This window comes from Erythrolamprus reginae, chromosome 2, assembly GCF_031021105.1.
Source record: "Erythrolamprus reginae isolate rEryReg1 chromosome 2, rEryReg1.hap1, whole genome shotgun sequence".
Lineage (NCBI taxonomy): Eukaryota > Metazoa > Chordata > Lepidosauria > Squamata > Dipsadidae > Erythrolamprus > Erythrolamprus reginae.
The window spans coordinates 335,816,565-335,960,743 of record NC_091951.1 but is presented as its reverse complement, the minus strand read 5'-3'; the positions used below and the strand labels follow the sequence as shown (position 1 = coordinate 335,960,743).

The 144,179-nt window shown below is 42.0% G+C and overlaps 2 protein-coding genes across 3 annotated transcripts in view; both read left to right on the top strand.

Annotated features, from left to right (window-relative positions):
• Positions 1-22,532, top strand: part of MALT1 (MALT1 paracaspase) — a 59,366-nt gene extending 36,834 nt beyond the window's left edge. Inside the window, exons 11-18 of one of the 2 annotated variants that reach the window (XM_070743500.1) lie at positions 5,136-5,313; positions 8,040-8,114; positions 10,604-10,731; positions 14,629-14,778; positions 17,237-17,394; positions 18,572-18,697; positions 20,830-21,371; positions 21,805-22,532. In XM_070743500.1, the coding sequence (XP_070599601.1) occupies positions 5,136-5,313; positions 8,040-8,114; positions 10,604-10,731; positions 14,629-14,778; positions 17,237-17,394; positions 18,572-18,697; positions 20,830-21,282 (1,268 nt within the window). In that variant the 3' untranslated portion in view covers positions 21,283-21,371; positions 21,805-22,532. Of the gene's footprint in view, positions 1-5,135; positions 5,314-8,039; positions 8,115-10,603; positions 10,732-14,628; positions 14,779-17,236; positions 17,395-18,571; positions 18,698-20,829; positions 21,653-21,804 lie in introns of those variants that run through there. The other variant, XM_070743501.1, reaches the window with a different exon arrangement.
• A 25,799-nt stretch (positions 22,533-48,331) lies between these two features.
• Positions 48,332-128,444, top strand: ZNF532 (zinc finger protein 532). Its single transcript, XM_070736406.1, is given in 18 exon segments — positions 48,332-48,407; positions 83,921-84,710; positions 84,713-84,865; positions 84,868-84,935; positions 84,937-85,014; positions 85,016-85,084; positions 85,086-85,164; positions 85,167-85,828; positions 85,830-85,955; positions 85,957-86,118; positions 86,120-86,293; positions 101,395-101,576; positions 104,327-104,503; positions 113,055-113,217; positions 114,639-114,917; positions 120,819-120,931; positions 121,601-121,748; positions 126,348-128,444. Coding segments are annotated over 17 exon segments (3,891 nt in total). The 5' UTR covers positions 48,332-48,407; positions 83,921-83,947; the 3' UTR covers positions 126,843-128,444.
• The last annotated feature ends 15,735 nt before the right edge of the window (positions 128,445-144,179 follow it).

The window sequence follows — 144,179 nt, the reverse complement described above, 5'->3', positions numbered from 1 at the left end:
CTCACCAGTATATTTATTTTTCGTAGTCATTATAAATATTCTTCACCAGGCCAGGATAGGAAGACCCCGGCTCCTAATAGTACATAAATATAGCCACGCATTGGTTCGAGTCGGACGTGTCTGCGCCATAGATGCTAGCACACAATGTGAAGTGGTTAATATACGCAGCTTTCTCATTGATCAGATGCTCAATGCTTGATTCACTTAGTTCCTCCTGATCTGACATTCAGAATGCCTTTCGCTCTTCCTGTGCCTGAGCCAACAATCGCTCTGACAGGAAGATTTATTGTAATAGCACTCACAGCTTTTCAGACCACAGCATTCTCTGACAATCCTTTTTAGCAGCGGCTTGTCAGGAACATTGAGATCAATTGCGGCTGTTGGTGGGATGTTGCGGCTCAGGCACGCTTGTATCCACTAACTTCGGGTTCCTGGCGTGATTTTTATTTATTTATTTTTAGATTGAATGTGCATACCCGCCCAGCTTGTACATAGGTAATTCCGGATGGCTTATAAAATTTCAAAAAGCCATGGTATAATAAAACTCATTAAAAACTCATTACAAGAATGGTGGAAGGTCTTAAGCATAAAACGTATCAGGAAAGACTTAATGAACTCAATCTGTAAAGTCTGGAGGACAGAAGGAAAAGGGGGAACATGATCGAAACATTTAAATATGTTAAAGGGTTAAATAAGGTTCAGGAGGGAAGTGTTTTTAATAGGAAAGTGAACACAAGAACAAGGGGACACAATCTGAAGTTAGTTGGGGGAAAGATCAAAAGCAACGTGAGGAAATATTATTTCACTGAAAGAGTAGTAGATCCTTGGAACAAACTTCCAGCAGACGTGGTTGGTAAATCCACAGTAACTGAATTTAAAAATGCCTGGAATAAACATATATCCATTGTAAGATAAAATACAGGAAATAGTATAAGGGCAGACTAGATGGACCATGAGGTCTTTTTCTGCCGTCAGTCTTCTATGTTTCTATGTTTCTAAAAAGAAAAAACCATCCAGGCCCACCTCCCATGGCAGCAACAGCACAATCAAATCAACCACTTGATCGCTCCCACTCCATTTGTGGGCCCGCTGCCAAATCTATGTTTTTAGGACTTTTCAGGAAAGTAAAAGTGTGGGAGTCAATCATACCTCAGGGGAGAATGACGTTCCATTAAAGAAGGGGCCACCACTGAGAAGGCCTTTTTTTCAAGGCCCGATTAATGGCAGCCCCTAATTAAGGAAACCCAAAGCATGTCCCGCCTTCCTGTCTTGTTGGGCCAAGTAGGTATCAGAAAATATTTTAATATTTTAATTAAATATTTTGAAAGTTCTAGGTCACAACCTATGAAAATCAAAACACAGCAGAAACAGAACCATGTTCGTTATCATGGGCTCTTCAGAATCCATATGATAACAGAAACATAGAAGACTGACGGCAGAAAAAGACCTCATGGTCCATCTAGTCTGCCCTTATACTATTTTCTGTATTTTATCTTAGGATAGATATATGTTCATCCCAGGCATGTTTAAATTCAGATACTGTGGATTTATCTACCACGTTTGCTGGAAGTTTGTTCCAAGCATCTACTACTCTTTCAGTAAAATAATATTTTCTCATATTGCTTTTGATCTTTCCCCCAACTAACTTCAGATTGTGTCCCCTTGTTCTTGTATTCACTTTCCTATTAAAAACACTTCCCTCCTGGACCTTATTTAACCCTTTAACATATTTAAATGTTTCGATCATGTCCCCCCTTTTCCTTCTGTCCTACAGACTAAATATTATCTACATCTGATATTATCTACAAATTATTTAACAACAAAAAAATGTTTTGCATGGTCGAAGGACAGAAGGAAAAGGGGGGACATGATCGAAACATTTAAATATATTAAAGGGTTAAATAAGGTCCAGGAGGGAAGTGTTTTTAATAGGAAAGTGAACACAAGAACAAGGGGGCACAATCTGAAGTTAGTTGGAGGAAAGATCAAAAGCAACATGAGAAAATATTATTTTACTGAAAGAGTAGTAGATCCTTGGAACAAACTTCCAGCAGACGTGGTAGATAAATCCACAGTAACTGAATTTAAACATGCCTGGGATAAACATATATCCATCCTAAGATAAAATACAGAAAATAGTATAAGGGCAGACTAGATGGACCATGAGGTCTTTTTCTGCCATCAGACTTCTATGTTTCTATGAATATTAAGTAAACTTCTCCAAAGCCCGTGAAATGTTCTACAGCTTATAGCTAAAGTTTTTTTTTTAAAGACTTTTTATTCAAGTTGCACTGTTTAGGGAGGGGGGGAAAAGATTCAATACCACTTCCTTTCAAAAAGCATTTTTGTCAAAATTAGCTTGACTCCTGGGCACTTAACAGATATTTGCAGGCGGATTTCTTGGCCGCAATACGGAAGTGGTTTGCTTCTGCATTGCGTTTTTCTGACTTGTTCTTCATTTAATTGAGTGAACATTCCTTGCACACTCTGAATCAAGGGAGGATGATGTTAGAGCTACCACCAATGGTGATATCTGGGTATTATGAGCACTGAGGTTCAATACAAAACATCTTTAAACTCATGCAACACTATGTTGGGGTGAGCAGGCTGGATTAATGCACAACATCTTTTACAACCAGCCGAAGTGGGTCCTTTTCCTAACACCTTGTGAAAAGGGAACTACACGGAGACACAGTGTAAGTCACAGGAAAAGCCAGACCAGAAACCTCTAAAAAGGGATGTCACCAGGCTAAGCCAGACCAAACCCATAGGGCAATGATTTTCAACCTTTTTTGAGCTGCGGCACATTTTTTTACATTTACAAAACCATGGGGCACATTGGGGGGGGGGGGGGCGCTAAAAAAAGTTTGGACAAAAAAATTCTCTCTTCCTCCCTTTCGCTCTATTTCTCTCCCTCCCTCTTTCTCTCCCTTCCTCTTTTTTCTCTCTCTCTCCATCCCTCTTTCTCCCTTCCTCTTTTTTGCTCTCTTTCTCTCTCCCTCCTTACCTCCCTCTCTTTCTCTCTCTTTCTTTCTTTCTTTCTTTCTCTCTCTTTCTCTCTTGCTCTCTCTCTTGCTCTCTCTCTCTTTCTTTCTTTCTTTCTCTCTCTTGTTCTCTTTTTCTTTCTTTCTTTCTTTCTTTCTTTCTCTCTCTTTCTCTCTCTCTTGTTTTCTTTCTCTCTCTCTTGCTTGCTTGCTTTCTCTCTCTCTTGCTCTTTCTCTCTCTCTCTCTCTCTCTTTCTTTCTCTCTCTGAGCTTCGCGGCACACCTGACCATGTCTCACGGCACACTAGTGTGCCACGGCACACTGGTTGAAAAACACTGCCATAGGGAAACTAGAAACTGCTAAAGAAATCAGGGGAATAGGGAAACTAGAAACTGCCAAAGAAATTAGAATAAGAAGTAGAAACATAAAAATAGATATCCCTAAGAAAAGAACCAAGCCACAGTAATTAGAAAAGCCAAACACCCTGAAAAAGAAAATACCAAAATCATTGTAAAATACAAACAAGATACAGGGCATGCAGGAAGAAATAATTAAATCACAAAAGAACAGAAAAACTGAGACATGGCACCAGGAAGTAAGAGATTAGCTCTAAAACATAACTTGGGAAAAAAACAGGACCCCAAATTTGGAATAATAAAAAATGATACTTAAGGCTCATCTACACCTCTCTGCAGATTCAAACAGGCTCCCCCTCCCAAAAAAAGTTCACTTTGGATATGGAGGGAAAAAACAAATACAAACCAGGATGAGAAAAGTGGAAATTGGACCCAAAAGAAAAGAGTATAAAACCCACGAAGTTTGCAGTAGGAAGCTGTTTGCTTGTGCTGAACTAGTCTCTCTTTGCTTTCCTCCAATAAACTGCTTTCTGGTAGCTGGCCTTTCGAGATTATTTCTAACGTTTGCAAAGGGGTTTTTCCCCAGCCGGGAACGAACAAGGAATTTTCTTCCAACAATCTCAAACATTTTTTATTAAATTATTAAGTAGCATAAAATAAAAACATAAAAGTAAATAGAGGAACATTAAGGGAGGAGGAGGAAAAGTAAAGACAAGTGGAGAAGTGTAGGAAAAAGAAAAGGGGGGAAAAAGCATTGACCACTGACTCTCTTGATGCAGTAAAATAAAACTTCAAGTTTGAACTTTTTGTTTTTCCACTATAATATAAACTTTCTCATTTCTATAAAGATCTATCACTCTAATCTGTAAAAAACCCAAAGTCAAAGTTGCATTCTTTTCTACATCAAGCACAAAATTCAGAAGCGGTTTCCATATGGAAACAAAACGACTTGTATTCTTTTCTTTAATCAGAGTAGTCAGTTTTGCTATTTTAGCCAACTTCATCAACTTCTGCAACCATGCTTCTGTGGTAGGTATAAAGGTGTCTTTCCATTTTTGCCCCTCTACCATATTTTTTGGAGTATAAGACACACCTTAGTTTTTTGGGAGGAAAATAGAAGGGGAAATCTGCCTACCGGGTATTCTTCTGGCTAGTATCCTTAGTCTGGTCAGCTTCAGCACATTATTTTAACCCCTGGTTAGGGCTTAAAAAAAACACTTTTTTGGAGAGAGTAACAATGAAAGAGCTTGCAAGCCAGTAAGACCTAGAAATATTGTTAGCACATGGTTAGGGCTGTAAAGAAACTTATTTGGGGCAAATAGAGCAATGAAAAAAAGCCTGCAAAACTTAGGACTGGAAAAACATTCTTTGGAGAGTGTAACAATAAAAGAGGCTGCAAGGTAAGAGCTGGGAAGATTGTTAGCATCTAGTTAGGGCTGGGGAAAAAGCTTCCCCCCCCCCCCAAAAAAAAGGCTACATTCAGAGTATAAGACGCACCCAACTTTTCAGCCTCTTTTAGGGAGGAAAAAAGTGTGTTTTATACTCCAAAAAATACGGTAACAATCTTGCTGCTGTCAATATGTATAGTGACAAAGTTCCAGATTTTTCCTCCTGTTAGTCCCAAAAGGAAAAGTTCTGGTTTCATTTCTATTTGTATTCTATCTTATCCTAATATCTTGACCTAAATTCTTTGTTTGTTTAGCAGTGGAATTAAATGAATTGTGTTGCTTAGCAATCTTGCTTAATACAATTGTTAAAAGTGTTTTGGTTTTCTCCCCCCCCCCCTCGCCCCAGGTCTATTATATTATGCTGGCCATGGCTATGAAAATTACGGTAATAGTTTTATGGTTCCTATTGATGCTCCAAATCCCTATCGAGCTGCAAACTGTCTTTGTGTACAAAACATCCTCAAATTGATGCAAGAAAAGGATACTGGCCTCAATGTATTTTTACTGGATATGTGCAGAAAAAGGTATGACATTGCTTTCAACACTGAATAATTCAATCCCGATAATTCAGGGTTGAAGATACATAGCTATATGGATTCTACAGACAGAAGCATGTTAAATCAGCTAAATACATGTTTCACAATTTTCCAGTTCTTGGGAAATTATTATTATTATTTATTAGATTTGTATGCCGCCCCTCTCCGCAGACTTGGGGTGGCTCACAACAATAATAAAACAATGTATAACAAATCTAATAATTAAAAGTAACTAAAAACCCTTTATTAAAAAGCAAAACATACACACAAACATACCATGCATAAACTGTATAGGCCCAGGGGAGATGTCTCAATTCCCCCATGCCTGATGGCAGAGGTGGGTTTTAAGGAGTTTACGAAAGGCAAGGATGGTGGGGGCAATTCTAATCTTTGGGGGGAGCTGGTTCCAGAAGGTCAGGGCCACCACAGACAAGGCTCTTCCCCTGGGTCCTGCCAAACGACATTGTTTAGTCGACGGAACCCGGAGAAGCCCAACTCTGTGGGACCTAACTGGTCGCTGGGATTATTTTTTTTTGCACTACCTGACCCTGTGGTTTCTTCCCCAAACCCCCAAAACTTTAAACTTAGATTGTCTACAGTCGACCTCACCCCGTTTCTAAGAGGTCGTAAGGTGTGTGCATAAGCGCACCACTGTGCTTACTGTCCCTGTCCTATTGTCTTCTTTTATCGTTACTTTTTACTTATGTTATAAGTAACATACAAACTACTACTATCCTATACATGTCTGACAAATAAATAAAATAAATAATATTATTCTACTTAATGAACACCACAATAACGATGGTATTCTAAATTAGTTGAAGTTTCTGAACTGTGCTTTCAAGGACTTTGCAGATACTGTAGTAAACCAGTCATGTGTGATTGCACCAAGCTGTTCAGGACACTAATTCATTAAAAATAGATTGTAACAGTATTTTAACCAGACAATCAAAATGGTAATAGAGTTGGCTATTTCAACCAACTACTGTCTGATATGTAGAAGAAAGATAAATGCATAATGGAAAAGGGCTTATAAGGGTCTAGAAGTGAAGCAAGCACTATATGAGACCAAAATCTCTTGGTTAAAGAAAACTGGAATATTCAGATTGCTTCCAAATGACAGATTCCTAATATTTTCAGCATATTATAACAGGATCCAGACGTTTAATTATGTGATTATCTAATATTGTAAATCTCTTTTCTTCCCTGACTGAAAGAGAGTTTTAGGTCCTTGCTATATATCACTTTCTCCAAAGATTGTAGCATATATGAAATGGCTTAAAAGACTGAATTTTAGATTCTAGTCCTGTTCTTCAAGACTTGCCTTCATTCTCTCCTTTAATTAAAAAACACCATGAATTTTTTACCAAGCTGATAGAAACACTTCTTCCTAAGTACACATTGCAGGGGTGTGTTCTAACTTACCTTACCACTGCATGGGCAGTGCCAAAAACCCGATCTCTGTATATGCGCAGAAGCCAAAAAGAAAATGGTGGTGTCTATTACACCGCTAAGAGACCCGGTTTGTGGGTGTGGCTAGCCAGCCATCACTCCTGGTTCGGCGAGCGGGGGGAAATTCCTTCTACCGGTTTCATAGATCTAGTCCAAACCGGGAACAACCCACCTCTGATCCATTCGCAGACTCTTCCAAGCGAGTTAAAGAAAAAGATTTGGAAATAAATAACAATATGCAGGAGTCATGTTAAATTGCGCTAAATTAAGTAAATTAACTTATGAATTACAGAATAAACAAAATAAGAACTAGTACAGAGTGTGGGAGAAACTGTATAATTGGATAGGAAAAAAAATAAGAAAGGTAATTAGTATTAAAGGGAAAAAAATAAAGTAACAAAAACAGAATTGTAAAATATTCATCATTAAGTAAACTATTATGTATATATACAGTGATACCTCGTCTTACAAACGCCTCATCATACAAACTTTTCGAGATACAAACCCGGGGTTTAAGATTTTTTTGCCTCTTCTTACAAACTATTTTCACCTTACAAACCCACCGCGGCCGCTGGGATGCCCCGCCTCCAGACTTCCGTTGCCAGCGAAGCGCCCGTTTTTGCGCCACTGAGATTCCCCTGGGGCTCCCCTCCAGCGAGGGGAGCCTCAGTGAAATCGCAGCATTGCAAAAAACACAGAGGTCCAGAGGTGGTGTTTCGAGGACATCGGTGTTTTTGCGCTGCTGGGATTTCACTGATGCTTCCTTCGCTGGGAAACCCCACCTCCGGACTTCCGTTGCCAGCGAAGTGCTCATTTTTGTGATGCTGGGATTCCCCTGCACCATCACAAAAACACGGAAGTCCAGAGGTGGGGTTTCCCATGGAGGGAAGCCTCGGGGGAATCCCAGCAGCGCAAAAACGGGCGCTTCGGCTGGCAAAAGGGGTGAATTTTGGGCTTGCACGCATTAATCGCTTTTCCATTGATTCCTATGGGAAACATGGTTTCATCTTACAAACTTTTCATCTTAAGAACCTCATCCTGGAACCAATTAAGTTTGTAAGACAAGGTATCACTGTATAGATATATATAAATGTTTTATGTTGTTTGTTCATTTGTTGGTATTATAACCAAAATAAAAATATTTAAAAAAACCCCAATATGCAGGAGTCATTAAAAACATTAAGCGATCTATTCTTCTTTGAATATTCTATTCTGATTCAGCCTTTTTTTTTTGATGATTTTGATTCTTGTGTTTATTGAAGGAATGAATATGACAATACCGTTCTCGTCTTGGATGCCTTGAAGGTTACAGCTAACATTGTTTTTGGATATGCCACGTAAGAATAGCTATTGAAGTATTTATTTTTTGGAAGTATGGTAGCTTATTTTAATTTCTAACTAATGATAATCTCTGTTATCTTTGAGTATTAGATGAATAATATTCTGATTAGGCTTTACCAATGCTTTATAACAGGGGGCTCCAACCTTGGCAACTTTAAGCTTGGTGGACTTCAACTCCCAGAATTCTGGGAGTTGAAGTCCGTCAGGTGTAAAGTTAGAAACATAGAAGACTGACGGCAGAAAAAGACCTCATGGTCCATCTAGTCTGCCCTTATACTATTTCCTGTGTTTTATCTTAGGATGGATATATGTTTATCCCAGGCATGTTTAAATTCAGTTACTGTGGATTTACCAACCACGTCTGCTGGAAGTTTGTTCCAAGGATCTACTACTCTTTCAGTGAAATAATATTTCCTCACATTGCTTTTGATCTTTCCCCCAACTAACTTCAGATTGTGTCCCCTTGTTCTTGTGTTCACTTTCCTATTAAAAACACTTTCCTCCTGAACCTTATTTAACCCTTTAACATATTTAAATGTTTCGATTATGTCCCCCCTTTTCCTTCTGTCCTCCAGACTATACAGATTGAGTTCATTAAGTCTTTTCTGATACGTTTTATGCTTAAGACCTTCCACCATTCTTGTAGCCCGTCTTTGGACCTGTTCCATTTTGTCAATATCTTTTTGTAGGTGAGGTCTCCAGAACTGAACACAGTATTGCAAACGTGGTCTCACCAGTGCTCTATATAAGGGGACCACAATCTCCCTCTTCCTGCTTGTTATACCTCTAGCTATGCAGCCAAGCATCCTACTTGCTTTTCCTACTGCCCGACCACACTACTCACCCATTTTGAGATTGTCAGAAATCACTACCCCTAAATCCTTCTCTTCTGAAGTTTTTGCTAACACAGTTGCCAAAGTTGGAGACTTTGCATGTTAGAGGTTAAAATCTGTTTTTATTCATGATCGTTATTTAAACTGAGCGGGCATCAAGAGATATTTTTCATTGTCAAAGTCACGGACACGACTTTCAGTATTAAAAAATATTGAAATATTAAACTCATAAGTCTCATTTCTTCCCTGCAGAAGAAATAATTGCCTGTACCTGTTGATCTGAATATTAGCGTCTTTTTAGCCACTTGATGAAAAACATGTTTTTAAGACTGAGGAGACTTGTGTTTAGTCCAGTGTGAGACATCTTACTATCTAGATTGTTTTTTCCCCCGTGTTGAAGAAAAGAACACATTAATCCTCAGCTATGCTGAGAAATCCCCTGAATTCTAAATAGCAGCTATTATTCTTCTTTGAGGGAAGAAAAATGGAGAGAGATTTTTTAAGGCCACATAAAGTATCCATGACAAGAGGTGGGTTTGAATCCAGATGAGATCCTATTTATAAAAACAATTGGTTCTCAGAACTTGGAGGACTGTTATTTTTCAGACTTGACTGCTATGTCCTCTGACACCATGGCTATTCATTTGTCTTATGAGCCAGTATATATGTGGGAAGGGTTCACTATTGGCTTCCGCCTCAGGAAGAAATACTATTATGTGTAGATAGGGGTTTTTTCAGACTCTTTCCCTGTGTGCCAAATAGTCACTGTGAAGAATGAAGCTGGCCTGCTCAGTCCGTCCATCCATTGAAAGAGTTAATTTGATGGCATTTGGCCTGTTGACATATTCCAGGGCCCCCCAAACTTGGCAACTTTAAGACCTGTGGACTTCAACACCCAAAATTCTGGGAATTGAAGTCCACAAGCTATGCTAGCTGGAGAATTCTGGGAGTTGAAGTCCACAAGCTATGCTAGCTGGAGAATTCTGGGAGTTGAAGTCCACAAACTATGCTAGCTGGAGAATTCTGGAAGTTGAAGTCCACAAGTCCACAAGCTATGCTGGCTGAGAATTCTGGGAGATGAAGTCCACAAGTCCACAAGATATGCTGGCTGGAGAATTCTGGGAGTTGAAGTCCACAAATCCACAAGATATGCTGGCTGAGAATTCTGGGAGATGAAGTCGACAAGTCCACAAGATATGCTAGCTGGAGAATTCTGGAAGTTGAAGTCCACAAGCTATGATGGCTGGAGAATTCTGGGAGTTGAAGTCCACAAGTCCACAAACTATGCTGGCTGGAGAATTCTGGGAGTTGAAGTCCACAAGCTATGCTTGCTGGAGAATTCTGGGAGTTGAAGTCCACAAGTCTTAAAGTTGCCAAGTTTGAAGACCTCTGACATAGTCAATTATTTTCTATCTGTCTGGTCAATTTGAATAATTAGCAATATTCCTGCTGCACCATCTGAAGAAACACATTGACTGTCAATCAGTGTTGCTTCCTAAGTGGACGGTTTGATTTCACAGAAGTTTGATTTACTTGAAGTTATATTCTGTTTTTTAAGTGTTCCCTTGATTTTTTGGGAGCAGTGTAGTTTAGTTGCTGTGTGATAAAGATGCCTTTCCATCTATGGTGCTAACATGCTGTCTACATCTAAGGTGCCAAGGGGCAGAAGCTTTTGAAATTCAGCAGTCTGGATTGGCCAATGGGATTTTCATGAAGTTTTTGAAAGAGCGCTTATTAGAGGACAAGAAAATTACTGTGCTGCTGGATGGTGTGGCAGAAGGTGAGAAAAACCTTCTGTTTTGCTGATGTTTATGGATTAATTGTACAATAGTCCTTGTTTAACAATTGCTCGTTCGGTGACAACGAGCAATATCTCCGAGACCATCTTCTGCCGCACGAATCCCAGCGACCGGTTACGTCCCACAGAGTTGGCCTTCTCCGAGTCCCGTCGACGAAACAATGTCGTCTGGCGGGACCCAGGGGAAGAGCCTTCTCCGTGGCGGCCCCAACCCTCTGGAATCAACTCCCCCCAGAGATTAGGATTGCCCCCACCCTCCTTGCCTTTTGCAAACTCCTTAAAACCCACCTCTGCCGTCAGGTATGGGGAAATTGATTCCCTTGGGCCGTTCCCGCTTTACGTATGGTTTGTATGAGACGTATGATTGTTTTTTATATTAAGGGTTTTAAATTATTTTTAACTATTGGATTTGTATTGTTCTGTTGCTGTGAGCCACCCCGAGTCTTCGGAGAGGTCATACAAATCTAATAAATAATAAATAAAATAAATAAATAAAATAAATTTAAAGATATGACAGCCCTGAACTGGGGGGTTATGACTTGTTCCCATTCTTGGATCTGTTGCAGTGGTCATGTGGTTACAAATTCAGGTGTTTGGCAACTGGATTGTAATTATGACATCACAGCAACCCACGGTCACATGATTGCCACCTGCAAATTTCACTGCCAGCTTCAGACAAGCAAAGTCAAAGGGGAAGTCATAAATAGTGACCATACCATGTGATTCACCAAACCACAATCAGAAATACCAAAAATGCCATTGTAAGATAACACAATCACGTGACATCATATTTTATGATAGTGACTAAGTGGCCTGTCCCCATTACCATCATTGTGAGGATTACCCATATTTGATATACTCAGAAGAAAATTATAAGCAATGTTTTCTCTGGCAGGGTTTTGCGGACCAGAAACGTAAATATTATTTATGTGTAAGATTGCACTCTAGGAAATTTATTATTTATTATTTATTAGTTGGATTTATATGCCCCTCCTCTCCGAGGACTCGGGGAGGCTTACAACATACAAAAGAAAACAACACAATATAGTAACCTAAATCCAATTAATTTAAAGCTAAATATACAAATCTAAAATCCCCAATTTTATTAAAACCCAGTCATACCCACTGAGACAGCAGCCATACATGACATTCATCAGCCAGGGGGCTAGAGTCTAATCACTCCAAGCCTGGCAACACAGGTGAGTCTTCAGTCCCTTACGAAAGGCGAGGAGGGTGGGGGCAGCGTGAATCTCCAAGGGGAGCTGATTCCAGAGGGACGGAGCCCCCACAGAGAAGGCTCTTCTCCTAAGCCCCGCCAAGCAACATTGTCTAGTTGACGGGACATAGAGGAGGCAGATTCTCTGGGGACTAAACCGGTTGCTGGGACTCATGTGGCAGATAAATTACCCTATATTTAGATTTTGGTCAGTTCATAAATTCTTTCCCATATCTGACTCACTAATAATAATAATAATTTATTGGATTTGTATGCCGCCCCTCTCCATAGACTCGGGGCGGCTAACAACAATGATAAAAACAGCATGTGACAATCCAATAATAAAACAGCTAAAAACCCTTATTTATAAAAACCAAACATACACACAAACATACCATGCATAACTTGTAATGGCCTAGGGGGAAGGAATATCTCAACTCCCCCATGCCTGGTGGTATAAATGAGTCTTGAGTAGTTTACGAAAGACAGGGGGGGTGGGGGCAATTCTAATCTCCGGGGGGAGTTGGTTCCAGAGGGCCGGGGCCACCACAGAGAAGGCTCTTCCCCTGGGGCCCACCAAACGACATTGTTTAGTCGACGGGACCCGGAGAAGGCCAACTCTGTGGGACCTTATCGGTCGCTGGGATTCGTGCGGTAGCAGGCGGTTCTGGAGGTAATCTGGTCCAATGCCATGTAGTCCAATGCCACTAGTTATGATTGTCACCCATAAGAACAATTCTTTGCATAGCCTGACTTGGTGTTTCATTTGGTTCTACGTCAAGGGATTAAGGTTGTGAAAAGCTAAGGAATCAGCAGGTTTGCCTTGTATAACCTTACTTGTTTCTTTATCAACCTGGAGGGTGAGGGACTTGCACAAAATTGTCCCTCAAATGGATTTTTGCCCTATACCGTATACGCATTTTTAAACAAGCATCTGGAAGCCTGTGAGCAAAACAGCCTGGGGAAATGGTGCAATTTCGGTGGAAACATTATTGGTGGGGGAAGAATTAGTGAGGCATGCATCTGTCATTTTTCTATTGAAAATCATCCCTTTTGTAAACAAAAATGAAGCTTGTTGGGAGAATTTGCTGCTAGCATTATGAAAAACGTTTAATGTGCCTTCATTTATTTGAAACTGATGTGGGTTTTTTGCAGAGTAAGAGCGTATCGGAGAAAGAAATACTTCCTTCTTTGCCCTTTTATATAGATTCTACAACTGGTCACAACTGCTGTTTTATAGTCTGCTTCTAATTTGATGCCATTTCTTTTACTAATTTCCCTGATAATCCCAGAAAATCAAGGAGTTGAGTACTAAATGTATTGGTATTAGGTAGGAATTAAATAGGAAGCTAGGCGGCTCTCAGTTATTCCTTTGATAGCCATTTCTTAAGAATCCAAGCCTGCCTACTAAACAGAGAATAGGAAAAAAAGAATACCAGGCAACATGACACATCCACAAATACAGTCATCAGAAATGCTTAGTTCAATGTTTACTTTTATAAAGGAGGTAGAACAAGATCAATGACGTATAACAAACAAAACAGATAAAAAATTAAGAATTTTGATTAAGAATTTGGCAATTGATACTGTATTGTATTGTATTCTAATTTGAAGGTATGTGAATTTGAATTTCTGTAAGGTATGGAGGAAAAGAAATAAAAAATTTCTACCAAAAACAAATAAATAAATAAATGCTCAGTTCAATGTTTACCTTTATAAAGAGGAAGGCCACCTTCATTTCATATCCCAGTTCTAGAAAACCTCTGCCATTCAGAATATTATTATTATTATTATTATTATTATTATTATTATTATTATTATTATTATTTTCTGGATTTGTATGCCGCCCCTCTCTGGAGACTCGGGGCGGCTAACAGCAATAATAAGACAGTGTACAATAATAATCCAATACTAAAAACGATTAAAAACCCATTGATATAAAAACCAAACATACATACAGACATACCATGCATAAAATTGTAAAGGCCTAGGGGGAAAGAGTATCTCAATTTCCCCATGCCTGACGGCAGAGGTGGGTTTTAAGTAGCTTACGAAAGGCAAGGGGGCAATTCTAATTTCTGGGGGGAGTTGGTTCCAGAGGGCCGGGGCCGCCACAGAGAAGGCTCTTCCCCTGGCTCCCGCCAAGCGGCATTGTTTAGTTGACGGGACCCGGAGAAGACTCTGTGGGACCTAACTGGTCGCTGGGATTCGTGCGGCAGAAGGCGGTCTCTGAGATAATATAATAGAAAGGGGGCAGCCCTAAGTAGACAAAACAGGAATGAATCTCAGCTGAGGGTCCTTGAGACTTTCTAGCAGACACCTGAGGGTAGAACAAGAAGCAATGGGTGGAAACTAAACAAGGAAAGAAGCAACTTAGAACTAAGGAGAAATTTCCTGACGGTTAGAATGGTTGATCAGTGGAACAGTTTGCTTCCAGAAGTTGTGAATGCCCCAACACTGGAAGTTTTTAAGATGTTGGATAACCATCTGTCTGTAGTAGTGTAGGGTTTCCTGCCTAAGCAGGGGGTTGGACTAGAAGACCTCCAAAGTCCCTTCCAACTCTGTTGTTGTTGTTGTTGTTAAATAAATGTTGGAGGGAAAAAAGAACATAGTAATTATGAATCAAAATAAGTGTGGGATATTTTTTTCCAATTTATTTTTAGATATGGGAAAGTGTCATCTTACCAAAGGCAAGCAAGCTTTGGAGATTCGCAGCAGCTTGTCTGAAAAGAGAGCGTTAACCGACCCTATTCAGCAAACTGTAACCTCAGCAGAGGCTTTGGTACGAAATCTACAGTGGGCGAAAGCACATGGTACAGTAAATGTGAAAATAACCTTTTTTGCTTAGCTGTGGGTAAGCCATGACCTTGGGCCAGTCTTTCTCAGTCCAACTCACCTCACAGGGTGGTGGTGGTTGTGGGGAAAATATTAGATGAGTTTGCCGCCTTGAGTTACCGTATTTTTCGGAGTATAAGACGAACTTTTTTCCTCCCTAAAAGAGGTTGAAAATTTGGGTGGGTCTTATACTCCGAATGAAGCTTTTTTCCAGCCCTAACAATGTGCTAACAGTCTTCCTCGCTTCCTGCTCTCTCCGAAGAAGGTTTTTTCCCTAGCCCTAAGTCTTCGCAGGCTTGCTTTCATTCCTACTCCCTCTGAAAAAAGCTTTTTCAGCCCTAACCAAGGGATAAAATAATGCGCTAAAGCTGAACGCTAGCCAGATGAATACCTGGAAGGTAGATTTTCTCCCCCTATTTTCCCACCCCAAAACTAAGTTGTGTCTTTTACTCCAGTTCGCCTTATACTCCGAAAAAAATGGTATTTGTAAGAATAACAACTGCAGGATACAAATTAAGTAAATAAATCTGTAGCCCCTTATGCCCCTAAAATACATCCTTTTCTGCTCTACATCTCACCCTACTCTTTCCCTAGAGAGAAAGAGCAAAGGAAATGAAATATATGTCACTGTTTCCTAGCATAACGTACTTTGTCACTATTACCCTGTTACTTAGGAGCTGGCAGTTGTTTTATTATCCCTCACGTACCCAAAATTTCTTTGGTTGTACCCAGCGGTGGGCTACGAGCCGGAATGCTAAATTGCACTCGTAACCGTGGCTCGTAATTGCTTGCGGGGCCAGCGCAATTTTGCTTCTGCACCTATGTAGGTAGCAAAATCGCGCACGGAGCCTCAGGTACGCCCACAGACACACCTGCAGCTCTGTGCACAAGTTTGCTACCTGCACAGGTGCAGAAGCAAAATTGTGCTGACCCCGCAAGCACTTACAAGCCGTGGCGGCAAGCGCAATTTAGCATTCTGGCTTGTAGCCCACCACTGGTTGTACCCAATCCAACCCCATTTATACCTCTGAATTTTGGCTTCCTGTCCATTTGGGATAGAAAAACTGCAACAGGTATAGCTTTAATAAATATTAAAAATAAATAACCCCCACCTCTGCAATACTTGTATTTAGGTCCCTGACTTAAGGCCACAATGGAGACTGCCCCTTGTAGTTGTAAGTTATGACGGTCATAAAGCAAGCCACCTATGTGACCTTTCTGATTGATGACCTTTTTTACAGAGGCCATTAAGCAAATCACCACAGTGTGTAAGCAAAACCATTTGCTATGGGGCATTTTTCCCAAAACTGGAATTAAATGCCAGTTTTCAGCAAAAAAAAGTAAATTGTGATTAGATCACTGCAGAATGCTGCTGTTAACCCTAAACACAGGCCAAATTCCTGAAAGTGTTAGAAATTTGGAAAAAAATCCTTTAAATGGGGAGATTTGTCATCATTTCAAATGGTTGCTTAGAAACATTGTTGTACATTGTTTTATCATTGTACATTGTTTTATTGTACATTGTTGTATATTGTTTTAACATATTTAATGTTTAAATATGTTAAAGGGTTAAATAAGGTTCAGGAGGGAAGTGTTTTTAATAGGAAAGTGAACACAAGAACAAGGGGACAATCTGAAGTTAGTTGGGGGAAAGATCAAAAGCAACATGAGAAAATATTATTTTACTAAAACAGTAGTAGATCCTTGGAACAAACTTCCAGCAGATGTGGTTGGTAAATCCACAGTAACTGAATTTAAACATGCCTGGGATAAACATATATCCATTGTAAGATAAAATACAGGAAATAGTATAAGGGCAGAATAGATGGACCATGAGGTCTTTTTCTGCCGTCACTCTTCTATGTTTCTATGTTTCTATTGTTTTATTGTTGCTGTGAGCTGCCCCGAGTCTATGGAGAGTGGCGGCATACAAATCTAATAAGTAAGTAAGTAAGTAAGTAAGTAAGTAAGTAAGTAAGTAAGTAAGTAAGTAAGTAAATAGTAAGTTGAGTACCACCTGCATTTGCCCCCCCCCTCCAATTTTGCACCTCTCCTAAAACATTATACATAGTTCCTAGCTATGGTTTCCCCACTTTGCTTAATTATTTTCAGATTTGATAATTAGTGATAGGTTGATTTAGGATGCTGTTAGTAAATGAAAAACAAGGTGTTTTCCCCCCCCGACATGGGCCCATATTTCAGGAGGAAAAAAAGAATAGTGGATTACAGGGCAAGGTACAAAAATACATGATTGCATCTTCCAGTGGTTGGAAATCATTTCCCTATATCTGCAACCGCAGAACTACTAAAATAAACCCTCTTCTGAAATTTGGGGAAGATCACGACTGATAGGCCTGAGGAGCAATGCTGTTTGCAGAGCTGTTTTTAAAAAGAAACAAGTTAGATCACCACCTTCAAAAATGTGCTTGTTTTCAGAACTTTCTGAAAGTATGTGCCTTCAGTTTGAATGCGGCGTTCGGATCCAGCTTGGTTTTGCTGCAGAATTTTCCAACGTCATGATCATCTACACAAGAATCGTAACGAAGCCTCCCGAAATAACCGTTTGCAACGCTTATGTCACCGATTTTCCTCTTGTAAGTTAGTCTCAGAAGATGGCACATTTATGGTTTGGAAGAATATATGTACAAAATATATATTTATTAAATTTTTCCATTTTTTTAAAAGTACATAATCATATTTACAGATGAATCTACATCATATATACATTCCTATCGACATTGTCTTCTAATTACTTTTAGATTTCTTGATATTTTATTTCGATGTTTCTTTTGAGTTTCTTTTTTTTGTCCATTGGTACCATTTTGTCCAGGTTTCATAATAGTCCGATTCTTTTCTATTATTAAATTCCATTGTCAATCTGTCCATCTCTGCACAGTCGTATATTTTCTTGATGATCTCATTGTCTTCAGGTATTTGCGGATTTTTCCAGTTCTGTGCAAATACAATCCTTGCGGCTGTTGTAATATGCAAGCTTAGATATTTTACATTTTTAGAATAGGTACCTCTCATAATACCCAGTAGAAAAAACTCTGGCGTATATTCTATTTTTGTATTTGTTATTTGACACAACCAATTATTTATTTTTTTCCAATATTTTCTTGTCTCTGGACATAACCACCATAGATGAAAGAAGGTGCCTTGAGTGTTTTTACATTTCCAACACATTGGACTATAATTTTTGTGCATTTTAGCTAGTCTTTTGGGTGGAAGATGCCAACGGTATAGCATTTTATATTGGTTTTCTTTGTATATTGTGGATTTTGTTAATTTGATATTTCTCTTCCAAATCTGTTCCCATTCCTCTATATATATATTATGGCCAACGTTTTTCGCCCAGGCAATCATTGTACCTTTGACTATCTCCTCTGGTCTTTCATATTCCATTAGATATTTATATATTTTAGATATTGCTTTTTCTTCTGGGCCTGTCAATAGTTTATCTAGTGGTTGGGTAGTTCTTTCTATACCTGATTGTTCCATATCCTTTTTATATCTAGATTTAATTTGTAGATATGTCCACCAATCCATATTTATATTTTGTATTATTATTAATAAAAAAAGAAATATCATGCTTTAAACATGAAGCACAACTGGCATGATGTAAATTCCCAGAATTCTACAACTAACCATGCTGCTGTGGGTCTTGAAGTTGATAAAGTTTGGTGACCCCTGATATAAAAGATAGAAATGGAGGAGGGGGCTCAAAATCTCACTTCCTCATTTTTATTTTATTGTTTTAAATGTCCACAGGAATTGGATGTGGATCCTAAAGAAGCAAATAAAGGAACTCCAGAGGAAACTGGCAGCTATTTGCTTTCAAAAGATTTGCCCAAACATTGCCTCTACACTAGAATAAGTTCACTACAGAAGCTAAAGGTAATTAACTTGCAGGCAAATTTGGTTTGCTTTCTTGTATTCTACATTCCCTGAGTGGCAGCAATGCCGTTCAATTACTGTTTAGACGTACTAAGGTTATGCATTGCTTGTAACTTTAAAAGCAGAGTATGTATGTTGAAGGAGTGGCAGGGTAGCCTAGTGTTGAAGATGCTTGCCTCCCACTCGAAAGGTTGAGAGTTCAATCCTAGGCAGCAACAGATGTTTCTCTATCAGGGTGCAGAGAAAACATCTGCTGTGAACTCCGCAGGGGGGTCAAGAAGAGCATCCGGCCAGTAAATGCTCAGCTCCATTCAGACACCCCAATTCCATCCCGATAAAAGGAATTATAAGATCCGGTCACAATTCAAAGTGTTGGTTATGACCTATAAAGCCATTCATGGCACCGGACCAGATTATCTCAGGGACCGCCTTCTGCTGCACGAATCCCAGCGACCAGTTAGGGCCCACAAAGTGGGTCTTCTCCGGGTCCCGTCAACTAAACAATGCCGCTTGGCGGGACCCAGGGGAAGAGCCTTCTCTGTGGTGGCCCCAGCCCTCTGGAACCAACTCCCCCCAGAGATTAGAATTGCCCCCACCCTCCTTGCCTTTCGTAAGCTACTTAAAACCCACCTCTGCCGCCAGGCATGGGGGAACTGATATACTCTTTCACCCTAGGCCGTTACAATTTTATGCATGGTATGTCTGTATGTCTGTTTGGTTTTTATTATAATGGGTTTTTAATTGTTTTTAGTATTGGATTATTATTATATGCTGTCTTATTATTGCCATTAGCCGCCCCGAGTCTTCGGAGAGGGGCGGCATACAAATCCAATAAATAAATAAATAAAATAAATAAATAAATAAAACGGGGGGAAAGAGAGTATTGAAGGCTACCAAACTGCAAATGTTTCAGGTTTCATTCACTGGATTTGGGTCAGTGGTCTCTGGAAAAGTAAAATGAAGTGTATGGGGAAGTTGCTGGAAAAAAAAGAAATGGTAGGAGATACTGGTTTCTCTAACAAATCTTAAATATGCATAGGGCTGAGAAATGATTTGGGAATGAAATATAATTGGAGATGCAGGTAATTCTTAATGTAGAACCAAGGTTTTGTATGCCCTAGTTTGCAGTTCAATGTTACTGGAGAAAAGAGTTATGCAAACTTAGGTTAACAATCCTTAATGCCTTTTTGGCAATACTGTTACAGTGAGCTCTGGGTACTCCAAGGTCCTTGACAAGAGTGAGGGTCGTCTACAAGTTGTATCCGCCCAGCTTCTATTTTGCGTTCTGTTGTTTGTTTGTTTTTGCCAATTGTAAGACAGAGGAAACTATTTTGTTTTGACTACAAAACTTCAACTACCCTGTTCCCCTAAAAATAAGACGTACCCTGAAAGTAAGGCATGTCAGAGGTTTTGCAGAATTTGCTAATATAAGGCACCCCCCGAAAATAAGGCGTAGTCAAGTTTACATACGGTACAGTGGAAAAACATACGGTACCAGTCAAAGCTGTTCATAGCGGTACCGTAATAATGTGACGTCCCCTGCTGGCCCCTTCCATCGCTTTGTACCGTCCAGTACAGCAGACACAGTCTGCTGCTGTCTCACCGCCATTAGTCTCCACTACAGTGTGTAGACTGTAGTTCCTCTGGTGGCCGGAAGCTGCAATAGCAGGAGTATACTGTTGTACCATATAAGTGCCGTTGTTTGTGTGTGTGGGTGCCATACTGACAGGTACCGTACCGTAATCAGTGTACTGTACGGTACACTTTCTTTGGGGGGGTGTCAGCTTTTCTGCCTGTGAATTTGTCTTATTTAAGAAATATAAGGCACCCCCCGAAAATAAGACGTAGCACAACTTTTGGAGCAAAAATTAATATAAGACAGTGTCTTATTTTCGGGGAAACACGGTATCTCTATTGCCCTCTCCCTATCCCTCATACCACTGTGGCAGCACTAAAGCCTCTAAGATGGCCTCGGTCAGCTTCAGAGTGGACAGTTAGATGACTAGTATCCTTTTTGTGACTTTCATGATAGGAATACAGAGATCCTTTGATTGCAGTCATTATATTTTGTTGGGTTGAATGCCTGGCAGTAAGAGGATATCATTATTAACGTATCTCTCTTTAAATCATAGGAAGATTTAACATTCACCGTTTGCCTGCATTATGAATACATGGGACTTGAGGACCCGGTGGATGAAAGAAAGACGGTTAACATCGGCAAGCCGCTGGTTGCCAAATTGCGCATTCACCAAGGACATGGAAAGTGCAGCTGCTTCCAGAGCTGTCCTTTGCCTAGTGGCGCCACCTCCGCCCAGTCACTGGCCCCAGAGGTATCTGGATTCTGCCCATCGCACCTTAATCAGCCTCATTTTTACCCAGGCTTCGTCCAATCAAGTCCTTCTCTTATCGAAAGCGTGAGGCAGCCACCACGATGCCAATGCACGATGGAGCCAGACAGGTCAATTGCTTGGCAGACAAAATGGCCGCATTCATACAATTCGGGCCTGAGCAATATTCCTGTGGAGACCACAGATGAACTCGAATCTGACTTCTCGGGAAGTTTAAAACTTTCTCATGAGCCTTAGCCAACGTCATTTTGTAGGCTGGGACAACATTTTCAATGGCCCCGGGATGAAATTCCGAGGCCTGGTGATATCTTGGTCTGGAGCCATGCGTTGGGCTTACAGTACAGTGATACCTTGTCTTAAAAACGTAATTGGTTCCGGGACGAGGTTCTTAAGGTAAAAAGTTTGTAGGACGAAACAATGTTTCCCATAGGAATCAATGGAAAAGTGATTAATGTGTGCGAGCCCAAAATTCACCCCTTTTGCCAGCTGAAGCGCCTGTTTTTGCGCTGCTAGAATTCCCCTGAGGCTCCCCTCCATGGGAAACCCCACCTCCGGACTTCTGTTGCCAGCGAAGCACCTGTTTTTGCGCTGCTGGGATTCTCCTGAGGCTCCCCTCCATGGGAAACCCCACCTCCGGACCTCCGTTGCCAGCGAAGCACCTGTTTTTGCGCTGCTGGGATTCCTCTGCTGGGATTCCCCTGCAGCATCACAAAAACACGGCAGTCCGGAGGTGGGGTTTCCCATGGAGGGGAGCCTCAGGGGAATCCCAGCAGCGTAAAAACGGGTGCTTCGCTGGCAACGGAAGTCTGGAGGCGGTGCATCCCAGAGGCGGCGGTGGGTTTGTAAGGTGAAAATAGTTTGTAAGAAGAGGCAAAAAAATCTCGAAAAGTTTGTATCTCGAAAAGTTTGTATGATGAGGCGTTTGTAAGACAAGGTATCACTGTACTTGGCTGAGGGGGGGCGGGGAGAGAGTTAAAAATATTTTCAGACAGCCAGAAATAAAAGCTGCAATATTCCCAGATATTATCCCTCGCGAGGGGAAAGACGAAAAAGAATTTTTTCGCTCCGAGTCTCCGGAGAGGGGCGGCATACAAATCTAATAAATCTTAATTTGGTAAAGGCAGACTAGTTTTTGTGGGAAATGACTCCCTAATAACCCAGCACGTTGACTTGTCAGAATAAGCACAAGCTAAGCACAAATCTTTAAAATACTGAAATTTTAATGTGCTAATTGAAAGGCCTACAGGAGTTATGATACCTGGGGTTCCTCAGATCTCCCCCCCCCCGACCAATGAATGTTTTTAAAATGACTGTTGAATGAATGGTATTGATAGTTTTTTTAATTAGAATTTTAAAGATTGTTTTTTAATGTATTAATTGGATGGTTATTACTGTTTCCTGTTTTTTTTCTGTACATACTGTGAGTCGCCCCGAGTCCTCGGAGAGGGGCGGCATACAAATCCAATTAAAACTAAACTAAAACTAAACTTCCACTTCACCAGGCAATGAGGAGAGGGAGAATTAGCAGACAGCAATAGCACTTAGACTTATATACCACTCTACAGTGATTTACAGCCCTCTCTCAGCTGTTTTACATATTGTCCCCAACAATCTGGGTCCTCATTTTACTCAGCTTGGAAAGATGGAAAGCCAAGTCAACCTTGAGCCTGGTGAGATTTGAACTGCCAAACTGCAGGCCGCTGGCAGTCAGCAGAAATAGCCTGTAGTACTGCACTATCACCACTGTGCACTAGGGCTCTCTAGTCCAGAAAATCAGGTGATCCTGATGGGCAGAACAGACATACGTGTAAGCAACGTTTTGGGAGGAAGAAGACAAACTGGCCAGTGACGGAGTGTGAAAAGGAGACATCACAGAATTATTTTACAATCCAAGGAAGTGGCTATTAAAGGAAGTTAAGGGACACCGAGCACCAACTTCCTTTGCTCTCAATTACTGCTAAAACAGTCCGAATGTGCACGAATGGTGGTGGCAGTTGAGTAAGAAAATCAGTAAGATAAGATCTACCTCCCCCCTCCTATCCTTCCACGAGAGCCTGGGTGTACTCACTGAGTTAAGCCATTGTTTATTTTAAACATAGTCTGTTCAATAAGGTCACAGTGGCCATTAGGGTTTATAATCATGGCTTACAAATCTCACGTTGAGCTTGCGCAATTATGATTATCCCAAAGGTGTTTTTTTCAAAAGGCAACTGGACTTCCTTTGGTGTTACTTGAAGACGTTTTGCTTCTCATTCAAGAAGCTTCTTCAGTTCAGAGTGCTGCTCAGTTCTGAAAGGGGCTTTTCCAAAAGGCAAAACCATGAGCTGGATGACTGATAATCTCCATATACATGTCGCTGTGATCATGTGTATCAAGTTGGTGCCACCACTCAGTGATAAAATAGTTCGGATTTTTTCCATGTTTAATTTGAACCTGATCATTTCCGCCTTTGGTGAGAATTCTGAATTAGTTGGTTTGATGAGCCATTTGTTTGCTTCCTTGGTTGGCCATAGTATTTCAAGGAGTCCTTCCATGATTGCTCCAGATTTAGTTCTTCCAGTATCCCAAACAGCCAAAATGTTCTTGGTTTTGTTTCTGCTGGACCCTGTCTGTCCCCAAATTGTTCATCAGAAATTCTAGAACATGATGGCCAATGTTCCCTCTAATTTTTTTTCGGTGTCGGCGGAAAAGTATAGTGTCTGAGCGGCAGTCCCGTTGGGACTGGGTGGCATAGAAGCGTTTGAAAAGCGCGTGTCTGAGAAGCGTGCCGCTTCCCTGGGCAGCCAGCTTTGCTGGTAGGTGCAGGGCTTGACGTCAGTGGGCCCCGACAGCAACCTCCTGACCGCCGTGCTCGCCTTGTGCCGCGGGGGGGGTTGCAAACCCCTCACCTCCACCCCCTCCTCTCCCACCACCCTGCTGCCTGAGCCCATGTAGAAGGTAGGCTTTTGCAAAAGGTAGGCAATCGGCTCCTGGGCAGGGTTGAAAAACCCTGCGCTGAAGGCTGGTGCTACGTGCGCCATGGCGCACTGCGCACTTTAGCGGGAAGTGATGATGGCATCTCCCAGGACAACACATATGTTCCAGGTCATACTTATTCTTCATTCTATTTCAGATATCAGGTCAGCTTTAGTTATTTAAGCACCTTCATCCATATCCCATTTACAGTATTTACCGATAATTATTGGCCTGTCCCCCAAAAAAGTTTGAAAACATCCAGTAAAGAAATGAATTCTTGTTTAGGCTTTTTCCTGCATTTGCTATTTTTCTTAATTTAAGATATTCCCAAAAATCTAAATAAAACAAGTTTTGAAGAACTCCTTGGTTTGGTTTTTTGTTTCCTCTCCGTGCACACATGCAGGACACTATCCAAGACAACAGAATGTTGCAGAGAAATTGTGCAAAAGGATTTTGAGATTCTTTCTGCGTACCCTTCTGTGCTTTTTACCAAATTGGAAAGACATGAAATTTATTTTTGGCAGGATAAACTAGGATAAAACAAAGATCAAGGTTAGAAAAAAAAGAGTTGGATCTGATTGTGGGCTGCAGAATGGAATCTTGGGATGATGAGAAATCCTCCTTTGCATGTTAATGGGATAAGCAGATGGGGAGCAGTTTGAAATGTTGCCAAGATGCAGAATGGAGCATAGACACATGGAGTGAATCACAAACACAATTTCATCCCTCCACTGATTCTGAAGGCCCTCAACTTTGTTTTGTCATTGGGCCTGGGGATCCCATGGAATATGGAGCTTGTAAAATGGACATCTTGTCTGTAGGTTTTGAAATGCACTGCCCTGTGTTTTTCGTTTATTATACTTTTAACTGTATTTGAATGGTTTTGTTTTGAATGGTTTTGTTATATTAATTGTGTCTGCCGCTCAGTTCCATACGTGAAATGGGTAGCTACATAAATTAATAAATGCATTAAGTTGGTGGCAATTATACACCAAATTCATATGAAGAATGCCAGATGCTGGCAATTCAGTTGTTCTGTCACAATCTCTGCTTCGGATAAATGACCATGAGTGTTTTGGTCTGTCCGTGGCTATGGGCTTCTGAATGCATCTAATGAGCTCCTCTGTGACAAAATATCGCACCAGAGAACATTGGCCTGGTGAAACACATCATGCTCCCTAGATAGCCTTATGGACTGAAGCTGAGCTTCTTTATACGTAAACTTTGCAGAATTTTTCTACTCATTACAACTCCACAGAGAGCATCACAAATATTTTAGAAAACAAGATTGTATTTCAAAGATCAAGGAATAATACACACTAAAAAATGGAGCAGTAATAAGTGACTGGAAGATGTTCCTAAACTGATAAGTCCCATCACATTAGTATTGTATTACAATCCCCATAATAACCAGGTAGCACAGACAACATACCAATTAGCAATGTTGGTAACTAATGTAGTTACAGTTGCAACAGGTGTCCACCTGCAAAATGTAATGCAACAGGTGTCCACCTGCAAAACGACTTCAGCTGAAGGCATGCTTATTTCTGATTTGTTTCTTGGTTTGTTTTATTTGATTGATTGATTGATTTCTATGCCACCCTTCTCAAAGCGACTCAGGGCGGCGTACAATATTATAAATGCAACAATATATAAAAGAAGTCTAATTTACTTTAAAAGAATGATACAAATTGCTAAAAGTGTTAAAAAACCCATATACAGACATACACATTCATTCATCCAATCCAACCATTCATAATATTGGCTGGAGACAATCTCATCACCCAGGGTCCCCATGCCCGCCGGCAGAGGTGGATCTTCAGAGCTTTATGAAAGACCAGGATGGAGGGGGCGGTACGTATCTCCAGAGGGAGTTTGTTCCAGAGGGCCGGGGCCACCACAGAGAAGGCTCTTCCCCTAGGTCCTGCCAAATGACATTGTGGCAGATGGGACCGGGAGAATGCCGACACTGTGGGATCTAACCAGCCGCTGGGATACATATGTGGTTGCCATTCAAGGGTGGGGTGGGGTGAGGAGAGCATGGGGGTGGACTCAGGAATGTGGTGCCTCAGCTAATCATAACATCTCCCAGATGCTGTGAGCCAGGGACATTTCAACATACATTTGTCGAAATTGAGTGGCAACCTACGCCTGGATTGATTGTACCATGTAACCTGAGCAACAAAGGGAGGTGGGGAGGTCTTATTCTTTTAACTATCCATAGGCACGGAAATAATTTAGCACCAGCTTCACCTTTCTAAGTGACAGCAGGATAATGACGGTAGGCACAATGGTGCACTTATGCACACCCATTACAGACCTCTTAGAAACGGGGGAGAGGTCGACTGTAGACAGTCTAAGGTTAAAGTTTTTGGAGTTTGGGGAAGAAACCACAGAGTCTGTTAGTGCATTCCAGGCATTGATCACTCTATTGCTGAAGTTGTATTTTCTGCAGTCGAGTTTGGAGCGGTTTACATTTAGTTTGAATCTATTATGTGCTCATGTATTGCTGCAGTTGAAGGTGAAGTAGTCATTAACAGGAAGGACATTTTGGCATATAATTTTATGAACTACATTTAGATCAGATTGGAGTTGATGTAGTTTGTCTAATTCCAGTATTTCAAGTCTGGTGGAATAAAGTATTTTGTTGCAAGCAGAGGAGTGAAGGACTCTTGTGAAATATTTCTGGACTCTCTTGATTGTATTAATGTCTGATGTTTTATTTATTTATTAGATTTCTATGCCGCCCTTCTCGAGGTGTCTTAGGGCAGCAATGCAGGTTCCGGGGAGGTGAGCTGTATTCCAGAATTGGTCTAGCAAATGTTTTGTATGCTCTGGTTAGCAGTGTAATGTTGCCAGAGAAGAAGCTACGTAAGATTAGATTAACAACTCTTAGTGCCTTTTTGGCAATGTTGTTACAATGGGCTCTGGCACTTAAATCGTTGGATATGAGTACTCCAAGGTCTTTGACAGAGTGAGGGTCATCTACATGTTGGCTAGAGCAAGAAGCAATGGGTGGAAACTAAGCAAAGAAATAAGTAACTTAGAACTAAGGAGAAATTTCCTGACAGAACAATTAATCAGTGGAACAGCTTGTCTCCAAAAGTTGTGGATGCTCCAATATTGGAAGTTTTTAACAAGATGTTGGATAACCATTTGTCTGAAGTGGTGTAGGGTTTTCTGCCTAAGCAGAAGGTTGTTGTTGCTGTTGTTGTTGTTGTTATTATTATTATTATTATTATTATTATTATTATTATTATTAATTCATTTTTTATGCCGCCCTTCTCCTTAGACTCAGGGCGGCTTACAACATGTTAGCAATAGCACTTTTTTAAACAGAGCTAGGCTATTGCCCCCACAATCCGGGTCCTCATTTTACCCACCTCGGAAGGATGGAAGGCTGAGTCAACCTTGAGCCGGTGATGAGATTTGAACTGCTGACCTTCAGATCTACAAGTCAGCTTCAGTGGCCTGCAGTACAGCACTCTACCTGCTGCACCACCCCGGCTCGTTGGATTAGAAGACCTCCCAAGTCCAACTTTGTTGTTATTAAGTTTGTATTTTGTACTCAGATTCTTTTCGTCAGTGTGCAAAACAGAGCATTTGTTGGTTGAGATTTTAAGTTGCCAGTTGTTTAACCATTCTGCTACATGATCAAGATATTTTTGAGCAGAAAGGCCCATCAGGTCCTTGTGCCCAGGAAGATCCGCAGATCATGCACAGGGTCTTTTGGGGGAAATGCCATCCCATCAAGCACTAAAAATTGTATATGTTCCTAGGTCCAGAAGGTCCTCCAAAACTCTAAGCCGCTCAATCTTGCCAGGGCTGCACAGCTAAAAGTGGATGAAGGTAATACGAGCTGCCAATTAGAATAGAGGACAAAAAGTTGAGAACACTTGTGACAGAAATAGGGAACCTGTCCTTCTAGCATACAAATTCCTAAGCTCTGGCATGAGATTGGTTGAATCTAATTCCAATGTGCTGTGAAATTTCCAAGAACTTTCAGTTTTCTACATTCAAAATTTTAAATCAGGGATGCCCAACCTTGGCAAATTTAAGACTTGTGTACTTCAACTTGAATTTTCCCATGGCTGGCTGGAGAATTCTGGGAGTTGAAATCTACAAATCTGAAAGTTGCTAAAGGTGGACATCCCTGTTTTAAATGCTTCAGTTCTATGCTTAACAACCTCTATCTTTTTTATTAACTTGTGGGACTAAGTAGCTATTGCTTTTGAAGTCTGGATATATAGTGGTACCTCTACCTAAGAATGCCTCTACATACTTACAAACTTTTCTAGATAAGAACCGGGTGTTCAAGATTTTTTTGCCTCTTCTCAAGAACCATTTTCCACTTACAAACCCGAGCCTCCGAAACTGTAACCGGAAAAGGCAGGGAGAAGCCTCTGTAGAAATCTCCCGGGAGGAAACAGGGCCTCCACCCTCCCTGTGGTTTCCCCAATCACACACATTATTTGTTTTTGCATTGATTCCTATGGGGAAAAATTGCTTCTTCTTACAAACTTTTCTACTTAAGAACCTGATCACGGAACAAATTAAGTTGGTAAGTGTTCACACACACACATGTTTGAAAATTCAAAACAATGTTCTTTATAATGAAAATTCACTTAAACCAAGCCCTCTTTTGGTATAGCAAAGAGCACTCGTCTCCAAACAAACTGGTAATTTGTACAAGTCCCTTATCAGTTCTGTGATACTTATCTTGCAGCTGTGAGGCAATTCACAGTCCTTTTTTCACAAAGTGAAACACACTTTGCTCTGGTTTAGTTTCAAAGTGGGGAAAAATCAGCAAACAAAAAGTCAAAGTCAGTAAAGCAGTCACGATACACAACGATCAGATAATCCTCCACAATGGCCAAACCCACAGGCTGCTATTTATAGCAGCCTCACTAATTACCACAGCCCCACCCAACCACAGGTGGCCTCATTTTCTTTGATAATAATCTCTCAGTTGTTGTTGCCTATGCATCACTCTCCGCATGCGTGCCTGTATCATTAACTCTTGTTCTGAATCCAAGGAGGAGCTAGATAATTGATCTCCTTCGGAGCTGTCTGCCCCACTCTCCTCCCTGTCACTCATGTCTTCTTGGTCAGAGGAGCCTTCATCAGCATATTCCACCGGGGCGGGGGGGGGGCAAACAGGCCTGCAGCATGTGGATATCTCCCCCGCATCCACGGTCCTTGGGGCAGGAGCTGGGCCAGAACTAACCACAACAGTAAGTAGAGGTACCATTGTATTTTGATTAGTTCATCATATGCTATCAAGTCCATGTTGGTTCTTAGTGACCATGTCAAATATTCTAGTAAAGAACCACTTAATATATGAATATTATTTTACATAACTCACACGAGACAAAGAAAATGATAGTGCATTGCTTTTTGACACAACACTGATTCCCTTTTTCATGAGATTGAATTTTTTGCTACTGTAAAATTTTTTGCTATTGCAAAAAGGCTTGGGCCCTTTAAACATTTCTTTAGAAAGATAAGAGAATTTCCAATAGATGTTAAAACTTAGAATCTCTCTTTCTCCTCAGGACAGTTTGTAAGTTATAAGGAAGCTGGTTTTAAAATAAAAAATGTATTTTAATTTAATGAGTTAGATGTATTTAATAGTGAAGAATGTCACTGTTACTTGAACTGATCTTGCTATGGGAAATTCACTTAATTATTTCACATGTATGGCCTGTCTTTCTACCCATAGGGGATACAAAACAGCTAATATTAAAACAGAAATTACTGCATGGTGAGGAAGAGGGAGAAAGTTACAAGATCTTAAAATAGTCTTCTGGCTGCTCCAGCAATTTTCTTACTACAGTGATACCTTGTCTTACAAACTTAATTGGTTCCGGGACGAGGTTCTTAAGGTGAAAAGTTTGTAAGATGAAACAATGTTTCCCATAGGAATCAATGGAAAAGCGATTAATGCGTGCAAGCCCAAAATTCACCTCTTTGCCAGCCGAAGCGACTGTTTTTGTGCTGCTGGGATTCTTCTGAGGCTCCTCTCCATGGGAAACCCCACCTCCGGACTTCCGTTGCCAGCGAAGCGCTCATTTTTGCGATGCTGGGATTCCACTGCAGCAAATGCAAAAACAGACAAGTCCGGAGGTGGGGTTTCCCATGGAGGGGAGCCTCAGGGGAATCCCAGCAGCGCAAAAATGGGTGCTTCGCTGGCAAGGGAAGTCCGGAGGTGGGGCATCCCAGCGGCAGCATTGGGTTTGTAAGGTGAAAATAGTTTGTAAGAAGCGGCAAAAAAATCTTAAACCCCGGGTTTGTATCTTGAAAAGTTTGTATGACGAGACGTTTGTAAGATGAGGTATCACTGTATTTCCATCACAGTAAAAGATCTGTAAGTGTTTGAGATCATGACATTCTTGCAGCATGGAGGTCAATTTGGGTCACTGGTGATTTTGAAGTAAAACTCCGGCAGAACATTTCCCCTGCAGCTTTGTCTTACTGGTTCTCAGTCTGATGAAGGGAATATGTTTTTCAACCTTCTTGCAAAAGAGAAAAAAGCATTTTGGTGAAATTCCCCTTGGGTGGGGATTGGATCATTATTTTAGTTGTAATGTGGTGGACATGTGTTTTACTCTGGCCTACACAGATCGGAACAAAGGGAGAATCCACAGGCTGAGATTTCAAATCAAACACTTTTATATGAAAAGCAGGATTTATACAAGCAAAGCCAGGTGTTTCAGTCCATCTTGGCAGCATTCCCTGTTAAAAGATTTATTGGATTTATATGCCGCCCCTCTCCGCAAACTCGGGGCAGCTCACAACAATAGTAAAAACAATACATAATAACAAATCCAATACCCACCAATCCAATTACAATTTTAAGCTAAAAAGTTCATAAAAAACAACCCCAGAATATTAAAAAAAACAAGCACACAATCAATCTAACACCACAACAACATGGGCAAGGGGGAGATGTTTCAGTTCCCCCATGCCTGACGGCAGAGGTGGGTTTTAAGGAGTTTGCAAAAGGCAAGGAGGGTGGACCACTCATAACAGATAGGAATACAGGTAATCATCGACTTTAGATGATGATGATGATGATAATAATAATAATAATTATTATTATTATTATTATTATTATTATTATTATTATTATTATTTATTAGATTTGTATGCCGCCCCTCTCCAAAGACTCGTAGATCATAATTGAGCCTGAGATTATAGTTGTAAGATGTAACAGTCATTAAACTGATTGGTACATCTTATATGACTACACACGATTTTATGATTTTTTTTGCAGCTGATGGTTGAAAAGCAAACACCACGATCATTATAAGCAAATGCTGCGGTTGTTAAGCAAACCCATTGTTTGCTACATTCTGAAATCTTAACTTAACTAAAACTTTATTAACTAAAACAAGCAATCTAAAACCCCAATTTAATTTTAAAACAGTCATTTCTAGTCAACCAATATACATTCCATTCAGCATACATTCCATTCATACCGTAGGAAGGGGCTGATGTCCCCAGGCCTGTCAGCACAAGTACGTCTTCAGACTCTTACAGAAGGCAAGGAGGGTGGGGGCAGTACGAATCTCTGGGGGGAGCTGATTCCAGAGGGCCAGGGCCCCCACAGAGAAGGTTCTTCCCCTAGGCCCTGTGAACTAACATTTTACAATACTTAATTTGGGGAGCAAAGTTTAAAGTTTCGGCTGGCGGGACCCAGGAGAAGAGCCTTCTGTGTGGCAGCCTCGACCCTCTGGAACCAGCTGCCCCCCAGAGATTAGGATTGCTCCCACCCTCCTTGCCTTTCGTAAACTCCTTAAAACCCACCTTTGCCGTCAGGCATGAGGGAATTGAAACATCTCCCCTTGCCTATGTAGTTTTATGTACGGTATGTTTGTGTGTATGCTTTTTAAATAATGGGGCTTTTAATGTTAGATTTGTTATTTTAGACTTTTAATATTAGATTTGTTACTGTATATTGTTTTATCACTGCTGTGAGCCGCCCCGAGTCTGTGGAGAGGGGCGGCATACAAATCTAATTAATAATAATAATAATAATAATAATAATAATAATAATAATAATAAATAATAATAATAATAACAACAACCATAACTTGCAATCTTTTGGCAAGTTTATCTACCAGTATGGATGAGAATAATGGAAGGAGAATGGACATATTTCAGTTTTCTGAGGCATAACATCATTCCTGTAATTTCAGTTCTATTAGGTGATGCGTGCATTCCCAAACTATTCCACTAGAGGTCACACATTTCACATCAGTTACTTATCTTCATCCTATACGCATGATGGCAAAAATGTGGCACACAGAGGCATATCTGAGAGCACGCAAGGCATTGCCCTATGTCAGCTCCAGCGTGCATGTGCATGCTGGCCAGCAGATTTTCAGCCTTCTGGAGGGTGGGTGGAGGCTGTTTTCATCTTCCCCAGGCTTCAGGAAAGCCTCTGAAACATGTAAATGGCAAAAAAATGGCCCAGTGGGCCTACCAGAAGTCCGGAGGCTTCAGTGAGGTCTGCACACATGTGCGGGACGGGAGTGTGTTTGTGTGTGGGGGGGGGCATTGCATTATGGGTGTGGGCACATGCGGCACCCTATTGCACACGCACACACCCTTTTAACACCTGAGCAAAAAAAGGTTCGCCATCACTGCCCTATACTCAATCTGTATAGTCTGGAGGACAGAAGGGAAAGGGAGGACATGATCAAAACATTTAAATATGTTAAATGGTTAAATAAGGTTCAGGAGGGAAGTGTTTTTAATAGGAAAGTGAACACAAGAACAGGGGGGCACAATCTGAGGTTAGTTGGGGGAAAGATCAGAAGCAACGTGAGAAAATATTATTTTACCGAAAGAGTAGCAGATGCTTGGAACAAACTTCCAGCAGTCGTGGTTGGTAAATCCACAGGAACTGAATTTAAACATGCCTGGGATAAACCTATATCCATCCTAAGATAAAATACAGGAAATAGTATAAGGGCAGACTAGATGGATCATGAGGTCTTTTTTTGCCATCAGTCTTCTATGTTTCTATACTATTGAGCTGTTTCAACATCTATGACAGCGGGGGAAATGAAGATAGGATATTGGATCCAGAATCCAAGAGCAATTAAGGATGGAGCAAAACTGTATCAGAATCAAAAGCAAAACTGAAATATAATAAGTTCAGCAGACTATATCCCAAGCATGTTATATGATTTTGTGATACATATTCATCTATTAATATCAAGAGATTCTCAGTCATCCAGGTCCTGGTTGTCCCAAAGGTGCTTTTTCAAGAGGCAAATGGACTTTTTTTTTCTTTGAAGACATTTTGCTTCTCACCCAAGAAGCCTCTTCAGCTCTAAAGAAGCTTCTTGGATGAGAAGCGAAATGTCTTCAAAAGAAAAACCAAAGTCCAGTTGCCTCTTGAAAAAGCACCTTTGGGACAACCATGACCTGGATGACTGAGAATTAAGGATCCAGATTGTGGGGGCCAATAATATGACTCTATAAACCGCTTAGAGAGGGCTGTAAATGGATCCAAGATGGTGGCAATGACAGCTGCCTTGGTGAAATGCTCTCAAATGCTTTATTTTCTATTATTCTCTGTGATTCTTTATGGATTTCATACTGACAAGACCATCTGCTCTATTAATCCTCTCATCATTCCCATCATCCATCTCCTCCAACTAATGACTGCATGACTGTAATTCTGTTGCTTGTATCCTTACAATTTCTATTGACTGGTTCCTAATATGATTTGTTTGCTCATTTGTACCAGGACTATCATTAGGTGTTTGTACCTTATGATTTTTGATGAACTTATTTTTTCTTTTATGTACACTGAGAACATATGCATCAAAGACAAATTCCTTGTGTGTCCAATCACAATTTGCCAATAAAAATTCTCTGTCTGTCTGTAAAGCACTTATAAAGTGATGTGTAAATCTAAAAGTTATTGCTATTTTTTTACTCAGTGTTATTCCAGATAAAAAATAGATTAAAAACAATCATAATTTACTAAGACATATACTGACAGCTAGAAAGACAAATTTTGGCCCCACACTGGAAAAATGTAAAGTTACTGATAATGCCAGATTGCACAATTTTAGACCAAAATGGGAAGCAACAGTCACACTAAGAATATACATTAAGCAGGAATTGTTTCTTTTTATATTATAGCACATATTTCATAGCTAGACAAATTTAGATATTTAGAATATGGTTTTAGAAAAGATGTGGCCAAAGATAGACAGGAGTGATAACTTTCAGTGTAAAGTATTCATATTTTTAATATCTATCTAGCATTTAATATCTATTTAGCAAATGTGTTGCTGGAGGTTTTCGATGTTTATTTATGCTCAGAATTTTTCTCCCTTGTCTTTCATTATTTTAATAATAAAATACATTTTTAAGAAAATTATTATGCCACCTTTGGTCCCATATTATTCATCACTTGGATGTATCTTGGTGTTGCTATTCACAGCTGATATCACAGATGGCTCCTTTTTTCCCTTTCTTTTTTTTTTTGTGAAAGCCTGTAATGGCCTACCATATGCCTAACATTTGGTTTATGTTCTCGTTTGGCCACTCTTGCAGATCTTCAACCTCATAATGTATTATAGCACATAATACAAACATTTTCCTGTTGTGGGTTCAAGAGAAGAAGGTCTCAGGCCTGCTGAACAAATAGTTGCCTAACGTCCCCTGTCCAATTACCTTTCCTTTTCTCACATATCCTATATATTCTCTCCCTCTCATCCACTCCTCTTCTTTTTTACTTACTATCCCTATATATACTACTTAATGTCTATTTCATTCCATATGTATTGTATATTGGACAAAGAATAAATAAATAAATAAATAAATAAAATAAATTTTCTGTAGATTATCTGAAATAGCTTTTTCTCTAGGGCAGTGATGGCTAACATTTTTTTCCTCAGGTGCCGAAAGAGCGTGTATGTGCGGTGTCACACACCAGCGAGGGCCCATAATTCAATGCCTGGGGAGGACAAAAAGAGCTTTCCCCATCCCCCGGAGGCCCTCTGGAGGCCGGAAATGGCCTGTTTCCCAACTTCTGGTGGGCCCAGTAGGCTCATGTTTTGTCCTTCCCAGGCTCCAAAGGCTTCCCTGGAGCCGGAGGAGGGTAAAAATGACTTCCCTCATCTCCCTCAGAGGCTCTCTGGAAGCCAAAAACACCATCCCAGAGCCTCTGTGTGAGCCAGAGATCAGATGGCCAGCGCATACATGCACATTGGAGCTGAGTTAGGGCAATAGCTCATGTGCCAGCAGATATGGCTCCACGTGCCACCTCTGGAACCCGTGCCATAGGTTCACCATCACTGCTCTAGCGTATCCAAAATGGCTTTTTGGTCCAACATATCTCTAATGATGAATTGAGAGCCCAGTTGCCTGAGAGGGAGTTGGCACATCCACCCTTGTGCTCCTTGGTCTTTTAACAAAAGTATCTTCCTCAGCTCCCTGTAGTTTTGTGCGGTGGTTTTCTTTCTTTTCAGGGTGTTGGTTGTGTACAACCTGGTCCATGCTTGCCCCTATATTCACATCTGCCTGAATTCATATCTATATCTATTGTGATTTGTGGTTCAGTTCTCTCTTTTGACCCCAGGGCATTCAAGTGAGGCTGTCAAAGACATGTACCAATAACTAGAAGCTGTCTGGATCTTGATGGGAAGGAACTGTCTCCAAAACTGGGGTTTTTAGGGCCACCTACTTATAGAAATATTTGTTTTGCCTTATAATAGAGTTGTCCCATATGTGCCTTTTTCCCCGAAAGACAACTGGACTGTGGATAGGGTAGGGTAGGGAAGGATGGGGTGAGGTGGAATGGAATAGAATTATTTATTGGCACAGTGCGATTGGACACACAAGGAATGCAATGGGATGGGGATGGGAATAGAATAGAATAGGACACAGTTGGAAGTTTTCTAGTCCAACCCCCTACTAAGGCAAGAAACCCTACACTACTTCAAAGGGTTATCCAACATCTTCTTAAAAACTCCCAGCGTTGGAGCATTCAAAACTTCTGGTGGCAAGCTGTTCCATGGATTAATTGTTCGGGGAAAATTCTCCTTAGTTCTAGGTTGCTTCTCTCCTTGATTAATTTCCACCCATTGTCTTCTTGTCTTTGTTTTGGATAATTGAGAATCTCCACTGACATTGAGGTATGGGATGGATGACTGATAATCTCCATAGACATTTTGATAGGGTTGCACTTCCCCCTTCAAAGGTGCTCCACAATTTGAGGGTCTTCATGGATTTACATTTGGATTAGGTAGTAGCTGTGGTCATGAAGGCTTTTGCACAACTTCACAGAGGGTTGGATTAGATGCCCTGCAAGGTCCTTTTCAACTTTGCTAATCTGTTTTTTTTAATTACCTATTGTTGTGGTTAGCTCTGGCCCTGCTCCTGCCCCAAGGACTGTGGATGTGGGAGAGACATCCACAGGCTGCAGCAGGCCTGTTTTGCCCCCTCCCCCCCGTGGAATCTGCTGATGAAGGCTCCTCTGACCAAGAAGACATGAGTGACAGGGAGGAGGAGAGTGGGGCAGACAGCTCAGAAGGAGATCAATTATCAATTATCAATCCTCCTTGGATTCACAACAAGAGTTAATGATACAGCCACGCATGCGGACAGCGATGCATAGGCAACAACAACTGAGAGATTATTATCAAAGAAAATGAGGCCACCTGTGGTTGGGTGGGGCTGTGGTAATTAGTGAGGCTGCTATAAATAGCAGCCTGTGAGTTTGGCCATTGTGGAAGATTATCTGATCGTTCTGTTTCGTGACTGCTTTACTGACTTTGACCTTTTCTGTGCTGATTTTTCTCCGCTTAGAAAATAAACCAGGGCAAAGTGTGTTTCCCTTTGTGAAAGAAGAAGGACTGTGAATTGCCTCACAGCTGCAAGCTAAGTATCACAGAACTGATAAGGGACTTGTACAAATTACCAGTTTGTTTGGAGACGAGTGCTCTTTGCTATGCCAAGAGGGCTTAGTTTAAGTGAATTTTCATTATAAAGAACATTGTTTTGAATTTTCAAACGTGTGTGTGTCTGAAATTTGTACCTGTGAATTTTTGGGAGGATTCTACCAGAGAGCCTGACAGAACACCTATTCAGGAAGATCCTTCGGGTAATCACTCATGTCTACTCATGTGGCTCAACTGTTGCAATGCACTCTGAATGATGCTGTCCTTGAAGGCCACTTGGAAGATCCAGGTGGTCCAGAATGCAACAGAGACAATTATGGACATATCTCGGTACCCATTAGTTAGCACTGTGACACTCTGTACTGAAAAGAGTCAATTCTCAAGGGAGCAGCCAGGTTATTAAAACAAAGATATACAACAATGTCAGTACGAAGTTAAATGTCACCCATATTCCTTGAAATCACCAAGCAGGTGAGCATACAGGTCCTGAATAACTGATGACAGGACAATTTGGGAAAAGCAAGCATTGACTTCCTTGATCATCTGTATGGGTCACTATCTTATCAGGCACGAGTGCAACATATAATGCCGTGATGAGCAGCATATGTTTAATATATATTGAAGGTAAAGTAAAGCCACCGATCTAGCAGTACAAAGGAAACGGTGAAAGAAAAGCATTTTACAGATTCCCTAAGCAGAGAAGCTGGCCTAGACCAGCTGTTCATTGTGTGTGTATTTAATATCCACTGAGTCTGAATCATGAAATATTAAAATATGACTCAGTTTTTCTTCTGAAATGAAAAGGGGGAAAAAAGGCCAAATGATACAAAGAGATGAAAATTAATGCTTTCGTGGCCAAGATAGCCCTAGTCTGAAATATCTTATCTGAATACCAGCTTTGTCTTGCTTTGTCTGTTCCACTGAGCAATAGTTTCTACATTCCCTCCACTGAGTTGGGGAAACCAAACTGCCATTCTTGCCCACAAAAAAGGAGCCTAAATTTGCATGAAATCTGCATATGTTCACAGATGCAAAAAAAAAAAAAATAGGCAGAAATGCTAAGAATAAATAATTACTGTAATTAACCTTATTATAGTGGGAAGATTATGACTAGACGCCATCTGCTCTGTGCTGATGCTTAAATCCTAAATGCTGATGAGCAGCTTCAAGGCTACAGAGCTCCCATCTTGGATTTAGACGAGTGGCCCTTCAAAGAGAGGACCATGTCCTGATACCTTGTGATATCTATAAATGAAGATCTGTGGTTTAAGACAGTTGTTTCAGTTAAAGACAGTTATTAAAAGTTATTTTTGCACCATCTCAGGAAGGAGCCCAAGGAGCTGCTGATACAGTTCTATAGAAGAATCATTGAGGCTGTCATCTGCACCTCTATAACTGTCTGGTTTGGTTCTGTAACCCAACAAGACAGACATAGACTTCAGAAGATAATCAGAACTGCAGGAAAAACAACCTGCCAACCTGCCTTCCATTGAGGATCTGTATACTACCAGGAGTCAAAAAGAGGACGGGGAAAACATTTACTGACCCCTCGCATCCTGGACGTAAACTGTTTCAACTCCTACTCTCAAAACGGCGCTACAGAGCACTGCACACCAAGACAATTTTTTATTTTTTATTTATTTTTATTTATTTATTTATTTTTATTTATTTATTTTTTTATTTTTTTATTTGTTTATTCATTCATTCATTTATTTATTTATTCATTTAATTTGTATGCCGCCCCTCTCTGCAGACTCTGGGCGGCTCACAGCAATAGTAAAAACAATGTAAAATACAAATCTAATATTTAAAAAAAGCTAAAAACCCATAATTTAAAAAACATACACACAACATATACACAAGAACAGTTTTTCCCCGAATACCATCACTCTGCTAAACAAATAATTCCCTCCACAGTCAAACTATTTACTAAGTCTGCACTACTATTACCACTAGTAAGCTCACACATATGCAGAACGCTCTGCGCATGCACAGAGGGTTGAAACAAAGAAAATGACGTCCGGGGAGGTGGGTGGAGCCTCACGCTGCCTCAACTACTGGCCGACGCCGCTACTGCTACACCCGAACTGGGCTGAACTGGTAGCATTTTACCCCTGAACACTGGGTTGTATTCAGGGGGTGAAAGGGAGACCGCCCTGTAAATCATCTTGAGCTTCTTGAAAAAAGAGTGGATATAAATCAAAAACATAATACAGTAATTGCAGAGATTATGGGCAGGCAATAGGTTTTTTTTAATGTCTATAACAAAATTATTTATTAATTAGACTTCGATGCCACCCTGAGTCAGTTGAGAAGGGTGGCACAGAGGTCTAATTAATAAATAATAAATAAATCTGTTCTACTTAGATGGAACTTTAGAGGCGGTGCAGTGGTTAGAATGCAGAATATTGCAGGCTAACTCATTGCTCACTGCCAGGAATTCAATGCTGACTGGCTCAAAGTTGACATCCTTCCGAGGTCGGTAAAATGAGGATCCAGATTGTTGGGGGCAATAGGCTGACTCTGTAAACTGATTAGAGAGGTCTGTAAAGCACTATAGAGCGTTATATACTGGTAAGTCCAAGTGCTATTGCTGTATGGCAATGATGGTGAACCTATGGCACGGGTGTCACAGGTGGCACGCGGAGCCATAGCTGTTGGTACGTGAGCCATTGCCCTGGCTCAGCTCCAATGTGCATGTGTGTGCCGGTCAGCTGATTTTTGGCTCACACAAGAGGGTCTGGGAGGGTGTTTTTGGCTTCCAGAGAGCCTCCAGGGGAATGGGGGAGGGCATTTTTACCCTCGCCCGGCTCCAGGGAAGCCTTTGGAGCTTGGGGAGGGTGAAACATGAGTCTACTGGGCCCATCAGAAGTTGGGAAACAGGCCTTTTCTGTCCTCCAGGGGCCTCTGGGAGTGGGGGTGGTCTGCTGCCCGGACGGGGGGACGACGCAGTGTGGTAGCAAAAATGGAGCTCCACACCAGAGCATCCAATTTACACTGAAAGATGTTGAAAGAAAATGCAGGGAGCCCTGCATAAGCCACGCCCACAGTGTGGTAGTACATATTTTGGTAGCCCTTCACTGCCTCCCCAGGCATTGAATTATGGGCATGGGCACTCGGGCATGCGTGATAGCGCACGTGCACACTCTTTCGGCATCTGAGGGGAGAAAAAGGCTCGCCATCATTACTCTATGGTACCAGTTTAAAATGGAGCACACCATTTTATGGTGCATAATGGTGCAGGTTGGAGAAAGATCACAGCTAAATTGGGTGGTATCTTTGGATCCATAGAAAGGATATCTCCGAGACCGCCTTCTGCCGCACGAATCCCAGCGACCGATTAGGTCCCACAGAGTTGGCTTTCTCCAGGTCCCGTCGACCAAACAATGTCGGCTGGCGGGACCCAGGGGAAGAGCCTTCTCTGTGGCGGCCCTGGCCCTCTGGAATCAACTCCTTCCAGAGATTCGAATAGCCCGCACCCTCCTCGCCTTCCGTTAAATGCTGAAGACCCACCTTTGTCACCAGGCGTGGGGAAAATTACTACCTTCTCCCCCTTTTATTTATTTATTTATTTATTTATTTATTTATTTATTTATTAGATTTGTATGCCGCCCCTCTCCGTAGACTCGTTTATGTTTCAGCCTCACTGTATGATGGATTAGGTTGAATGTGTATGATTGTATAGTTAGGGATTTTATTATGTATTAACGTTTTTAACGTTTTTATGTATTAACGTTTTCAAACTGATTTAACTTCTACTATTAGATTTGTAATGTATTGTATCACTATTATGTTGTGAGCCGCCCCGAGTCTTCGGAGAGGGGCGGCATACAAATCTAATAAACTATAACTATAACTAAACTATCCATTGCTCCTAAACTTATAGTGCTAATATTATGCAAAGTCAAAAAAAGAAAAACCGAAAGAATTAGGTGATTCCCCTAGCTCAGAGATTCTTACAAATCCAGATGTTTTGGTGACTTCTGAGAAATTGTCCTCTCTTGGCTTAGCCAATCACATAAAATATTTAGAGGATACAGTATAATGATACTATGTGATCCACTGACTTATTCCATTGGAACGTAAGAAACCAACCAGTGGTTGACATCATAACAATAAGAACTGATCATAGCTTAGGAACACTTTGGTCTGTAAATTTGCAGAGATGGGCAAATTTACATTTATAATATTTTGTGATAAGTCAAATAGATTCATCACATGAATAGGAGTTCTCCAAGATCAGGGCTTCAGAATTCAGAGCATTTACATGTCCAAATATCATCTTTGTGTTTCCCTCTTACTCTCACCAAATATGAGAAAGTCTATGCGAATAGGTAAAATTAAGACAGGTACAATGAATAAAGGCAAGTTTTTAAAATCAAATATTAATTTCATAAGTTGCTAGTTACTTGCCAGTTGTCTAGAACCAATATGTACAGATAAATAAAATTTAGGAGTATGCCTCAGTTTCCCAAATTTCAAAGTAGGGAAAATGAATATAAATAAAATATACTGCTCAAAAAAATAAAGGGAACACTCAAATAACACATCCTGGATCTGAATGAATGAAATATTCTCATTGAATACTTCGTTCTGTATAAAGTTGAATGTGCACAACAGCATGTGAAATGGATTGTCAATCAGTGTTGCTTCCTAAGTGGACAGTTTGAGTTCACGGAAGTTTGATTTACTTGGAGTTATATTGTGTTGTTTAAGTGCTCCTTTTATTTTTTTGAGCAGTATATATAAAGTATATCAATCTCATAAAGTTTTTAAGAGGATAAACAATTCATATACTTGTAGAACAGCTGTTGTCCGAATCTACTGTATCATGACTTCTAACTTTTATCAGAAATCACTGTAAGTATGCTTGCATTATGGACAATAAAAATTAAGATCATTTGTCTATTGATTTAATTATTAGATCTTTACATCATCCATGTTTGGCGATTTTCAGCTATTTTTTTGCTTCCGCGCATGTGCCAGAGTTCTCACACAATATTTCTCTTGCTGCACATGCGCAGAAGCCAAATCTCGCACTGCCTGGTGCGTGCATGCCCATGACAGCCGCAGAGGGTGCACTGGTAGCGCCAAAGACAGAAGTCCTTTGTTGGGCATGAGATGCGCATCTTACTGGAGACTGGCGGTTCTGTTGTCTTTCAGCCAGTTTGTGCAGGGAAACACCTTGCACGATGAAGAAAAACGTTGTGAGTTCGAGAAGTTATTAATTGCTCACACTCGTCAAAAGTTTTTCTTTACAGTGCAAGGTTTTTCCCTGCACAAACTGGCCAAGAGATGCGACAGAGCTGCCAGTCTCCAGTAAGATGCATGTCTCACGGTGGAGCATGATTTGGGGTGGCAGGTGAGGCGAGGGATGGGGTGGGGTGGGCCGCAAGACATAAACTCCAGCTGGAAGCCACTGGAATCAAAGAGGCTTGCTGGACCAGACACCTGCTGCTGTGTCTTCTGGCAGCCAGGGCAGAAAGGCAGTGAAGGGCGAAGGGAGTTGTAGGCCTGCACGGAGCTGGAATCATAGAGTGGGAGCGTACTCCCAGAACGGCCCGAAGACTCTCTACCCCTGCTCCTGGAAGACTCAGCAGCAGATGGATGACACGACTGCCCTCTTACCGCTCAGTTAGTGACTGGCGTTCTGGCTGGTGAGAGCGGGGGTTGTCCACCCTGGTTGTATACCACTGTTAGACCCCAATGGATGGATGGCCTCTGATGAGCCTGGGATAGAGGTTGTTCCTCTATCTTGGTGCTTCTTGACCTCTCTGTGGTTTACAATACCGTAGACCATGATATCCTTCTGTGGCGACTAGGGGAATTGGGAATCTGTGGGGGTGGTTATCCTCCTATCTCTCCAGTTGGTCGCAGTCGGTGTTGGTAGGAGGACAGAGGTCGACTCCTAGGACCCTCCTTTGTGGGGTGCCACAGGGTTCAGTACTGTCTCCTCTATTTAACATCTGAAACCACTGGGTGAGATCATCTGACAGCACAGGGTAAGGTACCAGAAATATGCTAATGATACCCAACTGTACATCTCCACCCTGTGTCAGTTCAGTTAAGTGGTAGATGTGATGTGTCGGTGACTGGAGGCTATGTGGGTCTGGATGGGAGTTAACAGGTTCAAACTTAACCCTGACAAGACTGAGTAGCTATGGGTATTGTCTCCAAAGGACTATACCAACTGTCCATCCTTGGTATTCCCTGAGAACGGGCTTGCAATTTGGGTGCCCACCTAGACTCTCAGCTGAGATTGATCAACATCTTTCAGCTGTAGCTAGGGAGAACTTTACACAGATTCGCCTGGTGCACCAATTGTAACCCTAACTTCTCTTCTCGTGGTCTTCTCAGGGTCACTCATGCCCTTATCACCTCAAGGTTAGACTATTGCAATGCACTCTACAACTGGCTACAACTGGTCCAGAATGCAACCATGCAAGCTGTTTTGGGTGCATCTATGTACAGCCATATCATACCAACTGTCTGTGAGCTGCACTGACTCCCAATCAGTCTCTGGACACAATTTAAGATGTTGGTTATCACCTATAAAGCCCTACATGTCTTAGGGCTAGACTATCTTCAGGACCGCCTTCTACCACACAGCTTTGAGTGACCGATAAGGGCCCACAGGGTTGGCCTCCTCCTGGTCCCATCAGCTAAACAGAAACAACTTTATTTCTAATAATATTAATAATATTGGGGAAAGAGGCAAAACAGATCTGAACCCTAACCCAACAGTTGCTATGAAGTAGAACATGAATGCAACTTCTAGTTATCATATGGAGATTAATTATAGGAGGAACCAGAAAAAATGAAGCAGCAGCAAAATGAAATGAAATAATGTAATAAAGCAAAGCCATATAGGTAGCCCTCAACTTATAACCACAATGGAGCCTAAAATGTCTGCTGCTAAGTAAGACAGTTATTAAATGATTTTTGCCCCATTTTACAACCTTTCTTCCCACAGCTGTTAAGTGAATCATGGAAATTGTTAAGTTAGTAATACGGGTTGTTAAGTGAATCTGGCTGCCCAATTGACTTTGCTTGTCAGCAGGTTGCAAAAGGTGATCATAGACGCCGGGATACTGCAACCGTCATAAACCATTTAAATATGAGCCAGCAGTGTGCAGCAGCTGCCAAAAAAGCCAACACAGTTCTAGGCTGCATTAACAGAGGGATAGAATCAAGATCACGTGAAGTGTTAATACCACTTTATAAGGCCCTGGTAAGGCCACACTTGGAATACTGCATTCAGTTTTGGTCGCCATGATGCAAAAGGGATATTGAGACTCTAGAAACAGAGAAGAGCAATAAAGACGATTAGTGTACAGGAGGCTAAAACATATGAAGAACGGTTGCAGGAACTAGGAATGGCTAGTTTAATGAAAAGAAGGACCAGGGGAGACATGATAGCAGTGTTCCAATATCTCAGGGGTTGCCACAAAGAAGCAGTCAACCTATTCTTCAAAGCATCTGAGGATAGAACAAGAAGCAATGGGTGGAACCTAATCAAGGAGACAAGCAACTTAGAACTAAGGAGACATTTCCTGACAGTTAGAACAATTAATCCGTGGAACAGCTTACCTCCAGAAGTTGTGAATGCTCCAACACTGGAAGTTTTTAAGAAAATGTTGGATAACCATTTGTCTGAAGTAGTGTAGGGTTTCCTGCCTAAGCAGGGGGTTGGACTAGAAGACCTCCAAGATCCCTTCCAATTCTGTTGTTGTTGTTGTTGTTGTTATTATTAATATTATTATTATTACTACTATTATTATTATTATTATTATTATTATGAAATATGAGTCAGTGGCCCAGCATCTGAATTTTGATCATGTGACCATGGGGGATACTGCAGTGGTCATAAGTGTGGGGAAATGGCCATGTCATTTTTTGCAGTGTCCCAGTAGTTTCTTGCCTCCATGGAATCAATCTTTTTTAAAAAAATATTGGGCAAATGGGTAATGGACATGATTTAAAGCATCTTCTTCTTTTATTTAAGAGCTTTGCCAAAACTAAGACAGATTTACCACAAAGGGATTTTAATACTGGCAACGCTATTGCATCAATTGAGATAACATTGAGGCGAGGCAAGGCTCAAGAGAAAAGTGTGTGGTTGATTGCAAGAGGAAACCTCACTCATATCTATAGATAGATGTGAAGATCTGAAGGTCAGCGGTTCAAATCTCATCACCGGCTCAAGGTTGATTCAGCCTTCCATCCTTCCAAGGTGGGTAAAATGAGGACCCGGATTGTGGGGGCAATAGCCTAGTTCTGTTAAAAAGTGCTATTGTTAACATGTTGTAAGCCGCCCTGAGTCTAAGGAGAAGGGCGGCATAAAAATCGAATAAATAAATAAACAAACAAACAAACAAACAAACAAACAAATATCACCTCAGTCTGATTTATTTTGCCCAGTATCTGTCTGCCTTTCTTATTCCACAATCTCCCACCTCGCGGGGGGAGAAATGAACACATTTCCAAATTCATTGAAACAATTAATCTCACAAATGTTACCTCCACTGTAATATTTTGGTTTTTTACTGAAAGAAAACAGTGTAACCAGGAGAGCTTTCAAAGTCTTGGCTGCAGTATAAAAGAGCTTTTGGCCAGGTTAAGCAAGCTTTCCAGTAGGCACACATGGAATTTAAAAACAGGGTTTTTTTACATCCACAGAAAGGCAATTTCCAAATTACCTCACTCTGTTCCCATTTGAACTCCTGGGCCCAGTTCTGGGGGCCATTTTTTTGTCAAGGGGGCAGACAAATGCAGACCACCTCATAGACAGTCAGGAAGGATGACCAAAAGACTAGCTATGAAAACCTGTGAAGACAAACAGAAAGAGATGGCCTGTTTTGCTTTGAGAAAGTATAAAGAAGAGGAGACATATAGTAGGACCCTTCAAATATCTTAGGAATATTTCATAAAAGCTCAAACTCTGCTCTAGTTCCACAGTGCAGAGCCCAGAATAAATTACAAGGAAGCAAAAGATGTAAAAGGAGTTTCAAAATGGAACCCTTTGACACGGGCTGCATCTTCACAGCACATTTTGAAACAGAGTCCTTTCTCCCCCTCTGCTTGCCATCCATCAAAAAAATTTTTAGGGGGGTCCTAATCCCCAAAATTCTTGACATACCTTTCCTTCCTTCCTCCTCCTTCCTCTTCTCCTCCTCTCTCCTCCCTCCCTCCTTTTCCTTCCTTCTTCTTCCTCTCCTCCTCTTCTCTCCTTTCTCCCTTCCTTTCCTTTCTTTCCCTCCCTTTCTTTTTTTCTCTTTCTGAATCTGATGGCCTCCTTTCCAAACCAAGCCCTGAGTAACACCTTTTTAAAAATTATTATTCGCAAAGAATAGCATTCGGGTCTGTGTCCAGAGCCATTATCACAAATAAAGTTGGGCCCCAAAATCTGGGGAAGAGCGTAGCCACCACCGGCACCACATCTGTCACCAGGTCCTTAAGGGCCCTTTTCATTTATCAAGACCCGAGTTTTTTGTGGCTCACAGCCTATTTCATTGGGGGGGGGGTTTCGGGTTGCAAACATCAACTGGAGGTAACCCTCGCAGGGCTGCCTCTCCCTTTTTTAAACCCTCCACCTTTTGCTCAGGATATAAAATGTGTCGATTTCTTTTTTCTTTGGAATTAGGGGCAACAACAACAGCAACAAAAGGATCCCCCTTTTTTCCCCTTCCAGCCCTGCAGCGACTGCAGATCTATTCCCCCCCCCCCCCAAAAAAAAAGAAAGAAAAGAAGAGCTGCTCCTTTCTTCCTCGCCGGTAATTAAAACATGCCGGAGATTGAAGAAGGGAAAAGGGAGCTGGGGTGAATGTTTGAATGCCTTTTAAAAACAACCACCACCTCTTTTTCTCTGCCTTCTCCACAAAAGGGAATCCCTGATTTATCAAGCGACAGGGAGGGGAAGGAAAGGGGAAGCTTTAGAAGAAACACTCTAATAATAATGGTCGTTTTTGGAGGGCGGCAGATAGGGGGGGGGATAAGGAATCTTTCCCTCCCCTTCTTCTTCCTCCTCCACCATTTTCTTCTTCACACTTCAGTGGCAAGTTTTAAATTGAATCCACAGGGGAGAGAGCGCTTCAGCCTTCCCACCCCCCCAAGCCTCCCCCCCACAAACCCATCCAATTCCTCTCCTTCCCAAAGCCAGCGAGGCAGTCCCCACCTTTCCCCCCCTTCCTTCTCCCTCGTCCTTGCAAAAAAAGGCTCGCTCTTCCCTGCGCCTGCCTGCCTTGCTTGCCTTTATGTGCAACCATCTTTTTTTTTCCCCTTGAAAAAAAAAAACCCCAACAACAAGAAGAAATCAGGCCTCTGGGCTGCAAAGGCGCCTTTAGCGGGTTGGAAAGAAAGCCTTTTTTTGTTTTTTTAAAAACATGTCTGTCTGAAAAAATACACCCTGGCACAGGATCGGCCCCTCCCCGCGTGGCAGCAACCCTGGCCTCTTGCCCAAAAAAAGGTACCAGCAGCAAGCAGGTCTGTTTGCATGGGGGGGATGATGATGATGGAAGAAATTGCATGCGAGGGTTTTGCGGGAAGCGGGGCTCTCCTCTCGGGCGCTCTCTTTGCAAGAGGTACCACCATGCCCATCTCTCCGTCTCTTTTTTTTTTTTCTCCCTCCGTGTCCACCCTTCCTTGCCGGGGCCTGGCTGCTGCAGAGCCTGTTATACACACGGGGCTTGGGTGGGTGGTGGTAGCGGCGGAGCGGGGGGAGAGAGAAAGAGAAGAGAGGCACACATCTCCCTCAGTCAGATTTCCTTCCCGGCTATGGCTCGTCGCCGAGCCCCGCAAAGGAACGAGGAGGAGCCGCCGTCGCCGCCACTCGCTCCGCTCCGGGCCCGCCAGCATTAAGACCTTCCTCGGCTGCACTCGAAGCGCCAGCGGCCTCCATAAGGGGTGGGGGAAATAAAGGACCGAAGGAAAAAAAAACCTAGGCCAGGCCCGTCGTTGCTCTCGCCGGCCGGAGGGTGGGGGGGATAAAGCAGCCCGGTTGCAAAAAGCACTGAAGATTTTAGGCCGGAGGCGCAGTGCCCGTTTTGCAGAGGCGGACGGCTGGAGCTGGAGGAGGCCTGGGGCTGCTGGAGCGTTTGGCATTTCTTTTTGAACGCGCCCGCCTGGAAAGCCGTAAAAAGAGCTGGCGGTGGTTTTCGCGGTCGCGAGAAAATGGCTTGACTGAGCAAGGCCTCTCGGTCGGCGGCGGCGCCTGGCACAGAGAGAAGGCGCTCTGGCTCTGCAGACCGGACGGCCCCGCTTTCCTTCTTCCCCCGCAAAGCGGTCTTTGGTTTTTATTTTGATTTGGTCTGTTCCTGCAAAGCCCAGCAGGGCCACCGGGAGCTTAAGGCTTCGCTGGCCAAGGGGTGTCCATGTTGGGGACTTGTTCAGGCCCCTCATCCTGCCCTCCCCGAGAGCATCAGCCAAGCCCGGGCCCATTTGCTGGAGGCTCCAGTAAATTCACTGAGGATTTCTCTTCAGGTAACGCTGGGTAGCTTTTTAAAATTTTATTTTATTTTTTTTGCCGGCCCTCTTCAGCCTTCTTGGGAAGAAAAAAGATCAGATAATTTGGAGTTGGAGGGGGCTGCAGATGTTTAAAGGCTTTTCTCAAACATGGCAGGGAAATGGTTACCAGAGCAACCTGTCTAGGTTATTCTTAAACCTTTCCAAACAACATACTCTATATAGCTCGACCATAGAGGTAGATCATTAAAGACGTTTCCATTTATTTATTTATTTTATTTATTATTTCGATTCCTAGGCCGCCCTTCTCTGGAGACTCACACCATCAAGAATAAATACTTATATGGAAATTTAGATAGGTAATGACACTTTAACTTGCATTATTTCTGGCTGCGATTCCTGGCCATCTGCCCTGTAAAACAGGAATCGTTTGTCAACCGAATAAGTTTTTTATTTATTTACTTAAAACATTTATATAGAGGTGGAAGTACATTTTTGGAGCTAAAGCAGGTAGGCCTGAAATTGGATCTGGAAGACAGCATGGAAAGAGATCACATTGTCTTGTAGGCCCCATCAAATATGTCTATTATATTCACAAGACTTCTAGGTGGTGTCAGGTTGGGGAGTCATATTATCTTCCCCTCACTCCTCCTCATGACAAACCACGAACAAAGAGATCCCATGACCTGGATGCTTAGGGAATTGTGTGGTCTTGACCCATTTATTAGTTGCTTGGTGAACATTATGTGTATCTGCCTATATAGAAAGATGCTTTTCTGCCCCATTTTAGCTACTTGATCAACTTTTTATTTCCAAATACTGTTAACCACAAGACTGGAAACGGAAACAATTAAGATTCTAGAGGCGTGACTTTGAATCATCTGAATTCTGAAATTAACATTTTTGGGTGGATAGTCTCACTCTTGACAGGGAGTGATTGAGATCAAAATCCACTTAGGTTGAAGAGTTTGAGCCAATCCTTATTTGTCACTGGCTGTTTGAGTTATTCAAGGGAAACTGTCTCTGTAGATATGAGCCCTTGGTTAGGAAATATGAGATAACAATGTAGTAAGTGGGTGCTGCCAAAATCTCATTTCTAAGTGGTTAGGGCTGCACGATGCAGAGATGGTGAATGCAGGTGCCAATGACAAGGTTGTTTTTCATGCTGATAATAGGGTGTAACAATAATGTGGGAGCCACCTATTTGACATAACTCTAAGCCCAACGTTTTTTCCATTCATTACTACCACCACAACATGGGCAAGTTGCTCTGCAAGCAGCAGCTGGATATTTGCAAATATTCAAATAATTGCATTATTCCAGTCCATCTAGCTTTTCAGTATGCTTCTTAATCCAGCCGTTCCTAAACTGATGGCTTCAAGCTAATGTCTTCCAATTTCATTTCCTATGGAGGACACACAGGAAACTATCTGTTCTGATCATCGGTGATCTCCCAGTTTTTACAACGATGGCCTTTGCCATCATGTAACAGGAGATAACAGAGGCTGAAACTGGTCCTTTTGCTTGTCAAACTGGATGCTTCCACTAATTTATATCCAATCATTGGTTATGGTTATCCAGCAGAACAATGTTTGTATAATTGTGACATGGGATATTTGCGAGGGAACAGAAGGACAGTGGTACATAAAAGAGTGCACCTTGTTGAAAGAAAATGATAATAACAGAGAAAGAATAATGGAGAAATGTATGTTACAATTCTTTGGTGGAATTGTTGCCATTGTGAAATTGTTCTTCTATGGTTGATGCCCATTCTGTAGCAGAAACTACTTGTGAAGCAGTTGGTTGAATTGAAATGTAGTGTCAGGGGGAGATTAGCATGAGGTGAATCTGGGCTTCCTTGTGAAACAGATCTCTGTATTATATTTAAGAATGTGAGAATAACACATAGATCAGGCATAGACCCCTCTAGCCATCATTCCACTTGCTGTAGTAGTTTATCAAATGTATCTGCGGAGAGGGGCGGCATACAAATCTAAATAATAAATAAATAAATAAATAAAATCTAAGAACAGATAGGAGATCAGTGGAGCCCTCTTCTTCAATTGTTGGTGCTCTCAACCTAATACTTAAAAGTTGCCATATGCCCATTCATCAGAAACAGAGGACATAGACTGAACTGTCCTTTACAAGTATATCTAATCTCCAATTGAAGCACATAAAATAATGGCCAGCATCATGTCTTGCAGTATTTATGGCATAAGTTGATTACATGCTACATGGATAAATACGTATTTCCTTTTATTGCTTTTAAATCTACTACCGTAATTAGCTTCATTGGGTAGCCTCTACTTCTAGTATTATGGAAGATGGAAAACTCCCCCAGTCCAGTCTTTCTTTACCATATATCAGTGGTTCTCAACCCTTTGGGGGTCAAATGACCATTTCACAGGGGTCGCCAAAGACCATCTGAAAAGATAAATATCCCTTGGTGTTAGGAACTAAAACGTCTATTCTGGCACCTTGGAACATGTTTTTACAATCCGACCAATCAGGCCTTTACAGTGGGAGTGTCCCTCTGACCTTCCAGCCAATCATCTTAAAGCTCTGTTGGGAGAATTGGCACTAGACTTATGGTTGGAGGTCACCACAACATAAGGAACTATATTAAGGGCTTGCGGCATTAGAAAGGTTGAGAACCACTGCCATATATAATATTTTTAAAGTTCCATAATATCTCTCCTGAGGTGTTCAGACCAGAATGGTATACAAGATGTGACACACAATAGGAAAGGAGGGGTTCTTTGAGGTCCTGTTTGTGGGCTTCCTGAATTCATCTGGTGGATCATTATGTGAGATGGAATGTTATATATTTGATTGGTGTACTATTGAAACCAACCACTAGTAGTTGCATTGGCATCCTTCTTATAGAAGCAGCCAGCAAATCAATCATGTCATTATAATATGACTGAGAAGTGAAAAGTAAGAGTATATGGTAATTTATACTTAAATTCTTATAGGGTGCATTTGTGTAATGATGACATAAACTAGATGGCAACAGGCAGTTTTATAAAAATGGCGGCTTCTGTTCTTGTTTTAAATGGTGGTGATTATCAGGATTGGGAAAATGGTTTTTCAGATGTTAGAGTACAATAAACAACAGTCCCATCAGTATGATTAGTGGTGAGATAAGTTGGGAGCTATATATTTTCCAATATCCACTTGTCCAAAATTCCCATAACAACCAGTAAATGACTGGAAAGCTGCCCAGAATGATTATGTGTAATCTGTAATTTTTGGAGGAGACAAACAATAAGACTCTTTTCTAGTTTAGAATCTGCCATTGAGGAGGTTTTGAATTATGGAAATAGGAGGTTTTAGTCTGTGAAAAGTATGGAATATCACTGCTGTTGAGGCTGGATTTGGAAACCATTTTGGTAAGGAGAAGAAGGAAGGAAGATCTCTGAAAATATGAGTAAATTAAAAGAGGCAGGCCAGAGGTAAGGAATTCCATTCACAAGGAAGACATTATGATGAGGAATGGGGATTTTGAAAGCTGCTGTTCCAACACATATAGAAAACACCAACTTGGAAAATTGTGTCTTAGGAGCATCAATATTTTAACATTGCAGAAGGAAGAGTCAACTTCTCATGGCACCTTGCTTCAAGTTGAAGAAAAACATTTGCCGACTCTTATCCAATATTATAAGAGTAGAGATGGAGCTCAGTGAGGGACATGGAATCTCTGCATGGCAGCTTGGGCATCTTGTGAGGAAGGGATCTTGCACAGGTGAAGAGAAGGCCTTGTAGTAACAACTGTTGCTACAATATGTGTAAGTTACTAGGGAGTTGGAAGTGGATAAGACAAGGTTGGCCATAAGCTCTTTGTGAAGAGCAAGGGCTATTTAACTACCTCTCCAAATGCTCTACAGATGTGGGGGGTGAGAACATGGAAATCCTGCTTGTAAATGCCCCAACGTTGAGAGTGCGTAGGAAAGTATGTCACTCAACAGAAGCATCTCCCTCTCTTGGGGAACAGAAGTGGAAGTGGGGGGTTTGCTTGCTCTTGTGGCCAGAGTATCCTTCATGCAGCAAAGGAGATCCTGTGAGCATTTTAAAAAAAAACCAACAACCAACAATTGCGGTCTCTCTTTGTTAGCTTCAAGACATACACAGTTTTTCAGCCAGGTTTTGGGAGGTAAGTTATGGACGGCAAAGGGAAAAAAGCTAAAATGTCAAATGTTTCTGTCTCTCTCTCTCTCTCTCTGTGTTTCTGTCTCTCTCTCTCTCTCAGTATAAGGGGCTGTGATTGAAATTGCAGGGGGTGGGCTGGTGTGGGGGGAGAAACCAGACCAAAATGATCTTCACATTAGAGAAGAAAACAACTGAACCACTCTGGTTTTCAGGATTTGTTGGCAACTCAGTGAGGGTTGCCATAGCTTTCTACGTAGGGTGACCAGAACCGGCTGAAACTGGTTTGAGGCAGTTCAGCTCCTGAACACAATGCAGTTATTGAGATGGCTTCCTCCCGCCCTCCCTTCATGGCACCAAAAGCAGAGGATCTTGCAGAACAGATACCGTCCCCTAACAATATGTGAATGCACACTTTAGACACACAGCTCTGGTATGTGGCTACTATAACAGTCATAAAGGTTTCTGTGTATGTTATGTGCCTATTTGCAATGGCTGGTAACTTTGGCTGGTTCATGCCTTTAGAAAATAATGGTGATAATGGAAATGCTATAAAAGAATGGACCATAGCTGAAGTTTTATCATCCTTATTAAGAAGAAAGAAAGAAAATTGTTTCCTTTGCTAAGTGGGACACTGCGATATCTTGGTGCTTGTTTTGTTTTTAAACAGCAAAATAAAATGGGTTGGCTAGCATTTCTCTTTTATGCATGTGGCTCAGGATTGCTACTTTGCTCTCTCTATCTCTCTCTTTCTCTCTTTAACTGTGGTTGTATTGTAGATTTCTTTTCTGGGGGGAAAAACCTGAAATCTCTGTCTATGTATATCTATCTGTGCAAAAGGCCAAAAAAAAGCAGTGTTGTAAAATTGCGCATGAAAGCCTTTGCAAAATAAGCTTTAAGAGGCATGCTCTTGTTTTCCTTTCAGGCCTATTGATTAGAGCTGCCTTTAACTCTTTCAGGTTTGCTGTGCTTGTGCAACCTTCATCGGCATCATTGGCATTTTAAAAATTATCACAAGGCAAAGTACACAAGGTGAGCTGCAGTGCTTGTTAAGGGTGTAACAATCTGAGCATGGGCATAACATGGTAACAAAGCCTGAACACAATGTGAGATTGCATACCGAGACACACTAGAGAATAGAGAGGAAATGCTATTTAACTGATTTCAGATGACCTAGAATGAAAACATTTGTTTTAAAAAGATTTAACCATAATCAGTCTTTGTTTTGTACACCTTACAGGAAGACATTTCCTTGCTGCTGTTAAATCATAAAAGAAGAGGGCCCCATATGATAGTCAAAAATTGGGGTCCATAAAGCAGGGAGCTGTTTTGATATACTTGATCATTAAACTTTTAATATCTTTTTCCTCCATCATATCAACACGATGACTTCTTATCCCTTCTCTCTTCTTTTTTTTCTTTTTGTTGGCTCAAATGTGATAACCTCGCTTTGATCTGGAAGTCAAAGACAGTTTTAAGACAGACTGTACATTTTATACAAATTAGCATATGTACGTCTTCCTGTCATTCTGTGGATTTTCTGGTAGTTAAATAATCTTGCGCCGAACATTATGGCAATCCAGAGGAGGGGATCTGTTTCAAAAGGTTTGCAGAACTCCAGTGGATTATTAGTAGGCTAAATTGCAATACTCTCACATTAATGACATTCAGATAGGAACCGGATGGACACAGTGCATCAGCTGGTAAGCAATGTCTCCTCTTGACTCAAAGCTTCACAGCCTTAGATTTTGGATAATAATTCGCTTTCCTTCTCTTAAAAAAAAAAAGAAAAGAAATGTATACCTAGATAAAGAGCAGACATTTTGCATCTTATGCTGAAGCTGGAAGCTCCAGGGAAAGGGAGTGGGGAAGTAAGATGAAGCAGTAATGAAATGGCAAAGGGAAGAACAAAGGCTCTTAAAGAAGGTACTGGAGGACTTTTATTTTTGTTTGCATTGGTGGCTATTTTGCTAGAAACAGTGACTTCCTAAAACAGGAAATCATCAGTAACCCTGGAATTTTATGTGCATTGTGAAGTTACAGCAATCCACCCTGTCGTGGCTGACATTTGGCATTATGAATGCACAGTCCTGGAAAATGATAACTAAGGATAGAGGATGGAAAGAGTTGAAGGAAAGAAAAAATGTGTTCTGATGGAGTTTAATATTTAGGGTGTCTGTTGTATTCAAGCGGAATAAAGTAGACAATCTTAAAAGCCCTGGGAGTCTTTTGATTGGGCAAATTCCATGGAGGCTGATGACAGGCAGGACTCGCTACTTTAGAGGGTGACACAAGCATTAAGGAACCTCTTTATTTCCTGATTGTGCAGCAGATGACATAAGGTATTTAAGGAATAAATTGTAGTGTATTGAAAAATTGCATGTGATCTGTTAAGCCTGAAAATATTTTGGTCTGGTGTTTCAATGTACTGTGCTTCTCCATTCTGACAGGGCATTGAATAGCTTGCATGAAGAAGCCCAGGGTGCTGTGATACCATCTTTGTGTTAGTGTTTAATAATACCAATATACAATAGCTCTGTATTTAACTGTGGATGTCTGTCTTACAGACCACTAGTCCCTGTTACATGATGGGGGGGGAGGAATAGATGGCTGTTCTACACAGAGACATTTTCTAAGGGTCAGCTCCAATCCATAGGGTGGGGGCAGATGCTCACTTATATAGATATAGATATATATATAAATATGTGCATATATATATATGCAAAATTGTGCTTTGTCTTGTGACAATGTCCTTCAGACAGCTTAGGTTTGAAAGCAGTTTTGCACCATACATGCTTCGGGTTGTTTGCATGTTGCCTTCATTTGATCTTTCTTGCTGCAAAGGGTTTTTTCCCCCTCTCCCTTTCATTCAAACATTATGCTGGGAATATTTTTTTCCTATCACAGTAGAAAACTGAACAGATACTGTTTATGTTTCTTTGACTGTTTCTATTTAAATTGTACAAACATTGCAGAGAAGAAATTTAGGGGAGGGTGGGGTTTTTTTTACAGCCATGTAGGCCATTCTTTTAAAGCAGAAAATGCAGATTAATGTCTAAGGACTGGCCTTTTGCCTTCTCCCAGTAGCTGATTCTGAGCAAGGCACAATAATTTAATGACAGCGTGGGGAGAATCTGGCCTGCAGGCCCAATTTAGGCAGGTTTTATGTCTTTTTCTGAAATGAAATAGTTTCGCTTCCTTTTCACTGACTACATTGATCGGAGGTAAAAGATTGACACGGATGTTTCTTTGTCTTAGCAGGTTTGAATATATTCATCCAGATTATAAGGCCTTCATCTTTACATATTTAAGGATTTTTGGGAGGGGGGAAGTTACCAGGACTTGCCTTCTTATGCAAAACATTGTCTATATAGCATTTGCTCTGTCGTGCTTTAGCAGAGGAAATAAACCAAAAGGAAACCACAACAAAATATTTCTTGGTTTGTCTTGTGTTCTTAACTAAAGATCTAAAGCATTTCAAAGCACTCCAGGTGATATTAAGTACACTTACGGCATTGCAGGCCATTCTAGAACATTCCGGAAGTTTCAAGGTGTGGCTGACTAAGCTAGAAAGGAGGGATGTATTAGGACTCTTGTGCCAAACTAAGTTTGGCAAATAAGCAAAATACTGAACTGGGAGACAACATCTATCTCATACCAATTGATCTAGAAATCTAAACTCAGCCTTGGCTAATACTTGGAAGGGGAACCAACAGGACTGTAGCTGGACCGGAAAGTCAAGAAAACATCCTAAAAGAAAGCAATGGAAAATTACTTGTGGTATTCTGCCAAGATGAGTTTCTGTATATTTTTAAAGGGAGGGAAAAATCTGCAATTTCCATTCAGGACTTTGAACAGCTGGTCCAAGAATGCCTGCCTGTATGATATAAGAGGCGATAACTTGATTGTACAAAACATTTATTGCTCTCTTATCATAGATTACTGTTTCCATAGGAGAAAAAAAATCCCAACTACATATTAATGCAATATAAGTATTTCTGTTGTGAGCCACTCCGAGTCTTCGCAGTGGGGCAGCATACAAATCTAATAAATAAATAAATAAGTAAGTACATACTGTACGTACGTAAGTAAGTAAGTAGGTCAAGGGGAAGAGTTAAACAAGGACAAAATCCAAATCAGTGCCATAGAACTGTTACAAGGGGACACAATCTGAAGTTAGTTGTGGGAAAGATCAAAAGCAACGTGAGAAAATATTATTTCACTGAAAGAGTAGTAGATCCTTGGAACAAACTTCCAGCAGACGAGGTTGGTAAATCCACAGTAACTGAATTTAAACATGCCTGGGATAAACATATATCCATTGTAAGATAAAATACAGGAAATAGTATAAGGGCAGACTAGATGGACCATGAGGTCTTTTTCTGCCGTCAGTCTTCTATGTTTCTATGTTATGATTTTGGTGATATTTGGTGATTTTTCCTTTCCCTGCCCACTTTATATGCATTTATTTAGCTACCAGATTCTCAGAGCTACTACTTGTTATTCCTTAATTTTAGTGTTTCGCTGAATCTCAGAAGATTGGCATGATATAAGTATTATATTAGCAGTTGAAACTAAAATATAATACATTTTATTCTTCTTGAAACAGTGACTTTCCTAGAACTTAGAAAGATTGGATCGACATTGGCAATTTAGTTGCTTGGAAGGCTAAGGTTGTTATTGATATCCAGATAATTGAAAGATTGTTTAGAAGTCTGCAAGCTGGTTTCTTAATTAATATGGAAAATATTTAAAAACTGGGGTCATGGTTTGGGGCCCAGCACATCTAGAATCTGGAGATGGATATAGCTCACATCTGCTTTATGTTTCTTCAGAGCAGCATCTCCCAGATCTTACTATCCAAACAAGAGAGAAATCTTGGTTTTCTATTGAAGTCCCAAATATGCTTTTTCAGGAGGCAACCAGGCTTTCTTGTTTATTATTTGAAGATGTTTCACTTTTCATTTAAAAAGCTTCTTTAGCTCTGACTGGATGGTAGGGGATGGAAGGATTTATATTCCTTGCAGACAGATGGTCATTTGCATTCTTTTTGAGGGTCATTGTAGCACTTGGAGGTCTATCTGTGTCCTCGGGGGTCACCTGAGTCTTAATGGTTCCTGTAGTCTGCAATTATTCTGGAAATCTGCTCATACTCCCACACTATTCAAAGGGTGTTCGTCCCAACCAAAAGCTAAAAGTCTGTAGGGATTCTTCATCATCCAGATCATGGTTGTCCCTAAGGTGTTTCTTCAGGAGGCAAGTGGACTTTCTCGTTTTTTCTTTGAAGACATTTTTCTTCTCTAAAAGGATGAAAATGACCAGCTGTCTGCAAGGTGTATAAATCCTTCCATCCCCCACCATCCAATCAGAACTGAAGAAGCTTCGTGGATGAGATGCACAAATAAAAAAACAAGGAAGTCCAGTTGCCTCCTGAAAAAGCACCTTTGGGACAACCACGACGTGGAGGACTGAGAACCTCTACAGACTTTTCTATCAAAGGTTGCATTCGGTGGAGTGCCCAAAAGGCAGAATGGGCTCATGTAGCGCGCTCGTCTGGGGCGCAACCCGGAAGAGGACCTGGCCAGAGGGCACGTGCACGCCCAAAAATGAACTTCTGGTTTCCAGCATGCGCATGTGTAGTGGCCAGCAAGTCTTCTGCTTTCTGCCGTGCGTGTACACACAATGATTAGCTGGCCGGCGTACATGCTCACACCAGAAAACAGAAGACTAGCTCTTCCAGTTTCCAGCACTGCTGCTTGCACAAAGGCCGGCCGGTCATCGTGTGCTCATGCACACCAGAAACCCAGAAGAGGAATGGGCAGCAGGACACGTGCCAGACGACATGGCTCCGCATGCCAATTCGGGCATGCATGCCTTAGGTCAGTGATGGCGAACCTTTTTTTCCTCAGGTGCCAAAAAAGCATGAGTGTGTCACGCTAAGTATTGACAGCCCCAGAGACATTTAAAGACATTCAGAATTATTCAGTAATTAAATAGTTAACAGTGTGTGTTTTATTAACTCCTCCTATTACGATGTAAAATCCTGCCACATCATTATGCATCACATCCGTCCTCCTGAGATTCTCCATATTGTATTTTTCTCTTCTTTGTTAGCTGCCATGATGTAAAGATGTATTTTATATGCCTCTCATGGCATACTTTATTTTTTTACTTTTATAATTAAAAGAAACCTTGTTTGAAAGCAAATTCTCTATCGTAATCCATTGACCTCCAGAAATGATTTATTATGGTTCACACTGACTGTAATATCTCGTCTATTTCTGACAGAGTGCACACTATTGCACATGCACAAGGGCCCACACCCATAATTCAATGCCTGGGGAGGGCGAAAACAGCCTCCCCCATCACCAGAAAGACCCCTGGACGCTGGAAATGGACTGTTTTCCAACTTCTGGTGGCCCAGTAGGCTCTTGTTTCACCCTCCCCAGGCTCCAAAGACTTCTCTGGAACCAGGAAAGGGTAAAAATACCCTCCCCACCTCCCCAGAGGCTCTCTGGAAGCCAAAAATGTCCTGCCAGAGCCTCTGTGCAAGCCAAAAATCAGCTGGCTGGCACACACATGCACACTGGAGATGAGCAAGGGCAACTGTTCACGTGCCAGCAGATATGGCTCCGTGTGCCACCTGCGGCACCTGTGCCATAGGTTCGCCATCACTGCCTTAGGTTCACCATTATCACAGTCATAAGAGTCTGCAGAGAGGGGCGGCATACAAATCCAATAAATAATAATAATAATAATAATAATAATAATAATAATAATAATAATAATAATAATAATGGAAGATTAAAAGCCTACTCTTAAGGCAAACCTGGTACCCAATCTCAACTCAGATTGTATTATTGTAATCACAAATTAGCATATCAAAATAAAGCTAAAAAGATAAAAGTAGAATTGGTGCTGTTGATCTGCTATTTATCTAAGATGCTATTATAAGGTGACAAGAGGACCCTGTAATTGTCTTGGCAAGACAACAGAAGTGCTTTCCTTGCTTTTCTTTTCCCAATCTCTCTTGCATACCTGGCCACTCTTCCCACTGTTCTTCCATCTAGGTACATCCAACCCAGTTCTGCTTACCTTTCAAACCAGGAGAAAGTCTTATGGCATTGCCATCTGCTGAGAAATTCCATCATGGTTTTTTTTTAAATCACCTGAATATTGAAGATGTATTTCAGTGGCCTTACTAATTATCACTGATCAACCTGGCTGCATCTAGCTCATTTTTTCAAGGCCTCCAGCCTATGGCTGCTGCTATGATATAACCCTTCATTTCTCCACCATGTTTGTATTTTATTTCTATCTATATCCAGCTGCTTACCACAACTGAGTTAGGATGTTTAGGGGACCTAGGATGATTGTGACTTTCTTTCGATCACGGTTAAAATGATAGGATTGATGATAGGATTGCATTTAAGCAGATAGCAGAGTTTTTTTAAAAACAGTAATATTTCTGTTGATAGCTTTTATATGCTTAGGATGAGTATCTAGAATTTCCACGAAGCTTATCAGCCAATTTGGTTATTGCTACAGTAATACAGTAGTCCCTTGCTATACCGCGCTTCACCTACTGCGGCTTCACTTCATCGCGGGTTTCTGAGGAAGTCGATCGGCAGATTTAAACAGCCCGCCGAACTCGATCGGCAGGTTTTTTTTAAAAAAAAATCTAAAATTGTAAATACTGTATTTAAATACTGTATCTAAAATAAATACTGTGTGGGAAGGGTTTATAAACACTTAAAACAATGAAAACTTACCAAACAATTACAATATAAATACTTAAATAAGTACTATCAGTCGATAAATTCCCCATCACGGATTTCACCTATTGCGGCCAGGTCTGGAACGTAACACCAGCGATAGGTGAGGGACTACTGTACATGGTCAGGGTTCAACTAGGAAGAATTTAAAGAGTGTGCTGCTGAATCAACCCTAAATCTAAATTAATCCAGTGGTCCCCAACCTTTCTGGCACTAGGGACCGATTTCCATGAACCTGGAGGAGGAGGATGGTTTTGTTTACTCACTGACCCACTGTTCACCTCCACCTGTGCAATCCAGTTCCTAACAGGCCACAGCCTGCTATCAGTTCCAAGGTTTGAGAAATCCTCTATAATACAGCATCCGGTGAGGTTAGCATTGTGGAAAATTCAGTGAGCAAAGCTGGCTGGAAAATTCTGGGAGTTGAAGTCCACCAGGCTTAAAGTTGCCAAGGTTGGAGACCCCTGCTCTAGATTTCTAGGCAAGATTTCTGGGGATTATTATTATTACAACACATAAGGAGATTATAGAAGAACTAGAATGACAGTCTCAAAAGTGAGCTAAATTTAAATTCAGCTAAACCCTAAATTTAATTTTCTGAATTTATTTTCTTTATGAAAAATATTTATGTTACCGCCTTTCTTGTAATATCTTTCCAAGCAGCAGAAAGAATTAAACAATGCATTTAAACTCAACACATAAAATTTAGTAGAAGTGTGTGCACATCAGGAGGTACACAGCCTGGGGGTAGTTTGTATTTGTATTTATTAGATTTGTATGCCGCCCCTCTCCGAAGACTCGGGGCGGCTAACAACAATAAAAAAGACAATGTAAACAAATCTAATATTAAAAATAATCTAAAAACCCCCAATTTAAAGAACCAATCATACATACAAGCATATCATGTATAAATTCTATAAGCCTAGGGGAAAGGGAAAATTTCAATTCCCCCATGCCTGACGACAGAGGTGGGTTTTAAGGAGCTTGCGAAAGGCAAGGAGGGTGGGGACAACTCTGATATCTGGGGGGAGCTGGTTCCAGAGGGTCGGGGCCACCACAGAGAAGCCTCTTCTCCTGGGTCCCGCCAAACGACATTGTTTAGTCGACGGGACCCGGAGAAGGTCAACTCTGTGGGACCTAACCGGTCGCTGGGATTCGTGCGGCAGAAGGCAACTCTGAAGAGGATCATATTTTGATTTTTAAAAAAGGTAGTTAGGTTTGTGAAAGGAAACATTGTCAAAATTCACTCTAGGCTTTTCTTTCCGTTTACAGCAGGCACTTGCAAGCCTGAAAAAATTGATATAAATATTAAAAATATAATCTTTAAAAATAAGGGGTGAATTTATTTTTTTCAAACCCCAGTGAAAGCCTGTTTTTTTGGGGGGGGGGGTGTTCACTTATTCATTTATCTCCTGCCCCTTCGTGAAATGCTGAACTGAATCATTTCTAGACTCTGTGCAGTTTAATAGCAAAATTGCGCATGCTATTTCTAGGAGGAAAGCATTCCAATCAATGGGAATTGCATTGAGAAGACATTATAGATGCATTAAATGTCTGCATTGTATTTTTAGAAATGCAAAGGGTAGTCAGTGATCAACACTGTTGCTATGGGTGGGGGAAAAGTACTGGTTTGCCCTGAAACAATGGGAAATACAATGCAGAAAGGTATGCTGTGAAGGGATAAACAAATGAGGAAGGAGACCGTAGCTACAAACACAGACTGGAGATATATACAGCAGAAAAAAAGGAAGGAAGCCAAATATTAATAGTTGTAATACGTAATATTGTGATTAGTTTGATTTTTGCTTAACAATAATGTAAGGCCAATATACTTGTAAACCTCAGTATATAGCATAGCGTGTTCTGTCGGGCTCTCTGGTAGACTCCTCCCAAAAATTCACAGGTACAAATTTCAGACACACACACGTTTGAAAATTCAAAACAATGTTCTTTATAATGAAAATTCACTTAAACTAAGCCCTCTTTTGGTATAGCAAAGAGCACTCGTCTCCAAACAAACTGGTAATTTGTACAAGTCCCTTATCAGTTCTGTGATACTTAGCTTGCAGCTGTGAGGCAATTCACAGTCCTTCTCCTTTCACAAAGTGAAACACACTTTGCTCTGGTTTAGTTTCAAAGCGGGGAAAAATCAGCACACAAAAGGTCAAAGTCAGTAAAGCAGTCACGAAACACAATGATCAGATAATCCTCCACAATGGCCAAACCCACAGGCTGCTATTTATAGCAGCCTCACTAATTACCACAGCCCCACCCAACCACAGGTAGCCTCATTTTCTTTGATAATAATCTCTCAGTTGTTGCTGCCTATGCATCGCTCTCCACATGCATGGCTGTATCATTAACTCTTGTTCTGAATCCAAGGAGAAGCTAGATAATCTTCTGAGCTGTCTGCCACACTCTCCTCCTCCCTGTCACTCATGTCTTCTTGGTCAGAGGAGCCTTCATCATCAGATTCCACCGGGGGCAAAACAGGCCTGCAGCATGTGGATGTCTCCCCCACATCCACAGTTCTTGGGGCAGGAGCTGGGCCAGAGCTAATCACAACATAGCGGTACCTGTGAATCATTTAACAAGCCAAAGTTAAACAAAATTATGGTTTAATATTTGTTGCGCAGCTTCGTGTACGAGTCATTGGAGAGGAGTGGTATATAAATCCAAAAAATAAATAAATAAAATGAATAAATAAAAGTTTCCATGTCCAGTAATGTCTGACGGTGCATTTTCCGTGGATGTGTAGCCAGCATGACATAACCTTGGTTGTCAATTTTTTACTGCAGGCACACTGGCATATATTAAAAAAGGAAATCCTGTTGCCTGCTCCCAAAAGTGTACACATACCGTAGATAAAAACACATATAGATATGCTCTATACATATATACAGTATCTATTTACCTACATCCTAACATATAAATACATATATATATTAATCACTCTCCATCTTGAATATTGAAGTTAGTTGGGGGAAAGATCAAAAGCAACATGAGAAAATATTTTACTGAAAGAGTAGTAGATACTTGGAACAAACTTCCAGCAGACGTAGATAAATCCACAGTAACTGAATTTAAACATGCCTGGGATAAACATATATCCATCCTAAGATAAAATACAGAAAATAGTATAAGGGCAGACTAGATGGACCATGAGGTCTTTTTCTGCCGTCAGACTTCTATGTTTCTAATATATAGTGGAAAGAGGAAGCTTGAGCGTTCACAAGGTCGATATTGTATGGAACAAAATTATGACCAAATCTGAACGTTTCTGCTTCGGATACCACAAAACCTCCTCCTGGAAGGTAACAAGAGGACGTGTATCACCCCAGACAATACTGAGGACCCTGCTCAAGCAACGTTTATATGCCATGTCCTGTTTGGAAGAGAGTGAACTGCCAATAATGTTTCTGCTATCCTCACCCCTCTGCACCGCCTTTCCGTCGGAAGCAGTAACGCTTCCAAATCAGACAGTAATGCCATATGACATGATGCTCTCGATTGTCCCTCTATAGGAGTGCTTCTCAACCTTTCTAATGCCGCAATCCCTTAATACAGTTCCTCATGTTGTGGTGACCCCCAGCCATAAATCTAACGCCAATTCTCCCAACAGAGCTTTAAGCTGATTGGCAGGAAGGTCAGAGGGACATCCCCACTGTAAATGCCTGATTGGTCGGATTGTAAAAATATGTTCCAAGGTGCCAGAATAGAAGCTTTAGTTCCTAACACCATGGGGAATTTGTCTTTTCCCATTAGGTGAGCCTTGGGGGTCGTTCAATCCCCAAAGGGGTCCCGACCCCCAGGTTGAGAACCACAGCTTTATAGAAAGTGGTAAGGACAAGGGAAGGAAGATGTACTTTACTCATGCAATGTAGAAAATGCAAGTGCTACTCAGCTCGCTTCACCAGTCTCTCACTGTTGAGCAATCAAGCCAACCTACTTGTAAGCTGCATACCAAAGTGAACACAAGAACAAGGGGACACAATCTGAAGTTAGTTGGGGGAAAGATCAAAAGCAACATGAGAAAATATTATTTTACTGAAAGAGTAGTAGATGCTTGGAACAAACTTCCAGCAGACGTAGATAAATCCACAGTAACTGAATTTAAACATGCCTGGGATAAACATATATCCATCCTAAGATAAAATACAGAAAATAGTATAAGGGCAGACTAGATGGACCATGAGGTCTTTTTCTGCCGTCAGACTCTATGTTTCTATGTCTATATGCTAAAGGTGCACAGAATGCTGCTACCTTCTCACCAAAGTGGTACCTATTGATCTACTTGCATTTGCATACTTCTGAACTGCTAGTTGGGGCAAGGACAGAAGCTCACTCTGTTGCACAGACCTTTTGTCTCGAACCCGGTCTGTCAGCTTTCTAGCTGACAAACTCAGTATCTTTCCCCACTGAGCCATCGCTCCCCTTCCTGTATGAGTACCAATAGTCAAATTAAACACGGAGTCTTCTCCCATCTATGGTTTTCCTCAATAGGTGGTCCTCGACTTACAACCACAATTGATTCCAAAATTTCTGTTGCTAGCAAGACCATTGTTAAGTGAATTTTGTCCCATTTTGTGACCTTTCTTGACACAGTTATGTAAATCACTGCAGTTGATAAGTTGCCAACAAGGTTGTTAAGTGAATTTGGCTTCCCTATTGACTTTGCTTGTCAGAAGGTTGCAAAAGGTGAGACATCATAAATATGAGCCAGTTGCCAAGCCTTCAAATTTTAATCACATGATCGCGGAGGATGCTACAATGGTCGTAAGTTTGAAAAACGGTCATAAGTCACTGCCATTGTAACTTTAGTCACTAAATGAATGGTTGTAAGTCGAGGACCATCTATATGCAGTTGAAAACTCCTGGGTTTTTTGATTGAATAACGCACAGCCCCTTTTAAGACTCCTTGCCTTAGCCTTCAACAACTTTGCCTATGGAGCTTATTGGGAAACCAAGTTACCTAACCACAACACTTGAATAAATGTTTTATAAGCTCCAGGAACTGGAGAGAAGACACTGAAGAGGACAAGGGGGAAATGCTAGTTAGAATTGCTTTTATCTTCTTCATTAAATATGCATTTGTTTAGTTTCAACTTCTGGTTTGTGCTTTGATCAGCAATGCTGTTACTGTTATGATGAGGGTTCTTGATATTTTCTTTCCCCCCCCCCCTGAAACTGTTCTGTCTGGGTTCCCCCAGACCTCAACACCAACTGGAAAAAACAGCCAGACACTCTGGTAAAAGCAAAAGTACTTTATAGCTGGAAAAAATAAACACAGAGGAAAACCTGTTCTTCTCAACAGACAGGCTATAATACTTTACAGCAGAGTCCTGATGTCCAGACAATACAGCAAGCTTCTTGCTGGCACCCCCACCCCAAGGTTTCAGTAGTCAAAGGCACAAACCAGGATTCCAAGACGCCAAAGTTCACAGCCAGGTCCCAAGACTCTCAAAGATAAAACTCCACAAGCCAGGAAGGGTGGGTCTGCCTTTTAGCCTTTCCAAAGAGCACCACACCCAAACCCAGCTGTTGCCTCTTTAATGCTGAAAGTACCTAGCCAATTGGTCCCTTCGCTGTGTAGCTCTTCTCTGTTGCAGATCAATTATGGCTTGTGCATTTTCCTCTAAGGAATCCAGGCTGCTTGCTGGGGAGAGCTCCCTCTGGGGGGACTCTGGCTGTCCTCCCTCTTCTTCAGCCTGGGATTCCTCCTCCTCGTCTGCCTGCACCTCCTGTTCCTCACCCTCTCCCTCTGAGCTGGAAACCGACAGAAGATCAGCCGTTCCCTGAGGGGCCTCAGACGGAACCACAACAGAAACTAGTCATTGGGTGGATTTGAAGTCAGGAAGCAAAATGAAGCAATCCTGTTCCATTTGTTGGGCTGAAGGTAAATAAGATATGGGTAAATAATCTGTCAAATTCAAGATTGGTCTCTGCTAAGACACACACACGCAAATCACATCCCTTAGCTCTTCATGGGACTCACTAACATTTGCATTTGAGGTGAAATCGATCAATCAATAAGCAATGAATTACATTTGTCAGTTATTTGATTAGTGGACTTTTGAAGTGACTTACAAAATGAAGACTAAAAAAATCCTCCTAACCATCTTTCCTAATCTGGTGCAGATGGCTTAGACCCGTGATGGTGAACTTATGGCACATGTATTCAATATCTCAGGGCTTGCCACAAAGAAGAAGGAGTCAACCTATTCTCCAAAGGTTAGAACAAGAAGAAATGGGTGGAAGCTGAACAAGGAGAGAAGCAAGGAGAAATTTCCTGACAATTAGAACAATTAAGCAGTGGAACAGCTTGTCTCCAGAAGTTGTGAATGCTCCAACGCTGGGAGTTTTTAACAAGATGTTGGATAACCATCTGTCTGAAGTAGTGCAGGGTTTCCTGCCTAGGCAGAGGGTTGGACTAGAAGACCTCCAAGGTCCCTTCCAACTCTATTGTTATTGTGCCACCAGCGGCACGCAGAGCCATACTGGTGGACACAGGAACTCAGATCCGGCCAGCTGATTTTTTTGGCCCTCTGGGCCCACTGGGAGCCAGGAAATAGCCTATTTTCAGCCACTGTAGGGGGTTGGGAAGTCCTGTTGTTTATTCTCCCCAAGCTCAAGAGCCTTTCTGGAGCCTGGGAAAGGCAAAATTGGCCTTTCCCATCCAGCCCTCGGCGGTCCTCTGGAGGCTGGAAACGTTCCATCTGCCAACTTCCAGTTGAACCATAAATTCTGATTTTTTGCTCGCTCCAAACTTCAGAGCCTTTCTAGGAGTCTGAGGAGGGTGGAAAACGGATGTGTCATCATGTGCCATGAGGTAGGGGGGTCACACGCGCACGCATGGGGGGGGTCACATGGAATTATGGGTGTGGGCACACATGCCCCTGCGTTTGCCATCACTGATTTAGACTATATTTCATACATTCCCCACCCAGTGTAGCCTTTGGGAACTGTATAGTGAGAACCTGTTGGTCAATATCACTTCTCAAAAAAGATTCAGATATTCATAAACGTTTAGTGGTATCCCCTGTCCAGTTTTGACCAACTCAAGGGGTCAGTGCTCCAGTTCTCATCCAAGGGGAAAATGTTTCAGTTTCATTAGGTGGCCAGCATGAAAATATGGAACATAGTAACCTTATTCATTGAAGCGGTATCCATTTATCTACTCACATTTGCATGTTTTGAACCGCTAGGGTGGCCGCCCCGAGTTCGCGGAGAGGGGCGGCATACAAATCTAAATAATAAATAAATAAATAAATAATAAATAGTTGCTGGGACAAGTGTGATCAGGTCTCAAACCCAGGCTGCCAGTTTTCCAGATGGCCAGCTTAAGAGTCCTCCTTCCTTCCTTCCTTCCTTCCTTCCTTCCTTCCTTCCTTCCTTCCTTCCTTCCTTCCTTCCTTCCTTCCTTCCTTCCTTCCTTCCTTCCTTCCTTCCTTTGCCTGCCTGCCTGCCTATCTGTCTACCTACCTACCTACCTACCTATCTTGGCCGCCCTTCTCCAGGGGACTCAGGGCGGCTTACAAAATAAAAATCAATACAAAATAACAAGATATAAAATTACACTCTCCTCCAGCCCACTGATACGTATGAATTTGAGTGAACAGTTCTTAGACATGGGTTTTTAGGGTTGTTACTTTAGTTATTTTAGTGTTGTGCCTCACGATTCTTGACAAATGTCTCTTTTCTTTTATGTACACTGAGAGCACATGCACCAAAGACAAATTCCTAGTGTGTCCAATCACACTCGGCCAATAAATTCTGCATTATATTATATTATTAGAGTATGTCTAGTGGATTTTAGATTTTTAATGGGCCCATTTTAACTTTGATTTCTACCATGCAGTGTTTTTCTATTTATTCCTATGTTGTAAGCCACCCTGCGTCTTCAGAGAAGGGCAGCCTAGAAATTGGAATAGAAACATAGAAGTCTGACGGCAGAAAAAGATCTCATGGTCCATCTAGTCTGCCCTTACACTATTTTCTGTATTTTATCTTAGGATGGATATATGTTTATCCCAGGCATGTTTAAATTCAGTTGCTGTGGATTTACCAACCATGTCTGCTGGAAGTTTGTTCCAAGGATCTACTACTCTTTCAGTAAAATAATATTTTCTCGTGTTGCTTTTGATCTTTCCCCCAACTAACTTCAGATAGTGTCCCCTTGTTCTTGTGCTCACTTTCCTATTAAAAACACGTCCCTCCTGGACGTTATTTAACCTTTTAACATATTTAAATGTTTCGATCATGTCCCCCCTTTTCCTTCTGTCCTCCAGACTATACAGATTGAGTTCCAGCCATAAAACCCAAATCTTAAAATCCCAAACATTTAAGCACATTCAGCCAAGCTCATCCCAATCATACTATCAGCCAGGGCAGAATGTCGACACTCATCGACCCCAGGCCTGCTGGCAAAGGTGTGTTTTAAAAACTTTACAAAAGGCCAGGAGGGTGGAGGCAGTGCAAATCTCTGGGGGGGAATTGTTTCCAAAGGACTTAACCGCTGAACCATCAATATTTATGGGCTGTATCTATTCCAGTCTCCTCCCCCACCCATGATAGGCAACCAGGATGGGCTGAAGCTTAGGGTCCTGCTGAATATTGTCCGATAATGGTATCCAATTTCAGACTCACGTTGCCCTTGGTGGGGAGGGTCATATTTAGCTGTGGTTAGCAGGTGCTGATACCATTGGCACACTTTAAATGCCTAGGTAATGTTGTGTTTGGGCCTGGGCCAGCCGTTGCTCCCATAGATGGGAGAGACGCGGCACAAAGTGAATGCGACAGCCTGGCTGACAGCCAGGAAGATGTGGCACACAGCCAGGAAGACGTTGCACACAGCCAGGAGGACGAGGCCACTGGTACGCAGGATTCAGCAGACAGCCCAGGGGATTTGACATGCAGTCCCTCAGACAGTCTTTCGTCCCTGGGTTCTTCTGCAGATCAATATATTGATCTGCGTAGCCGAAGAGCTATGCAAAGAAGGGATCGGTTGAAGGAGTATTACAAGTCATAATAGTAGCCCCTGGGCTGGGTGTGGTTCTTATACTGAGGGCTGGGTGTGGTTCCCTTAATGAGGGATAAAGGGATAAAAGGGAACAAAGGCCCAAGGCAAACTGTGGCTGTTTATCTGTGTTATTTTGTGGTTCCTGCTCTGAAGTTTCTGTTCTGTGCCGTTGGAGTTTTCAACCCAACTTTTTCAGACAAGTGGGAGGTGAAAACTCTGGGACTTGCTGTTTGCTCCAAAGATTCAAAAGGACTCCTGAAACGTCTTTGCTCATTCCAGGTTGTCTTTGTTTGTTTTTTCCTGTGTTTTTGTATGCGGCTGAAGTAAGCCTTGCACTATCATTGTTTTCGGACACTAAGAACTGTTTTGAGTAACCCTTTTTTGTTTATTTAATACAAATTTGCTGATTAGCAGAGCAGGTGTATGTTTGAATTCTTTTCCTTGAACTGTTACGCATTGCCTGAGCCCAGTCAGGCAGAACAGGTAGTATCAACCTATATTCTGTAATCCGTTTTGAGTTGCCATGGCGAATAGGCGGCAATAAAAAATTAATAAATAAATAAACCTGCTCATAGCTCCATGCCTTCTAGCGTGGTATCTTGGTACGCAACTGCTCTGAAACTCATCAAATTTGGTACTCGGTGCATTTCGACGTGAACATTTTATCCCTGTTCTCATCGTTACAACCAGCCCACAAGCTAGAATTTGTTGATGTCGGTTGCCTTGTGACTCACTACATTATTGTTTATGAGGGGAAAAAATGTTCTCGTCGTTTTTTGGTACTCATCGTGCCTTCTGAACCCAATCCCTTGCCCCCATGGCTTATAGAATTTATAAATGGTATGCTTGTATGTATGATTGGTTCTTTAAATTGGGGTTTTTTAGATTATTTTTAATATTAGATTTGTTTACATTGTCTTTTTACTGTTGTTAGCCGCCCCGAGTCTTTGGAGAAGGGCGGCATACAAATCTAATAAATAAATAAATAAATAAATAAATACATTAACTCTTGAGTACCAAAGTATTACTGTATTCTTGAAATCTGCAGTCTGGCAGATTTCTGTTTCATTACTTAAGATTTTTAAAGTGAAGAATTTAATTTGGGATCCTTTCATTGACTAAATTTTAATTTTACCACTCAATATCTTGACCTGTGGCGTTGGGAACATGAGTGAGGGGCTTCTAATGAAAGAGATATTGAAAACATAACAGCTGAAGTGATGTGTTAAACCAGGGTGTCCTCAAACTTGGCAACTTTCAGAGTTGTGGACTTTCACCTCCCAGAATTCTCCAGCCAACTATGCTAGCTGGAGAATTCTGGGAGATTATTATTATTATTATTATTAATTAGATTTGTATGCCGCCCCTCTCCGAAGACTCGGGGCGGCTCACAACAACAATAGAAACAATATAACAGTGAAACAAATCTAATATTAAAATAAAACATATCTAAAACCCCAGCAATTTAAAACCATACAACACATGCATACCAAACATAAAATATAAAAGCCTGGGGGAGGATGTCTCAGTTCCCCCATGCCTGGCGATAAAGGTGGGTCTTGAGTAATTTGCGAAAGACAAGGAGCGTGGGGGCAGTTCTAATCTCTGGGGGGAGTTGATTCCAGATGGCCGGGGCCGCCACAGAGAAGGCTCTTCCCCTGGGGCCCGCCAAACAACATTGTTTGGTCGACGGGACCCGGAGAAGGCCAACTCTGTGGGACCTTATCAGCCGCTAGGATTCGTGTGGTGCGGTAGAAGGCGGTTCCGGAGGTATTCTGTTCCAATGCCATGTAGGGCTTTAAAGGTCATTACCAACACTTTGAATTGTGACCGGAAACTGATGAAGTCCACAAGTCTTAAAGATGCCAAGTTTGAAGACCTCTGTGTTAGAAAGAAGACGTGGATCAGATGACTGAAGGGGTAATAGAAACGCCTTCTGAACTGTCTCATCTCCTGTCCATGACATGGAGATTAAGAATAGAGAGGAAGAAGATGAAATGTACAAATATGGCCATGCTCAGCTTCTTCAGGCCAGGACTTCTAGATGTTCCAAATTTACAGAACTGCTATAGCCCCATACCAAAATTATGGGTGTAGAGATGTAACAACTTTATTAGGATTGGGGAGAATGAACTAAGCATACAATTCCGCCACATTGAGAAAAATACTTGGCTTATGTTACCGTTGCAGCTGTTTGAAACAGACATCCGGAGGGTCCAATGCGTTTTTCAAAATGACAAAAGCAGCGTTAAATCATTGTCATATGAGCTTCGCCCCTTTCGTACATGCTTGCGATGTTATGATGGCTGTACAAAAGGAGAGTGGCCTGCATCCAGATGGTGAGAATGGTGCTGCCATTTGGCAGCCCCTCCTGCAAGTGCTTGAAAAAATACGATTATAAAACTACAATAACAGAGTTTAAGGGACCTTGGAGGTCTTCTAGTGCAACCCTTTGCTCAAGCAGGAGATCTACCGTTTTGGACAAATGATTATCTAATCTCTTCTTTAAAATTATCTCCAGTGTTGGGGCACTCACAACTTCTGGAGGCAAGTCATTCCACTGATTAATTTTTCTAACTGTCAGGAAATTCCTCCTTATTTCTAGATTGGTTTTCTCCTTGATTAGTTTCCTTCCATTGCTTCTTTCCTGCCTTTTTAGGTGCTTAGGAAAGTAGGTTGACACACACTCTCACACACACATTCTTCCATTGTTGAGAGAGTTGATGGGCTCCTTTCTATGGGGACATTTTTTTTAAAGCAGGACAGCCATCTGTCACAGATGCTTTCATTTGAATTTCTCCCTGAACAGAAGGGTGACTCCTTCCAATATTATGATTCTAGTGTTCAAACTTAAACCTCGTGGTTATTGCTTAAGATTTGTATTTGCAAAGCCTTAGACATCTAGTTAAGGTATGATGTATTGGCTGATACGATAGTAATTACGAACCACATTTACATGAAGTGTATCCTGTTCATAAAACTGATGGTGTTTATTGGCTCAATATGCTATGGAAAACAATACATAAAAAGGTTGCAGATGATCATCAAATCCCTAGAGTTGGGCAGAATATTTAGGGGTGTTGAACCCGTGGCCGGCAGGCCGGATGTGTCACATGCTGGCCCCAGCCCAACCTGAGTCCTGATATGTCACGTAATGCTGCTGTGAGTTTGACATCCCTGATTTAGGGCATTAGATCTAACCACCTGCTTAGTGTTGATTTCTAAATTTAAAGCACCCCTCACAGATAGCTTTCCATGTTACTAGATCACAGTTGATTAATTCAACCCCTTTGAAAATTAAAGCAATTTCTGGTTAGTTACTGATGTTGCATTTTTTTGAATAAATGAATAAATAAATAAACAATTGCCAAAGATATAATATGATGGTAGTAAAAGAGAAACATTAGGACAGGGGACTGAAGGCAGGCTGGTGAACTTATGCACGACTCTTACTGATCTCTTTGGAATTGGGTGAGGTCAACAGTGGATAGTTTAAGGGTAAAGTTTTGGGGTTAGGTGATGATACTACAGAGTCTGGTAGTGAGCTCCATGCATCAACTATTCGGTTACTAAAGTCATATTTCCCGCAGTTGTGTTTAGAGCGGTTTACTTTAAGTTTTGTATCTGTTGTGTGCTTGTGTGTTGTGGTGGTTGAAGCTGAAGTAGTCATTGACAGGAAGGACATGGTAGCAGATGATTTTATGGACTATGCTTAGGTCATGTAACATGTTTAAGGCGATGTAGTTCTAAACTTTCTAAATCTAGGATTGTAAGTCTTGTTGCGTAGGGTATTCTGTTGCAAGTGGAGGGCTCTTCTAGTAAAGTATCTCTGGACGTTTTCTAGAGTGTTATGTCCAAAACACGGTGTGGGTTCCAGACAGATGAGCTGTATTCAAGGATTGGTCTGGCAAAAGTTTTGTATGCTCTGGTTATTAGTGTGAGATTACCAGGACAGAAGCAACGTAGGATTAGGTTAACAATTCTTGAAGCTTCTTGCAGTGGGCTTTGGCACTTAGGTCATTTGATATGAATATTCCAAGGTCTCTTACGGAGCGAGAGTTGTCTATAATGTCTTGCTTATTCAGCCTGTATTTGGTGTTCTGTTTCTTTTTGCCAATGTGTAGGACAGAGCATTTTTGGTTGAGATTTGGAGTTGCCAGATGTTTGACCACTCAGACACAAAGTCAAGTAAGTAGAGATCCTGCTTACTTTGATTAAGATGTATTGCTCTGTCCTTTGTCATACAGTGATCCCCCGATTATCGCGAGGGTTCCGTTCCAAGACCCCTCGTGATAATCGATATTTCGGAATGTAGTGGTGCGGAAGTAAAAACACCATCTGCGCATGCGCGCCCCTTTTTCCATGGCCGCACATGCGCAGATGGTGGAGTTTGCGTGTGGGCGGCGGGGAAGACCCGGGGAAGACCCAGGGAAGGTTCCTTCGGCTGCCCAACAGCTGATCTGCTCTGCAGCGCGGCAGCAGCGAGGAGCCGAAGATGGGGTTTCCCCGTTGCCCAGGCAACGGGGAAACCCCATCTTCGGCTCCTCGCTGCTGCCACGCTGCAGAGCAGATCAGCTGTTGGGCGGCCGAAGGAACCTTCCTTGGGTCTTGCCGCCGCCCAGGCAAATGGGAAACCCCAAGATCGCTTGCCGCTTGCCCATTCGCCCGCCCACCCAGCCGCTCGCTTGCCCGTTCGCCCGCCCGCCCGGGCGCTCGCTTGCCCGTTCGCCCGCCCGCCCGGCCGCTCGCTTGCCGCTTGCCCGTTCGCCCGCCCGCCCGGCTGCTCGCTTGCCGCTCGAGAGCAAGAGGGGGAGAGATAGAGAAAGAGAGAGAAGGAAAGAAAGAGATGAGAGAGGGAGGAAGAGAGTGTGAGAGAGGAAGAAGCAAGATAGAGAAAGAGAGAGAGAAAGAAAGATGAGAAAGGAAGGGAGTGACGTCATCGGGTGGAAAAATCGCGATATAGCGTTTCGCAATGATCGAGATCGCGAAACTTGGGGGATCACTGTATTTCCTATTTTGTAAGAAGGCTAGACCAAGGGGAAATAACTTGGTTGCAGAAGGCCTGAGACTATGTCTGGGAAAATATATAGTTTCCCCTGAGGTTCTAAAATTAAAACAAATCTGTTTACAAAATGTTTTAAAATCCTTTGATGTGTCATGATCTTTCTAGATCTTTTATAAGATCTTCTGAAGTATCGGCTGTTTTTAATTGAATATCTATTTAATGTAAAACAAAAAGCGAACTATTTGGGATGTGGCCCAAAATCACCCCCAGGAGGTTTTCACCAACTGCAATTGAATATCACACTAGAAAGAAGAGCATTCTTAGAGGATCATTTGGTTTCTCTAAAAACAATTTTCACTCCATTCCAGTTGCTTATTTTCAGGTCCCGTATTTACATTGCTGGTTGTTTCTTGCCCTCTTCACTGACAATTTTAAAAGAACGATTTGCAGTAGGAAAACGTTCTGAGATTACAAAGTTATTTGCCATATTATCTAGATCCCCAAAAAATTCCATAAAGAAAATAGGGCACTTATCTCACATAGAAATGTTTTTACGGAGGCCAGGAAACTAGACAGTATTGTCCGAGCTACAAACAATGTGAAAAAAGGTTTGGTAGGGCTTAATGTGCAAGATTAGAAGCTATTCTGTACTGATCTCTCATGGTTTCCTATAGTAGAGATGTAGGAAGTTACGCTCTGGAGTTAACAGAGCAATTTCCACATTGGAAGAATGGGACTACGAAGCAAATTAGGCTGCTTAAGGCCTGTTGCCTAAGCAACTCTTATTTGCCACTGTGACAAAGCTTCCGCCTTTTCCGCAGCAAGTTGTAAAAGATACAGTTGAGGAAGAATTGCAGAATTAGATCTGTGCATTGCTAATGCATTTCAGACCATATTGTTTTTATGGGAGAATAATAATAATAATAATTTATTAGATTTGTATGGCGCCCCTCTCCGAAGACTCGGGGCGGCTCACAACACGATAAAAACAGTATTATACAGGCACAAATCTAATATTAAAAAAAACTAAAAACCCTATCATAATTAAAAACCAAACAGCACATACATACCAAACATAAATTATAATAAGCCTGGGGGAAAGGCGTCTCAAATCCCCCATGCCTGGCGGTATAGGTGGGTCTTAAGTAGTTTACGGAAGACAGGGTGGGAGGGTGGGAGCAGTTCTAATCTCCGGGGGGAGTTGATTCCAGAGGGCCGGGGCCGCCACAGAGAAGGCTCTTCCCCTGGGGCCCGCCAGACGACATTGTTTAGTCAACGGGACCCGGAGAAGGCCAACTGTGTGGGACCTTATCGGAGAGCAATTATTTAATTTTCCCTGTTAGATTGAGTACAGGTAGTCTTCCACTTTTCAATAGTTCGTTTGGTGACTGTTCAAAGTTCAACTGAAAAATTCAGACACTTTGCCATTGATTCATATTTGTAATCATTGCAGTGTCCCGGAGTCATGTGATCCACTTTTTGCGGCCTTCTGACAAGCAAAGTGTAGAGGGAAGTCAGATCCACTTAACAATCCTGTTACTAACTTAACAACTGCAATACATGGCTTAGGGCCAGACTGCTTACAGCACCGTCTCCTGCCGCATACCTCCCAGAGACCAATAAGATCACACAGGGCTGGCCTCCTCCAGGTCCCGTTGACTAAGCAATGCGGGTTGGTGGGGCCACGGGGGAGGGCCTTCTCTGTGGCTGCCCCGGCTCTATGGAACCAACGCCCCATCCACCCCGATGTTGCTCCCACCCTACTGGCCTTCCAAAATGCTGTGAAGACCTAGATTTGCTGGCAGGCCTGGCAGCCATAAATTTGACATCTGTCATGGACGAATTATACTGAATGGTATGCGTGTGTGTTGATTGTCTAAGTTGTGGGTTTTTAATTGGGGTTTATAGAGGCTTTGGGAGGGTGTTTTTGGCTTCTGGAGTGTCTCCAGGGGGATGGGGGAGGGCATTTTTGCCCTCCACCAGCTCCAGAGAAGCCTTTGGAGCCTGAGGAGGGCGAAACAGGAGCCTATTGGGCCCACCAGAAGTTGGCAAACAGGCCGTTTTTGGCCACGAGAGGCCTTCGTTGGGTGGGGAAAGCTGTTTTCACCCTCCCCAGGCATTGAATTAATGGTGTGGGCACTCATGCATGCGTGATAGCATATGCGCACTCTCTTTCGGCACATAAGGAAAATGCTGTAGACGTCTCTTCTGGCGCTCCCTTCATCTCTCGGAGCTCCTCGGTAAATCAGGGAGCTTTCCTAGATCCATCGCAGTAGAGAGGTCGCCAAGGCGCAATCCGGTCCAGTGCCCCTGATGCCACCCTATTCCAGGCAGCCACCAGGGGACTCAGAGAGTCCGGTATCACTCCAAGCTCCTGCTGGAATCCTTCAGGGTCCATTAGGCATCTGGTGTGGAACCACTTAATTGGCTCCGCCTCCCTGTGATGGGGGAGTAGCGTTCTAAAGTCTAACCTTAGCAGGAAATGATCTGACCACGAGAAGGGAAAGGAATCTATACCCTTAATTCCAGATCATCTCTCCACTGCCCCGAGGTTTGCCCTACTTTATAGCATTCACTTACTTGTTAAGTGAATCACTCGTAACACAGTTGTTAAGCGAATCTGACTTTCCCTTCTGACTTTGCTTGTTAGAAGGGGAATCCCATGACTCTGGAACACTACAACCATAACACATGCACACATTTATTTATTGGATTTGTATGCCGCTGCTCTCTGCAGACTCGGGGCGGCTAACAGCAGCAATAAAACAGCATATAATAAGAATCCAATACTAAAACAGTTAAAAACCCTTATTATAAAACCAAACATACGTACAGATATACCATGCATAAAATTGTAAAGGCCTAGGGGGAAAGAGTATCTCAATTCCCCCATGCCTGGCGACAGAGGTGGGTTTTAAGCAGCTTACGAAAGGCAAGGAGGGTGGGGCAATTCTAATCTCTGGGGGGAGTTGGTTCCAGAGGGCCAGGACCACCACAGAGAAGGCTCTTCCCCTGGGTCCCGCCAAGTGACATTGTTTAGTTGATGGGACCCAGAGAAGACCCACTCTGTGGGACCTAACTGGTCACTGGGATTCGTGCGGCAGAAGACGGTCCCTGAGATAATCTGGTCCAGTGCCATGAAGGGCTTTATAGGTCATAACCAACACTTTGAATTGTGACCGGAAACTGATCAGCAACCAATGCAGACTGCGGAGTGTTGGTGTAACATGGGTATATTTGGGAAAGCCCATGATTGCTCTCGCAGCTGCATTCTGCACGATCTGAAGTTTCCGAACACTTTTCAAAGGTAGCCCCATGTAGAGAGCGTTACAGTAGTCGAGCCTCGAGGTGATGAGGGCATGAGTGACTGTGAGCAGTGACTCCTGGTCCAAATACTTGTTGCCAAGCATCCAAATTTTGATCATGTGAAACACAGGGATGCTACAGCAAGTTGCAAATGGTTCTAAGTCACTTTTTTCAGTGACTTTGCCACTTTGAGAGGTCACTAACGAACCATAGTAAGTTGAGGAGTATCTGTATGGTGTTTTGGATTTGATTCAGAAAAAGTGATTCATCAACATGGCATGCGTTTGAAACTCCTTATATGAGTCGGACTCCAATAGGTGCCCTTTGGAGCCATTGCTACAATTTTTGGAATTGAATCTAAAGTGCTGCACAGCTTTAATATACACACATGCAAATGACTAGCAAGTGGGTATATAAAAGGATTTTATTTGATGGGTTATTTTATCTTTTTGGCATTTATACTGTGATCATCCTTCAGCAAATGTAATTATGATAATCTCTGTTTTGCAATAATATTTGGAGAGAAGGGCGTTACATACCCTCTGCAGCGATGCAAACTAAGTGGAGTCCTTTTTCAGTTCTGCAAACTTACCAATTGGTTTTGTCAGTTTACCTAATTTGGGGAGAGCAAATTCAATAAAAAGGCAAAGATATTATAGGAAATATTTTTGTCGTTAGATATTGTAATGGGAAATTTGGACGAAGCAAGAAGGAGTGGCGGATAAATAGAGCTTCATAATTGGCTGTTAATAGGATTTTTGAGTCACCTGGTAGGTAAGCTTCTTACGCTCCATTCCAATTCTTCATTTTGCCTACGATATTCAGATGTTTATACCTCAGATCTAAATAGGTTGCTCAGATAATTTTGCCAAGCCAATTTAAAATTTCACTGATTTATGAGCAAATTGTTTTCCACAGTAGGTGTTTTCGGGGCATATATAAGCTGCGATTTATAAAGATAAAAGAGAAAGAGAAGAGATAAACATAGAAACATAGAAGTCTGACGGCAGAAAAAGACCTCATGGTCCATCTAGTCTGCCCTTATACTATTTTCTGTATTTTATCTTAGGATGGATATATGTTTATCCCAGGCATGTTTAAATTCAGTTACTGTGGATTTATCTACCATGTCTGCTGGAAGTTTGTTCCAAGGATCTACTACTCTTTCAGTAAAATAATATTTTCTCATGTTGCTTTTGATCTTTCCCCCAACTAACTTCAGATTGTGTCCCCTTGTTCTTGTGTTCACTTTCCTTTTAAAAACACTTCCCTCCTGGACCTTTTTTAACCCTTTAATATATTTAAATGTTTCGATCATGTCCCCCCTTTTCCTTCTGTCCTCCAGACTATACAGATTAAGTCTTTCCTGATACGTTTTATGCTTAAGACCTTCCACCATTCTTGTAGCCCGTCTTTGGACCCGTTCAATTTTGTCAATATCTTTTTGTAGGTGAGGTCTCCAGAACTGAACACAGTATTCCAAATGTGGTCTCACCAGCATTCTATATAGCGGGATCATAATCTCCCTCTTCCTGCTTGTTATACCTCTAGCTATGCAGCCAAGCATCCTACTTGCTTTCCCTACCACCTGACTGCACTGTTCACCCATTTTGAGACTGTCAGAAATCACTACCCCTAAATCCTTTTCTTCTGTAGTATTTGCCAACACAGAACTGCCAATACAATACTCAGATTGAGGATTCCTTTTCCCCAAGTGCATTATTTTACATTTGGAAACATTAAACTGCAGTTTCCATTGCTTTTACCATTTATCTAGTAAAGCTAAATCATTTACCATATTACAGATGCCTCTATAAACTGATTGTTTATATGTCTTCCCTCTTCCCTGCCTGCTATCTTTGCTTCTAGTTTGATTTAGCATTATACTGAACTTTATTATTAAGATGGATTGCCTTTGAAACAAGGATTTTTTTTCTAATTAAAAAAAAATAGAAGCAAAGCTTAAAATGGGCCTGAGGTTTTAGAAAGAGATATTTTGAGACACCAGTATTTTTCTTAATTTGTTGCCATCTCCAAACACATTTATTCCCTCTGGTTTACAACCCGGATCACCAAGTAGAGCACAGTTCATTCATGTCTATGGAACTCCAAAATATTTTTGATAGCCAGAGCAGGCAAATATTGCAAACTTCCAACTGAAAAATTTTCAAGTTATTGTGTGGGCACGCAAGAGATTCTGTGCATTGCCAAAATTTCACAATACTTAAAAGATTTTGCAAGAGTTTCACCCTTGTTAGTGTTTAATATTTTGGCACTCGTCTCTGAAATATTTTGCCAAATCTTGGTTTACAAATCCTGATTACAGTGATTGTCAGGCATTACAGTTATTTCCTTGATGCGGTTTAAAAATGCTTTATGTGTGTCAAAACAAAATAGGCGTACAAAATGTCCCATTGTTGAATATCTTTAACCACAAAATCAAACTGTTCTGACTTTTGAATAAAGGACTGTATTCCAAGTACAGGAAGTGCTCAACTTACTACCAATTTTTTTACGAACCATTCAAAATTACAGTGGGCCCTGAAAAAAATTACTTACTTTTTTTTGATCATCATCAAATTTTTGAAGCCCACTCCTGGTCATATGTCAAGGGTTATCTGTATTACAAAGGGGTCAGATCTCAAAATCAACCAATCCATGGGTCAGCAAGTTTGTGGAACACTCCGATTGGTTCGTTCCCTGATTGGAATAGTCCCATTTTAGGATTGGAACATTGCATGATATTTTACATGTCCCTGCGTAATACCTAGCGATTCAAAAGCATACATGTGTGAGTAGATTAATAGTTAATTAATAGGTACCACTTTGGTGGGAAGGCGACAATATTCCTTGTGCCTTTGGCATACAGCCATCCTGGCCACATGACCACAGAAATTGTCTTCAGACAAGTCTGGTTTCCCTTGGCCAAAAAAATGAGATGAACACTGCGCCCTAGGGTCAGACATGACTGGACAAGGAAATGTTTTCCTTTTTACTTAACACATTACTGTACACTACTAAGGTTACCTTTGGAAACTGGCCATATACAGTGATACCTCGTCTTACAAACGCCTCGTCGTACAAACTTTTCGAGATACAAACCTGGGGTTTAAGATTTTTTTGCCTCTTCTTACAAACTATTTTCACCTTACAAACCCACCGCCACCGCTGGGATGCCCCGCCTCCGGACTTCCGTTGCCACCGAAGCACCCGTTTTTGTGCTGCTGAGATTCCCTCGAGGCTCCCCTCCATGGGAAACCCCACCTCCGGACTTCCGTGTTTTTGTGATGCTGCAGGGGAATCCCAGCAGGGGAATCCCAGCAGCACAAAAATGGGCACTTTGCTGGCAACGGAAGTCCGGAGGTGGGGTTTCCCAGCGAGGGGAGCCTCAGTGAAATCGCAGCATCGCAAAAACACAGAAGTCCGGAGGTGGGATTTCCCATGGAGGGGAGCCTCAGGGAAATCCCAGCAGTGCAAAAACAGGCGCTTCGGCTGGCAAAAGGGGTGAATTTTGGGCTTGCACGCATTAATCGCTTTTCCATTGATTCCTATGGGAAACATTGTTTCATCTTACAAACTTTTCACCTTAAGAACCTCGTCCCGGAACCAATTAAGTTTGTAAGACAAGGTATCACTGTCATTCTAAAATTAAGTTAGAATTGTATGCATGGTACTTTTTACATGTGCGTGTATTAAGTTATTCCATATAAGCTTTTTATTTGATCAGCTAGCTGGCCATGTTTTATTTTTAAGTCATCAGCATGGAGAATTGTATTTTTTTCATTGTGGGCATGTTGGTATAATTTGAACCCATCCATATTTAAACATAATAATTTCCATTTTTGTAGGTAGTGTAAGGAGGATTAGGTACATAAAAATTTCTTTCCTTTCTCCCATCATCTAACAGAAGAAAATCTTTAAAAAATTCTTGTCCCATTACTGGAACATACTTACATCATCACTCTTTCTTTGGTATTCATTGGACACTGAATATACTTTTATATATATATATATATATATATATATATATATATATATATATATATATATATACACACACTGAATATACTTTTATTTATATATATATATATATATATATATATATATGTATGTATATATATATGTAGATTGTTCTGAGTTCGGGTTTTGCCCTGTGTAATGTTTTGCATGTCTATGCGACGTTTCGGTGAAATCACATTCACCATCTTCAGGCTGGAGTTCCAATCTTTGTGTTGTTGTAAATGGAATATTAGCAACTGACATTTCTTCCTAGTATGTAGTGTGGGGGTGGAGATTTGCTTTGAATGTAGCAAATAGATTGGGTGACTATGCTTCAGTGATCTGATTGGTTGGTGTAATCATAGTTATTAGAAGGAATGACATGAAGATTTTATGAAGTTTTTTGTTTAAGGCTGATTTCCAAATATAAAATTCTAAAATCATAATAATTAGAAGGATTGACATGTTGATTATTATGAAGTGTTTATTTTGTTTAAGACTGGTTTCCAAATCTCTGGCAGGCGGGAGGTATCATCTCTTTTATTTAAACAAAGGGGTCTCCTCTCAATTTCGATAGCTTCTAGAGAGATTCTTTTATATAAATTCTCTGTTTTGTGGAGTAATTTAGTTTTTTCAAAGTCAATTTCGTGCCCTGTTTTTTTAATGTGCTGGACAAGGGAGGAGGTCTTTTCTTGTTTTTTGACTGCATTCACATGTTCTGCTATGTGTTGGCTCACTCTTCGGTTAGTTTGTCCAATGTATGTGGCTGCACATGTTTTGCAAGGGATATATATATATATATATATATATATATATATATATATATATATATATATATATATATATCTTTTCTATGCGTTGGCTCACTCTTCGGTTAGTTTGTCCAATGTATATGGCTGCACATGTTTTGCAAGGGATATATATATATATATATATATATATATATATATATATATATATATATATCTTTTCGTAAATTTTCACGGGTATATGTATGTAGATTGTTCTAAGTTCGGGTTTTGCCCTGTGTAATGTTTTGCATGTCTATGCGACGTTTCGGCGAAATCACATTCACCATCTTCAGGCTGAAGTTCCAATCTTTGTGTTGTTGTAAATTCCATTTACAACAACACAAAGATTGGAACTTCAGCCTGAAGATGGTGAATGTGATTTCGCCGAAACGTCGCATAGACATGCAAAACATTACACAGGGCAAAACCCGAACTCAGAACAATCTACATATATATATATATATATATATATATATATATATATATATATATATATATATATAATTTTTATTGATTTTTAATTTTTTTTTACAAAATACAGAAAACATAAAAGTGAATACCATCACCAAACAGAAAATTTAAAAAACCCCTTCACCAAGGAAGATTCAATTCTATATCCTTCATTTACTTCTTTTCTGGGTTACATTGTTCATTCTTTATAAAGTGATTTTATTTTATTTTTAACGTTTGCATCGCTTACTGATATTGTTAATATATAATTTTTAACCTTTTCCCACCGCCTCATTGTTTCTGCTAATTTCTCTTCATTGTAGTTGTGTAATCTAATTTCCATAACTTCATAGTGAATGTGGTCCACCATGTACTTACACCAATTTTTCATCGTCCATTTGTTAGCATCTTTCCACCCAGGACACTGAATATACTTATTTAGAATTATTATTTCCGTTTCTGTTAAGAACTTCTCTCCTGAAACTTTTCCCGTACAGATTAGACATTATGATTCTCCAATAGGTATTTTTTTGTCTCCTATTCCTAGAGAGGGACACAGAGTTCTTTTCTGTGTTAGGGTGTTGAACAAATTGAGCTGCTTCATGAGCTACTACTGTTTCAAAATATTAAGCTTAGTAAAGAATATGGAGAAGAATTTTTCAGTGAAATGAATACAGTATTTTTTTTCAGATTCTATCTGCTAATTATCTTTTTCATTCAATGTAATGTGGTGAACTCATTAAATAGAGCTAAAATTAGTTTTGATAATTTTGATGATCTGCTGATATGTTTTATCTGTATATTATATGAAATATTTCTGGTATGATTAGTTAAATTTGTAACAGTTTGTGAGTTTTCAACTTAAATTAGAGACAAAGGACTGGAAGAATAGCCAGTTAAAAAAACCCACATAAGCTTTATTTCCATTTATAGTTTTAAAAATGGGTTTAAAAAATCAGAACTGTATTCTTTGAAATGTATAGATAGTGTTTGGAAAGAACAAAAGGTGGTGACATAAATTTTGTTTTGTTTTGCAGATTGACTCCTAAAAAGCTAGCGTGACCATGGGAGATATGAAGACTCCAGATTTTGATGATCTGCTTGCAGCTTTTGACATACCAGATATGGTTGACCCAAAAGCGGCTATTGAATCTGGCCACGAGGATCACGACAGCCATATAAAGCAGAATGTCCATCCGGAGGATGATTCCCACGCACCATCCTCATCGGACGTTGGCGTAAGTGTCATTGTGAAAAATGTGCGGACAATTGATTCCTCTGAAGGAGCAGAGAAAGACAACCACCAATCCACAGGCAACGGGTTACACAACGGTTTCTTAACAGTATCGGCTCTAGAAAGTTATAATAAAGAGGAAGGCAAATCGCTCAAAGACGAGGGCTCCGTCTCGGAAAATACACTGAAAGAGTCTGCCTTTAGCCAATTTAGTCCTATCTCAAGTGCTGAAGAGTTCGACGACGATGAAAAAATCGAGGTGGACGACCCTCCGGACAAAGAGGACATGGGCGGAAACTTCAGAACCAACGTATTAACAAGGTCTGTCTCCCAACAGGACTATGAGAAGTTAAAAGTACTCGGAGGAGAAAACTTGATGAAACACGGAGTTGCAGGTTCAGGTAATTCTGATAAACCCAAGGTGTCTAAAAGAGACTCGGAAACAAACCCATCACCTTTAGGTCACTATGAACCCTTTAAAGCTAGGAAAATCGATGACAAGCTGCTTAAAGAAAACTCCGAGAAACTGCTTGAAAACAGAGCGGTCGATGGGAAAGTAAATATGGAGAAAGGAGAAGCAGCCCTTATCAGTCTTTCCAGGCTAAAGCAAAATCCTCAGCAAAACTCTCTTCCTGTATTGCTGCAATTGCAGCTCTAAGTGCTAAGAAAGCCGCCACGGACACTGTCAAAGACCCACAATCCAATTCAAGGGGATCCTCTCCCTTGCAGAAAGATACCAGTGAAAGCCCTGTGCCGTGGACAAATCCCCCGAGCCTCAGAGTCTCATTGACTGTGCAAAAAAGCCCCCCGTCAAACAACCCTGACAGTCCCAGGAGTATATCAAGTGAAAACAGCAGCAAAGGTTCCCCATCATCACCCGCAGGCTCGACGCCAGCCCATCCCCAAAGTGCGCATCAAACCATCAAGACGTCCTCGGGGGGAGATCAAGAGAACAGTCACACGTGTGTGTGCCCGAAGTTGACTTGTCGGACAGCGGTCGGAAACCAGAGCCAGCAGCTTCCATGGTGGCTTCTGTGACATCTTTGCTGTCTCCCCGACTTCCGCTGCAGTTCTTTCTTCTCCCCCCAGGGCACCGCTCCAATCCACAGTGGTCACTAACACGGTGGCTTCCGCAGAGCTCGCTCCCAAACAAGTCACCATTAAGCCTGTGGCGACTGCTTTTCTTCCCGTATCGGCTGTCAAGACGGCGGGATCACAGGTGATCAATCTGAAGCTCGCGAACAACACCACGGTGAAAGCCACCGTCATATCCGCTGCTTCGGTGCAAAGCGCCAGCAGTGCCATCATCAAAGCCGCCAACGCTATACAGCAGCAAACCGTTGTGGTGCCCGCCTCGAGCCTTGCCAGCGCGAAACTTGTGCCAAAGACGGTCCATCTTGCCAATCTTAATCTACTGCCTCAAAGTGCTCAGACCACCTCCGAACTCCGCCAAGTGCTCACAAAACCTCAGCAGCAGATCAAGCAGGCCATCATCTCTGCCGCAGCGTCTCAGCCTTCGAAAAAAGTGTCTCGGGTTCAGGTGGTGTCCTCTCTACAGAGCTCTGTCGTTGAAGCTTTCAACAAGGTGCTCAGCAGTGTTAACCCCGTCCCGGTTTATATCCCAAATCTTAACCCCCCTATAAATGCGGGCATCGCTTTGCCCACACGCGGTTACAAATGTTTAGAATGTGGTGACTCCTTCGCCCTAGAGAAAAAGCCTGGCTCAACATTACGACAGGAGGAGTGTGCGGATCGAAGTCACCTGTAACCACTGCACGAAAAACCTGGTTTTCTATAACAAGTGCAGCCTCCTTTCTCACGCACGAGGTCACAAAGAGAAAGGGGGTGGTGATGCAGTGTTCTCATTTGATTCTGAAGCCAGTCCCTACTGATCAGATGATAGCCTCTCCCACATGCAATAGTTCTGTGATGTCGGTCCATTCTTCAAATCCCACCGGAGTGGTCACCCACACCATCGCAAAGATACAGTCTGGCATAACTGGGGACAGTCATATCAGCTCCTTCGAGTACGCCTGTTCCACCAGCCATGCCTCTAGACGAAGACTCTTCGAAGTTGTGCAGGCACAGTCTGAAGTGTTTAGAATGTAATGAAGTTTTCCAAGATGAAACAGCGTTAGCCACGCACTTCCAGCAGGCTGCAGACTCAAGTGGACAAGTACAGTATCTTATGTTTACATTCCAGTATTTTTGCCATGTGCAAAAAACCCCCAATCCTTTGGATGGGGGCTTTTTCCTAGCTTTCTTATAAGCGTAACTACCTTTATAGCAAAAGCAGTGGAAGGATGATTTTAAATTGGGAGGAATTGTTTTGAAAAGTAGTTACTGCTTTGAAAGAACAAAAGTGGCCTGGAATTCCTACTCGGCCCTTATATTCATTTAGAATATATATATACAGGTAGTTATCTTTTTAGATCTATACTGAAAAGTCGGAACTGAGTTTTAATAGCCAAGAAACAAAAGGTAAAGCCAAGTGTTTCTTAGCTTTAGCCACTTTAAGAACTGAGGGCTTCAGCTCCCAGAATTCTGGGAGTTGAAGTCCGCACATCTTAAATTGACTCAAGCTGGGGAACACTGCAGTAAAACATTTCTGCAGAGTTAGTGCAGATCTCCTAATGAAGGTTATAGACTAAACCCATCACTATGGAACTAACTCATTTTCCATGCCTCTATGAGTTTTGGAATTGGAGTGAATTAGAAAAAAGATGCTACTTTTCTCGTCCATGCCTTTTTCTGCATTACTACAGATTGCTCTTGTTGCTTCAAGCAACTATTTAAAAGGATGACAATAGGAATAGGAATAAGCATTATGTAAATTACAGGCCAGGCCCCATTATATGACTAGTGGGTTCACATATAATGTTCTCCAGTATGATAATCGTAGATACCTTATCGTAGATACCTTATTTTTCAGAGTATAAAATGCACCTTAGTTTTGGGGGAGCAAAATAGGGGGGGGGATTTGCCTACCAGGTATTCATCTGGCTAGTCCTTAGCCTGGACAGCTTCAGCATATTATTATCTTTTTAAAAAAACCTTATTTAGAGAGAGTAAAAGTGAAAGAGTTTGTGAGCTGGCAAGAGCTGGGAACGATCATTAGCACTGCATTAGGGCTGGAAAGAAAGTAGAGCAATGAAAAAAAGCCTGCAAAGACTTAGGGCTGGAAAAACATTACAGTAATACCTCATGATACGAACTTAATTGGTGCAAGGAGGAGGTTCGTAAGACGAAAGGTTCGTAAGACGAAACATTGTTTCCCATAGGAAACAATGTAAAGTCAATTAATCCGTGCAACCAAAAAAAACCCCCGCAAAAAAAACGGCTTTCGGCGACTGTTGGGAAGCCCGCGCGGCTGTTTTAAAAGGTGACAGCCGGCCTGGGGGGCTTCCCAGCACCCACCCCCGAACCGGGTTCGGGGTTCGGGGGGGTGCTGGCAAGCCCCCCAGGCCGGCTGCGACCTTTTAAAACAGCCGCGCCGCTTCCCAGCTGTCTCCTAAAGCCGAACGCGGAAGTTCGGCTTTGGCGTTCGGCTTCAGGAGACAGCTGGGAAGCGGCGCGGCTGTTTTAAAAGGTCGCAGCCGGCCTGGGGGGCTTGCCAGCACCCCCCCGAACCCGGGAAAAACATTATTTGGAGAGAGTAACAATGAAAGAGCTTGCAAGCTGGCAAGAGGTGGAAACATCATTAGCACTGCATTAAGGCTGGAAAGAAACTTATTTGGGGCAAGTAGAGCAGTGGAAAAAACCTGCAAAGACTTAGGGCTAGAAAAACATTCTTTGGATAGAGTAACAATGAAAAAGCTTGCAAGCCGGGTAACAGCTGGGAAGATCATTAGCACCTAGTTAGGGTTGAAAAAAGCCACATTCAGAGTATAAGACGCACTCAAATTTTCAGCCTCTTTTATGAAGGAAAATGATGCGTCTTATACTCTGAAAAATATGGCGCGTAAATACGATTTGGTCTAAGGGTTAAAGCACCAAACTAGAAAATAAAAAGCAGTGAATTCTAGTCTCTCCTTCGGCATGAAAGCTGCCTTGGTTTACTTTGGGCCAATCACCAGGAGACTGTGAGTTCTAGTCCCAGCTTAGGCATGGAAACCAGTTCCGTGACTTTGAGCCACTCACTCTCCTTCAGCCCAACCAACCTCACTGGGTTGTGGTTATTGAGAAAATAGGAGGGAAAAGGAAGTATTAGATATGTTCACCACCTTATGTTATTTATAAAAAATATAAAGGGAATTACAGTGGTACCTCAAGATATGAACCCCTCGTCTTACGAACAACTCGTGATACGAACCCGGGGTTCAGAAAAATTTTGCCTCTTCTTACGAACGTTTTTTCGAGTTACGAACCAGCGTTCGGAGACTGCTGGGAAGCCGCGTGGCTGTTTTAAAAGGTGACAGGCTGGGCGGCAGGGGCTTCCCAGAAGCCTCCCGAACACCGGTTCGTAACTCGAACAAGAGCCGCGCCGCTTCCCATCTGTCTCCTGAAGCCGAACGGCAAAGCCGAACTTCGCACGTTCGGCTTCAGGAGACAGCTGGGAAGCGGCGCGGCTGTTTTAAAAGGTCGCAGTCAGCCTGGGGGGCTTCCCAGCACGCCCCCGAACCCTGAACCCGGGTTCGGGGGGGGTGCTGGGAAGCCCCCCAGGCCAGCTGCGACCTTTTTAAAACAGCCGCGCCGCTTCCCATCTGTCTCCTGAAGCCCGAACGGCAAAGCCGAACTTCCGCGTTCGGCTTCAGGAGACAGCTGGGAAGCGGCGCGGCTGTTTTATAAGGTCGCAGCCGGCCTGGGGGGCTTCCCAGCACGCCCCCCGAACCCTGAACCCGGGTTCGGGGGGGGTGCTGCGAAGTCCCCCAGGCCGGCTGTCACCTTTTAAAACAGCCGTGCGGCTTCCCAGCACTTGCCGAAAGCCGGTTTTTTGCGGGGGGTTTTTTGGTTGCACGGATTAATTGACTTTACATTGTTTCCTATGGGAAACAATGTTTCGTCTTACGAACCTTTCATCTTACGAACCTCCTCCTTGCACCAATTAAGTTCGTATCATGAGGTATTACTGTATATAAATAAAAGTAAATGTGGAGATGGCAACAATTCCTATAAATCTTAAGAGACACAATAGAAAGACGCTTTATGAGAAATAGCGGTGTTAGAGGTTTTGTTGGCATCATTAATGAATATGCCATGCTGGACATTTTCTACATGGACATCTAAAATGACAGCAAAAGACTGTTCATTCTTTGCTGGGATTTAAAGGGTTTTTTTTCCCGGTGACATTTGGTTTTGACAATCAAGAGTTACTTAACACATTTTCAATTTTTATAAGTGGTTGAATTAATGCTAGCAAATTTTGCTATTTATTCAACTTGCATAATGCAGCTTTATTTATGGGAACTTTTTTAGTTCATCAATCAACTGATGTAACCATTCCCTTTTAACAAAAACATTAAGCTTTTTCTACAAAGTTTCCTTATTTTGGCCTTTAGTCTTCTCAGCAATATTTTTGTATGAAGTCCATGTAAAAATATGTCTGCTTTGATATACTGTATAGGCTTGTCACTTTTTTGTGTGAAATTGGCAATTAGTAGTTATTGTTTCCATTTACATGGTAGATTTTGTGCTTGGCTCAATTCTACAGGGGACTCCTTACACTAGAAGGCTTTTTACTACTCTCATTTTTAAATGAAGTTACAGAGAAACTAGTTTAGAATTTTAAAGCTTTTAAAGGAGAGATTTAGAAGCTATAACACAATACTATTTCATTTCCAAGCATTAATGCTTATATTAACTGGCCCCATGCTATTCAAGATTTTAATAATCATCTTAAGGACTACTGTGGGCCCTGCAAAGCTGTTGAATTTCATTATTGACATTTGAAACTGCTTTCAGATCACTGCTAATATCATTGGAATGGGAAGTATGCCGTTACAGAGTCATTTTAGTGGTGGTATCATAATTATAAACTTTTGTCTCTGGACAAATCTGAAATGCTACTGATCGCACACGAAAGCTTTTATTTAATTTTTTTTTTTTGGAAGGTCACTTATGGGCAACTTTGCTTGCATTCTTCCTTCCCTTACTATTGTACTTTATGAATAAAAAATAAGTTTCTAAGGCAATTTAGATTAAAAGAAGATTAATTTTAAATTGTGGGATATACATATCTTCAGTACATTACCAGATCCTTGTTTGCATTTTTCTGCCTTAAAACAGGCAGAACAGTAACATACCAGAGAATATAACAATATAATACTTAATCCCTCAAAGGATTACATGCTTCCATTAATTCAGAGGAGACTGATATAACTATAACTCCTGTTAATTAAATAAGACTCATTAGCACGGCTTTGTTTTTAGTTAGTGGAAGAGATTGTATGATTAATTTTGCTAATGCACATGGACCTGGTATGCTGGGTAGTTATGATCCTCGTAAATGAAAAATCCATATGTCACAAAATTCTCATTATTTACAATTAGAATATTCAGTACATTCCATTTATTCCATAAATCAAGATCCCCATTTGGTCATCCTGACTAAGAAGTCGAAAGGCTGAAATCCATTCTCTGCAAATTATCAGATTGCAAAAGGCTAGGATCCTTTTTTTGATTGTTTGGATTATTAAATCTGCATAGCTTATCAAATGTTTTTATGGAGTAAATTATAAGTAGAGATAAGCTTTGCAATAAGCATCCATTGCTCCTGAAGTCATTGGATTCTTTTTTTAGGGCTTTGCATTTCTTTTTGTCTCAGTAGATAGAATGTGTGGTTTTTGGGGGAACAGGGAAGAGATGCTGCATAGATAGACAGATAGACTGCCTTCTGCCGCACAAATCCCAGGCGAACCGGTTAGATCCCACAGATTTGGCCTTCTCCGGGTCCCGTCAACGAAACAATGTCGTCTGGCGGGACCCAGGGGAGGAGTCTTCTTTGTGGCGGCTCCGATCCTCTGGAATCAATTCCCCCCGGAGATTAGAATTTCACCCACCCTCCTTGCCTTTTGCAAACTCCTTAAAACCCACTTCTGCCGTCACACATGGGGAAATTGATTCTCATGGGCCGTTTCCGCTTTACGTATGGTTTGTATGAGATGTATGATTGTTTTTTATATTAAGGGTTTAAAAAAAATTAACTATTGGCTTTGTACTGTTTTGGTTGTTGTGAGCCACTCCGAGTCTCTGGAGAGGGGCGGCATACAAATCTAATAGATAGATAGATGGATGGATGGATGGATGGATGGATGGATGGATAGATAGATAGAGAAAGGAAAGAAAGAAAGAAAGAAAGAAAATAAGAAAGAGAGGCAAGCCTCCAGTGGCTTATTGCTCAAGAGAAAAAAAAATTAGGGATGCCCCCTCCCACTGAAACAAGCAGTTAAAAATGGCATTGCTGGGAAGTTTGTTTATTCATACTTGCAAGATTTTGCTAATATAGATTCACAATAGAGTAGAATTAGTTCAACCTGTCATCTTTCCTGTTTGGTTTAGCTATGAGGGCTGACTCAATCTTGCAAGTCCTCCTACTCTTTTCCAAAGAGAGGAATTTCAAGAACGGTGTCCAATCTTCAAGGAACCCTTCTAACCGTTGAGTGTCTGACAGCCATGTTGTCAAAACAGCTAGCAGCAAATATATGTACAGATGACTAGCTTACAGAATGCCATGATAACAACTAACACAGCAACTGGAGACAGATTTGACTCAATCCATAGCATCACAAGAGTGGATGCCTTGCTGGAGAATCTTGGAGAGGACAGGGATCAATTCCATAACATTTCTTGGTGTGAGATGTTGACGTCAGACAGACCAGTGGGATTTCTCACTGATCACATCAAAAATAACATTTTTTGTTGAGCTTGCTGAAGGAAGCAACAGCCAAGTGGACAATAAAGGCTATTGAGGGAAAAAGTAAGGAAATATATTTCAGACTTTAATTTATTTGTTGATGATGTAGGGTTGGGATGACTTAACCCTGATGACCAGTTCAGAGAAGGGCTGATGGATGACCTGATGAAACATAGAAACATAGAAGACTGATGGCAGAAAAAGACCTCATGGTCCATCTAGTCTGCCCTTATACTATTTTCTATATTTTATCTTAGGATGGATATATGTTTACCCCAGGCATGTTTAAATTCAGTTACTGTGGATTTATCTACCACGTCTGCTCGAGGTTTGTTCCAAGGATCTACTACTCTTTCAGTAAAATAATATTTTCTCATGTTGCTTTTGTTCTTTCCCCCAACTGACTTCAGATTGTGTCCCCTTGTTCTTGTGTTCACTTTCCTATTAAAACACTTCCCTCCTGGACCTTATTTAACCCTTTAACATATTTAAATGTTTTCGATCATGCCCCCCCTTTTCCTTCTGTCCTCCAGACTATACAGATTGAGTTCATTAAATCTTTCCTGATACGTTTTATGCTTAAGACCTTCCACCATTCTTGTAGCCCGTCTTTGGACCGTTCAATTTTGTCAATATCTTTTTGTAGGTGAGGTCTCCAGAACTGAACACAGTATTCCAAATGTGGTCTCACCAGCACTCTATATAGCGGGATCATAATCTCCCTCTTCCTGCTTGTTATACCTCTAGCTATGCAGCCAAGCATCCTACTTGCTTTTCCTACCGCCTGACTGCACTGTTCACCCATTTTGAGACTGTCAGAAATCACTACCCCTAAATCCTTTTCTTCTGAAGTTTTTGCTAACACAGAACTGCCAATACAATACTCAGATTGAGGATTCCTTTCCCCCAAGTGCATTATTTAACATTTGGAAACATTAAACTGCAGTTTCCATTTCTTTGACCATTTATCTAGTAAAGCTAAATCATCTTCGGAGAGGGGCGGCATACAAATCTAATAAATTATTATTATTATTATTATTATTATTATTATTATTATTATTATTATTTACCATATTACAGACGCCTCCAGGAATATCAACCCTATTGCACACTTTAAAGTCATCGGCAAATAGGCAAACCTTCCCTACCAAACTTTGCCCTATGTCACTGTTGAAGTAAGAGCACCATAGATATCCTGGAAGAGCTCTGTCAATGTGGTGTAATTACAGAGGTCCAGCTGAAGCAGTTGAGGCAGAGGAGAAATCAACCTACAGCCTATCTTCTCCCACTGGGTCATTCCTCCCAATGACCTCCCAATGCTTTGTGGGAAAGCCCAAGAAGACTGGACCCACTAAGTATCCCTGTGGTTGGGAGGAAAAGGAAAGAAGAAAAGATCAAGGACCATGTTTTACAATGAAAGCCCTGGGCACCTAGCCAGATTGTGCCCGGTAAAAAAAAAGCGCCAGCCACAACAATAAGATGCAGAACTTGTAGGGCAATGGAGCATGAAGCAAGCAAAATGCCCAGCTTGATCCCAGATAGCATCTCAGCAAAACTTTTTTTGGGGGGGTCAAGTACGTATTGATAGTATACAAAGATATAACAATGCTTATATACAGTACATGATATTGGTACTAATAATAGAGAAACATTAGGACAGGGATAGTAGGCCCACGGTGCACTTATGCACGCCCCTTACTGACCTCTTAGGAATCTGATGAGGTCAACAATGGATAGTCTAAGGGTAAAGTTTTGGGGGTTTGGTGGTGATACTACAGAGTCAGGTAGTGAGTTCCATGTATTAACTACTCGGTTGCTAAAGTTGTATTCATTCATTCATTCATTCATTCATTCATTTATTTATTGGATTTGTATGCCGCCCCTCTCCGTAGACTAGGGGCGGCTAACAACAATAATAAAAACAGCATGTAAATCCAATACTACAACAAGTAAAAACCCTTATTTTAAAACCAATCATACCTACAAGCAAACATACCATGCATAAATTGTAAAGGCCTAGGGGGAAAGAGTATCTCAGTTCCCCCATGCCTGACGGCAGAGGTGGGTTTTAAGGAGCTTACGAAAGGCGAGGAGGGTGGGGGAATTCTAATCTCCGGGGGGAGTTGTTTCCAGAGGGCCGGGGCCACCACGGAGAAGGCTCTTCCCCTGGGCTCCGCCAAACGACATTGTTTAGTTGATGGGACCCAGAGAAGGCCCACTCTGTGGGACCTAACTGGTCGCTGGGATTCATGCAGCAGAAGGCGGTCCCTGAGATAATCTGGTCCGGCGCCATGAAGGGCTTTATAGGTCATAACCAACACTTTGAATTGTGACCGGAAACTGATCGGCAACCAATGCAAACTGCGGAGTGTTGGTGTTATATGGGCATTTTAGGGAAAGCCCATGATTGCTCTCGCAGCTGCATTCTGCACGATCTGAAGTTTCCAAACAGTCGAGTTTGGAGCAGTTTACTTTGAGTTTGTATCTGTTGTGTCCCTGTGTATTTTTGTGGTTGAAGCTGAAGTAGTCATTGACAGGACTTCACCAGCCCTCACTCCTTAAAGCTTTCTCTCAATTTGACATTTACATCTCATATGTCCCAGGTTCCCACAACAAGCTTCCAGACCCTCTCACATGCAAGCCAGAAGATGAATGTCCTTAATCTCCCTCTCCCTCCCTCTCTCTCTCTCTCTCACACACACCAGCAACAATCCTGCAACCAAGCAACTTTTGAGTTTCACCCTAAGGCAGATCCATACAAAAGCAATAAGGAGCAATAAGCAAGTTGTTGATCTCTGATTGAATTAAGGCACAGCAGAAGCAGGATGCATATTCCAGAGCCCAAGTGCATGAACTCAAGAAAGTCCAGCAAGGTACTATAATTTCCCCTTTTCACAACGGCAAAAGGGCAGGTATTGCACAATGGACGTTTTATGTACTGTGTGCCTCTTCCTCCAAGGGAGGAAGTACTTGTGCCACATCAACAAATAGCAGGACATGGGGATATTCAAAACTCAACAGTGAACCGTCAGAGAATTTTGGTGGTCCTACATCCATGGAGATATAAGGGATTAGGTTTCCTTTTGTCAAAGAGCAAAGCCAATCCCTGGTAAGTCAGCAAGATTGTTTCAGCTGCTAAACACTCCCACCCCTCCACTGCACACACACACACAAGGAATATTGTGTTTCTAGATTTCTTAACTTCCTCTGATGCAGAATTATATTACCATATTGATGATAATGTATTGTTTTACCCAAATTGGCCAATTTTATTCCTTGGCGAAAGTTTCCCAATTGCCCCCAAATAACTCAATTTTTAAAATTTCTTTAGATATAGAAGCTTAGTCAGTCTTGTCATAACTAACCGGTAGTCAATTTACTTCCAAATGTTGGAAGACCCTCTTGCAATTAAACATAGAAACATAGAAGTCTGACGGCAGAAAAAGACCTCATGGTCCATCTAGTCTGCCCTTATACTATTTTCTGTATTTTATCTTAGGATGGATATATGTTTATCCCAGGCATGTTTAAATTCAGTTACTGTGGATTTATCTACCACGTCTGCTGGAAGTTTGTTCCAAGGATCTACTACTCTTTCAGTAAAATAATATTTTCTCATGTTGCTTTTGATCTTTCCCCCAACTAACTTCAGATTGTGTGCCCTTGTTCTTGTGTTCACTTTCCTATTAAAAACACTTCCCTCCTGGACCTTATTTAACCCTTTAACATATTTAAATGTTTCGATCATGTCCCCCCTTTTCCTTCTGTCCTCCAGACTATACAGATTGAGTTCATTAAGTCTTTCCTGATACATTTTATGCTTCAGACCTTCCACCATTCTTGTAGCCCGTCTTTGGACCCGTTCAATTTTGTCAATATCTTTTTGTAGGTGAAGTCTCCAGAACTGAACACAGTATTCCAAATGTGGTCTCACCAGCACTCTATGTAGCGGGATCATAATCTCCCTCTTCCTGCTTGTTATAGCTCTAAATATTTAAAATGCTACATTTCTTAACCAGCAAGAAAATTGGACTGCTTACAACAACGTTGCACACTCCTCCATTGGTGTGTCTTCATTACAGGCAACACATGAATTCTACCTGTTTGTTTTACCAGCATCCAGACAAGAAAGTGCTATTCCTCATACCACATATTTCTTCTCTAAGAGCTAAGAAGCCCAAAGCCTCTTTAAAGAACAGGTCACACTGGCAAAGATATGTACAGAAAAGCAGCAGTTGCACTGCTATAGACAGATTTCATATGCCTTTCTTCAAAAATGTTTAAATTCTGTGAGACCTTCCAAGAAATTAGACTCAAAATATATTGGTCCCTTTCCAGTAACTAAAGAAAGCAACTCAGACCAGGGTACAAAAAAACACCAGAAGTGGAAATCAGCAGATTCCCGCAGGAGGGACAACTGTCATCTCAATTCGAGCAGATGCTTTACAGCAGGAGGTCTCCAAGCGTGGCAAATTTAAGAGTTGTGGACTTCAACTTCCAGAATTCTTCAGCTAGCTTGCTGGCTGAGGAATTCTGGGAGTTGAAGTCCACAAGTCTTAAACTTGCCAAGCTTGGAGACCTCTGCTTTACAGGACACCTGGTGCGCTTGTGGGAGAAGACATGTTATGTTGTGTTCTCACAACCCACAATTTTTTTTCTCCTGGGGATTTGGGATAGGAGGATTTATTCATTCATTCATTCATTCATTCATTTATTTATTAGATTTGTATGCCGCCCCTCTTCGTAGACTCGGGGCGGCTAACAACAGTAAAAAGACAATATGAACAAATCTAATATTAAAAGTAATGTAAAATAACCCAATTTAAGAAACCAATCATACATGCAGACATACCTTGCATAAATTTTATAAGCCTAGGGGGAAGGGAATATTTCAATTTCCCCCTGCCTGACAACAGAGGTGGGTTTTAAGGCGCTTACGAAAGGCAAGGAGGGTGGGGGCAACTTTGATATCTGGGGTGAGTTGGTTCCAGAGGGTCGGGGCTGCCACAGAGAAGGCTTTTCCCCTAGGTCCCGCCAAACGACATTGTTTAGTCAACGGGACCCGGAGAAGGCCAACTCTGTGGGATCTAACTGGTCGCTGGGATTCGTGCGGCAGAAGATGGTCCTGGAGCTATTCTGGTCTGATGCCATGAAGGGCTTTATAGGTCATAACCAACACTTTGAATTGTGACTGGAAACTGATCGGCAAGCAATGCAGACTGCAGAGTGTTGGTGTAACATGGGCATATTTGGGAAAGCCCATGATAGCTCTCGCAGCTGCATTCTGCACAATCTGAAGTTTCCGAACACTTTTCAAAGGTAGCCCCATGTAGAGAGTGTTACAGTAGTCGAGCCTCGAGGTGATGAGGGCATGAGTGACTGTGAGCAGTGACTCCCGGTCCAAATAGGGCCGCAACTGGTACACCAGGCAGACCTGGGCAAACGCCCTCCTCGCCACAGCTGAAAGATGTTTCTCTAATGTGAGCTGTGGATCGAGGAGGACGCCCAAGTTGTGTCTAAAGGTGAAAGTAATGAAAAAGTCTATATCACCTTTGGGAATAAGGGGAAGAGATATTGCCTAGGGAGCCCCCAGTGGCAGGACAATCTGAGGAAATTTTTCTTTAGGAAAGTTAGAAAATTTTGTCAAGCAGATCAAGGTTCTGTTCCCAAATTATGTCAAAAATGAAACTCAGGAATATCAAATCAAAGATGGGCCTCCTTCCCTGTGTGGCATATATTTGCAATCCTTTCCACAGTTCCTGCTATCTCATGGTGCTGTTCCAGAGTGATCAGATAGTATGGATTTAAGGTTTTGGCCCTTCAGGCTTCCTGGCTCTGCTGCTGTTCCTTGGTCTTGCTATTCTCTTCTGAGAAAAGCGGGCAGTGATGGGTGCAAGGAGTGGTTTGTGTGTGTGTGTGTGTGAGAGAGAGAGATGGATGACATCCACTTCCCTCTTCCGGATTGCTGGGTGAAGAGTGGCCTCTTTTGCATAGTACATTTTCATATAGTCAGCCACTGAGTCAGAGCTACCTATTACTGTTTTGATGAATATGTCTCTGCTCAGTCCAGAAGGCACTTAGTACAGTGGGTACCTCTACTTTGAACTTAATTCATTCCGTGGCCAGGTTCTTAAGTAGAAAAGTTTGTAAGAAGAAGCAATTTTTTCCCATAGGAATCAATTTTTCCCATAGGAGATTCCCAGAGAGGCCACACGGAGACTTCTCCCCACCTTTTCCAGCCCTGTTTCCTCCCAGGAGATTTCTACAGAGGCCCCACAGAGGGTTCTCCCCATCTTTTCCGGCCCTGTTTCCTCCCAGGAGATTCCTAGAGAGGCCCCACGGAGGCTTTTCCCTGCTTTTTCCGTTTACAGTTTTGGAGGCTCAGGTTTGTAAGTAGAAAATGGTTCTTGAGAAGAGGCAAAAAAAATCTTGAACACCCGGTTCTTATCTAGAAAAGTGAGTAAGTAGAGCCATTCTTAGGTAGAGGTACCACTGTATATTCTTGATTTTTTTAAAATATAACACAAAACAAGACAAACAACATTTAACATGTAAAGGGGCTACCATTGCTCCGCTAAGCATAGAAGTCTTCCTAATACAAAAAAGGACTAATTATAGTTTAGATCAATACAGAAAAGTAAAATTTGTTAGTAAAGTATCTCTTAGTATACTACAATAATGTAGGCAGCCTAACAGAAAACACAAACCATTAGTCCTAACACTACTTTTATTGTAAGGTTAGAGTACTGTATACAGTGGAACCTCAACATACGAGCAGCTCTACTTGCGAGCAACTCGAGATAAGAGCTTGGGAGGGAGCGTCATTTCCGTTCGCCTCCCGAGCTCACATCCGGGATACGAGCCACGCCTCCCTGACTCTTTCGGCGAAGGCAAGGAAGCGCCCGGCTCTTCTCTGCTCGTAGTATCCCACTTGGTAAGCATTCGCTTGGCTTCTGCTTGGGGGTGGGGGGGGTCCTTGGCTTTCTGCTTGGGGGGGGGGGGCCGTCCCCGCTTTAGGAGCAGCAAAGAAGCCACGCGCCGGTTTTGAAAGATCGGAGCCAGCATGGAAAGCTTCCCCAGGCTGGCTCCGATCTTTTAGAAAAACACGCGCGGCTTTTCCGCTGACTCCTAAAGCGGGGAAGTTCGCCAGGAGTCAGCAAAGAAGCCGCGCGTGTGTTTTTAAAAGATCGGAGCCGGCATGGGGAGGCTTTCAATCAACCCCCAAGTCCGGGTTGGGGGCTCGGGGGCTGATTGAAAGCCTCCCCATGCCGACTCCGATCTTTTAAAAACACACGCGCGGCTTCTTTGCTGACTCCTGGCGAACTTCCCCGCTTCAGCCGACGTCTTTTCCCCTCAGCCCTCGGGCTTGCACGCATTAATCGCTTTTAACATTGTTTCCTATGGGAAACAATGTTTCGACATACGAGCTTTTCGACGTGCGAGCCTCCTTCCGGAACCCAATTAATTTCGTAAGTCGGGGTTCCACTGTATTACAAATCTGTAAGCACTTTCCCCCTCTTACTTTCCAGAAAACTATTCTTTCTGAAGCCAGTTACTATCTATTTGCCTAACAAAGATTATTGTGAATTGAAATAGTAGAATGAACACAAGACATGTTGAAAGTATCTGATGCTGTCTCTGTCACTATTCTTATATGGGCTGATATAAAAAATATTTAATATGTCTTGTCTGACTGGCAGGGGTCTCGAAACTTGGCAACTTTAAGACTTATGGACTTTAACTCCCAGGATTCCTTCAGCCAGCCATGCTAACTGAGGGAGTTGTGGGAGTTGAAGTCCACAACCACAGGTAGTCCTCAACTTATAGAGGCCAAAATAGAGCCCAACATTTGTATTGTCAAGTGAGAAATTTGTTGAGTGGGTTTTGCTTAATTTTACTACTTTTCTTGCCACCGTTGTTGAGTGAATGGTTTGCAGTTGTTAAATCAGTAATGCTGTTGTTAAGTGAAGCTGGCTTTCCCATTGACTTTGCTTATCAGAAGGTCATGTGACCCGGGGACACTGCAACTGTCATAAATATGAACTAGGTGCCAGTCCTCTGAATTTTGATCACAAGACCATGGGCCATGCTGCAACGGTTGCAAGTGTGAAAAATAGCCATGTCACTTTTTTCAGTGTTTTTTGTACCTTGGAATTATTATCATTATTATTTATTACATTTGTATGCCGCCCCTCTCCACAACGGCTCACAACAATAGTAAAACAGTGTATAGTGAACAAATCTAATATTTTAAAAATATCTAAAAAACCCATTAATTAAAAAACATACAACACAAGCATCCCATACCTAAAACTATATAAGCCTGGGGGAGATGTCTCAATTCCCCCATGCCTGACGGCAGAGGTGGGGTTTTAAGGAGTTTGCGAAAGGCAAGGAGGGTGGGGGCAATCCTAATCTCTGGGGGCAGTTGGTTCCAGAGGGTCGGGGCCGCCACAGAGAAGGCTCTTCCCCTGGGTCCCGCCAAACGACATTGTTCACTAAATTAACTGTTTTAAGTCAAGGACGACCTGTATTAAAGTTGCCAAGTTTGGAAACCCATATTTTAGGCTGGAGCTCTTCCATCTATCTCTCAAGGTTACCTTCACAATCCTTTACGCTGCTAAAAAAAAGCAAACACAGCATTACTAGGAACCATAAATTTTAAAACTTGAGGAATAGTCATCCTACCTACCCTGTTCTGCTTTGGTAAACGCCAGACTTTGAGAAGATTTCAGACAAACCTGAATAGCTTGGGGATCTAAGGATGATTAAGAGACCAGAAACGAAATCCTGTGAAGGATAGTTTTCAAGGAACTGTGTAGTCTTTGTATCAAGAAAAAATAACTATCGCGGGAAATTATAGGACTGTTCAAATGTCTGAAAGAAGGTCACTCAGAAGAAATTCAAGGTTTTCTGTAGTTCCACAGTGTGGAATGCAGAATAACTTTACAAGAAAGCAGATTCTCCTTGAAATTTAGGGGGTAAAATATTCACAGTAAGAGCAATTCAGCAGAGGAACTAAACCCCCCAAGCAGTAGATACCACTTTATTGGTTGCAATCCAAGGGAAGCAATATAAACAGAAGAAGAGGGATCTGTTCCTAGGAATTTACAATCTAATTTCATCTTAATAGAAGAGAGAAGAAGGTAGAAAAGGAAAGGGGAACAAGGGAAGACAAGTGAATAAACACTTGTACCTTACTAATGTACAAGTTGCTCTTAATCTGGATGTGTGAAAGGACAAAGACTCAGTCAGTTACAAGCAATGGTAGCTAATGGCCATTTTATTGTTATTATTTTGAATGCTGGTATTTCATAATGTGATTTTCTTTCAAAGGTTTGTGGCAGGTCGTAACCAACTCTGTACTGTGGAGTATTTCTGCCTATGTTCAACGGCTGACTGTCGCAATTTTTTCAATTCCGTAGAAGACCTGCAGTATCTGCCAGATGTTGCTTCCAAATTTGTGCAGTTTTGCATCCCATCAGAGGATACATCAGCATAAATCTCCATATACATGTCCTGAATGTGGGGCCATTTGCAGATCAGTCCACTTCCAAACTCATGTCACAAAGAATTGCCTGCATTATACAAGAAGAGTTGGATTCCGGTTAGTATGATGACGATGGTTTAAAAGTATTCAAATATATACAAGAATCACACTCTGTTGGGTCCGGAAAGGAAGTATTATCTCTCCTTTGACACTATTTTGATCTTCTAGATCAGTGTTTCCCAACCTTGGCCACTTGAAGGTATCTGGACTTCAACTCCCAGAATTCCCCAGCCAGTGAATGCTGGTTGGGGATTTCTGGGAGTTGAAGTCCAGATACCTCCAAGTGGCCAAGGTTGGGAAACACTGTTCTAGATCTTGCTGATTTAAGGGGGTAGGAATTTTTCTCATCATAAAATCTTTTTTTAGCTTCCATATCAAACTAACTGCCATCTCACAGAGGATCAGGTTGCACAGCTAGTCCTCGACTTACAAACAGTTCATTTAGTGACCGTTCAAAGTTACAACGGCATTGAAAAAAAAGTGAGTTACGACCATTTTTCAGAGTTACGACCTTTGGAGCATCCCCATGATCACAATTTGGATTCTAGGCAACAGGTTCATGTTTATGACCGTTGCAGTGTCTCAGGATCACGCGGTCCCCTTTTGTGATCTTCTGATAAGCAGAGTCAATGGGGAAGTCAGATTTCACCTAACAACCAGGTTAGCAACTTATCAACCACAGGGATTCACTTAACAACAGCAAGAAAACTCATCAAGTGGGACAAAACTCACCTAACAAACGTCTCACTTAACAACAGAAATGTTGGGCTTGATTGTGATAAGTCGAGGACTCTCTGTATTTACAACTTTCGCTTTTGCTTGTTAAATAGTGATGTTTTGGGGGGAGAGATGTTTACTCAAGTCAGTTTCTTGGAACAGCCTCCAGGGCTGCTTATCTGATCACAGCCTTGGACTCTTCCTCCTGTCCTTCAGGGCCATTCCCTATGCCCCCTACACGTTTACAAACATACAATTATACAGCATTTTACAGATTTAAGATGAAGATTGCAAATGATGGTAAAGCACCACAGTTCTCCAACTGAGTTACAAGTCACTGCCTAGATGCTGTGGAAAAATTTGACGCTTGTTTCCAACTTCAAGGCATCTCCGAAGAGAAAGAATTCCAGTATGTAGAGATGTTTTTCAAACACAACTTTAAGAAGGGCAGGCATGCTGGCTGGAATTGGAAGTCCACATATCTTAAAAGTTGCCAAATTTGAAAACACACTGATGCCAGGAAGAAACGCTAGATTTCCCTTTCTCACTTTATGTAGGATGGAGTAAATTTTCAGCATCTTTCCATGTATGCTATGGGCTGATCTTGCCAAGAAAGATAATTTAATAATAATAATTTATTAGATTTGTATGCCGCCCCTCTCCGAAGACTCGGGGGCGGGTCACAACAATGATAAAAACAATATTATAGGTTCAAAATGTCGTCTATGAAAGCTAGTTTGTTTTTGCTTGCTTACCACTTAGAGCTCATAAAATATAGTGAAGCTTCAGTTGTCTGAATACAAATTTTGCATAGTTTAAATCTAAACCGACTGTAACATCTATCCCATTGAAATTCTATGGCTGCATATTATGGTAATATTTATTATGATTTTATCTTAATTTAATATATTTAAACTAAGATATATATATATATGGTGACACTTTATTTTGCCATACCCTATTTTTTTTTAAAAAAAAAAATCTAAGCCACAGTTTAATATCACGTGTGAAAAGCTCAAAATTTTGAAAAGCAGTTTCCTGATATGGAAGGAACAATGTAGTGTCTTATCCCCCCCCACCTTTTTAAAATTCTGCTATACTTATTTTCAATATTGCATTTATTAAGTTGTAATGGTTTTTATTATCTGTGCCCTGCTGCCAGATATAAAGCCAAGTAGCAATATTTAAAACCAACAGAGCACGTGTCCTTGGAGGCCTGAGATGTGACTTTTTCCTTACTGCTAGAGATTCTCTCTGCAAGCCTCTGATCATGCATGACCTCGCTCACCCAGCTGTGTCTTTATATCCTGCACAAGGAATGTAGGAGAACTTTTCCCATGTTGTACATCTGCCAAAAAAACAGTTGCCTTGGCTGTCTCTTCTTTTGTACTGCTGGAAAGACAAATGTCGATCTTCCTAAAAAATGAAAATTAATTTGTTGTAAATTTTGTTTCACTTCCAAAATGAATGTCTCTGTACTCAGATCTGTGTTTCATGGTGGCCTATTATTTTTTAGGAAGGTCGAAACTTGCCCTATTCGTCTATGGAGATTCTCGGTCATCCAAGTTGTGGTTGTCCTACAGGTGCTTTTTCAACTGGACTTCCTTTGTTCTTCCTGGATGTTTCGCTTCTCATCCAAGAAGCATCTTGAGTTGTGCAGAGGTGAAGAAGTGAAGTGGATGAGAAGCAGAAAGTCTCTAAGGAAAAACAAAGTCCAGTTGTCTCTTGAAAAAAACACCTTTGGGTTTTACCCTACTTTAGGGGGTCCCCAAACTTGGCAACTTTAAGACTTGTGGCCTTCAACTTCCAGAATTCTGGGAGTTGAAGTCCACAAGTCTCAAAGTTGCTAAATTTGAAGACCTCTGCCTTACTCCATCACTCATTGCTTTCCTTTCAGCTACAATAGGAATCTTTCCAAGTCTTTATTGAGGAATTCATGCTTTCTTTTCTTGTTTCTGTTTAATGCCCAGTTAGAAATCTGTCTAGACGAATTTTGCAATATTATTTATAACCTCTGTCCTGAAGTGGGGGGGGGGGGGGAACCTGGCCAATATATTCTGCAAGGCTTTAATCCCCTATCTTTCTTACAGCTGTGTCCATTGCAACGTGGTGTATTCCGACGTGGCTGCACTCAAGTCCCACATTCAAGGTTCTCATTGTGAAGTCTTCTACAAGTGTCCTATTTGCCCAATGGCATTCAAGTCAGCACCCAGCACCCATTCCCATGCCTATACCCAACATCCTGGAATCAAAATAGGAGAGCCCAAGTAAGTGTCCTTCTCGTCAAATTGCAGAAATTATTGATGCTCAAATGACATATTGTGCGCTCATTCTCTTAAGAAGTATATCCTGTATATCAGGGATGGCGAACCTTTTTTGGTTCCCGTGCCAAAAGGAGTGTGTGGGGGTGTGCTAGCATGCGTGTATGTGCCCACACCCCTTTCCTCCCTCTCCACGCATGCACACACACCCTTGCTACCCCCACACATTTATTTATTTATTTATGATTTGATTTGATTTGCATGCCGCCCCTCTCCGTAGACTCGGAGCGGCTAACAATAATAAAAACAGCATATAACAAATCTAATATTTAAAATTAAAAACCAAACATACCCACAAACATACCATACATAAATTGTATAGGCCTAGGGGTAAAGAAATATCTCAATTCCCCCATGCCTGACGACAGAGGTGGGTTTTAAGGAGCTTACGAAAGGCAAGGAGGGTGGGGGCAATTCTGATCTCTGGGGGGAGCTGGTTCCAGAGGGTTGGGGACGCCACAGAGAAGGCTCTTCCCCTGGGTCCCGCCAAGCGACATTGTTTAGTTGACGGGATCCGGAGAAGGCCAACTCTGTGGGCCCTAACTGGCCGCTGGGATTCGTGCGGCAGGAGGCGGTCCCAGAGGTATTCTGGTCCGATGCCATGAAGGACTTTATAGGTCATAACCAACACTTTGAATTGTGACTGGAAACTGATCGGCAACCAATGCAGACTGCGGAGTGTTGGTGTGACATGGGCATACTTAGGGAAGCCCATGATTGCTCTCGCAGCTGCATTCGGACCAGAATATCTCCGAGGCCACCTTCTGGTGCACGAATCCCAGTGACCAGTTAGGTCCCACAGAGTTGGCCTTCTCTAAGTCCCATCGACTAAACAATGTCGTCTGGCGGGACCATGGGGAAGAGCCTTCTCTGTGGCGGCCTCGACCCTCTGGAACCAGCTCCCCCCAGAGATTAGGATTGCCCCCACCCTCGTTGCCTTTCGTAAACTCCTTAAAACCCACCTCTGCCATCAGGCATGGGGGAATTGAGACATCTCCCCAAGGCCTATATAGTTTATGTATGGTATGCTTGTGTGTATGTTTTTTAAATAATGGGTTTTTAGATATTTTTAAATATTAGATTTGTTATTGTACACTGTTTTTATTATTGCTGTGAGCCGTCCCGAGTCTACAGAGAGGGGCGGCATACAAATCTAATTAATAATAACAACAACAACAACAACATGCACACAGGCTTTTCTGAAGTCTGGTAGGTGAAAATTTTATCCATTTTAGATTTTTTAAAAAAATATTTATTAGATTTGTATGCCGCCCTTCTCCGAAACCTCAGGGCGGCATACAAATCTAATCATTTATTTTTTTTTTACTTTCCCATATTACAAATGGGAAAGTTGAAAATTATTTAGGATGGTGGGGGAGGAAACAATTTTTTGTATTCTTCGATTCTGGTTCAGAGCAAGGCATATAAAAGGGATTATTTTGAGAGTATTTCTGTTAAATCAGAATTGCTACTTCCTTTTCAGTTGTGTATTGATGGCCTTTTAAAATTGACATTTCGCTCTGACATATCGGGTTATGTTTCCACCATAATGTTTTGTGTGGGAGTTAACTTCCAATGAACCATTTTACATCCTGATGAGTTAGTTAAGGGAGTGTTTACCCTTGTTCCCCACTCCCCATCCCTGGCTTAGCTATTAGCTGCGGTTGTAATTGGTGAGCAGGCAGGAAGACGGAAATTCTGTTATGGCCAAACCACTGGACCAGAGAGAAAGATAATCCTGAATTACACAGGTGGCAACAACCGAAGCAAAGAACAGGAAACTGGTGTGCCTGGAGGGCAAATGACCTTTAGAGCAGGGGTGTCCAACTTGAAGAGCCCCCAAAGGTATTTTTTCAGGAGGCAACTGGACTTTCTGGTTTTTTTTTCTTTTGAAGACATTTTGTTTCTCGTCCAAGAAGTTTCCTCTTCAGTTTTGACAGGATAGTGGGGAATGGAACCTTAAAGACTCGTGGAATAATAATAACAACAACAACAACATCAAGTTGGAAGGGACCTTGGAGATCTTCTAGTCCAACTACCGTGTTTCCCCGAAAGTAAGACAGTGTCTTACTTTCTTTTTACCCCCAAAAGCCCCACTACGTCTTACTTTCGGGGTATGTCTTACATTGGAAAAAAATTGAAAGGGTCGCGTTCCCGAAGGCATCTCCCCAGAGTCCATAAGGGCAGCCGCGGGACAGGAGCCTCGTGAACCCTTTTCCAAGTTCAACCTCAGGGCTCCAAGCGGCGTGCACGCGTAAAGCCACAGACCCGTGTCGGGGAAGCATGTGTCTGGAGGGGAGGAGCCGCTCTGCGCAGTTGGGCAGCCCCACCTGCCTGCCGGAAAGGAGGCGGGCGAAGGAGGGCGCAGCTCCGGCCGCTCGCCTCGGAGCTGGTCGGCCTCGCTGGCCGCTTGCAGCCGAGCCTCAGCAGGACTCGGTTGCTGGGACGAGCGCCTTCGCTGCAAGCCGCCGCCCGCTCGGCTCGCTTCGGACCAGCGCCGTCCTTCACTTTGCCAAGCCGGGGAAGAGGCGGTGGCGCCGCGGCGAGGCGAAGGCGAGGGGCGCGCGGGGAGCTTGGAAGCGACGTCATCGGGCTCCCCCCCCGGCAATACCCCCGTGTTTCCCCGAAAGTAAGACATATGTCTTACTTTCGGGGTACGGCTTATATTAGCTGACCCCCCTGAAACTCCCGATACGTCTTACAATCGGGGGTGTCTTACTATCGGGGAAACAGGGTAACTGCCTAGGCAGGAAACCCTACACTACTTCAGACAGATGGTTATCCAATATCTTTATTTTATTTATTTATTTATTTGTTTATTTATTTGTTTGTTTATTTGTTTATTTGTTTATTTATTTTGTCCAATACACAATGAGGGTTTTAGTGGGTATATATATCTATATACACATAGTAAAATACATGATGAAGGTTCACTGATGATGACCCTTTAGTCCATTGTTAAGTTCAATTATAGCTCTGGAATAAGAACTATTCAGAAAACATGTGCTCTGAGTTTTAATTGTTCTGTCTTTTCTGCCAGAAGGCAACAGTCCAAAAAGATTGTAAACAGGATGAGAAGAGTCTCTGAGAATGTTGTGCAGATTCCTCAGACAGTGAGATGCGAGGATATCGTCCAGGGCTGGTAGCTGGAGCCTCATGATGCCCTGGGCAGTTTTAATGATTCTCTGTAGAGCTTTTTTGTCCAATGCCATGCAAGAATGCCATAGGTCAAGACACTCTCAATGGCGCTGCCGGAGTAGGACAGCAGTAGATGCTGAGATAGATTTATCTTCTTGAGCATCCTCAGGAAGTACATCCTCTTCTGTGCCTTCTTCACAAGCATGTTAACATTTGTAGTCCATGAGAAGTCCTCCGAGATATAAATATCTAGAAATGTAAAAGTACCCACCCTCTTCACCCACTCTCCATTTATGTGAATGGTAAATGTACATCTCTCTTCCTCCTGAAGTCAATTATATGTTCTTTAGGGGGGGGGGGGGGTTGGTGTTAAGAGTAAGATTATTTTCTTTACACCAATAGCCAAGAATGAAAAGACTTGATGAGGAAAGAGGCTTGATTTAAATCAACTCGATCAAAATCATGATTTTTAAAGAGCAAGAATAAGGAGGATTTGGATGACATCCTCTCTGTGATTTTTTACTTCTGTTGCATAACAATCCTCAAAAAACCCACACAATCCCACCCACCACAAATTCCCCACTCTGAACCACCCGAATATCCACACAACAGCATAAAACGTAAGCATAAAAAAGCATAAAACTTATCAGGAAAGACTTAATGAACTCAATCTGTATAGTCTGGAGGACAGAAGGGAAAGGGGGGACATGATCGAAACATTTAAATAAGTTAAAGGGTTAAATAAGGTCCAGGAGGAAAGTGTTTTTAATAGGAAAGTGAACACAAGAACAAGGGGACACAATCTGAAGTTAGTTGGGGGAAAGATCAAAAGCAACATGAGAAAATATTTTACTGAAAGAGTAGTAGATCCTTGGAACAAACTTCCAGCAGACGTGGTAGATAAATCCACAGTAACTGAATTTAAACATGCCTGGGATAAACATATATCCATCCTAAGATAAAATACAGAAAATAGTATAAGGGCAGACTAGATGGACCATGAGGTCTTTTTCTGCCGTCAGACTTCTATGTTTCTATTTATAGTTTTGAAATTCACTCTGCATTTTCCGTAAGAGTGATGATTATTACTAGCAGTTCTCCCTGTGCAAAAGCTGTCACTTTTGTAAAAAAAAATGTATTGCCATCTCTGTACCTCCTCCCATAACCAAGCCTATAAAGCATGAATTTTAAGATGTTGCTACCTTAAACTGTGCCTCTTTTTTTCACAAACGGCCTGGGGTATTATTACTTGGACCTTTGCATTAGACGTTTGAAAATAAAGAACAGTGTTGGGCATTTTGGTAAAATGTGATTATCTCTTGCTGTGATCTTGAGATTTTATAGAACTGTACACTTCTAGAATGGGATGATACCATAAGGATGATCCGATTCAAGTTTTCATATATTTATATATATTTTCATTTGGCCAAGTCCCTTCCATCTGGTCACAGCATCCCCAGATGGTTTCTGCAGCTCTTTATGAGGTTGAGAAATGGATTGCAACACCTAATTTCCCAGACGTTGGTCACCCATGTTGATGGAAATTTATGTTGCAAGAAAAACATTGATTTTTGTGTTAACTGAGACACCTCCCCCAGGCTTTTATATTTTATGTTTGGCATGCATGTGTTGTATGGTTTTAATTGTTGGGGTTTTATATATACTTTTTAAATATTAGATTTGTATTACTATTATATTGTTTTTGTTATTGTTGTGAGCTGCCCCGAGTGTTCGGAGAGGGGCGACATACAAATCTAATAAATAATAATAATAATTATTATTATTATTATTTTATTTATTTATTTATTATTTAGATTTGTATGCCGCCCCTCTCCGCAGACTCAGAGAGGGGCGGCATACTTATTATTATTATTATTATTATTATTATTATTATTATTATTATTATTATTATCTTCAACAGGAAATTTGCACTATTTTATCAGAGAAGCCAGACTGCTTTAAATAGTTAACTTAGGGTGACTTAGAGCAGCCTCTAACCTTTTGGGCAACCAGGTTCTGGTTCTGTGGACAGAGGTTTATCCGTGGACCGGAGGAGGTGTGGTTTTGCATGCTGCCTTCATCCCGTAGATGGGGCTTTCCTTGTTTGGACAATCCAGTTTCCGGCATGCCATGGACCAATCCCGGCCACAAATTGGGACTCCTGACTTAGAGTGCTTTTTCATTTTAGAAAAGCCACTTAAAGTTTTTTGGGGGGAAACCTAAAAATTGTTCGTTAGTATTCTCACAATAGAATAGAATAGAATTTTATTGGCCAAGTGTGATTGGACACACAAGGAATTTGTCTTGGTGTATATGCTCTCAGCGTACATAAAATAAAATACAGTGTTCCCTCGATTTTCGCGGGTTCGAACTTTGTGAAAAGTCTATACCACAGTTTTTCAAAAATATTAATTAAAAAATGCTTTACGGGGGTTTTCCCTATACCACGGTTTTTCCCGCCCGATGATGTCATATGTCATCGCCAAACTTTCATCTGATTTTAATAAATATTTTTTTTAATAAACTTTAATAAATAAACATGGTGAGTAATGATCTAAATGGTTGCTAAGGGAATGGGAAATTGCACTTTAGGGGTTTAAAGTGTTAAGGGAAGGCTTGTGATACTTCCGCATCTCTACTTCGCGGAAATTCGACTTTCGCGGGCAGTCTCGGAACGCATCCCCTGCGAAAATCGAGGGAACACTGTATACATTTGTCAAGAATCATGTGGTATGACACTTAATGATTGTCATAGGGGTCAAATAAGCAATGAAGAAGCAATATTAATAAAAATCTTAGGATATAAGCAACAAGTTACAGTCATACAGTCAACATGGGAGGAAATGGGTGATAGGAATGATGAGAAAAACTAGTAGAATAGAAGTGCAGATTTAGTTGAAAGTCTGACAGTGTTGAGGGAATTATTTGTTTAGTAGAGTGATGGCGTTCGGGGGGGAAAAAACCTTTTGAGAGCTCTTTGACCTTGCAGAAATATTTTGCCTGAGGAATAATTCAGATGTCGTTTGAGGCAAAATATCAGTATGCTCCTTAATAAATGGCTGATGACATCTCCTGATTAACAGCAAAAACAGTTTGTGCTTTGTTGCCTCTGGCAATCCAGAGGCTCTTTGAATGTCATGGAAACTTCCATGCAGGGAATGGGTCACACTCGTTAGCCTCATGACCAACATCACTGTCCTTCGGATATGTTCCTGGCCTTTGTATATGAGTTAAAAGACCTGTAAGAAGTGTCTTTCTGAGTACAGCTGTGTATCTATGGAGCTAATATGGACCCTTGGTGTTGCAGTGGTTAAAGTGCATTATTGCAGACAAAGTTTGATTCTGATAGGTTGTTGTTGTTGTTGTTGTTATTATTATTATTATTTATTAGATTTGTATGCCGCCCCTCTCCGAAGACTCGGGGTAGCTCACAACAGTAATAAAAACAATATAGCAGTGGAACAAATCTAATATTAAAAAAACATATTAAACCCTATCATTATTTTTAAAAAACCAAACAGCACATTCATACCAAACATAAAACAAAGTATAAAAAAGCCTGGGGGAAAGGTGTCTCAGCTCCCCCATGCCTGGCTGTATAAGTGAGTCTTGAGTAGTTTACGAAAGACAGGGAGGGTGGGGGCAGTTCTAATCTCTGGGGGGAGTTGGTTCCAGAGGACCGGGGCCGCCACAGAGAAGGCTCTTCCCCTGGGGCCCGCCAAACAACATTGTTTAGTCGACGGGACCCGGAGAAGGCCAACTCTGTGGGACCTTATCGGTTGCTGGGATTCATGCGGTAGCAGGCGGTTCCAGAGGTACTCTGGTCCAATGCCATGTAGGGCTTTAAAGGTCATGACCAATACTTTGAATTGTGACCGGAAACTGATCGGCAGCCAATACAAGCCACGGAGTGTTGAAGAAACGTGGGCGAATCTTGGAAGCCCCACGATGGCTCTCGCGGCTGCGTTCTGCACGATCTGAAGTTTCCGAACACTTTTCAAAGCTAGCCCCATGTAGAGGTTCAACATTGACTCAGCCTTGCCTGCTTCCTAGATCAGTAAAATGAGGATCCAGGTTATTGGGGGCAATATGCAAGTAATGCTTCTACCTTGTGAACCTCCCAGAGAGTGCTGTAAAGTATTGTAAGCCTATAATGCTATTGCTAACATTCAGAAGTTAGGGTCCATATTAAGGCAGGAGTGAAAGGTGGAGTTCCATCTTTCCTCCATGAATTTTTCCAAATCTGGATGTCATGTGAATTTCTGTTAGTCAGGGTGTCCAGCAAAACTGGAAAACTGGGAAATCAGGGAAATTGGCGGTTCGGGAAATATCAGGGAATTATCAATGGAAAAAAAATCAGTGAAAAAAAATCAGTGGAAAAAAAGGAAAAAATCAGGGGGGAAAAACAATTTGTATTAAAAATTTTAAAAGTCAAGAAAAATCATGCAAAAAAAACCCCGGATCGTGCTGCCTGGCTGATTCAAGCAAAAATGAACATAACTGTGGCAACAACTTGTTTCCTCAGCTACCGATATTTCTCCACAACTTAGCGGTTTGGTATGACGTCATCTACAACTGCGCCTTAACTAGATTGCAAATTACAGGGAAATGTCAGTGAGATATTAGGAAATTTCAAAATGCTTTCCTCCTAGACTCACCTTGGTCAGTGTGAATCCTAATAACAATCCATGAGTAAAGAACATTTCAATCATGTCCAAATGCTCCGTAAGTATCTCTTACTTGAAGAAACCCATCTGAATAAATTGTAATACAGTAATACCTCGTCTTACGAACTTAATTGGTTCCGGGAGGAGGTTCGTAAGGCGAAAAGTTCGTAAGATGAAACAATGGGGGACTTCTCGGTGTCCTCCCGAACCCGAACGCCAAACCCGAACTTTTGTCGAACTTCCGGGTTCAGCGTTCAGGAGGCCGCCAAGAAGCCCCGCCGCCCAGATGTCAGCTTTACAAAAGAGCCGCGGAGCTGTCGGCCGGTCGGGAGGCTCAAACGGAGGTGGGGAATCCCAATAGGGAATTCCATGGGAGGAGCTTTGACATCACGAAGACGTCCTTCCTGGAGTCCACGTTTGTTGAACTTCCGGGTTCGGGTGACGGGTTCGTAAGGTGAAAAAAGTTCGTAAGAAGAGGCAAAAATTTTCCGACCCCAGTTTCCTATCTCGGAAAGTTCGTATGATGAGGGTTCCGTGTCACAAGGTACTACTGTACATCAATTTGGGAGCAAAACAATAGGCAATGTTGAACGTGTCTTTTTTATTGCAAGTAACACTTTCGCTTAGTCAGCCTGTGAACTAAAGAACTGCAGTGGGCAGTCATTACTTCTTTAACTCTCTTTGGTTTTTAGAATAATATACAAATGTTCCATGTGCGACACAGTGTTTACCCTGCAGCCATTGCTGTATCGTCACTTCGACCAACACATTGAAAACCAGAAAGTATCCGTCTTCAAGTGTCCGGACTGCTCGCTTTTGTATGCGCAGAAACAACTCATGATGGATCATATCAAGGTAAAAGTCATCCGATTTGGGTGGGCATGGTCAGTGTGGGTGTGGCCATCTTGATGTCACTTATCTGTGTCAGGGGCGTCTATGGTAGCCCAAGCGCTCTGCCAGTGCAAACAGGCTTCGAAGCTCTGTTTTCAGCCACAACAGCCTCCTGCCAGTGAAAACAGGCTCCCGAGCTCTGTTTTCAGCCATGACAGCCTCCTGCTGCCCTCTGCCAGTGAAAAAAGAGCTTGAGAGGGTGCAGGTGCCCCCCCCCCAGCTCCATTTTTGCTGACAAAGAGCAGCAGGAGGCCGTCACAGCTAAAAGTTCAGCCTGGGAGGGCCACGTGCTTTGTTTTCACTGGCAGAGGCAACACAGGCTGTTTCTAGGGCAGTTCTGTGGGCTAGATCCAAACACTTTGTGGACCGTATCCCGCCCCCAAGCCTTGAGTTTGACCCCCCGATTTAGATAAAAAGGATGAAGGTCCCTCTTCATTACTATGTAAACCCCTAATTCAGAACAGTACTGAAATTTGTGATTTTTTTTCAAGCTCTGAATGCCTTCAACTTCAAAAATTCAAAAGACGTAACACCTCGGAGGCGATTTAGTGTCACGATTTTGATGATCTTGTACCACGATATTAGAAGACCTTAGGCAAAGGCACCAAAACTTGTGTAAGATTTGAGTGTTCTTACACAAAGTCTCATGTGATTGATTGTCACGTGAGATTGATTGAATGCCCAACTATTTGCACAGAAGCCCATAATAAAAAAACAACACCTTTTTGTATTTTTTGTTTTGTAGGTTTCATTCGGGGGTTTTTTTCGTTATGCTGTTTGTTTTGAATTTATACTCACATCTTTAAATACAATGTTTATGTTTGATTTTAATCAATAAACATTTATATAAAATTAAAACAAGAATGGTGGAAGGTCTTAAGCATAAAACGTATCAGGAAAGACTTAATGAACTCAATCTGTATAGTCTGGAGGACAGAAGGAAAAGGGGGGACATGATCGAAACATTTAAATATGTTAAAGGGTTAAATAAGGTTCAGGAGAGAAGTGTTTTTAATAGGAAAGTGAACACAAGAACAAGGGGACACAATCTGAAGTTAGTTGGGGGAAAGATCAAAAGCAATATGAGAAAATATTATTTTACTGAAAGAGTAGTAGATCCTTGGAACAAACTTCCAGCAGACGTGGTTGGTAAATCCACAGTAACTGAATTTAAACATGCCTGGGATAAACATATATCCATCCTAAGATAAAAATACAGGAAATAGTATAAGGGCAGACTAGGTGGACCATGAGGTCTTTTTCTGCTGTCAGTCTTCTATGTTTCTAAAACAACAACAACATCAACACCGCGCTTAAATCTTGTATATTCCATTCCCTCTAAATAGTAGATATAATCTAACGACCTTCCTTTCCTCCTTCCACAGTCCATGCACGGGACGCTGAAAAGTGTTGAAGGGCCTCCGAACCTGGGTATCAATTTGCCGTTGAGTACAAAGCCTTCCATGCAGAACTCAGTCAGCCACAATAAAGAGGACTCGAAATCCATCAACGGGACGGAAAAAGCAGAGAAGAATTCTCCCACTACTGTGAAGAAGGCAGAGCCCAAAAAAGGGTCTACTCCTGGCTGGACATGTTGGGAATGTGATCGGCTGTTTACTCAGAGAGAGGTTTATATATCCCACATGAGAAAGGAGCATGGAAAAGTAAGTTGTTGAAGGGTCCTGGGTAGGGGTGGGTTCTGCTTACCTCGCTGCCGGTTGGCTTCCTCGCATGCCATGCGGGTGTGCACATATGCGCAGTACTAAAAACCCAGTATAAAAAACAAGATGACATCACCAAGATGGAGAGCCGGTTCAGGGGCGTGTCCAGCCAGCCATTGCTGCCGGTTTGGCAAGCGGGGGGGTGGGGGATACCTCGTCTTACGAACCTAATTGGTTCCCAGGGGAGGTTCGTAAGACAAAAAGTTCGTAAGACGAAACATTGTTTCCCATAGGAAACAATGTAAAATCAATTAATCCGTGCAACGAAATAAAAAACGCAAAAAAAACGCCCGGCTATCACCTTTTGAAACAGCCGGGGGGGCTTCTCAGCGTCCTCCTGAACCCGAACGCCAAAGCCGAACTTCGGGGTTTTAAAAGGTGACAGCCGGGCGGCGGGGCTTCTCAGCAGCCTCCCGAACCCAAACTTTTGCCGAACCTCCGGGTTCAGCATTCGGGAGGCCACCGAGAAGCCCCCGGCTGTTTTAAAAGGTGACAGCCAGGCGGCGGGGCTTGTCAGCAGCCTCCCAAACCCAAACTTTTGCCGAACCTCCGGGTTCAGCGTTCGGGAGGCCGCCGAGAAGCCCCACCGCCCAGCTGTTACCTTTTGAAACAGCCGGGGGGCTTCTCGGCAGCCTCCCTAACGCCGAACCGGAAGTTCGGGTTTGGCGTTCGTGTTCAGGAGGACGCTGGGAAGCCCCCCGGCTGTTTCAAAAAGCGACAGCCGGGCGGTGGGGCTTCTCGGCGGTGGCGGGTTCGTAAGAAGGAAAAAGTTCGTAAGAAGAGGCAAAAAATTTCTGAACCCCGGGTTTGTATCTCGGGTTGTTCGTAAGACGAGGGGTTCGTACCATGAGGTACCACTGTATAAGACGCACCGGTGTATAACAAGCATCAAGATTTCAAAGAGGTAAGTAAGGAAAAAAAGTTTTTGTCCTTCTTGGCCCCCCAGTAGTACTCTGCCAGCCTCCAAACCCTCTGCGTGCCCTGTTTTTTGCAACCGAACACCGAGAAGCCCACCGGCTGTTTCAGAAGGTGACAGCCGGGCGGTGGCGCTTCTCAGCGGCCTCCCGAACCCGAAACGTTCGGGTTTGGGTTCGGGAGAACTCCGAGAAGCCCCCCGGCTGTTTTAAAAGGTGACAGCCGGGGGGCAGCGCCCAGCGGAGCGCCATTTTGCGATTTTCCCCCCCCCCTTTGCACGCATTAATCGCTTTTATATTGTTTCCTATGGGAAACAATGTTTCGTCTTACGAACTTTTTGCCTTACAAACCTACTTCCGGAACCAATTAAGTTCGTAAGACGAGGTATTACTGTAATATATATTTAAATTCCTATGGCCACCCATCTTCAATAAATAGTGGGCTGGCAACCAGCACAAAAATAGATAGATAATAGGCCAAGCACTTATTGCAGGGTTCAAAAAATATAATGGAGAAACATGGTCTTTTCCAGCGGACAATAGAAAGAACTAATAAGGCAGGTTCCTTTCCATTTATGGAAATTCAATTGCACGTCTCCTTTAGTTTCATTTAGTTTAGTTTATTGCCATTGCACCTTGCATAAAATTAAATGACATATTCCGGGTACATTATAATTATAAAAATAAAACAAAAACACACATCCTTCACATTCTATACAATTGAATTGAAAACCCCTAGCATTGCATTAATATTGCACTATGCAGTAGAATTTAGTATAGTTAACTGTCCTGTGATATAAGCTGTTTTTCAGCCTATTTGTCCTTGTTTTTATTGTCAAAGCGAGGGTGGATTAAGCACGTGAAAGGATTAGGGAATATTTGCTGGAAGGAGATCATGGAAAGTGGTAGAAAGGCCAAGTAGAGCGTAGATACATTTGGAAGATGTATGATTCAAATGCTGAATGGGAGTAGCAAATTATTTTCCCCTTTCCCTGAGCAAAATGAGGGTGTGGGGGAACTGACTCATAATTTTTTGTGTTGGATACTCAGTGCAAGCCCCCTAGGCAGGAGTAAACCTAATGAAAATCATGCCAGTTTTGCTGTCTGAGAAAGTCAAGGAGGTATGGGATGAAGAAAGCAGCAGGGGAACCCGTGGGAAATCTTGTGAAAATGAAATTGGCTCCAAGACAGTTAGCAGTAACAAAAGCAGCTTCCTACAGGCCCGAGTTATTGGGTGAGAGAGGCTGCAACACAACCTTACTCAAACTCCACGTAAGTTGGACTCATCATCCTCAGCTAGTACACCTTTGCTGATCAGGCCTGGTTATTATCAAAATTGCCGTACTTCCCAGAATAATTGGTTGAAGGAAGCAGCTATAATGGAACACTGGTTTAGGTTTCTTTCCCAATCTGTGAGTAAAAAGTGTTGCACATCGGAAGGCAGATGGCTGAAGATGCATGTTTTTGTTGATTTGATAGAATAGAATAGAATAGAATTCTTTATTGGCCGTGTGTGATTGCACACACAAGGAATTTGTCTTCGGTGCATAAGTTCTCTGTACATAAAAGAAAATATACATTTGTCAAGAATCATGAGGTTCAACACTTAATGATTGTCGTAGGGTACAAATAAGCAATCGGGAAACAATATTAATATAAATTGTAAGGATGCAAGCAACAAGTTACAATGATACAGTCATTAGTGAATTTCCCGTGCTGCTCCTATTGGACGGAGTGGGACCGAAGCACTTGGAGTAGGTGGGGGAAACGCTAAGCTTTGACACAAAACCGGTCTCAGTGCTCTCCAAGCTGTGGAAGCGGCAGGACGTCAGTTATTGTAAACCTCTGCACGCCGACCATGTCATGAAAAAAACTCTGAACTTTTTGAACTTTTGCAACATATATAAATTGAACCTGATTATTTGGACAACGTCATCACTGGTGATGAAAGATGGGTTTTTGAATACGACCCAGAAACAAAACACCAAAGCTCTGAGTGGCACACCGACCAGTCCCCCAAGCCCAGAAAGGCAGGAATGAGCAAATCAAAAAGTGAAAACAATGCTCATTGTCTTTTCGACAGTAAAGGAGTGGTCCATAAGGAGTTTGTTCCTCAAGGACAGACAGTTAACGCTGCCTACTACGTGGATGTGTTGGAAAGACTCCTAATAAGGGTCATCAGGACGAGAAAAGACATCTCCACTACCTGGCAATTCCATCACAACTGTATGCAAATAGGCAATTGCAAAATATATATATCTGTACCATGGGAACTACTGAGCATGCGCAGAAGCTGAATTTCCAGCACTGCGCATGCATCACCATCTTGTTTTTGGCTTTTTAAAAAATTCAGTACTGCTCATGCATGCGCAGCACAGGAGGAAGCAAACCAGCAGCAAGGAAAGTTAGAACCCATCCCTGAATTTCCTAATAATGTTATTATTTATGGTTGTGGGGTCACCACAACATGAGGAACTGTATTAAAGGGTCGCGGCATTTGGAAAGTTGAGACCCACTCAGTAGCGGGTTGCTACCAGTACAGATAAAGACACTGCACCAGTAGCGAAAATTGACCTGTACACGTGGTTTTGTATCTCTGGCTTGGGCATGCGCGCGTCCTAGTGAGATTTTGCTTCTGGGCATGCGCAGAAAGCAAAATCCCGCAAAAGGACGTGCGGTTGACAAATAATTTTAGCTACTTTTTGTTTTTTTGCTTCTGTGGATGTGCGGAAGCAGAAAAAAATTGCCTAAATCTCACACTCATGTGTATCCCCTTGCATGTGCAGAAGCAAAATCTCACTTGGACGCACACACTCACGGAGTTGCGAAGCTGCGCATGTAATGCACTGGTAGCAGCAGAAGCAGCAACTCACACCTGGAACCACTGCAGGAAGAGTGTAGAATAAAGAAGTGTTGAAATAAGCCATAGAGCAGAAGTTAGACGTCACATTTTCTGGTTCTCGGTTTCCTTTTTCACCCCTGCAGCTGGAGAGGGGGGACCTGGAAAAGGATGCAGCTGTTTCAGGGAGTTGCAGAGAAAAGCATCGGATGTCTTCAGAAGTGCCTTGTTTGCCTTTGAATTTAAAGCACTGCGCCTATAAGCCTAAGAGAATTGGTTACAGGAATCTGGGACAAAGCCCTCTGGCAGAAGATCTGATTGCAAAGCATGGGGAAAAGATGATTTTGGCTTGTATTTAACAACTAGGATTTGTGTTTATGTGTGTTTTGACATCTGGTCTATATTAATATTACCAATTGGTTTCCGGGCACAATTCAAAGTGCTGGCTATGACCTATAAAGCCCTATATGCCTTAGGACCAGATTACATACAGGACCGTCTTCTGCCTCGTGCATCCCAGCAGCCGGTTAGGTCCCGTCTGCCAAACAGTGTTGCCTGACAGGACCTAGGGGAAGAGCCTTCTCTGTGGCAGCCCCGGCTCTCTGTAATGAACTCCCTCCGGAGATACATACCTCTCCCTCCCTCCTGGTCTTTCGTAAAGCTCTGAAGAGCTACCTCTGCCGGCGGGCATGGGGGACCATAAGCCACGAGATTGTCCCCCGGCCAATGAATGATTGAATTGGGTGAATGTGGATGACTTCATAAGGTTTTTAGATTTTTATTAATTTTGTATATGTCCTTTAAAAATAATTAGATTTACAATGTTGTACGCCGTCCTGAGTTGCTTCGAGAAGGGCGGTATAGAAATCTATTAAATAATTGAACTTGGGGAACTTGATATTCTCCTTAGCTATTATGATTTATGTATGGTTTGCTTGGGTTGTGTGATTAATTTTTATGATAAGGGTTTTAATGTTTTTTAATATTGGATTTGTACATAGTGTATTGTGTTGTGAGCCGCCCCGAGGGATGGCATACAAATCTAATAAATAATAATAATAATCATTACCATTACCATTATTATTATTATTATTATTATTATTATTATTATTATTAAATAAAATAAATACCTTTCCCTGACTTTGGTGGGCCTGGGAAAGTACAGTGGTACCTCTACCTAAGAACTTTTCTAGATATAAACCCGGTGCCCAAGATTTCTTTCCCTCTTCTTAAGAACCATTTTCTACTTAACCCGAGCCCGTAAAAATTGCTTCTACTTACAAACTTTTCTACTTAAAAACCTGGTCATGGAACGAATTTAAGTTCTTAAGTAGAGGTACCACTGTAGTTGGAAATTGGCCAGTGGATCAACCCTGTCATTAAACAAAAGATTCCATTGTTAAGCAAATGCAACAGTTGTTAGGTGATACCATTGTCTGCAATGGACTTTTATTTTTTTTTTGGCTGTACACCAAAAGTAAATATTGGTTTCTATCAAAAGCATCCTAAACTGTAACCATGTGACTGCAGGACACTACAAACCAGGGGTCTCCAACCTTAGCAACTTTAAGACTTGTGGACCAACTCCCAAAGTTACCAAGGTTGAAGACCCCTACTACAAACAGCTATAAATGTGAGCCAATTGCGAAGTGTTCAAAGTGCTATCATGTGACCTTGGAGATGGCCATTAGAATTTTGAATTTGGATCCTGGTGCGGTCTGTCGTAAATTCACTTGATCACTGGTAAACCAGGGATTATCTGCAGATTATTATATAGGTAAGGCAGAGGTTATTCTTCTGATTTCCAAAAATTATCTGTGTGCGTCTCCCTCTAGTGGACATGGTGGGATTGGACGCAGACCTGACTAATTGCACTCCCACTTCTTTCAAAAATTTGGTGTTAAGTTTGCAGAACTTAAATCTGCACACAAATCGATTGCTTTGCAACTGGTGTCAACGAAGCGCTGCTAAATCGGTTCCAAGAGCCCCTGGCATTCAGAGTGCTCTCCTTAAAGCTGCAGCCCAAATCCCTCCGTTGACGTCTAAAGGTTGTCTTCTCCTTCTTTAATGTTTTATTTCCTTTCGTTAAAGCAAATGAAGAAACATCCTTGTCGACAGTGTGACAAATCGTTCAGTTCATCGCACAGTCTTTGCCGTCACAATCGCATCAAGCACAAAGGCATCAGGAAGGTTTACACCTGCTCGTAAGTTCTGCTTTAGAAAGTTTCCATTTGCGTAAAGCCGTCAAGTATTCAGCAATATTAACAGGCCAGGCAACAGTTAAAGATTTCCAACAGACCTTCAAATTTGCAGTGTGTTTGAATAATCATTGTGGCTGTCATTTGTATGATGCTACACCCAGCAAAGGGTGCAGCCACTTACCTCGCTACCCGGATGGTCCTCGGCGGCTGGCGCGGGAACGCATGCTCCTGAGATTTGCGCAGCAAGTCAAATGTTGCGAGATTTTGGTTATTTTCAATGATATTTTTGCTTCCGCGCATGCGCAGAAGCAAAAAACGCCAAAATCTCGTGAGTGCAAGTGAGATTTCAGCTATTTCCGCGGGTATTTTTATTTCCACGCATGCGCAGATTTTCACCGTAAATTTTTCAGTCGTGCCGTTCCCGGGCCATTTCCGCTACCCAGACAGCGTCCCCCCACATGGAGGGAGGAACCCATGACTGGCTACACCACCCCCACCCCCAGTGAGTCTATCAGATCTACCAGGCTTACATCAAAGTTATGGAGAAGGAGAGCTTTCAACTTTTGCGCATCTCGGCTAGGTATTGATTGCCTGCTCATCTTTGAATATCATTTGGACAGTGCTGCACATTGGAAGCTTATCCGTTCATAGCCTGTTCTACGTTTGCTTCAGGCACTGCCCCGATTCCAGAAGAACTTTTACTAAGCGATTAATGCTAGAAAAACATATCCAGCTGATGCACGGCATTAAAGAACCCGACGTGAAAGAAATGGCAGAATCCACGAACGTGGGAGAAAGTTCGGTCAAGGAAGACGCAAAGGTGAGCTACTGATGTAGGTCATATTTCTGTAGAAGCATATATCTCTCCCCGCCCCCTTTCTAGCAGCATCCACAGGAAGTCAGTAATCAAAGCATTGGTTATAGCAGTGCACCCTCTTGGTACATGGATCATAAAGACAAAGTCTCTGGGAGGAATCTTTTATGGAAGGTAAAAGGATAATCAAAAGCTCTAGAATAGGGGTGTCCAACTCAAGGCCCATGGGCTGGATACGGGCTACGAATGTGGTTGGATCTGGCCCGCACATCTGTCCTGAAAACAGTAAGAGGCCAGCCCGCATCGCTTCACCCCAGCCCATGCCATCCTGGCAGGCAGGCATATGCGCAGGAGGAGGCTGGCCCATGTGCACACAGGCCCCTCCCATGCTATTTATGATTGATTGATTGATTGATTGATTGATTGGATTTCTATGCCGCCCCTCTCCGAAGACTCAGGGCAGCTTACGACGTATAATAAAAAACATCAAAATACAATGACAAATCCAATTAAGTAGCTAAAAATCTAACCTAAAATCCCTAATATTTTAAAAATCAATCGTACACACTCAGACTTTAGCCACACATGACGTTCATCGGCCAGGGGGCCTAAGATCTAATCGGCCCAAACCTGGCAGCATAAATTAGTCTTAAGACTCTTGTGGAAGGCGAGAAGGGTGGGGGCAGTGCGAATCTCTGGGGAGAGCTGATTCCAAAGAGCCAGGGGGCCCCACAGAGAAGGCTCTTATCCTTGGCCCCACCAAACAACTTAGTCTGGTTGACAGGACCTGGAGAAGGCCAACTCTAACCTAACCGGTCGCTGAGATTCATACGGCAGAAGGCGGTCCCGCAATTAATCCCGGCAGGCGCACATCTATCTATCTATCTATCTATCTATCTATCTATCTATCTATCTATCTATCTATCTATCTATCTATCTATCTATCTATCATCTACCTACCTACCTACCTACCTACCCACCTATCTTTTATTTATTTATTTATTTATTTACTCACCCACTCACTCACTCATTTATTTATTTATTTATTTATTTATTTATTTATTTATTTATTTATTTATTTATTTATTTATTTGACTTCTATGCTGCCCAATTCCTTAGGACTCAGGGCAGCTTACAACAGTATAAAACAATACCATATCATAAAAAGAAGTCAATATTAAAATTCAGCATGCTAAAATTATAAACAATGAAATCCCATTATACAAACTTACGAATCAACCCTATCGACCTAACATGCATACCTATTCAATCCATGCAATTTGTCTGCAAAAGATGGTAGTATTCACAGCCACCAGGCCTGCTGGCAAAGCCAGGTCTTTGTGGCCTTTCAAAAGACCAGTAGGGTGGGAACAGTACAAACATCAGGGGGTACTTGGTTCCATAGAGCCGGGGCAGCTATAGAGATGGCCTTCCCCTGCGGCCCCACCAACCTGCATTGTTTAGTTGACGGGACCCGGAGAAGGCCAACTCTGTGCAATCCTATCGGTCTCTGGGAGGTATGCGGCAGGAGACATTCCCAAAGATAGTCATGGGATGGCATGGGCCAGGCCTGTGCGCACATCCACCAGCTGTCTCCATGCATGCACACCTGCTGGGATGGGATGGGCCAGGCTGGGCTGAAGCAACCCTGGCTTCTCCATTCCAGGTGGCTGGGGACAGGGCAGGTGATTGCCTGGTGCATCCATCAGGCTGGTCCACTTGCCTCTCCCCTGCGCCTTTGCATCCTGCTCCTGCTGCGGGCCAAGACAAAGTCAGGAGGGTATGGGGCTATCAACTTGACTTCTTACTTGTTGCATCATTGTCTAGGATTTGACCTTGGAACTGAGCCCTATGGATTAAAAAGGTCCATAGTTCCCCTCCAAGCACAATATATCAAGCACAGAACTGGCCCTTGGGACTTTATGGCCTTTTCAGATTATTTATTATTATTATTATTATTATTATTATTATTATTATTATTATTATTATTTATTAGATTTGTATGCCGCCCCTCTCCGTAGACTCGGGGCGGCTCACAACAATAACAAAGACAATGTAAGAACAAATCTAATAATTAAAAAAAACACTAAAAACCCCATTATTAAAAGCAAACATACACACAAACATACCATGTAGATTATTCAGAAGGCTAAAAAGCAGGTTGATATTCTATAGTCGGCAGGTGGGAAGGATTTCCTGTTCAGTATACATTAGCTATAGCTGTTAAATATCTGCATGATGGAACATTTGCCATCTTTTGTGCCTCTTTTCCATTTTCTTTGGAAACGGGCCAGAGGCAAGCTGTGTTTTGAGAGCTAGCTTTGCTAGAAACAGATGTCTCTCAAGTCGACTCTGCAGGTGCAGGCATCTGTGATTTGGAAAGGTTGTTCTGGTGGTCCATCAAAGTGCGTGTAGTTTCCATCTCTCTACAACCTGAAGTATATACCTTGACCTCAAAGGTTTTGGTACAGTCAAAGAATTCCTTCAAAACATTTCCACTGAGTTTCCATCTTTGGGAACAATAAAAAAAAAAGTCCATAGGGAATGATCATATGAACTGCATTTAATTAAAATTAAACAAAATGTAGCTTTATTCCTGACCCCTTCTATTTGTTTTTGTCCTGATCTAGCAGATTCGTGGACTGAGAAAAAAATTGCTCCTCCCTATTTTAGGTATTTATAAATGGGGCCCATAGGTTCTGGCCTCACCCTTCTGTTTGTCTGGTATCATGTGTTTATTACTCTTGTAAAGGACACAACCATATGTTGTAAAGCTAGAAATAGACATTATTGTGTCTAATAATTGGTGAAATTCCTATCCTTTTAATCCTCTATGACTTCCTTCTTAAAGTCATTTGTAACATGGGAAACCATATTTAGTTATTTAAGTTACCGTACTTTTCGGAGTATAAGACGCACCTTTGTTCTCCCTAAAAGAGGGTGGAAATGTTGGTGTGTCTTATATACAGAATACAACCATATCTGGCTTCTCGAAGCCCTGCCCCTACGTCCCATTTTTACGAAAAATGGGGCCATTCTTGTAAAAAATGTGCGTAGAGGGTTTGGGAGGCCTATAGCGTGCTCCCGGAGGCTGGGGAAAAGCAAAAACACTTTCCGTTTTTATGGGAAAACGGGCCATTTTTTGCAAAAACGGGCCATTTTTTGCAAAAACGGCATTTTTGCCTTCCCCCAGCCCCCAGGATCTCTCTACAGGCCTCCCAAACCTTCTGCCCAATCCATTTTTGCAAAAAAACAGGGTGCACAGATGGTTTGGGTGGCCTGTAGAGTGCTCCTGGGGCTTGGGAGTACAAAACCTTTTTTTTTTTACTTCCCTCTTTGAAATCTTGGTGCATATTATACATTGATGCATCTTATAGTCCAAAAATACGGTATTTAGATATTTCATTATCAGACACAATATGATGGATATTTTGCCCTTAGGGCCTGAAAAGGCCCATTTCCATTGCCATGTATATAGAGAGCCAGGAGTTCTGCAAAATGTTTGGCTACACAGTGGTACCTCATCTTACGAACCCCTCTTCTAATGAACTTTTCAAGATACGAACCCAGTGTTTAAGATTTTTTTGCCTCTTCTTCTGAACTATTTTCACCTTACCAACCCAAGCAGCTGCTGCTGGGATGAAGGGGTTTCTTTCCCCCCCCTTTTTTGAAGAAAGAAAAGGGAGGGGCAGCTTGGAGGAGTAAAGATTTTGCATGCTTGCAAAGGCACTGAAACGGTGTCTTGAAGAAAGAAAAGGGAGGGGCAGCTTGGAGGAGTAAAGATTTTGCATGCTTGCAAAGGCACTGAAACGGTGTCTTTTGAAGAAAGAAAAGGGAGGGGCAGCTTGGAGGAGTAAAGATTTTGCATGCTTGCAAAGGCACTGAAACGGTGTCTTTTTAAGAAAGAAAAGGGAGGGGCAGCTTGGAGGAGTAAAGATTTTGCATGCTTGCAAAGGCACTGAAACGGTGTCTTTTGAAGAAAGAAAAGGGAGGGGCAGCTTGGAGGAGTAAAGATTTTGCATGCTTGCAAAGGCACTGAAACGGTGTCTTTTGAAAAAAGAAAAGAGAGGGGCGCCCCCCCTTGCCTTTCTTCCTTCCCACTCACCCTTTAGCCTAGCCTTGCTTCTTCCACCTGCCCCCTTTAGCTGCTCCTCCCTGTCCTCTGTTCGCCTCCCTTCTAAAGTTTGGGATTTTCCTGAAGGATTTGCACGCATTATTTGCTTTTACATTGATTCCTATGGGAAACATTGTTTCACCTTACGAACTTTTCACCTTACGAACCTCCTCCTGGAACCAATTAAGTTGGTATGATGAGGTACCACTGTAATTGTTGTTAACTGCCAGTTCTTCAATGTAGTGTGGCTACCCGTTGTTGCTAGTCATTCGGATCACACTACCGTGCTACCTAGGGTGCACCACGAGGAAGCAAACTAGCTTCACACACACCCACCCCCCAGAAAAGCACATTCCATCCATTATGCTGCGGATTTAACTTCTGTCTGAAATTTCATTTCGCTGCCAAGAACTCTGTAATGAACCTGACCGGCCGTGTTGTACTTTGATTTCTTTAATGGACCTGTTTAATGTTGTTCTCAACTTCTTCAGGTTCCCAGTCCCAAGCGTAAATTAGAGGAGCCCGTGTTGGAATTCAGGCCCCCTCGAGGGGCCATCACCCAGCCGCTGAAGAAGTTGAAAATCAATGTTTTTAAAGTTCACAAATGCGCCGTCTGTGGCTTCACAACCGAGAACCTGCTTCAGTTCCACGAACATATCCCCCAGCACAAGTCTGACGGCTCCTCCTATCAGTGCAGGGAATGCGGTCTTTGTTATACGTCCCATGTCTCTTTGTCTAGGCATCTCTTCATTGTCCATAAGCTGAAGGAACCTCAGCCTGTTTCCAAACAGAATGGCTCCGGAGAAGACAGCCAGCGGGAGAACAAGCCCAGCCACGAGGAGGAGTCCGCGGATCGATCCGCCTCGGATAGGAAGTGCAAAGTGTGCGCAAAGACCTTTGAAACGGAAGCTGCCTTAAACACCCACATGAGGACACACGGGATGGCTTTTATCAAATCCAAACGGATGAGTGCCGCCGAAAAATGACCCGCTCCTTTCTTTTCATCCCATAAAGCATCTTCCACAAACAGAGGGCGGTGGGGAGAAGAGAAATCAACCTTTCTGCTTCAGGATGGAGTTGACCTTTTTCTTTGGGAGATAGAAAAGATTTACTGTACCGTAAATTTAACAATTCTCTCCCTCCCCCTCTTCCCCAGGTTGTTGCAATAGATTTCACGCTATTCTATATTTCAATTTATCTTCCTCACCTCATATCACTATAGAGATTTATAAGTAGTCATTCGTCATTCACTCCCCCTGAAAGACAGCATTAAAAAAAAAAAGCAGTATTTGAGTCTAAAAGAATTTGTATATATTTAAACAAAGGAATTTCGTAGTCTTTGTTACATGTTTGTATTTGTATTTAGTGGGAATTCCCCCCCCCCTGTTTTGTTTGTCTTTTTTGTTTACATCTTTTCTAACCAATGGATTGTTTCGAAGCAGAATTCTTAAAAGTTGGAGCAATACTTTAGATTTATTAAGCTGTTTCAGACGTGATGCTTTTCTGAGATTGCCTGAGTAGCTTTGGGGAAAAAAATCCCCCCGTGTTTCGCTCTCGTACTCCCTGGGAAGAAGAACCCCAATTAAATAGTTCCTCCCCGACCAGCATTACAGATCCAGGAAACTAGGTCATGTGAAGCCAGGAAAAGACAGCCATGGGCAGAGGTGGGCTGCTGCCAGTTCAGACCAGTTTGGGTGAACTGGTAGTTCTGACCACCAGCTGGCCCCGCCCCTCTGCCCCGCCCTTGCAGCCCAGCTGATTTCCGCTCGTAGGCCTCTCTACTCGCCATGGCTGCCCAAGAAAGTGTGCAGGAAGCTACGCGCATGAAATTGCGGTGTGTTTGAAGCCATGCGCTTGCTCACATTTTTGATTCACTAGGTGAACCAGTTGTTAAATTATTTGAAGCCCACCTCTGGCCATGGGTTATACATATATCCTTGGATTCCATTTAACCAGAAATGTTTGATATTGCCAACGTTATGCTGAAAAGCAGCTCGCACATTTCTGAATGAATAGTCAGAAGAATTGTGTGTCTAGCCAGTATTGGAAGAAAGGGGTTTGTTAAAAAGCAAATAGGTTTTTGGTTGCAGCTCAATGAGCAGTTGTAGTTGGACCTGCCAATGAGTAGTAGCCCGATTCTTATAACTAGGAGGATTAAGGACCGTTGAATATGATCTCTTGCTTAAATTGTTTTGGGGAAAATCTGCCCAACTTGAGAATTTATCTATAGAGAATACAGTATTCGCCCCATGAGGATTAATGTACTTTAGAATGAAAAGGAGTTGAATCAAAGGAATGGTATTTTTTTTCCCCCAGTGATGCTGGCAGAAAAGTCTTGGAGGACTTTGCTGTCTGTTATTTTAATCACTGTCTGTCTTCACAGTCCTCTACTGAGCTTTTGAGAGACCTCAATGAATGTTGTAGGACCTTTTAAAGGCCACTTGAAGGTGCTTTTCGGTATTTTAACTTTCTCTTTGTCTGTTACGGTATGTAAGGCGCAGAGTAAGCGTAATTATTTTAAATGTGTGGTATCTACAGTCAATCAAATTACAGTTGAGGGATAAAAGAAGGTTCGTGCGCCAAGTCAGTCTTGAGCAGCAGTTTTTATAGGATGTCAAGCATTCTTTTAATCATAAATATAAATTGAATCATAGAGATTTTAACAGAAGGAAACAGCAGCCAATCGCCAGCCATCAAACACACCCATCCACCAATAGGAAGGCACTACATAAATATAATGCCTAGAATAGCCCATAGCACACATCCCGGAAGAGAGAAGTTCCCTAAGGATGGCCTCCAGCAGAAATCCGAAAACTTCGGTGATTGATCCAGATTGGATCTTGCATAGGGATTTAAATTGAGAGTCATCTGCATTCAATGCTTATGCTTTTTGGACCACTTCATAAAGATTTAATTTAATTGCTTATTAAAATATGCATTCATAATTGGACACCATAATGATGAAAAATCTTTACTGTGAGGGTGGTTGCTGCCATTGGTCCTCAATGGTCCTCAGAAGGACAAGTCCAGTTGTCCCCAGGTGGGAAACAGGGAGAATTTAATGATTAACTTCTCGGATTTGAACTTTGCCTGCTTGCCTTGCTTAAGCAGTGCTTTTATGCTCTAAGCCACAAGTTCTCCTCCCTATATCAGTTGAGCCAGGGGAAAAATTAAATGTTTTTCAGCCCATATATCCAAATATGGAAAGGAGCATACTTCTTCCTTTTGCCTTTCATATACAGTGGTACCTCTACTTACGAACTTAATTCATTCAGTAACCAGTTTCTTAAGAAGAAAAGTTTGTAAGAAGAAGCAATTTTTCCCATAGGAATCAGTGTAAAAGCAAATAATGTGTGCGATTGGGGAAAACAAAGGGAAGGTAGAGGCCCTGTTTTCTCCCAGGAGATTCCTAGAGAGGCCCCACAGAGGCTTCTCCCCATTTTTTCCGGCCCTGTTTCCTCCTGGGAGATTCCTAGAGAGGCCCCACAGAGGCTTCTCCCCACTTTTTCCGGCCCTGTTTCCTCCTGGGAGATTCCTAGAGAGGCCCCACAGAGGCTTCTCCCGACTATTTCCGGCCCTGTTTCCTCCTGGGAGATTCCTAGAGAGGCCCCACAGAGGCTTCTCCCCACTTTTTCCGGCCCTGTTTCCTCCTGGGAGATTCCTAGAGAGGCCACACAGAGGCTTCTCCCTTCCTTTTCTGGTTACAGTTTCAGAGGCTTGGGTTTGTAAGTGGAAAATGGTTCTTGAGAAGAGGCAAAAAAATCTTGAACACCGGTTCTTATGTAGAAAAGTTTGTAAGTAGAGGCATTCTTAGGTAGAGGTATCAATGTATATTGATTAGTTGTTATACACACACAGACACACCACTCTTTGAGTTAAATACTCATCACAGCTGCAAGATCACTAAACAAGATTAAATGTCTTGTAATTTCAAGCAAGTTTCTCTTATAAGAAGTGCTGAATGTTACGATCAGAGGACCATGGGCCTGAGCATCATTTTCAGATTTCCTAGAATTCGGCTTATAAAAACGGAGTCACATGGTCTGCCCTTCATGGCAAATATTTGGCAAATTTAACCTGTAAGGCAGAAGTCCCCAATCCCCAGGCCATGGCCCGATAGTGGGCTGTAGCCCATTCAGAACCAAGCTGCACATGAATGTATTCAGATAATTCCAGCCTATTCAGAGTGTTTGAACCTGCATCTGCCTTCTGATCCCTTAGACACATTCAGGTTATTGCTACCATGCTTCGAATTTAGAGTAGCTGTTTTCCTTGTAGCTGTTTACATGGAGGTTAACTTTTTGGATAAAAACTAACCCTGGCTGAAAATGTCTTCCACTTTCCTGAAAGTGTTATTCCCCTACAGCAGTATTTCTGCTGTATTCTTAGGCTACTTTATCATTTCCTTTTGAGCTTGCATTTAATATTGCAAAGTGGCAGAAGTTCCCACGATATCTTTTCTCCAGTCTTCTGACCTCCCGTTGGAGGAATGTCCTCCACATGTCTTTCCTTGGCTTTTATTGCAACAAGTGTAGGAAATAAGGCGGCTTAAGAAACTTAAAAGAACAGTTGCAGAAGGATGGCAAGGAAGCTCAGCCAACTATTTCAGTGGTTCTCAACTTGGGGGTCAGGACCCCTTTGGGGGTCGAACGACCGTTTCACAAGGGTCACCTAAGACTATGGGAAAAGGCAAATTTCCCATGGCGTTAGGAACTAAAGCTTCTATTCTGACGCCTTGCAACATATTTTTACAATCCGACCAATCAGGCGTTTACAGTGGGGATGTCCCTCTGACCTTTCTGCCAATCAGCTTAAAGCTTTGTTGGGAGAATTGGCGCCCGGCTTATGGCTGGGGGTCACCACAACATGAGGAACTGTATTAAGAGGTCGCAGCATTTTAAAGGTTGAGAACCACTGAATTATTTTGACCAGGATGATGATAAGAATCCTTGTTTATTTTTCATCCAATTTAATGAGAACAGTGGAGGGAAATGCAGTAGAAATTTTCAGCGTGGCACTAATTACGAAGAAGGTCATCCAAGACCTTTGGGTATCTCAACTGAGTCTCCCATTATATGTGAACAAAGTAGAGTTTTATGCACATTTAAGGAATTGCTAAAGTCTGACAGAAGTTGCCCAAGGTGATGGATGAAATGTTTGCTATTTTAGAATAATGATTTTTTTTCAGGATATATACATTATTTATTTATTAGATTTGTATGCCGCCCCGAGTCTATGGAGAGGGGCGGCATACAAATCTAATAAATTAAATAAATGTCAGTCATAGGATTGTATGATTCTGGCATCCTATTGCATCAAAGAAAGATAAATAACCTCAAAGCACTTGAAATGTAAAAGCTGTTATATAAATAATGATAAATGAATAGTTCTAGCCATCCGGTGGCCTCTGAATTTGGAAAGATGATATAAATTCTTTTTAAAAAGACATTCCAATGTACAGATATATATATATCTTTATGTATATGTGTATATATATCCTATAGATTAAGATTCTAGATAATATTAGGAGTTATAAAGTGCTTTAGATTATTCCAAATGCTTCATATATATTATCTCTATAATTTCTTACATTCCTGTTAAAAGATAAAATTATTCCTATTATCCCACTTAGGTGGGGAGCAGAATTTTATCGATGGAGCCAGGAATTCAGAGTCAAGGGTTACATTTGAATCTGGGATTTCTCAGTTCTTCCCATCATTACTGTCAAAACTGATTTCTGATTCTCGATTCACATCAGCTCCTTTACCAATTCATGCTCTGGATCTCAAGGGCTGCATTCCCACTTCCCAATCAGCTGTGAATTCAATCCTAGGTAGAGGCAAATATTTCTCTGGGCACAATGAGATTATATTTGCTGAACAAATTGAAATTGGCGGTCATTAAACAATCTGTTAGCTCTATTCAGTTTTGCCCAGACTCCACCCCGCAAGGGATTATGGAGCCGTTAAAATGATGATGATGAGCTCATGGGATGTATAATGCAAAGCTAATCCTTCCCCTACGAAAAAAAAATGTAACCTGCCTTTTAGGCAGTTCCCACGCAGGGATTCAGTTCCTAAATATGGTACTGCGTGTGGTGGACTACAGAGTTTAGACCAGTGATGGCAAACCTTTTTTTCCTTGGGTGCCGAAAGAGCATGCACATGCGCTATCGCACTTGTGTGAGTGCCCACACCCATAAATCAATGCCTGGGAAGAGCAAAAACAGTTTCTCCCCAACCCCAGGAAACGGAAACGGCCTGTTTCCCAACTTCTGGTGGGCCCAGTAAACTCGTGTTTCACGCTCCCCAGGCTCCAAAGGCTTCCCTTGAGCCAGAGGAGGGTAAAAACGCCCTTCCCCATCTCCTCGGAGGCTCTCTGGAAGCCAAAAATGCTTTCCCAGAGCCTCTGCAAGCCAAAAGTCAGCTGGCTGGCACACACATGCACATTGGAGCTGAGCTAGGGCAACGGCTCGCGTGCCAGCAGATATGGCTCTGCATGCCACCTGTGGGACCTGTGCCATAGGTTCGCCATCATTGGTTTAGACCAATGGAGGTCACTCTCATAGGTTCTTTTTCTTCCTAGTGTTTCCCCACAAGGGCAGGGCCTGCTTTAGTTAACAACCAAGTGTTCACCCAATGGCTGCGGCAGAAATTGACTGACCCGCTTGTCACTCAAGCCTGACCTCGTAGGCTAAGAAAATAACCCAGTTGGCTTTTATTATGCCTAATGTGTGCCTACAGTCACAACTTCCTGAGCCTGGTGCCTTAACCCCTGAGATCAAACTGGCTGTCACTGTCACTCTTCTGGGTTGTGATTCTGTTGGTTCTGAGACTACATATAACCAACCTCCAGGTGTAAGATGTGAAGGTAGCTGAAGCAATGATTGGAAACCCTATTTTTCACATTAAGGCCTTTTAGAAATCAGGCTAAATGAGAAATCAGAAGAGAAATCCGTTTTGAATCAAGTCCACTCAATAGAGATTACAGAATAATAAGAGATGGAAGGGACCTTAGAGGTCATCTAGTCCAGCTTCCTGTTCAAGCAGGAGACTCCATCCCATTTTAGACAAATGCTTGTCCAGTACCTTCTTCAAAGCCTCCAGCGTTGGTGCACCCACAAGTTCTGAAGGCAGGTTGTTCCATTGGTGGTTTATTCTCACTGCAAGGGAATTTCTCCTTCATACTCTCTTTGTTCACTTTTCTATCCCTTGCTTTTTATCTTGCCTTCTGATGCTTTGGAGAAAAGATTGAGCCCCTCTTTTCTGTGGCAGCCCCTCAAATATTGAAACACTATTTGTTCTTTTCACTAGACTAGACATACCCAATTCCTGCAGCCAAAGTTTTTACTGCCACACTGTGGGTGTGGCTTTTTTGTTGGTGTGGCTTAATGGTCATGTGCCTGGGTAGGAGTGGCTTGCCGGCTATGTGATCAGGTGGGAGTGGCTTGAACGATCATCATCGTTCAAGTGAACTGTCCACGACTTACAACCGTACCAGTGTCGCTCACTGGGGTGACAATTTGCTTCGTGTTTCTCACTCTCTCCTTCCTAGGTGTCGACCCCTGCCTCAGGCTGGGTAGCTAGGTGAGCATAAATGCTGCCAGCGCAGCGTCCAGCCACGCCTTCTGCTTGCACCTCAGGCGGCAGGTGGCCGCATGAGGCTAGAGGGGAGCCGGGCAGGAGAGAGGGAAGCTCGTCCCAGGCCAGGAAGAAGGAAAGAGGAAAAAAGCGAGGAGCGCAGATGCAGCAGGAGGGGGGAAAAGGAGAGCCGTGCCGAGACCAGAAAAGTAGGAAGTGACAGCCGCCAATCAGCTGGAGCTGTGCACGTATCTTCATTTCTGCCGGTGGAACTGTGTTCCATCCCATCCTGCCTGCTGCCCATCCCTGCCTGCAGTATGTTTTAGCCTTCAGAGCCACCAATCCTCTCTTCTTTGCAATCTATCCGGAATCTCAACATCTTCGTTATATTGGGGTGACCAAAATTGGATAACTGCAAAACTTTAAAAAAAGAAAGAAGAAGAACAGGTGACGAGTCTGCCAGGATGTTTTTTTATTTTTATTTTACTGAGCAACTAAATTTATTAAGAACTGAAGCAGAATTGTAGGTAGCATTAAGTTAGATTGCAAATTTTGGTTCCTTTCTCTTTCGGGACAATCTTTTTGAGATGTTTGCCATCTGGCGCTGTTTCAGGGGGTTTGTTAGTGTTTTTAACTCAATTTCTTCTCAACATCAATTCAAGCTGTTTTTCTTCCATCTGTGTACAGTACTCATCTTTTTTCCTTAATTGCTCTTGATATTTCTCCCGCGGTATATCAGCTCCCATTCTTTTTTCTTCCTCTTCTTTAAGACAGAAATTCAGATTGGTGATTTCAGATTCACGTTGTGCTTTTGGGTGATCCAAAGGAGATTTCATTTCTTTCAAATCTTCCAGATTTTTGGGGCATTTATTTCTCTCATTTTCAAATTCTTTTAGTTTTTCAAGCAGTTGATTGTAATGCTCCTTGTGTTCAATTCGTTGTTCATATACTTGTGATGCATTCTGATTTTTCAAGAGACTTACATAATATGCGCCTTTCATCTTGATGTGGACTGAATCCAGGACCAAATGTCCAGGATGTTTTTTTAGGTATCAGATACAGTGATCCCTTGTTTTTTGTGTGGGATGCATTCCAAGACCACCTGTGAAAAATGAATATTTTTTAATCAAGTTTATTTATGTTTTCAAATACAGTAAAAAAGTAGAAATAACTCATGGTACATTGTAGAAGGTAGGGCATTTCATTTCTCATATCTTACAATTCAATTTCCGTTTAGTTACATCATTAAAAGAAGAGAAATAAGACGAGAAGAAAAGAGTAGAAATAAAGTCCCTTAATCTTATTGAACATTATGGTTTATATCTTATGTCTGAAGTCGTCTGAGTAGCTTTGTGTCTTTTGCCCTCTCCTAGTATCATTTTATTCTGGATCCAGCGATGCCATTTATCTTCTTCATCTGTTTGTATACCTTTGATGTCTCTCGACATCTCATCCATCTCCATGCAGCTAAATTTTTTTTCTATTGTTTGTTTTTCTGATGGAGTGTCTTGTCTTTCCCAACTTTGAGCATATTTTATTCTCGCGGCAGTAATTACATGCGTCATTATATGAAGAATTTGTATGGAGTACTTCTTGTCCCAAATTCCTAATAAAAAGGCTTTCGGGGTAAATTCTATTTCTACTTGGGTAATTTCTAATAGCCACTTATGTATAGTGCTCCAATATGTTTTTGCGTTTTGGCAGGTCCACCAGATTGGTGATTTCCGTTTCATATTGTGCATTTGGATGATCCAATGGAGATTTCATCTCTTTCAAATCTTCAAGATTTTTTTGGAATTCATTTCTCTCATTTTCAAATTCTTTTACTTTTTCAGGGAGTTGATTATAATGCTCCTCATGTTCAATTCGTTGTTCATATACTTGTAGTGCATTCTGATTTTTCAAGAGACTTACATAGTGCGCCTTTCATCTTGATGCGGACTGAATACAGGACCAACTGTCCAGGATGTTTTTTTAGGTATCAGATACAGTGATCCCTTGTTTTCCGTGGGGGATGCATTCCAAGACCACCCGTGAAAAATGAATTTTTTTAAATCAAGTTTATTTATGTTTTCAGATACAGTAAAAAAGTAGAAATAACTCATTGTTCATTGCAGATCGTAGCCCATTTCAGTTCTCATATCTTACGGTTCAATTTCCATTTAGTTACATCATTAAAAGAAGAGAAATAAGAAGAGAAGAAAAGAGTAGAAATAAAGTCCCTTTATCTTATTGAATATTATGGTTTATATCTTATGTCTGAAGTCATCTGAGTAGCTTTGTGTCTTTTGCCCTCTCCTAGTATCATTTTATTCTGGATCCAGCGATGCCATTTATCTTCTTCATCTGTTTGTATACCTTTGATGTCTCTCGACATCTCATCCATCTCAGCGTAGCTAAAAAAAATTTCTATTACAGTGTTCCCTCGATTTCCGCGGGGGATGCGTTCAGAGACCGCCCGCGAAAGTCGAATTTCCACGAAGTAGAGATGCAGAAGTAAATACACTATTTTTGGCTATGAACAGTATCACAAGCCTTCCCTTAATACTTTAAACCCCTAAACTGCAATTTCTCATTCCCTTAGCAACCATTTAGATTATTACTCACCATGTTTATTTATTAAAGTTTATTTAAAAAAATATTTATTAAAGGCGGACGAAAGTTTGGCGATGACGTATGATGTCATCGGGCGGGAAAAACCGTGGTATAGGGAAAAAAACAGTAAAGTATTTTTTAATTAATATTTTTGAAAAACCGTGGTATAGCCGTTTCGCGAAGTTCGAACCCGCGAAAATCGAGGGAACACTGTATTTGTTTTTCTAATGGAGTGTCTTGTCTTTCCCAACTTTGAGCATATTTTATTCTCGCGGCAGTAATTACATGCGTCATTATATGAAGAATTTATATGGAGTACTTCTTGTCCCAAATTCCTAATAAAAAGGCTTTCGGGGTAAATTCTATTTCTACTTGGGTAATTTCTAATAGCCACTTATGTATAGTGCTCCAATATGTTTTTGCTTTTTGGCAGGTCCACCACATGTGGTAGAATGTGCCTATTTCTTTTTTGCATTTCCAGCAATTTGTGTTTGCATCAGGGTGTATTTTAGCTATCCTGGAGGCTGAGAGATACCACCTATAGAATATTTTATAGTAGTTTTCTTTGAGTGATTTTAGTGGTTGTCAACCATGTTCTTCCCATTCCGCAAGGTGTGTATTTTGTCCTATATTTTTTGCCCAAGCCAACATTGGACCCTTAACAATTCCCTCGGGGTTCTGATTTTCTAACATATAGTTATATAATTTCGTAATGTTTTTCTCATCTGGCCCTGTGAAGATTTTGTCTAAAAGGGTTTGGTGTTAGTTCAATGCCCGTTTCTTTCATATCTGTTCTGTATCTTGGTACTAATCTGCATATATGTCCACCATTCCATCTTGGAGTTTGGAAGATGTAGGGCTTCTCTTGGTTTTAAGAGACTGTCTGGATATAATATGTCCTTCTAACTCAGGGTTTTTGTTGGGTCGATTAGATTTGGATATATGCAGGCTTCCATCGTGGATAGCCACCCTGGAATTTTAATATAATATCTTTTCTTGATTTCATACCACATTTTCAACAGTGATTTTCTAATTAGATGTATGGTATGTTAAATGAGTTTTGTTTATGGGATACTTCAGTCCATAAATATGCATGCCAGCCTTTTTGAAGGTCATGTCCTTCAAGGGTTAACGTTCTTTTGTCCGATAAATTGACCCAGTCTTTTATCCAGATTAGTGCTGCTGCTTTATAATACAGTAAGACCTCCTCTTCTTTTGCTATCTTGTAGATGGAGAAATTTGATTCTTGGGTTTTTTTTTATTCCAAATGAAGGTGGTGATTATTTTATTAAGTTCCCTAAGGTATTTTTGATCTAAACATATCGGGGCTATTTGAAATAAATATAGAAATTGTGGAAGAATGCTCATCTTAATTGTGGCTATTCTTCCTATGAATGAGATTTGTAATTTCCCCCATTTTTCTAATTTAATTCTGGTTTCTTTAGCCAATTTTTCATAATTGTCTTTTTTTAGTGATGCCAGTTTATTGGTCAAAGTGAGTCCCAAATATTTTATCTTTTTTGTAATTTGAAGGTTCATAATTTAACTCTGTTATATTTTTCTGTGTAATGTTTTTAGTCAAAATGTTCGGTTTTTGTTTATTAATCCTGAAAATTCACCAACTTTTCCAATTCTTTCAACAACTCTGGGCCAGAATCGAAAGGATCTTCCAAGAAAAAAACAATGTCATCAGCGTATGCTTGTATTTTATATTCTTGACCTTTGATATTAATGCCTTTGATTTGTTTATTACAGTGATCCCTCGAGTTTCGCGATCTCGAGTATTGTATTGCTAGAAAGGATGGAAGGATGGAAGTTTCTCTCTTTCCATCCTTTCTAGCAATAAAATACTCGATGGTTAAAATGGTTTTAACCATCGAGTATTGTATTGCTAGAAAGGATGGAAAGAGAGAAACTTCCATCTTCCGGAAAGGAACCCGAGCGCAGAGTGTGGTGCAGAAAGGCGCTCTGGCCTCTTCCAAGGATCGAAGCATCAGCTGGAAGCTAAGGTGAGGGCAGGTCGGAGGAGAATCCGTTTGTCCGGCCGCCACGCCGCTTGCGTTGCTCGTGAGTTTGTTCGGCCGCCACGCCGTTCGTGTTGCTCGTGCTGCCGGCAGGCGCGGCCGCCATTCGTCCGGCCGCCACGCCGCTTGCGTTGCTCGTGAGTTTGTTCGGCCGCCACGCCGTTCGTGTTGCTCGTGCTGCCGGCAGGCGCGGCCGCCATTCGTCCGGCCGCCACGCCGCTTGCGTTGCTCGTGCGTTTGTTCGGCCGCCATGCTGTTCGTGTTGTTCGTGCTGCCGCCAGGCGCGGCCGCCATTTGTCCGGCCGCCACGCCGCTTGCATTGCTCGTGCGTTTGTTCGGCCGCCACGCTGTTTGTGTTGTTCGTGCTGCCGCCAGGCGCGGCCGCCATTTGTCCGGCCGCCACGGCGCTCGTGCGCCCCTTGTCCGCGCGCCCGCCCTTCGCCCACCCATGCCGTTGCTCGCGCCACTCAGCTGGGAAGCGGCGTTGCTCGCGCCAGCAGCGGCGGCACGAGCGGCGCGGCGGCCGGACAAGCGGCGGGCAGGCGGGTCCTCAGCTGTTGGGCGGGGGTCTTCCCAAGTGCGGAAGTAAAAAACACCATCTGCACATGCGCGAGGGCACGCATGCGCAGATGGTGTTTTTACTTCCGCACCACTATATCGCGAAAAATCGAGTATCGCGAGGGGTCTTGGAACGTAACCCTCGCGATACTCGAGGGATCACTGTACTGCGAATCTTAGTTAAGAGAATCTCTTGAGCTGTTATGAACAGAAGCAGTTTTAGTTCTTTTTTTACATATGTAGCAAAAAACCCACCCTTTTTTGGTTTCATCTAATGACGCATGCAATTCGCCTTATTTGGGGAATTCTAAATATTTTTAATGGGATTTGCAGACAAATTATTTGAGCTTTTTGTGGAAGCAGTTTTGCAAAGGATTTTCTTCTTTTAACGACATTGTTGAGTCCATTTATGTTGATCGAGATTAATCTCCACTCTTGTTGCATTCCGTTTTGTAACGTTTCTTCTTAGTTTGCCGCTGCTGCTAGTGTCTGGGATCTGGTCCTGATACCTTCCTCTTATTCCTTTTCACAAGTCCTTTCCAAGTTCGTCGTAGATTTACTGAATTCTTATCTAATCTCTTTCTTTTCTTATTCAATTCTCCTCGGTTTTTTTATGTATTTAACAAGTATTTGGACTTTTAAAACCCACCCTTTGCATTAAACAGTCATTCTATAATGTTTCTCAGCTGGAACTATGTGTGATATCCTACCGGTTTCTTTAATAGAGTACAGTAGTACTGTAGATGAATTCTATGAATTTTCAATGGATTTAATGGATTTAAGCCCCCTTTGAAAACCCGTGAAGTAGTGAATCCGCAAAACATGAACCGCGAAGTAGCGAGGGATTACTGTAATCCAGACAAGGTTTTGCCGAGAGATGGCACTGAATTGAAGCTTGTCACTGACTTGTGAAGGGAAATGATTTTAAGGTGTTTGTGGGGTGTGTACAATGTCAGTATTACCATTTACACCAAAGCCGTTGAAAGATTATTATTATTTATTAGATTTGTATGCCGCCCCTCTCCGCAGACTCGGGGCGGCATACTGAATATATATTTTTTTAAGATTGTAAAGGTTTTGAGGTTGAAGATCATCACTTCTACACCGTGTAGTTGTTTACCCGCATTCTTCTGGCGGGAACTTATTAATTTAGAACCATTTCATTCTTAAATTCTTCCAACCTTCTCCACCCTCTTCTGGTGCTTTAATTTTTTGGGGGGGCGATGGGGAAAGAGGAAGCGGTAGGACACAACATTTCAGGTCGCACCCATTATTGCTTGAGAAGAATTTAGGAAAGGACAGGAAAGATACTGTTTGTTATCCCTTGCACACCCTGTTCTAAAAAAAACCCAAACCCCAAAAAAGGTCTTTGTTTTGTCATTTTGTTTCTGTTTTGTCTTTTTGTTTTTCCCACATCTGTATTCCCTTTACCAATTTTGTACTTTTTTAAAACACAAAAAACAAACGTTCTATCTAATGTATGTAATGAATGTAAATATGTAAAGCTCAGAGAGAAAGTTGCGCGCATGATTTTGGCATAGTAAATGTTCTCTTTTTAAAAGTCAAGGGAAGAGAAGACGTTGACACTCTTGAACAGTACCCATTTTGTCCATACTTATTGTATTAAAAACACATTTCAGATGTAAATAAATGTGGGGCTTTTTTTTTTTTGCTTTGCCCCTAAAGAATTATGAAAAACTTGTTATTTATTGATGAACTGTTTGACGACTTTAAACACGGAAGAGTAGAGAACTTCTTTTGAGGTGAATTTTCCTCAATCTATGAGGTGAAAATTGAGGAAAGCAGTTCTGGATATTAGATAGAGAGAACTTTCAGCTTTTGACTCATTGTAACTTCCTACATTTGTTTTCACCAAGGCTTGGGCGGATCTGAAGTGCTGGATTCTCAAAGCTGTGGTAAAGTTTTCAGACACCTGTTACTCTTCTGTCAGTGATGTATAAAAAGCTTATCACTGCCTTTTTTTAAGGACAAAAAAAAAGAACACTGTGTACCTCTCAAAGCCTCATGTTTGTTGATGTGCACTTTTCAACATAACAAATGAGTTGTCGCCATGCGGTAATGATGGTAGGAGTTTTTTGTACAGTGTGAATAAATAATAAAGTTACCTTTTTATTACAGGATACATATATATATATATATAATTTGGAATCGGTTGTCATTTTCTGTGTAATTGCATGGCCTTGCTGTGCTTGCAAGGTCAGGTTCTCTCACACCCCCATTGCAATTTCTATTTAGTACTGGAGCTGTTCTGTCTGGGCGTGTCAGCAATTAGATCAAAAACCCACACATGCTCCAAAAGTTGATTATAGAAAAAGTACAGTGATACCTCGTCTTACAAACCCCTCGTTATACAAACTTTTCAAGATACAAACACGGGGTTTAAGATTTTTTTGCCTCTTCCAAACTATTTTCACCTTACAAACCCAAGCCGCCGCCACTGGGATGTCCCACCTCCGGACTTTTGTTGCCAGCGAAGCACCCGTTCCCCTCCATGGGAAACACCACCTCTGGACTTCCATATTTTTGCGATGCTGTAGGGGAAACCCAGCAGCCCAAAAACGGGTGCTTCGCTGGCAACGGAAGTCCGGAGGTGGGGTTTACCAGCGAGGGGAGCCTCAGCGAAATTGCAGCATCGCAAAAACATGGAAGTCCTGAGGTGGAGTTTCGAGGACTTCCGTGTTTTTGCGATGCTGCAATTTTGCTGAGGCTCCCCTCGCTGGAAAACCCCACCTCCGGACTTCCATTGCCAGCGAAGCACCCTGTTTGCGCTGATGGAATACCCCTGCAGCATCACAAAAACATGGAAATCCGGAGGTGGGGTTTCCCATGGAGGGGAGCCTCAGGGGAATCTCAGCAGCACAAAAATGGGCGCTTTGGCTGGCAAAAGGTGAGTTTTGGGCTTGCACGCATTAATCGCTTTTCCATTTATTCCTATGGGAAACATTGTTTTGTCTTACAAACTTTTCATCTTAGAAACCTCGTCCCAGAACCAATTAAGTTTGTAAGACGAGATATCACTGTATGTAGATTAAAACACACTCGGGCAAAAACTGGTCAACTCTAAAATATTTCATGCTACCAGCGTTCTTGGTTGAATGAACCGGAGATAAGTCAATCCAGGCTGAGAATCAAAGAGTCATTAAGATTTAGTCTTTGAAGTGATTTCTGGCAGTTTGACCACACTTATAGTTCAAGGAAGCTTTGCAGACCACGAAGCTTGCATGAGTGAAAATGCTATGGAAACAGAAAGTTCTCAGCTTCAGTTCACAAATCACCATGATTTTACAAACATTCACCACGCCCACTTTCCCCCAGACTCTCCCTTATATACTGACAAGGCGTGGCCAAGTGTCCTATAGAGCAGTGATGATGAACCTTTTTTGCCTTGGATGCCGAAAAAACTTGTGTGTGTGCTGTTGCGCATGCACAAGTGCCCACAAACATAATTCAATGCCTGGGGAGGGCAAAAGCAGTCCCCCCCGGAGGCCTTCTGGAGGCCAGGAATGGACTATTTCCCAATTTTTGGTGGGCCCAGTAGGCTCCTATTTTGCCCTCCCCAGGCTCCAAAGGCTTCCCTGGAGCCAGGGGAGGGAAAAAATACCCTCCCCCATCCCTCAGAAGGCTCTCTGGAAGCCAAAAATGCCCTCTGGAAGCCAAAAATCAGCTGTCCGGCACACACATGCATGTTGGAGATGAGCTCGGGCGTGCCAGCATATATGGCTCCACGTGCCACAGGTTCGCCATCACTGCTATAGAGCTATTAACGCCAAGAACCCTTCCTTCATAGATACTCATGCCTGGTCATAGTCCTTCTCCTCCGAGCATCTAACAAGGGCTCCTCTATTTCATCTCCTTCCTCTGACTCACTTAATACCCTAACTGGAGGTGCTACATTCCCTGGTTGACCCTCAGTCTCTTAACTCCTCATCACTCTCAGCCTCAGGTGACAAAAACACTGGCCTAGGATAGCAATATGCATCCGTCTCCTGGTACTCAAAATCCATGACCAGCTGAGCCAAACATGGACGAGTCACAACAGGAGCCACTTCCCTTTTCTTTGCTCTTAATATCAGCATCCTTAAATTGGTGGTCTTCTCTTGTAGTCTTGGGGTTACTCAGGTTGAAAAAAAAGGTTACTCGGGTCCCAGGCTTACTCAAGTTGAAACAAAAGGCAAAAAAACATGATTTAAGCTTTGAATTACACCCTTTATATGAAAAGGCCACATTTACAAGCAAAAGTCCCTCTCTGGAAGTTCACTGAAATAGGTTTCACAGCTGCAGAGTTATCAGATAGGCCTCCGGGAAAGACAACAGAGTCAGGGCTAGTTGCATTCCAGCAAGATAAACCAGGTGTGAGTCATAGGTAATACAACTCAGCTCATCACATTCTGGCAGGCAGGCAGCTTCTAGGACAGTGGTGGTGAAACTATGGCACGGGTGCCACAAGTGGCACATGGAGCCATATCTGCTGGCACACAAGCTATTACCCTAGCTCAGCTCCAATGTGTATATGTGTTCCGGTCAGCTGGTTTTTGGCTGGCACAGAAGCTCTGGGAGGGCGCTTTTGGCTTCTAGAGAGGCTTCTGGGGGTATGAGGGAGGGCAGTTTTACCCTCCACCAGTTCCAGGGAAGCCTTTGAAGCCTAAGAAGGGCAAAATATCAGCCTACTGGATCAACCAGAAGTTGGGAAACAGGACATATCTGGCCTCCAGGGGGCGGGGGAAGCTATTTTTGCCCTCCCCAGGCATTGAACTATGGGTGTGGGCACTCGTGCCTGCGCAATAGCAAGTGCCCACACTCTTTCGACACCTGAGGAAAAAAAGGTTCGCCATCACTGTTCTAGGAGATGAGTTTTGCAGAGCAGAAATCAGGCATTTCAGGGAACATTTCTGGGACTCCAGATCTATCACAGCATCCATGAAAGCAACATTGAAACTCCACCCAGAATTACCCAGAAGGCCTGGCTTATATACCTGCTGGGAGTGGTCAGCAAACCCCTAGAGTTTAAACTACTTCCTTTTACCACACAAGTGTTGTCTGCTTTGTAATCTCCTGAATCTAGCATCTAAGAGTGGCTCATTATCTCTAATGTCTCCTTCATCTCTGACTCAGACCAATCTCTCATTGACATATCTGCCACCTCTGGTGGTTCCTCGGGTTCATCCAGGTCTATTTCTCCTTCACTCTCACTCTCTGTATCAGCTGGTAAACCCACTGGCCCAAGGTACCCAGATGGGCCTGGCTCAACCCCCATCAGAATCTCTCATTACCAGAGGTGGATGAGGAGCACTCACAACAACCTTGAGACTGTAATGTCCACATTCTTCTGCTTAACCGAAATGGAAACCCTGCTTTGTTCATTTCGCCATAAGCCTTGAAAACAGATGTCTGAAGGAACAAAACAGGTAAATAATATAAAGAACTGCAATAAAAATAAAAGTGCAACTGTTCAAACCCTCAATCTGTTTTTCTTAAAAGTACTGTACTTTGGAATTAATGGACAGTCTTCAATATGAAGTAATTTAAAACAATAGTCTGAAAAGCT